Source organism: Salvia hispanica, chromosome 3 (assembly GCF_029641045.1).
Source record: "Salvia hispanica isolate PSC_SH4W2 chromosome 3, Shi_PSC_v1, whole genome shotgun sequence".
Taxonomy (NCBI): Eukaryota; Viridiplantae; Streptophyta; class Magnoliopsida; order Lamiales; family Lamiaceae; genus Salvia; species Salvia hispanica.
This window is the reverse complement of record NC_142694.1, coordinates 14,000,484-14,128,748: the sequence shown is the minus strand read 5'-3', so window position 1 is coordinate 14,128,748 and position 128,265 is coordinate 14,000,484. Positions and strand designations below refer to the sequence as shown.

Sequence of the window (128,265 nt, the reverse complement as noted above, 5' to 3'; positions counted from 1 at the left end):
AATCTTTGTTCACAAAAACGGTGGGTGCATCTTCTTATCGGATGAAAATGCCTTCAAATTCCATTAGAGGCACAAATTTAATACTTATTTGTTTATTTTTAGTTCGTTGATTTTCCGTGTTTGTTCATCGTTCTCATTTTCCTTTAAAGATGTGGAGTAGTAATTCTCATTGGATCCATGTGTGTGTGAGAGAGAGAGAGAAAGAGACTTGATTTATGGCTATTATTGGTGCAATGACCTAATCTTCTCTCATGCATACATTAACGCATGTTTGATCAGTCAAAATGAGTGTTGCTGACTTTCAACTAGCTACTTAAAATGGGAGTAGTTTTTGCCATTAATGGGTGCAGTTGTGTCCCCGCCAAATTTTTTCTAATAATTTATACATACATACATACACATATATATCTAGCACATCGACATTAGTGTTCTTTGTGGGGAAAGAATGCCTCTCCCACTCAGAGTCATAGCCACATGGGATGGGATTTAAGGAGGCATCGAGCACCGACCGCTGTCTTGTTCCAAAATCCGTTTCTCACTTGGGTTTTATTATGTTAACGTGTTTCATCACTACAAGTTACCACACCTCAATAATTCCCTACATTCATTGAATTCAACCACAAAATCTCAAAAGCATTAATCACCCACAACACCTACGTCGGCCGTCAATTAACTAGTCAATTCCCTTTTCTGTGCCATTCCCACCACCCCCTCCCCAATATTCTCCACTTTACCAAATCCTTTTTCACAATAATATGATGTAATTCCAATGTAAAAATGAAACAAAATAGATGTATATACTATACCTTATAAGCTACAATAATCTACATTATCATGATGATAAAAAAAAAAAGGACTCCACCATTAGGGTTTTCTGAAATCACATACTGTAAACAATGGACCATCAAAATGTCACTTTGATCTACCAATACTACAACAAAAAGGAGACAACCTTATTTTGTTAGATCACTGGTCTTCATCTTCTCTCTTAGTCGCAGGCCATGGCACAATGTCTTGAAGAAGACCATTGTTCGCCATTAAAGCCGGCGGCTGTGAGCAGAAGCTCAGCTGCTTCGCTCCTCCTCCTCCTCCTCCGCCTCCCATGTAGCTGTTCGCAAGAAGCGAGTAGTTTATCAGTTGGTGTTGGATGTTTGGCTGGGCGGTGGAGAATCCCGGATGAGGAGGCGGAGCGTGAGGGCGCTGCGACTGGGGACTCGGATGCGTGTGCTGGCCCTCGTATGTGGTCACGACAATGGTGGGGTCGGTGCAGGATCTCTCCACCCTCTTCTTCACATTGCACGTCGGGTTCGTGCACCTGTAGTAGCTCCTGCAACAACAACAACATTGTTTGATCAAAAAAGCTGCAATTGAAGGTTTATTTAATAGGAAAGCAAATACTAATACTAGTAGTACTACCTAGGAAAAGGGCTGTTTTTGACAGCTTTTTGGCCGTATTTTCGCCATCTGTATCCATCTTCCAAGTGATCGACCTCGCTTTTAGTCATGAAAGCAAATCTCTGCTCTCTCTTCTTCTTCTGGTTCGTCGTCTTCTTTGCCTTCAACCTAATTCCACAAATCAAAAAACAGTCACTAAAAAAACACACTACACTTCTAGTGAGAGAAATATATATACAGAGAGAGAGATAGTACTTACTGTTTGGTGGTCTTCTTTTTCTGGTCATTGTCATCTTCTTCTTCTTCTTCTTCGTCTCCATCTTCCTCCTCCTTGTTAATCAGCCCGCGGTCGCTGGATTCCGACGAAATGGAGGAGCAATTCGGCGTTTGCGGCGCATTCAACGACTCCTGCAGCTTGGAATTCTGATTGGGATGCTCCTCCTCCTCTTGAAAAGCAGCGGAATCGTGCATATTGAGCAGCTCCATGAAGCCTAATGAGTTGCTCTTCTCATCGGCGTAGTCCAGCATCTCCGCCAACGTACAACCGCTCGATGCGTAGTGATCCCAGAACGACGACGGGAACGGATCTTCCATCTTCTTCTATGCCTTTCTTTCTTCTCTTGCAACACTTTAGAGAGAGAGAAAGAGAGAATGAGAGGATTTTTTTTGGTTTGGTTTGGTTTGGTTTAGTTTTGAAGAGAGAGAGAGAGAGAGAGAGTGGAGGGATATATCATATATGTGAGGGGAGGCTTGGAGAGAAAGGTTGACCGGGAGTAGCCGGTTGCAGAGATGGCAGCAGCTGTAATAAATGGGGACATTCAAACTGCAGTTTTGACCGGTAAGCCGGTTATCGTGTGAACGCGATCGACTGACACATGACTTGATTACGGCAAAAAGAAAAAAGAAAACACTTTCCCTTTTCCCACCATATTGTGTAGCCAACAAGTTTCACTCTCCAATTTTATTTATCTCATTATCTCATTTTTATTTTTTAAAATAAATCGTTTTTGCATTCAACTAACGCCTACATGTCGGGATTATCTATACGACTATCCATAGATTTCACAAATACTACTACAAATAATAGAAAAGGGAAATTTTAGTGGCAGTGGGCACCTTTAATTGTGAAAAAGTATAAGTGGCAAATCAAAATTTGATTTAAGTAGATGACTAGATTTACAAAGTATTGACTACATATGTAGTAGGAGAACTCAGATACTCCACTATCTAAACCATCAAAATGCATGCTTCCTTCTGAAAATAGAAACATGGTACTCCTTCCTACGGTCCCACTCGAAGTGGGACATTTTTTTTCATTTTTCATTTTTTTGGAAATTAAGTTAAGAAAATAAAATAAGAGGAAAAAAAAATAGAGAGAGTAATATTTTCATTTTTAGAAATGTAGTACTATCATTTGGGACATCTGAAAAAGCAAAATGTGTCACTTGTGGAACGGAAAAGGTACCTACTATGAATTATTGCTCCCTCTTTCCATGAATGTTGTCCACTTTGTTTTTTTCCATTTTTTATGAATGAGGTTCACTTTCTACTAACTCATTACACTTAATATAAATATGAAATTCACATTCTACTAATTTTTCTTTCTTTCTTAAAATCTACGACAAATCAAATGTAGATAACATGTCGCGGACAGAAGGTGTATGATATTTTTCTTAGCATGTAGTACTAATATTTATCCACATTTCTTTATAAATATACGAGCCTATCACGGAAATTTTATAAATAGGTGAAAAAGTGAAATTTACCATCGTTTAATGGTTAAAGTTCCAATTATTCTATTCACCATTCGTTTGATGAAAAGTTTGTTTGGCTAAGTCAGCATAGCTGCATATTGTCAATCGTAGTGCAATACGTTGGTATCTTAATTACTCAATATGTCCGACATTATTTGGTACTACTTACTATTTTTCTTCTGTATTCATCCGCTAATACTTGTTACTCTATCTTTTAATTAGTACTATCTTCTTTTCTCAATAGCCGAGTCATTTCTCTTTTTGAGAAAAACATCTCATATCATCTCTCTTATTTTATTCTTTCTTAATCTCTCTAACTTTTTCCTTTACTACTTTATATTTCTCTCTTCACTTACTTTTAACATAATTTTTTAAATCTAATACCGAAAGAAGCACCTTAGGGAGTACTATTTTTGGTAATTCATCCTATATTTCACTTGGACATTCTCATTTATATTCCATTAATTGTTTTTAACCAATTTCTCTTTTATCATTGAGTAATAAATTTTTTAAAAATTTATATCAAGTCAAATTGTAACAATCAATGAAGACAGACTAAAGACGAATGGAGTAGCACTTTGATCCAATAGTTCATGACATGATCGATGATAAAAGAAGATGATTTGACCAAATAGGAGAGAATAAAAGTTACTTAAAAGAGAAGAATTTAACGGCGTTATGATTATTTAAATGTTAAGTACAGTTATGCTGTTAATTAGGTGTAATAGATTAAGAGGAAGTGGGCTCTCAATCTCGACGTCGCCATCAGCTCGTTGATCTATGAAGGCCGTTGGGCCTAACCCATATTAGTCGCATCACGTGGCCCAAATAGCACATTTAAACGTCGGCGAACACGTGTCAAATCTGACGGTGGAAGGTTCTGTTCAGCAGCACGTGACTGTATTTACGCGTTTTCTGGAATATTCCGTGGTGGGCCATTTGCTTGTACCATACGCTCCCTTCTACTATACTTCCTTTTTTAGATTAGACTGTGCTTCCATTATCGCTTTTATATTTTTTTATTTTATTTTTATTTCTAATACAGTAATAAAAATGTCTACATTTACAAATACAGCTGTACTAAGAAATAAAAATGGAATGGAATGACAATTCCTTGCCTGAATGGAAAGAAAGAATATTTCCACAAAAAATTAAATAGTGATTTGAAATGGAATTGTGATTCTTAAATCATAAGAAATGGAGTACTTTACAATATAGGAGTATTTGACAATGAAAGTTAAGTGATTCACTAAAAATTATACTACTACAGTAGTATTTTAAATTTTTTGTGCCCAAATATTGCCACAATTATGGTTGCAGTGTATAGGTGATGCACGTTGCCACGTTGGACACTCATAAGTTTTTAACAAATTGAGTTTATTGGATAATTAATAGTAACTCCTTACTTACTTCAACTTGTCTACATGATTCATAAAATAAAAATTAAATGAATATTAACAATCATACTAATTTATTAGATAAGTGTTCATATTGTATTACACTACAAAAACTTACAAATATAAAAAAACATAATTAGTTGCATTAGAAAATTTGAGAAAAAGTCCCTAAGTTGAAAATTAATTATTTTATTCTTTTACTAGTAAAAGATTAAAACAATTTATTCTGAACTTAGCAACAATTTTTTAGCCATTTTACTGATAGTTTAATATACTACTCCCTCCGTCCTCCATTCGAAGTCTCATTTCTCAGCGGCAGTGATTTTTAAAAAATATTAAGAAAAGTGGGTAGAATAAAGTTAATGGAATAAAAGTCTCACTAGTTTTAAATGAAATGTGAGATGAATGATTTAGTGGAAAGTGGGACTCTATTACCATTTATGATAAAAGTGAACTAGGACTCCTATTCACACTAAAAATGGAAAAACGAGATTCTTATTCGCTGACGGAGGGAGTAACTCGTATAATACATTTTATAATGTTATTCAACACTAACAAACATATCATTATAAGAAAATATTGAGACATATGGAGATGCATATATTTCTCATTAATCTAATATTGCATATTTGCACTGGGTAAAATATATTAGTATAATAATCAAATTATATAATTGAAAGAACACACATTTACCAATTACCAGTCTTTGGCACAAAATTGGACTACATAGTTTAATCTTTGAAATAAAACTCTATATAAACACATTGTTCTTCCGATGCTTGTGAAACGTTCACAAGTAGTAGCATATTTTGCACATAATGTTTGCATATTGCGTTATAACCATGCAAAAATCTTTACTTAAATATATACAATTGGAATTTCCTTGGCATTCTCATAAGGTTTTTTATATTGATTTAATACATATTTTGTGGAAAATAATGAGTTATATATAAATTCAAAAATTTAAATATGTTTTAGACCTTTTAATTTAGTGTATGCTAGCTATATCAAATTTAAATTATTATGCTATGTACGTATATAGTATAAAATATTTTGTACTACTATTTGTGTATACAAGGATATGCGGATTCGAAATTTTAATTTTATAAATAAAATCTCTTAACTACCGGCTAAGGGTTAAACCACGCTGCTGCCACGAAGCTTCGGTGGGTACATGTACAAATTACGAATTAGTTACCTCAAATTTGAATATTAATAAATCCGAATTTCATATTTTAAAATTACATGTTGCTTCTTGGATACGTTTTGGAGGGAGATACGTTCCTTAATAAATTAAATAATTAACAAGCACATGAAAATTAAATGGAGCCTGTCTTATTGTGGCGAGTCACCATCTGAGTCAAGCCTCATGAATCACACCTCAACAATATGACTATTACTCACAAAATCACTATACATATAAATGAATCGTGACAAAATAATTTTTGCTATGATATCAATTATAGGATCAAAATAATCATTACAATATTTTATATTGTGATAAAAAAAGATTTACCCATTTTAAAACGCCCACAGACTGCACAATAAACTGCTTCTAATAAATTAGAAATCGAAATTTGGTTTAGGGTGTCTCGTACAAATTTGGATTTATTTAAAGATTAAATTATAGCGTGAATGAAGCCAGCCAAATCCTTCAATTAAGGGGATTGCAAGATTGAGAATCTTGGCGACAATTATTAAATGCGTCTCTATCTAATTCTCACCTAAATATAATTATAATAGTCTTTTGCTTATTAAATTGCTTTCACCAACCTCAAGGTTTTGAGGATTATCTTCTTCAACACCATTCAATTTTTATTTTTTTGTTCTCTTTCCATTTATTAATGTTTGAAGCATTCTCATCCTACAAGAAATCTTCACGAATTATACTAGTACTTTGGTGTGTAATATTTCTTGTTGGGCACCAATAATGACAAGAAACGTCTACACATATCAAAGGGCAATTCAATCCATATATATCAAATGTCGTTTGAATAATGCAATTTGAATCGACGAATATTATCAGATAAAGTTATGCTTATCATTAACATTAATTTGCTGATTCTAAACATTCAAAACTATTATTGAATTTATTAATCTGTACTCCTTCCGTCGGTGAATACGAGTCTCATTTCTTTTCGGTTGAGGTTTTAATAAATGTAAAGAAAATAGGTGAAAAAAGTTAGTGGAGTAAGTGTCCCGCTTATATATATTAATTTTAAATGTAATGTGGGAAATGCGTTAGTGGAATGTGAGACATATATAACATTTATAGTAAAAGTGAATTGAGATTCTTATTCGCGGACGAATCGAAATAGAAAAACAGAACTCTTATTCACGAACAGATGGAGTAACTATTAAAATCAAGGTTAATTTATTTTCTTTATAAATTTAAATAAATTAATTTAAAATATACTGAATATATTTTTTGTACAATTTACAAATGTTAATTTATTTTTTTAGATATTATAATTAAATTAAATGAATAAAAAAAAAATAATGCTATTGTGACTAAATTAAGCGGCCCTCACTCACATCGTCAATACTCATATTACGCACACATAAATAGCCTAGATAACAGTACGGAGTATTATATAAAATCTGAAATATAATAAAATGATAACTATATCTTAATATAATTTTTAATTTGTTAAATTTTAAGATTTGATGTCAATATTCAATAAATGAACGATAATATCAACATAATGTCTCATTTAAGCCTGATTGACATTTGTATATTTCAATCTTAGTGGTCCATTCCCTAAATAAAATCATCGATATTAGATATAATTGTTATTCGCCAAAATAGTGGTGATACTATTTTAATAGTAGGGCCAAATTGTATCTAGGCAAATACATTCAATTTCATCAGATCCTAATACAATTTTTTCGTAGTATTTGGTTCTTTTACTTTTTACCTTAGAGAACATATAATCCCTATAAATTAAAACTTAAGGACTTTTTAAATTTTAATTATTTAACATACTATAATCTTTGCTACCCAATAATCTCTAAGTTGGAGAAAATATTAAAGCTTTCGGTATTAAAATCGAAGCTTTTAAGAAAGAACTATGCGAATTTTCAATCAATGATTTATATTTAAAAATGTATTAATTTAGTATTGAAGTCCTACTGTATAAGCTTTGCTGAATATATATAATAATAGGCTAATTAAAATAATAAAATTAAAGAGTTCATTCCGTTTAAATAGAAAATTTATGTTGTTGAAGATAAAAAAAAAGGACTCGTTGAAATGAAAAAATTGTACGAGGATCTAGTGAAAAATATACTAAAAAGTAAAAAAAACGTAATAAAACGATAAAATTTACACAAGGATCTACCAAAATTTATTGTGAAAGTATAAAAATCTAGTTAAACGAAAAAAAAAATGTATAAAACCAAATAAGATTATGATAAAAGTATAATGATCTAAGAATGTGTTTCTCCTAAATTCTACTCCTACACATATAAAAGCATTGGCAATGGGGGCCGATCTGGCGATCTCCTGATGCCATGATCAACTCCGAGATCAGCTCCAACTGTGGAAAAGTAGCCTATCATCGGCCAATCTCACCTCACCTCATCCCGAAGGGCTGTTCCAACGGCCTTGGCTGATCTCTATACTTGATTACGGAAATGAGAAAATGGAAATATAGAAATATTGCTGACGTGGAAATAAGCTAGGTTGTAGATAGGCATTGAGGTAAATGCTAATGTGACAGGAGAAAATGAAGATAGGCTCTTCCACTGTGAATGCTCTAACATACTCTCTTTGTCCTGTTCAATATGGAAGGTTTCCCTTTTTGAATAGTCCTATTACAAATGAAATATTTCATAAAATAGAATATCATTGATAAGGCTAATTTCATGCATCGGTTATGTGGTGAAAAGCGTTATAATTTGCTGGGTCTAACACGTTTCCTAAGCCAGGTGTGTGAGAAAATCGCTAGACCAAGGAAATGCTGAAGGAGATGGTCTAGCGAAGGAATGAAGCGAAGTGAGCAGAATTTAGAAGAAAAGAAGGCGTGACAGAGGGAACCAATAGCTGAGGGCAACAAAGTCTATCTATACCTCGCTGGGCCCTACTCCAACGCCTATATATAGAAGAGCATGCAACGCACATCATATCACTTTTTCACTCTTTTAGCTCACACACATACACACACTTGGGAATGGGAGATCTGGGGTAGTCGGGTACGAAGGGTTACTTTTCTTTAGAAGTTTCGCAGTTGCAACACCGTCCGAGTGTGGACGAAGATACAATCTCATTTAATTTCAGTTGTTTTACTCTTTTTGCTGTCGAACTTCACTTTTGGGAGTCGACTTGGCTGTTGATGATACTCGTTATCTTTTCGCTTGTTGATTTGTGTTTAGCTGTGATATTTTGAGTTGATTTACGTAGATCTTGCTGCTGGAAGTTTATTTTAACAAGTATTATGTCGATCTCTGTTTTATTTTGATATTGTGGTGTTTGATATGGGAATTCGGTGATAGATCTGTGGTTTATTGACTGATTGGAGGTTGTTGTTCGAATCTGAAGTGATGAAGTGTTTCTGTTGGTTGGAGTTTGTGTTGGACGCTTGGATCCGGAGTGTATTTAGCATATGAGGTTGGATCCGAAGTGAGAAAAGGAAGTTATTAGATGGATTTGAGTTTTCTTCTTGTTTTCTGTTTTACTTCATCTAGCGTCTGCAGATCTGTTTAGTTCTTCGTTGATTATGCGTAAATTTGAGTTGGATTTAGTTTGCTCTGCTTTGATTTCGTTAATGTTGATTTTCTTATGAGTTTTTGCGCAATTTGGTTGTAGAAGATGATGTCGTTGTTAGTTAGTGCTAGAGTTAGTTATTTTGCCAGCTTTTCGTCCGTACTCTGCTTTTTCAGTCATGGTCCCCACAGTCAGTTTATTTCCTAGGTCTAGGTAATTGGAGTAGTTTTCTTAGATCTGGTGATCGAGCAGTCAATTTTCTCGCAACGTTCTCCTATTCTTTTGCCTAGGTCTAGCTATTAGCTTAGGAGTTTTAAGATTCCCAAGTCAAGTTTAATTTGCTTTCCTCAACCCAAAAAAATGCGTGGCAGCAGCCAACACAAAAAACAAATCCAAATCCTTGAACATGAGTATTACGCATCCTTCTCTGTGTGATCGATCCCTACTTCCCTATACTAGGTTTAGTAAAGTGGTTGAGGGTTTTGAAAGAAGTGCTCCGTGTGTCCGACGACCAGGATTTCCTGCGACCAACGAGTTCCTAGACCGCGTGATCTAGTGGGTTTGCTGGACCTAGGGGACCTGTTATTTCCTTCTGAACACACTATGAACATGACTGTACCTTTCAATCATCATCTCTACTTTTTACCTCACTCTTACTTTACTTTTTTTCATTAACTTGTAAAATTTCGTGTTGAAAAACAAACCTTCTATATTTAATTGGACGGAACGACGGAGTATACATGTAAAATCGCATGATAAAATCTTTTCATTTTTCTTGTGTCATTGCACGTGAAAGGAGTAGACTATTTGCTGAATCTCAGGAATTCAATTAGCTATCCTAATTCAACTTTCACCTTTTCGGTAGTAAAATATCTTAAAGGAAAATCTAAATTGAAGAAGTCGGAGTATATGTGTAATATAAGGGGCTGCTATTGTTGACTGTTTACCTAGTCTAGGATATACTAACTTTTGTTTATCTTGGGGTAAACTGTATTATAAATAGCATTATTTGCTGTTGTAGTACTTTACTACTACTACTCATACTAATTTGAAATTGAGTTATGCTTTATAGGGCACGAGTCCTAATAGCTAGGATGTCAGCGAGTGGAAAGCTTCTATCAAACTAAAGTTTTTTTTTTTTTTTTTAATTTATAGAATTATTGTCGTACTAACGACGAATATTTGATATTTTACATAAAATACTGTACAAAAACTCCTATCCTCAAAATAAATTATAGAATAATTTTCTTTTAAACATTTCGAATATGAAATTTAGAAAATTCAAATGTAGAACCTAATATCTCATCAATTACTATACACAAACTATATTGTCTTGTGTACAACTGACAATTAGAAAGAAACCACTCCAATATTATTTTCTACCTTCTGACTCCACCATCCTCACAAAACAAATGAGGAGTAGTAATTAATAACAGAATTACTTTTCTTTTTTTCTTCAACATTACTACTAGTACATTACTATCGATGTCTGCCAAGTCTCCCCCCTATTGGGCTTTATTTGAAGAAAAACTTTCTTATTTGGGCCTGGCCTCATTTTCATAGTATTTAATATGAATGTTTTTTTTCTGAAAATTCTGCGCCTATTCTGGGCCAATAATAAGTTTTCTTAGGCACTTTTGCACATGAAAAACACTAATTTCGGTGTTATCAAATGGGCCGATTCATGAAGTATTTTTGAAGTAAATTTGAATGCCACAAATCAAGTACTGAGAATTTTTAAGAACAACAACAAAAACACTCCAATGGCGTAGACAACTATTTTTTTCATGTTCTAGTTTCATTGAATTTTCATTAGATAAGTTTCAAAGATGTGTTTTTAGGGTGTGTACTTGGTTTCAACCTTGAACCTTCTTCACTCTTCTCGATTCTTGCTTGATTATCTGCTGTTCGTATTTAAAACGTGTTGTAATTAGTGCACCTCATATGCATATTAATATAGTATTATATTAACGAAATTTATGAGATTAGCTAGTTTCAAATCTTGATTAAGTTCCATATCCATGCATATCAAGAGAGCAACGACAAATTAAATATAATCAGGGTTATCACAAAATGGGAAGACCAATCCTTATACATTTATTAATTTTCTTTTTTCTTGATTATATATTATTTATTATTTATTTCATTAAAAAATTAAAGTAAATAATTTAAATTAAAATAAAAAAACATAAAAATGAAAAACAATGCATAATCCAATTAAAATTTATGTATCCTTGAGTTGGCCCAGGAGTGTTCAAATTTCTTCAACTATAACTTTTTAGAGTTTGTCATTTTGGTTTCTATCACGTGTCATGTCAACTCATGACGAGCTGTATAAGCTCGTTACAACTTACAACTTGAGTTAGGGAGTATTGGAAATGTGTGTTTGTATGTGTATATAATTAAGTAAATGATTACATAAACTAAAAAATTTAATGAAAATCAAAATTATTACCATTGACTATTTTTGTTTAGTGCGCTGCAACGGCGTACTTAGTCGCAAAGCACACAAATGCCCCTAAATCATTTTTTTTCACATAGACAACAACCTAAGTTGCCACTTTACAATCCAGGCAACATGAACTCAGGTCTTTAATCAAACACCTCTCCTAACCCCATAAAGAAAAATCGAGAACAAGAAAAATGAAAAAAAAAAATCGATATAACACACAAATAAGTAAATATAAAAAAAAGAATAGTTGGTATTATAATCATCCTCTTTTTTTTTTTTTTTTACAATTGTAAAACCTCATAAATTATTCATCATCTGAAGGCGTCGCCAACGCATCCACCACCGTCTGCATCACTTTCACTCTCCTCTGCAGCGCCGCTATATACTCCGCTGTCTCCTTGAACAGCCCCTCCACTCCCATCGATTCGCAGTTCGGAATCAGTTTCTTCAGCGTCCTCACTTTCCTCCTCACGTCGCTTCGCTGCCGCCGCCGCATCATCACCACCGCCGCGCTGCCGCCTCTCCTTCGCTGCGAGGAGCGGATCCGCCACGACGGGGCCGCGATTACGCTGTCGTCGAGGAGCGAGAGGAGGGAGTTCGCGGTGGCCATGGAGTCAGACGAAAATGCGCGGAAAGTGTTTGTGAAAATGCGAATGTCAGCGAAGAGTAAACTCAGTTGTCAAATTGTTATTCAGGTGTCGAGATTGTGAGCCTTTAATACTAGACATTGAGGATAACATATCATACAATTTTCAAGGGTGCCAAATTGGAGTGGGCCCCTTTTACACCTATTATTTTTAGTTGAAAATTTATTGACCAATAGTGTTATCCCACCTCCCAAATCCTTGCTATTTAGATAACCCTAATCTCATCATTTAGGGCTTTTCCATTTTAATAATTTTGTTATGTAACATTATTTAAAAGTTTCACTTATTATAGGTACATGCATATCTGGTTTCAGGGTTCAGTTGCCATGTTTATTTGTGACCAAATGTCATGTCTAATCTTATCTCTTATTCGGTTGCATTTTTAAAAAAAGTTCAACACGTGGCAGTGTGTCTTTGCTCGTCTCCACAATGCCAAGATTACACTAATTAAAATCTCACCTTTACCCCGATGAACAATTAACCCTATACAAACCCTATTTTGACTTATCTCATATTGTATCACACGATTATCTTGTCTAGCGGATTGAACGCTCCATTGAAATTGGTTTTGTGAGGATGGGTCTGAATAATAGTAGGATGGAGATGATGGTTCCAAAGGAGTGGGATGATATGATTTGATGGGGTTGTGGGCATGTTCTCCAACCCAAAAATGCACATGCAACCACATGATTCTCTTCACTGCCTTCATCAAACCACCATCTTCTTGTTAGCTTTCATCACACCTCCTCCACACCTCTCTCTAAAACACCCTGGATTATTCCTTTTCCAACTTTCCAAATTCAATGCACACCTTCAAACTCAACTCATTTCTCTACACATAATTGGTGGGCGTGAAGCCACGAGTGGCTAGCAATGGATTCTGAGGCTGGAATACTATAAAAAAGAATAATATTTAATTTAATACTTGATTTGAATATTGATATATAACTTAAAGTTTGTTTGCATTTCTTTGTACAAATACGATGCATAATAAATAAAAGGTAATTTGAATAAAATTCAAAATGATCTTGATAGTAACCTTTTTTTTTTTGTCTAGATTACCATTTTCATACGTTCAAATAAATTCCACACATATATACTTTTACATGTTAATAGAAGTTAGAAAATCAATTTATGAATGAAGTTACATAAAGTGGTTGATTATTTGAAATTTCCAGCTCAAAAGGGGTGGCAAAGCAACGGTGAGTCACCCTAATTTAAAGGCGGCGGGCGGCGGTGGTTAGGGCTCCCATGTTTAGGAACATGAATCCCATATTATCATTACATTTTCATTAATTTATGTCGTCCATGGATTTTTATGTCAGTGTTTGTCTCAACAAAAAGGGGTGAATAGATTTTCGTGTTGGGATATCATTGATTTTGTTTTTCTCATTCTTCTAAATTTCAATTCCGTTTGTTTGCTAACTATCAGTCCGTTAATTACGCGATTTCTTTTTTTAATAAATAAAAAATCATACTATAAGAAATGCACGTTAATTACACAATGTTGATGAGATTCAAACTCTTATTTACTAGGCGATTTCTTAATTGATAGCATAGTACCTCTGAATTTGGACAAATTATGAAGCATGAAACTTCTTAGAAATCCCCATTTATTTTTGTTTAAGACTAATCATTGGTTACGTTACGTGGATATTATCCTGTTGCTGAAACTTAACGCGCGCGCATATTCTTTATAATATTATATGCTACTCTATACCATTCTCTTAATTACTTGTTTTATCAGAAATTTTTTTTATTCAAAATGATAATATAGTCTACAAAGAAAATAACAAAGGCGTTAGTAATGATTAATTAATGAGCTTTACTTAACACCAGCATTGAAATTAAGTAATTAAGGATCTACTACTAATTAATTCAATAAATTAAATATTACAATACCCCAGATACACTGACACACACATGAAAGTCACATATATATACATGTATCACCGTACATACAAAATACATGTACCACCTTCATATATTAATTAAATCATCAGTTTTTATATATGGATGCTATACTTTCCGATTTTCGACACCTAGCTAAGTCATTATTTTCCAGACTATGCATGTATCACAATATAATAAAATAAACACATAATGCAAGAATATAGTACTAGTAATTTAAAAAAGTGAAAAGGTAAAATGGGTAATATAAAAATGATGGAATTGAAAAAAACCACATGCGAGCACATGTAGTGGAATTAGCGTGCAATTTAATCATGCATGCAATGAGGCAGACCACTCAATAAATAAATTACTAACAAAAAAAAAACGAGATTAAAGATGGTGGTCAGCTGTAGCTCTACCAAATGCAAATGAATGGCTACCTATATATGATGTCGTGGCACATTATCGACTCTCTATTTTTCGTATATACTCCTTATATATTAAGTAGTAGAGTATTATACTATGAATTATTCTTGCAATTTTGTGAGACGTTTCATTTCATGTTTTGCCTGACAGCTGTCTCGTTGCGTATTCTTTTTTGTATTCGATCACTCTTCAAAGTTTATTAATTTATTTTCATATAAATAAATTGACTCATCTTTAAAAGTGATACGATTCCTTGAACAAATATACTACTCCATTATTCGATATACTATTCTTTTACTCTATTATTTTTGTTTTATTCAATTTTTAGTCGACTCATAAAATAAAATAATACTCCATATTAAATATAATTTCTTGCCGAATAGTATAAAATACTCTAAATTATATTAAATCATTATATAATATCTACTTCATAGTATTAATTTTCATCATCATGTATCTAAAATAATCTTTCCAAATTACGTATACTCTTGAAATACTCAAAGTACATCTAAGTATCACACTCAGCTTTACGATTATATTCCCACCCTCTAAAAAAAGGTAATGACATGAAACTAACACATAATTGATAGCGTAGGAGAGGAGAAGAGAAGAAGAGAATGATTGTTAAAATAGTGTCAGTAGATATTGAGAATCACATTATTATTAGTGATTATTATTAGTATTTAATAGTGAGTTATAATGGTATAAGTTGTAAATAAATTGATGTATATGAATAATAACGTCGGTAATGAGTTTGGGAGAACTTTTTATAAATTAAATGAGATATTTATATTAGATGGATGAAAAAGGAAAATGTCTTTATTTTTATGAAACATATGAAAATGAGATATTTTTATTGGATGGGTGAAAAAAAATGTCTTTATTTTTATGGGACGGAGGGAACATATATGGTTGTGTAACTATAAAATTAGGGGTGGAGAAACGGGTTACCCGCGAATACGCACAGCCGATTTTAGCCAAAGTTGTTGTCCCAATACTCGTTCCGCAACATATCGGGATTACCCAATACCCATATCGAATATCCCGTACACGACATTGCGGGTACCCGTACCCGATCCGAAACCCGGATGCTGAGTATGACCCTTCAATCGTGCAGAAAGTTCTTCAAACCAAAGGTTGAGTTCATGAAACCAATTAATATTTATGCTTTGAGTTTTTTTAATAGTAATGATTTTTTAAATTGTTGCCGCACTATGATTTCAGATTTTTGTTTTTTAATTTGTTCTTCAATCTTGATGCAAAAATTCCAACTATAACTATGCACAAAGCGGTGATTTCTAGTCTAACTTACTACCGGAAATAATCAAAATATGATCATACATCATATTTGTATATTTTAATATATAATTTGCACATTTCCAAATTAAATGCAAACCAAAATTTATTATATCAATTTTGATTGTAAGCTTTGAATAGATTGAGAATAAATGTTGGGGGATATTCTATAGCTAGTTCTGGTGAGTTTTCAAATGCATTTTTGTTGGAATATGAAAATATTTCAAAAAAACCTTTCAACGTTTAGATTCTATAAAGTATTAAATGATTGTATATAGCTAATATTAATATTATCGGGTATTATCGGGACTAATGGGTATATCCGCGCGAGTGGCGGATATACCCGTACCCGCAAAACTCTAAAATACACTACCCAATCCCGCTTCGTTTTCCGTTATCGTCGGATAGCGGATACCCATTACCCGGCGGATATCGGATCGAAATAGAAATAACCTATTACCCGCTATCCATTTTGCCACCCGTAATAAAACCATCTTGGCTATAAGTATGTGCAACTTTAAAACCATCTATTCCATATAGAAATGTGTCATCATCCTATAAAAAGATATTAAGTGAGGAAATATATATCCAAAACTATACTCCATAAAATAGGCGAGATTATTATCAAACTAATAAAAAGAATTTAATAACAATAGTATTTTATAGCAGATTACCTTAAAAGTTAAATCAACTCAATCCCATTCGAAATTATCGGATTTCTAATGGGCCAACACGATAATAAAATGAATCTTGAAAAGCTTGACCCAAACCCAATAAGTTCGTCGCAGATTTTCACGACGTGTCAAAAATTGTCACTCCTAATATTATGGTTCATTGTGATTAGAGATTAAACCCATATTTTATATCTAACTGATGACAGTAAAATGACGTTATTCCCTATAATATATAGTACTCCCTCCATTTCACAAAAGATATCACACTTGTGGGACGACACATAATTTTAGGAGGTTTTGTTTTGTGTGTTAGGCAGAAAGGGAAAATATAATACTCCGTATTTATATTATTGCGAGAACTAACTTTTCTAATGGAAATTTGACATCTTTAATGGGTCAAACTAAAAAGGAAAGCGGGACATCTTTTATGGGACGAATGTAGTAGTTTTGATATAGAAGTAAAATGCTCAAACTACCGAGGGTAGTGAGCAAAAGTTCAACAGAACCACAAACAAAGGTTTGCAGCAAAACAAACATACGCACACGAGCCAAAGCTAAAACACCTCACAATCTCCCGGTAGCTTCTGGGACCAAGGGCACCCCCACAAACCAAAAGCACAGAGGGAGAGGATGAATTGAAACAAAACACTCAAGCAACAACAGAGACAAAAAAGTCAACAACAAAGAAATCACCCTAGTCTCGCACATCCTCATGAAGAGAAGAACATACCCGTAAGGACACACTCAACGATCTCGACCCCATCTAAGAGAGTCCTGTAAAAAGTTCGACACAGATTGAGGATCCAAATTCACAAGTACAGAAAAAATGCCGAATTGCAATGAAATATTCCACTAGTAAATTCGAACAATAAAATGTCTTACTGGCGGAATGAAATTGCGGCAAATTTTTCCCGGAAGTATTATTTTGCGCATTTAATTTTTACTGGCAGATCAGTTAAAAAATTTCACAAATAAAAATGTGAAGATGGAATACCAGTAATATTTTCACCACTAATAAAAATTGCAGTAATATTTTTCGCAGCTATTAGATATTTCTTGATTTTTTTCTCTTTCAAAAACATATATTATCTTCGTCCCATGCTAGTTACACTTTTTATTTTCGGATCTTTCCAAACTATTTGCACTATATTTATTTTAAGTAAAATTTAAGACATTAGAGTTAGTTAAGTGTTCCTTTATTAAGTGGTCTCTTATTATACTTAAAGTTTATTATACTAATTACTTATGCTTAATTTATTATTTATGCTTAAAAGTACAAGTAACATGGAACGGAGGGCGTATTTGAATGTTAATTGTAACTCTAGAAGTGTTGGATGGTACTCCATTTAGAATAGAATGTTTATATGTAGATGGATGAATTTTGTGGTGCGGAAGTTAAAATACTTTAATAAATTGAGCATATTACGAATGGAGAAATAGTCATATGTAGTGTACTAAAATAAATGTTCACGCATTTAGGAAATACTCCAAAACGAGAAAGGATATACTCCACTATTATTTTTGGGAAACAGATGAAACATAATTTCAGCAATCAATTTTCTTTACCATAATTGACTTGGTTAACAATTTAACAAAATGAGAATTGATATGCCAAGCGTTTTTAACGAGCGTAATATGATATCATCGCCAAACCTGGAAGAGAGGTCGCAGGCTCGCGGCACGAGCTGGAGGTGTAGGAGCAGCCATCAATCGACGAAGAGGTGCAGTCATCGATCGAAGAGGAGCAGGAGGTGCAAGCACCGGACTGAGGGAAACTCACGTCCTCGCAGGCAGGTCACCCTGCGGAGCGGTTCGTGGCACGGCCGCGAGTTCCTACTCATTTAGTTTAGTTTTATTATTTAGTTGTTTATTTCCTTTTAGTTATTTTATTTTGCAAAAACAATAATTAATGAGTCGAGAGTAATTATAAGCTACGTTTTGGATTTTCTTTGTTGGTTCTCCGAGATGACTTGGAAGTTGAACAAACCCTAGAATCCTAGATATTATAAATATGACACTTATTGTTGATTCCCCATCAATTAATGAGAAGTTTCCTACCAATCTATAGTGTTCTACAAACCCTAAATTATCCAAATATGTTCGACGGGAAAATCCCGTGCGTAGAACCCTACCCCTCCGCCCGCCTAGCAGCAATCACCATCTGACCAAGCTGTTAAACGCCGATGCTCAGCGCCATCAGTGCTTGATAAGTAAATAATCCTTAAAAGAACGACAATTCCACATCACCACACTTGATATTTTTATTTAATTTTTATGAATTTTTCTAACCTCAGTGCGACTGATGCAGAACTGTCGCTCGTTAAGAGCCCTTAACAGATCAATTATCTTAACAAACTAATGTGGAGTTTTGTAAAAGAATTGTATATTATAGTGATTGACGGAGAGTTATATTAATGTGAGATGCACTTAAAATTTTCTTATTAAAAGAATTAAACAGAAAGGTTATCAACTCTCATAGCATATTGATGACATTTTGAACCCCATTAAACGAAAAATAATAAGGAGCAACTAATTATGATATTATAAATGGTGAGTCGGTGACAAGTTTGCAAATACTGATTACTCCGAGGACAAAAATATAAATTGAGAACTTCCCCATTTGGTATAAAGAGGAATATCCAACCAAATTAGGTTTATTGTTTGCACAAAAAATTGCAGCGGCAGCTTGCGGAGCCCTCGAGAGAGAAGGCATATTTCTAGTTTGTTCGTGAGTCTAACGTTCATGGCACACACCATCTATGGAGTGATTTCGATTTCAATGTTGTCGAATTCCCTCCAGATTTGGAATTTCAATGGCCTCGATCAATGTTAGATTCACGCACAAACTCGTGATATGTCTTTTCGGTTTTAATTGAACTGACCTCCGATTCATTCGGAGAATTATCTTGTGGAGTGAATCGTTATCAGATTCAATTGCAGGCCAATGGATCTGTTATTTTATGTTTGGTTATTCGATTTGTTTTTAAAATAACTGTGATCTTATTTGTTAACTTGAATTGCTCTTTCGTTTGCGCAAGGAATTTTTTGATTGGTTAATTTTTGTTTGTTTGGGGTATGATTCATGAAAATGGTCTGCTTTTGATTATATGTTGTTAGATCTATTGATTCATTATCATTTTAATGCTAAAAATGAGGAATCTTTGCTAAAAATGAGGAATCTTGATGTTAGATTAGGCAGCTAAATAGAAAACATCTTAATCTGCTCTGAAATTTGAACCTTTGGAATGAGGTTATGAATGGTATATTGTACACAAAGCTGCTGCTGCTCTGTTTTATTACTGCTGAATGTCATGTTCATTGCAACCCAAGTTGATATTTGATGTTCTTGTTTAGATAGAATGCAATTGATTGAATCGGATATTAATGTTCTTGTTTGGATAGAATGCAGTTGATTGAATCACATATTCAATGTTCTTGTTTAGATAGAATGCAATTGATTGAATCAGATATTCAATATTTTTGTTTAGCTATAAATGCAATTGATTGAATCGGGTATTCAGTGTTAAGAATGCAATCGATTGAATCAGATATTAAACATCCTTGTTTAGATAGAAGTTGGAATGCGATTGAGTGAATTGTATACTCTCTTTGTTTCTTTGGATTTTGCTACATATACAGTTTCTACTTCATGAATGATTTCCTCGAGTTGGACTAGGCAGTAGGCAAGTGCTAGGTTTGCTATGTTCTAAACCCTTATGTTCAGCTCTTACGAATAAGAAATCCGAGAATCTGAAAAAAAATCTGAGTTTTTCTATTGGTTTAACAGAAAGTATAAATTCCTTAAATAGAATCTCTAATCCGCGCTGCTATGTTCTAAACCCTTATGTTCAGCTCGTACAAATAAGAAATCCGAGAATCTGAAAAAATTCTGACTTTTCCTATTGGTTTAACGAGTCAAAATTCCCTAAATAAAATCTCTAATCCGCGCGAATGTTCACCATACGAGTTTCCTTATGTTTGCTTTCATGTGTACTTTCATTATGAGGCTGTCTTATCTTTCTTTGGGAGGTATTGTGCACATCTGAATTAGTTTCTGGATCTTGAAATGCTGCTACTGAATTACTACTGAAACTATTTTGTTAGAGAACTGCGAAATATTTGATTTTTTTGTGTGATGCAAGAATCTGTAATTCAGTTGCATCTTCTTTAGTAATAAAGGCTTCATTTATGAAACTCATGTTACCTTTTTAAGTTTTAGCTCTTATTGAATGACTTTGAATCTATGAACATAAATCTTATTATGAGTGGTGAATGACTGTCATTACTGGTGATCATTGACTGCAATAACTTCAACGTTTTGGCCGTTTCTATAATTACTGGGCTGAACATTCCTTTTAAGAAATCCAGATTGTGCTTGCAATAAGCACCATTCCTTTTAAACACCTATACACATTCTGATGAACAAGGAATTAACAATTTCATCTTCATAATTATGTTCCTTGATTTTGAGCAGGACTGGAATGAGCCCTTTGCCTGAAGTGTCCAGTCTCGAAATACTCGTAAGTTTCCTCAGAACCCTAGCTAGTCATCTTCTCACATGCTCTAGCGAAAGGCCTTCGTGTTATGATTCGAAATGGCCCTGAATGGTATGCTAATTGCATGAAGCATATGCAAAACATTTAACTCACACTTTCCTTTGTTATTGCCGCAAGGCCAAATCTGCTTGAGGTGGTTTTAGTTTTTACCATGTTTCTTCAAGGTCTTTGCAAACCCTCTAATCGAGTCATAGGTTTGGGTTCCAATTGACGCCATAAGGACATTTGGAGGAACAAGCACTGCTGTAGTCACTGGCCGGTGGGCCCTAGTTAGGATGATGTGATCACAAACATCGAGTCCAGGACCCGTTAGGACTACGACGATGAGAGGGATAATGCAACGGGGGGAAAACTTAATAGTGTCGAATTGTGGCTAACAATGGTATTATCCACTTCGTTTTAATGTCATTAAGTAATACTCCATCTGTGACTAAAAAACAATTTAATTTTCATTAGTTGAACATATCAACACTGACAAATGGGTCGTCAGAATGTTAAAATGGTTTTATTTTTATGAAGAGTCAATTACCAGATTACATATGAAAATTAAGGGCTTTTATGTAAGTTAGTTTTATTCGCCCTTGGCAATAGAGAATCCGGTGCAAATTAATGTGGTTAAAATGTTAAACATTGTATTTTTTTTTCCTTTTAGTTAGGTTAAGCTAATTCTATGTAGAATCATTTAAACCGTTATAGCTACTAATTTTTAAAATAATAAAAACATTACAACTCTAGTGTCGTAGCCCCTAAACTTAAACTCTACTACATAGTCCTAGCCCTAAAATCTGATGAAAAATGGGCTATGTTTAGAATTATTTCTTAGATTAAATATTGTGGTATTAATGCTCAACTTCTCTAAATAACAACTTTTGCAGCAGATATCAAGGCCCATTAAAAAAGAAACCCAATAGGAGGCCCATTAATAATTAAAGAATTCTAATGGACCGGAAATTGAATAAATTGGATGGCTATAGAACTAATTGCTCACCAAGTAATTCAAAAAAAAAAAATTACATTTATTTAAAAAAATAAGATAATGAGCTGTGATTCCAATTTCCATGAGCTGTTGACAGATATTAGACGGTTTAGTGGTAGTTAGTTATTAGTTACTTGTGATGTTGATGTGTTAAGAAAAAACGTGGTCGGTTTGGTCTCATCCGACCACAGACCACTATTAATATTTTTTCTAGTAATAGTAAATGTTAAGGTCGGTGGAGTATTACTTTTTGTGGGATAGGTTGGAAAAGATGGTGTTTATTTAGAAAACGACAAATTAATCAGCTAATCTAACCATGATTTCCTCGAATTAACTTCCGAATCTTCGTCTTCCGATTGATAGGCTTGCAGTTGCTTTTTTATAATACGAAGAAATATATTCAAGCTTAGATCTAAACTATTCAAATTTGAATTCCATAATGGTTTATTAGTAAAATTTTATAGCTAATAAATCATATTTAAAATTTAGAGTGAAAATATTTAATTTGAGCGATTGGAGACTCAAGTCACTCAACTATGAAGTGTTATGTATGTCCACACCAAAGTTTATAGTATATTTTTAATTTAAAGTAATTATTAATCTTTTCGTCCCATAAAGATTGTCTCATTTTAACCGAATATAAGTTTTAAGAAATGTAATAAAAAAAGTGAATTGAAAAAGTTAATGGAATGTGAGTCCTATATTTATATACCATTAGTTTTATATAATAAAATGTGATTACGGATGAGTTGAGTGAAATATATGCTCTACTATCAAAAATAGTAAAAAGTGAAATGAGATAAATTTTATGGACATATAAAAATGAAAAAATAAGACAATTTTTATAGGACGAAGGGAGTATAAATTTTACTTTAGCTAACTTTAAATGGAAGCGAAGAATGAGTTAAAGTGATTTAAAGATTAAAGATGTCACGGTACTATTTAGGATAAGGAAATCACGTGTGGCCATATCTAGTCAAATGACATAAATCCAATACTTTTGGAACAAGTGTGCTTTTTTCCTTTAATTTCGTGGTGATGTAACCAAATCTTATGCTCCTATTTTCAATCTTCACAAATTAATGAGAGAGTAGTGACTCATTTGTTTAACGAGTTTTACAAAAAGAATTGGATAAGATTTTGGCTAATTTGAGCAGCTTGACTAACTTGATATTTTAATATCTATACTAGATATTTTATGTATTATCAAATCTATCACTAAATTAAATTTCCAACCTAGATGGTTGCTTAATTAGGAAGGTTTATGTGTAATTTTTCTTTTAAAAGTGTCAAATTAAATATTACTCCCTCCGTCCTCCAAAGTTTGTCACATTTTACCAATTTCGTCCATTCCGCAAAGTTTGTCCCACTTGAAATCTTACCAAAAATAGACATTAAATACACCCTCAATCTCCTTAATGTGAGACCCTTATTCCACTACACACTTTCATTTAATACAAAACCAAACAATTTCTTAAAACCCATGCCGAGTTAAATTGGGACAAACTTTGGGGAACGGAGGTAGTACGATTCAATATGTCAATTTCTATTAAACTTATCTTATTTTCTTTTTAAAATTATCAAAATTTAATCTAAATGAATAAATGATAGATTTGCTAATTTAGGAAGGTTGGGATAAAAAAAACTACTACTAGTATGAAGAGATGTACTCCTTCCGTCCTAACCAATTAGTTGAGTTGTATTTATTTTTGGAGGTCCCAACTAAGTTGAGTCATTTTTCTTTTTCACAAAATTTTTGTCTCAATTTATTTGGAACATGTGGTAGAAATTATAATTAAAAGTTGCTAATATAAAATCTTCCCACCCCCTAAATCACTCAACGCTCTATGTAGCTATCAAAACCTAGTCCCATTTTTCAGGCATGATCAATGGTGTATAATGAGACATAAGTCACAAATACAAAAGTCTGCATGAGAAAAAAGGACCTAAAGAATTAGACGTCACACTTTTCACAGTCAATAAATCAGTTAAGTTAGTTAATTGGACGGTTGTTGTGTCATCAATCTTCAGCAACACGTATATATTTGGTAGAATCAGATTTATGCAGTTGGCCAGATTTGGAACAAAAGTGTGTAGACAAGAAATAAATATCTTATCCTTATTAAAAAGAGAAAATATTATATAGTGATATTAAAGAGATAAATGGAACACTTTTCTCTTGGAAAGATTTTTGTCCGACAAAAATTTGCCGACATTTGTCACATTATCAAATCAAGAATTAGTCCAAGATTTCAATTCCAAGTGTTAGTTTAGATTTCCACTGTATTTCGGTTACCCACGTTATTTGACACAGATTGATTTTGATTTTTGAATGAAATTAAATGCACCATTAGAGCACTCCCAATGGAGTTCCCTAAAAACTCCCTTATTTCTCCCTAACTCCTGCCACATCAGCGCCACATCAGCACCAAAATTTATCCCCAGTTTTTAGCCAAGTGCTACATTGGTTTCTCCCTTATTTCTCCCTTATTTCTCCCTAACTCAACATTTCATTTTTACATCATTATTTTTTATATTATTTAATTTTCCCTACAAATGTATTTAATAAATAGACTAATAATGAACAATTCATCGTTGTATTAATCATTGGAAAATATAATACAACGAGAAAAAAAAAACTACAAATAAAAAACGCAAATAAACAAAGATTTAAAAAAAAAAAATCTAAGACGGAGGGGCCGGAGGGGCGTCGGGATCGAGCCCCAGCGTACTCTGCAGGTGTTGGATGCATTTCCAGAGGGCCGCCTTTTCTTCAGGGGTCCCGCCGCCGGTGAAGTACAGCGTGTACATCTGGGTCAGATTGGCGACATTGCTCGAATAAGTGGCTTTTTCTAAGTCGATGACGGATTCCGACGCGACTTCCGACGTTGCGCCCTTCCCCTTCCGCCTCCCCTTCGCCTTCTTCACTCCCTCCGGGCGCTCGTGCGGACCATCCCCACTCAAGTCGATGTGGGCCGCGCTCCCCTCGCTCTCCGAAACGCTAAGTCGCGAGCGCACCGATTTCCCGTGCAGCGCGTCGTGCATTCCCGTCCGGAATTTGGGGAGATCCTTCAGCTTATCGTAGATGTTCCAATACTTGAAGCCCTTCGTCGACAAGTACTGGCTACTATACATCCGGATGGCCTCATCTCGGACCATGTGCTCGTTCTGGCCACTCGTCATGTGAGTCATCAAGTTAGAATAAATACCGTTGAAGTGCCCGCAGTCCCTCATGAGGCGCTCCCAATGCCGACGGATCGCCTCGCTGCCATGGTCCTTCATTGAGGCAGTCTTGTGGCTCCTGTACTTCGCGGCAATCCGCTCCCAGAATATGATCTCAGTCTGGTAGTTGCTGCGCTCCGCGTCCTGTGACGTGTCCGCCCAGCAGTCGGCTATCAGCTCGGACTCTTGCAGAGTGTAAGTAGTCCTTACCCGCTTCGGCCTCTCATCGGAACCCGTATCAGTCGCAGCCGACGACGCCGGCGCCTTCCCCCTCCCGCTCCTAGAAGGCGGCTCGGTGGGCGTTTCTTCCACCTCGAAGTCCTCCGCGCTCAGTGTCGCGGCCTGAGATTCTTGGTCGCCTGGGGTTGATCCGGGGGTGTCGAACTGGGGCCGATACACATCGTCGGCTGGAAAGGGCATTCTGCCGGCAGAGTTGAAGTACGGAGAAAGTCTCCGCGCCGGAGGAGTCTGCAAAGGAGACGGACCCCCGTATGGAAGTTGGCCGGGAGGAGAACCCATCGCCAACAACGACTGCATCCACTGCTCGTTTGCTTCATCCGTGTTGGGAATTTGTGAACTCGACTCTTTCCCCTTACCCTTATCCTTACCCGATCGGGAACTTTTCTTCCAAAAGCTCATAATTTTGATGAAAATTGAAGATTGGGAGAAGAGATTGAAAATGGAGAGAATGAAGATTGTGGGTGATGAATGGAGGAAGTGGAGGAAATATTTATAGGGGTGGAATGTAAAATAGCCGTTGGGTTCAAAAAAAAAAAAAAAAAATTTTAATTATCGCCGATTATCGCCGAGCGTCGCCACAGTGGCCGGCGATCGCTCGGCGATAATCCGGCGTTAGAACGCCACTCGGCGAAGCAACGGCAACATTATCGCCGAATTATCGCCGACTTCGCCACAATGGCCGGCGATAATTCGGCGATAACCGGCGATTTATCGCCGAGAATTCGCCACCTCCATTGGGAATGCTCTTAGAGCATTCCCAATGGAGGTGGCGAATTCTCGGCGATAAATCGCCGGTTATCGCCGAATTATCGCCGGCCATTGTGGCGAAGTCGGCGATAATTCGGCGATAATGTTGCCGTTGCTTCGCCGAGTGGCGTTCTAACGCCGGATTATCGCCGAGCGATCGCCGGCCACTGTGGCGACGCTCGGCGATAATCGGCGATAATTAAAATTTTTTTTTTTTTTTTTTGAACCCAACGGCTATTTTACATTCCACCCCTATAAATATTTCCTCCACTTCCTCCATTCATCACCCACAATCTTCATTCTCTCCATTTTCAATCTCTTCTCCCAATCTTCAATTTTCATCAAAATTATGAGCTTTTGGAAGAAAAGTTCCCGATCGGGTAAGGATAAGGGTAAGGGGAAAGAGTCGAGTTCACAAATTCCCAACACGGATGAAGCAAACGAGCAGTGGATGCAGTCGTTGTTGGCGATGGGTTCTCCTCCCGGCCAACTTCCATACGGGGGTCCGTCTCCTTTGCAGACTCCTCCGGCGCGGAGACTTTCTCCGTACTTCAACTCTGCCGGCAGAATGCCCTTTCCAGCCGACGATGTGTATCGGCCCCAGTTCGACACCCCCGGATCAACCCCAGGCGACCAAGAATCTCAGGCCGCGACACTGAGCGCGGAGGACTTCGAGGTGGAAGAAACGCCCACCGAGCCGCCTTCTAGGAGCGGGAGGGGGAAGGCGCCGGCGTCGTCGGCTGCGACTGATACGGGTTCCGATGAGAGGCCGAAGCGGGTAAGGACTACTTACACTCTGCAAGAGTCCGAGCTGATAGCCGACTGCTGGGCGGACACGTCACAGGACGCGGAGCGCAGCAACTACCAGACTGAGATCATATTCTGGGAGCGGATTGCCGCGAAGTACAGGAGCCACAAGACTGCCTCAATGAAGGACCATGGCAGCGAGGCGATCCGTCGGCATTGGGAGCGCCTCATGAGGGACTGCGGGCACTTCAACGGTATTTATTCTAACTTGATGACTCACATGACGAGTGGCCAGAACGAGCACATGGTCCGAGATGAGGCCATCCGGATGTATAGTAGCCAGTACTTGTCGACGAAGGGCTTCAAGTATTGGAACATCTACGATAAGCTGAAGGATCTCCCCAAATTCCGGACGGGAATGCACGACGCGCTGCACGGGAAATCGGTGCGCTCGCGACTTAGCGTTTCGGAGAGCGAGGGGAGCGCGGCCCACATCGACTTGAGTGGGGATGGTCCGCACGAGCGCCCGGAGGGAGTGAAGAAGGCGAAGGGGAGGCGGAAGGGGAAGGGCGCAACGTCGGAAGTCGCGTCGGAATCCGTCATCGACTTAGAAAAAGCCACTTATTCGAGCAATGTCGCCAATCTGACCCAGATGTACACGCTGTACTTCACCGGCGGCGGGACCCCTGAAGAAAAGGCGGCCCTCTGGAAATGCATCCAACACCTGCAGAGTACGCTGGGGCTCGATCCCGACGCCCCTCCGGCCCCTCCGTCTTAGATTTTTTTTTTTTAAATCTTTGTTTATTTGCGTTTTTTATTTGTAGTTTTTTTTTTCTCGTTGTATTATATTTTCCAATGATTAATACAACGATGAATTGTTCATTATTAGTCTATTTATTAAATACATTTGTAGGGAAAATTAAATAATATAAAAAATAATGATGTAAAAATGAAATGTTGAGTTAGGGAGAAATAAGGGAGAAATAAGGGAGAAACCAATGTAGCACTTGGCTAAAAACTGGGGATAAATTTTGGTGCTGATGTGGCGCTGATGTGGCAGGAGTTAGGGAGAAATAAGGGAGTTTTTAGGGAACTCCATTGGGAGTGCTCTTATCTTTCTTCTTCATTCCCCAATTTTTTCATTTATAATGAAAACATATGATGTCAACGTACGGTTACATGAAAATATCTAAGAAATACATACAAATGTTCTATAAAAATTTTATTGATTGGATAGATCCAATCAATAAAACCCTTCTGGACTTGGTTTAAATTTAATTTGCGTCTGTTGTTGTTATAAATTTTAATTATAGATTTAAAACCTACAAAATCATTTCGAAAAAAAACTAGGAAACCGACAAAATTGAAATCGGACCCGCCCCAAATTTTAATTTATACATTATTTAAAAAGAGGAATATAATACGTGCCCTAACTACTTGGGTTTAGGTATGGTCATCTCAATGGTATATGCATGAAAATGACAACTTTTTAAATATCATATCAAAATAGTTTTAATTGCACACATGATGTAGTCTACTCTATAGCATGCATGTCATATGGTAGTACATGTGATTATGTTTGTGTTATGAGAGATTTTTGTAGTATTCTCTTTCGCTTCCAAGATAATTAGACACATTCTTTTTGGATACAATTTTTCAAAAAATTATTGTGTAAAAAATTAAAGGTGGGAAGAATAAAATAAAATAAGAGAAATGAAGAGCGAGTAAATAGAAAAGAAGAATTTAAAAAAAAAAAAGAGAAATGATTTAACTATCTAGAGACAACTCTAAACCGACCTTAAGAGGTAGGGAGTAATTGATAGCTAGTAATCATTTATCTTTCTTAAAACAAAGCAAGATTTTATTTATATTGGAGCGATTTCTAATGACATGTATTGATTACAAATTGGACGACTAAAATGATAAAGCAAAATAATAGAAATCTACCAAAAAAGCATGTATAGAACATGCTAACTGATAGAAATTCATGGGTTTCATCCTAAAACCAATTGGTGATAGGAGGAGTGATCCAGGAGATTTATATACTAGTTTCAGTTTTCTCTTGACACCGATTTAGGACAGTTATATGTTAGTTTCAATTGTCAACACCCTCCCTCAAACCCTTCAAGGTGAACCTTGAAGGCGTTGGAGTTTTTTATGATCAATTGGACGATTGCCCAATTTTTTTCTCGGTCGATTGGATAATTGGCCCAAATTTTAAGCCTATATATATTGTTGGGTCAGTCATTTTTTTTACCGTTTTAGCCCAGATATATTGTTGGGTCAGTTAATTTTAACCCACAGTCGGTGACTCACTCTGATACTATAATAGAAATCCATGCCTAAAACCAATTGGTGATAAGAGGAGTGACTCATAAGATTTATATACTAGTTTCAGTTTTCTCTTGACATCGACGTGGACAATTATACGTTAGTTTCAATTGCCAAACACTAACACCCATATAAAAATTAGTACAACTAAATTTTAATTACTACTAGTAGTATTTTCCAGTGCATTCTTTCTTAAGGTACAATTCACACTAATTCTTTAAATTAAAATATACGTTAGTTTCAATTGTCAACCCTAGCAACCATATAAAAATTAGTACAACTAAATTTTAATTAGTACTACTAGTTTTTTCCAGTGCGTTCTTTCTTAAGGTACAATTCACACTAATTCTTTAAATTTAAAAAAATGGTCTTTTTTTTTTTTAATTTCACACGTATTGAAGAGAAGTTTGGTTAAATTGTTCAATAAAATAAACTTATATATTGACACATTATTCGTCAGAGCAATAATGACTCAACCACACATGATAGGAATTGTAACAATAAATAAAAACTTTGTTTGAAGAAATCGATCACCCACACCATGCCTATTTCCACCTACATCTTTTATTTTAGGTGTGAATTTAACTAGCAAGAAAATACGAGATAAATGTACAACACCTACATTATCTAGTAAAAATATTAAGCCAAACACGTGGCACGAAGATTCTGGTAAGAATCTAGACAGTGCAAATAAAGGAGGATTCTAGCAGCAGAAAAGTAGCCCAAATATAGAGTTATTGTGATTAAGACTTGGATAATCAAACTAATTTAATTGATTTTCCCCTAATATTGGGTAATCCAACTACCGCTACGTATGTGGGATTTAATTTCTTGTACTATATAATACTCCATGTACATTTAATCTATTGAAATCATGTGCCATAAATATACTTTTAGATAATGCAAACTTAAAATAACAAGTTTATCATCAAAACATATTTTGCCAAGTTTATAATTTGTGAAGGAAATACTATAATTATGTCAAGGCAAAACATTGTATCATCATGTTATAAGATGTGTTTTACTTAGTGAACTTAATAAGTATCATTAAAATTTATTCTTACATTTTAAATATTATTTTTGTTACGGTTATTGTTACCTGCTCCAAAAAAATGTTATTATGTTATCTTGAATTGACATTTTTAAATGTCTATTCTTGTTACAATTATCGTTATCCGCTTCTAAAAAAAATGTATCATTATGTTAGTTTGTATGGAGATAAATCTATTCACAATTAATCTCTAAAATTGTGTAAAACAATTTATCTATATTAGTATATAATTTATATAAATGATCAAAGTCTATCCATGTAATAACTTGAATATTCAACCTATTGTATAAATACATCTTATTGACTAAATTGTGCTTTATCGACAATATTTCATGTCAATAATGTTGGATATTTTAGTGTAATTGGATTAACTTGATTAATCGGTTATTGTTATAATGATACATCTAAGTATGGAGGTGCGGAGTGCACGCTTATTTGAATTCATTATGATGTTAGGGGCGAAACTCCTTAATAGATGAACGGGGGTCCGGGGGCAGCGGGGTCCAAGGGGCAGAGGACTAATTTTTTATTTCCAACGAAGTTGCTGTATTAGAAATTCATCCGAAAATATAATTTCTGAAAGTCAAAGGACTAATTTGCAATTTCGGAAACCTTTTGAAAATCAGTTATTTTCGGTTAATATTCCCAACGGATGCACTGTTTCGTCAGCAGCTGCACCGGTTCGTCTTCTTCAAAATCTGATCAATTCTTCTGGTTCAAATATCTCGAATACACATATGAATTTTCTGAATTCTTTGAATTTTATCCGATCAAATAAGTTTGATAGAACCACCAAAATTGATTTGATCTGAAAGTGATTATCACGACTTTCAGATATCCGTTTTTCTATTCTATATATTGAATCTCCCTAACAAATAATAGGTAATCCAATGTTTTTATTAGGTTCGGTCCATGTTTATGGGTGTGCGAGATATGACTCGCATTGTCAATTTTATAAGTATGTGCAGTTTATAGAAACTAAATATATTGATCACAAAAAACAAGAAGTGTACCCTTTACATCTTCTGGAATTGTAGGAGACGGCTATATCACGTAAATAATCCAATTTTAATCCCCCTTTTCTTGTTTTGCCTTAAAAAACAAGGCATAAACAGTCCCACCTCATTCACAATCCACTGAAGAAAACTAATTAAATATATATACCTGTAATTCATGATTATAGTATGATTGTTTGAATTAAAAGTAAATAAAATTTATATAAAATCAATAAATAATTAATTACGATTTAATTAAAATTTTGATAGAATTTACAATCTTAATTTTAAATTAATTAGTTTTCATTAGAAACTAATTTAGTCGATACGCAAGTAACAACTTACTATTTCTCAAGAATTTAGCAGTATTGTATTCTTAGTGTGAGTTGTAATGCTAACTTTTACTTATTAAAATTGCTAACTGGCTAACTAATCAATGCAATGTATGTATGGAAAATATCAACACGATCACATTAAAATGTCAACTCAAATTTATGTTGTGTGTTGTCATTTTAATATACTGTGTTGACATTTTGAATATCAATGTCAACATATTGTATTAAAATACCAACTAAGTTTGTGTTGATATTTTAACGTGATCATACACTACACTGCATTGATGAATTAATTAGCAATTTAAGAAAATTAGCAATGAATTACAGCTATATGTTCTTAAATGGAAATTGAAATCCTTCTTGCAAAGGTATGCTACATTTGATATTTAGTGAGATTTTGTGTAGGTATACACGTACGTGTACAGATGTAAGCTAAATACTTAGCAAAATCTTCAAAATATTTGTTAAGTTCTGTATAGTGTTTAGCAGGCAAGAAATTAATTCTATGACATAGTGTGACATTTCCCTCAATAAAAAGTTACAATCAGCTTCACACACGTATACGACATATTGCGCACGTTATTTTTAATTAATTCGATTCTACCAACATTTACCAGACCTAAAATTAGTCCCAATTTTCTCAAGAATTCAGTATACAAAAAAACATAACCCAAAAACAATAACACAACATACAAAAAAAAAATGAAAAAACTTAAAATTATCATAATTTCTTCGCCTTATACATCATTAGGCAGTAACACTTCCTTATCATCAAATACATCATAATCAATCTTATCAAACTCAAAAGCCTGAAAATACATATGATTCAAACTTAATCACTCTACTAATAAGCTATAGAGTAAACATGACCAAGCATTAGTACACAAAAGTTAGGTTAGAAATTCCTCCACATTCTTGATACCAAGGAATGCTAACTTGCAGCTTCCCATCTCCAGACCATTGGAACAATACCTCATCTCCATTGACATACGATTTCTTCGGGGCAATGCTCGAATACGCCAAGAATGTACCTTCGCCCTTAACCTCGATCTTGGCCACGGCCTCGTTGTACACCAGCCCTTGAATCGTCCCTCCACTGTTGAACATGCCGGTCAGCCCAATTGGCGCGAACTTAGCATCGTTCCCGATCTTCTTGATTGGGACGAAGCTAAAGATTTCAAACGTGGAGGGCTGCAGAGTCACCACGATAGGATCCGATTCTGGTGTAGTCAAGACAATCTTTTCGCCCTCAGTTAGGTACACAGCGTACTCCTCGGCTTCCCCGAGGCTAGCAGCTTCGGCCTTTTGATCCCACTTGAGATTAGACACGTGGACCGAGGCAGTGAGGGGCTTGTAGCACTCCGAATAGCCCCTGATCCTCTGCTCCTTGGGGTCCCACCCGGCGCCCTGGCAGTTGAATGCCCCGATGACACCTCCGTACTGCATAATCATCATTAATACATCCAATCAACGATGTTGTAGTGATAATCAAACTATCTGAAAGTTAAAAAAAAAAAAAAAAATTACTCATTGCACCTTGTTGAAGTTCCAAATCTTGAGGATGGACTTGCTATCAAAGAGGGGATTCTTAAAGAGGCAATCTCTTGTTGGGAGAGCAAAATGTGTACATTTAGGGATTGTACCATCTTGGAACACAAGCTTTTTTAGAAGATCAAAATCATGGCCTCCCAAAGAGTCACTCACATAGACTGGGCCTCCACAAATAGCTCTTGATCCAGCGTGGAACTTGGCACAACAATGGTCGGATTGAAACATGTCCCAATCTGGTTGGATGAATTGTCCCATCCACATACTGTTATAGGCACAGTGGATCATGTGGACCCCTTGTAGCCAATAAACTCCCATTGGATCACCATTTGGGTCTTGGAACCAAAAGTCATCCCCTATTTAAAATTGAAACAACATCAAAAATTGACTTGATTATTGATGATTAAGAATTTTTAATTTCTTACCGACTCTTCCCATTGAGATCTGCTCGGTCCCAAGGAAGAAGAAGTCATTACACTGCTGCATGCTGGAAATAAGACCAGTTCCATTGAAATTCTTCTTTAGAGATTTGGACAAACCCTTGTAATAAGCCTTTGCAAGAGCTACTCTGCCCCCATAGTCCTCACTCACATATTCAAGTGTCTGCACGTGTGACAGTGTCATAAAAGGAAAGATTTAACCAGACAATTTTTTAATGGATACTTACATGAATAACATCCACTTTGACTCCTGTGATTCCTGCATTAGCTAGATAAGAGTGCATAGAGTCATAGAAGTCCTCGGCTTGATCCGGGTCCACGAGGCCGATGGAGCCCTCGACGATCTTGACGACTGCAAGATCCGACATGGTGCCATCGAGGCCCGGGGAGAGCTTGCAAGGCACGATCTTAGCCTTGAGGTGAGTCGCCCCGGGCCTAACCCCACCCCACGCCCCGGCCAATGCGTGCCAAACGTAGATATCATCCAATCCTTTGAAATTACTCCTCAAATCCTCTGTGAATGCCTTCATACCGGTTTCCTCCTTCTTGCCGGAGCAACCATTTTCCGACGAGCCCTTCTCGTCACCGTACATGTCTTCTAGTTCCTTCTTCAGTTTTTCGATTTCGAATTCTAACTCGGAGAGATCGGCTGCACCAGCTTGCATTGCTTTGTCTTTAGCCTTTTCAGCCATCTCCAACTCGATCGCTTTGTTGATCAGCATTTTGGGCTTTTTGGGGTCGAACGAGGGGGCTTCAGCCCCCTCCATCGACCCTGCGCGGTACTTTCGGAACTTCCCGCACTCCTCGAAACGATGGAGGCGGGCGGTCATCTGAGTGCCGCCAAGAACGAGGTTCTTGGCGTCCTCGTGCGGGTCCTGGCCATCAACGTTGATGCTCTGCCAACCGTCGTCGATGATCAGGAACCGCGGGTGGAGCCCGCCGGCGGCGAACTCTTTGACGCCGTGCCAGATCCCGGCGGGCTCCACCGTGAGGTAGAAGGCGTCCCAGGTGCACCACCCGAACTTGTTCAGGAGTGGCGGGGGCGCCTTCTCCTCGAGGAGGCGGAACGTGCCGAGGTGGCATCGCACGGCCGTGTAGGCGTCCCGCATTAGGGCGTAGGGATCGTCCGACACGTGGACGTACGCGATGGCGCCGAGCGCGGACGCCTTCACAGCCGTGGAGCCGCTCTCGGCGCAGAGGAGGAGGTGGCCGTCCGCCCCTGGCTGTAAAGCAGAGCGGAAGCCGCCGTCGATGATCGGGATGACGGCGGCGTAGGATCGGATCTCGGGGACGTCGAGCATGATCCACTGGGTTTCGGACTGGATGTCGGAGCCGGAGGTGCCGACCCACTGAGTGGACCACCATGTTTTGAATCGGAAGATGCTGAGGAAGTCGCGGCCGGTGAATTTTCCGATGGAGGTGGTGAGGCGGTCGGAGGGACTGCGCTGGCTGAAGCCGAGGAAGCCGCCGTTGTGGGAGAGGGATTTAGCGCGATCGAAGAGCTCCGGCGGGGCGGTGGAGGATTTCACGACGGAGGAGAAGCTGCGGAAGGTGACGGTGGCCGGAACCTCGGAGAGAAGCGGCACGTTATGAACGGAGAGCTTGCCGTCGGCGAGGTCGAAAACGGTGTCGTTTTTGATGAGCTTGGGAGAGGTGTGGATTGCGTTGGCAGGATCGTTTGGGGGCGCCATTGGAAACAGGGGAAAACAGAGATTGTAATTTGTTTAGAGAGAAAAAGAGGCTATTTTGCAGTAAAAGATGGATGAAAAATGGGGAAGGGAAGATAGATATATATAGAGACTTGGTGAAGGAAAGGAAGTGTTGAAGAGAATAGTGATAATTGAATATCAAATGGAAAAAAGGGGGGGAAATAATCAATAGACAGAGAGCCAGAGGGGGCTAGAATTTATCATTTGGGAGATTTATGCAGTGTGTTATTATATCCCACTTGTTTTGGTTTGTGAAAGCTCAATATCAAAACGATGACAAGAGTTTTAATTGTAGGCGACGAAAAATTGGGAGCAACTCGAAACTTCTATATTAATTACTATGTTCAAACTAGATTTGCTTTCATTGTTTACATTATTAAATTAATGCAACTCTATTGATGGTCAAAAAGTGATAAAAAAAAATACTTATCCTTGTAGCAAAAGGTGATGCGGTCACCTCAGCCGCCCCCACACTCTGGTCCAACAGTTTGTGAAGGGGTTCAATCAGGGTATACAGCGGCTCATTAGAGAGGAGGCCTTCAACCCACCTGACAGGAGCCCTCATACTTGTGCCTGAGAGATGGAAGCTCCCACACGCCAGTAGGGATTAGATTCAAACCCTGAGAGATGGAAGCTCCCACACGCCAGTAGTGCAATTCGAACCCCGCTCCTTGTAGCAATATCTGCTTCCCTGGAACCAACTGCGCTAAACCCTTGCGGGCCAAAAAAAAAAAAAAAAAAAAAAAAAATACTTATCCTAATTCCGTGACCGAGGAAAGAAAATAATTTTGACTCGAACTTGGGTCGTTTTTTTACGTTTTGTGAGATGATTCGAAATACTAGCTGCTAATAATCAAGCTCTTTTAAACATACTTTTAATTTTTCCTTTTTTCATTTTTCATCGTTATATAAATATGTGTGGGATTATCTCAATTTCAAAGTTTTTTTTTTTTATATATTTCAAGGACTTTGTATAAAATGAAAAATGGAGTCTAAATACAAAACATTACTTATTTAGAATTTAATGAAATAGTAGTAATATTCGTGGCGTTTCAAATATATGAGTATGTATATTAAAAATACCACATTATATTTGTTTACAATGATATTAGTATTGTTTTAGTTGGGCTGATATGCAGGCCTAGCAAATCTTACCAACATATTTAAGATCTTTAGCCCAGTTTGGTTGGACCATAATATGTTTGATCATCACCGTGTTTTATTTATTAAATTTGATTACTCACTCATAAACTCAATTTTTCATGTCCTTCAGCTATTATCTACCAAATATTCCTCTACAAAAGTTGTTACAATATAAAAAATTTATGCTCATGTTTCCAATCATATATAGTACGTATAGGCCGTGTCGATTAACTTGTACTCCTATGGGGGTGTTCGGTTTGTAAGATTGTATCCGGGATTAAATTTGTAGTGTGTTTGGTTCATGAGATTCAACCCCATAACTCAATCCTAGATGGATAATCATGGGATAATTAGTCATAGCTAACCCCCTATGACTAAAATAATCTAACAACTCAATCCTAGATTGTATCTTGGTATTATTTTATCTTGTAAACCGAACACCATCTATATTTTTAAGGAGTATATATGTGCTCTCTTATGGTATATCGTCTTCACAATCATGTCATGTGAACAATACTAATAACATTATAATTTTAACATGTTTCTCTAAGTCTCATTGTTTTGTATTTGGAGAAAATTACGTATGACACAAAAGCCAAAATTCATGATTTTTCTTTTATAAATATGTGTACTTGTGTATCACTCACCAAAGCTATTAATTTTAATATGAAAAATAGAATATAATTTTAGACTAAACTCACTAAAATATTTTGGGAAACAAATCATACATAATTTCCTCCAAAGTTATGACAAAATTAATTATTTTTAAAATTATTATATAGATCAGAATATGACCAAATTACATATTTTTATACTCCCTCCCTCCGCCTCCTCCCCCAACCCCCCCCCTCCCAAATAATTGTCCACTTTGTCATTTTCGTTCGTCCCTATTAATTATCCACTTTCACTGTTTACTATAAATGGTAAGTAAGCTACGTATTATACTAACTCAATTCACTCACATTTTATTATAAATTAATATGGTGTATATAAAAGTGAGAATAGTCATATTCCACTGACTTTTTTAAATACTTTCTTTTACATTTCTTAAAATTTGTGCCGGAACTAAAGTGGACAATTATTAGGGAACGAAGGGAGTAGTAATTTATCTTATACTAAAATATCTCAATCACAGTATGCTCATAATCCACGTAAAATAGCGATCACTTCCCCCGAAAAAAATCACTTCAAGTAGAGAGAGAAGTGCCATATACATATAAAAGAATAATGAAATTAACTACTTATTAAACTGAAAATAATGGCGTTCTATTATTGTGTAGGAATATAAATGTTTAATTAATTTAATTATATATTATTGTGTGGGGATATAAATGTTTAACTAATTTATCTATTATTGTGTACGTAGGAATATAAATGCTTTTTATAAGAAAATACATCCTTTACTAACTACTACGAAGGTTTACTCATAATTAGATTGTACAATATAGGATATGGTCGCTATAAAAGCAGAACACCCCCTTAAACGCAGAATTTGACATTACAAAATCAAATTATTATAAAATTCAGATTACCTAAAGTTATTTTTACTTTTAATTTTTTCAATACAAAATAAAAATGACATGTTCTCTTATAATATTTGTATCTAAGTTTTCGTTTAAAATTAGTTATACATTGATCACTATACTACTGATATAGCATGAGCAAGGTCTGTAAACATAATAGTAGTATATAATTGTTCCATTAACCCATAAAAAATCATTACAATTTAAACCCAATATATAGGAAACACCATATCATATGGAAACTCGATCAATTATACTATATAGATGCATGGACTTATTTAATAGTAGTATTATTATAATTATTCACCAATGTCCATAATCTCCTCAATGGCCACCATTACCTGTACCACCACCTGCACCCTGACCATACCCTTGTCCCTGGCCAGCTCCAAATCCACCCTCTTCACCACCGCCACCGCCACCGCCACCCCCGCCACCACCACCCCCGCCACCACCGCCTCCTGTCCCACCGGCACCTCCACCAGCCCCATAACCCTCACCACTACCATATCCATATCCACTCCCACCTCTACTTCCACCGCCTCCGCCCCCTCCCCCGCCCCCGCCCCCGCCTCCTCCACCATTAAATTGATCTTTCTCAAGCATACGGCCATCGGCAATTTGAATCATGAACAATGCTAACAACAATATCAAAACAAACACCAAACCGTTTCCCAAATTCTTTCCCATTTTCATTGGAATGTGGAAGAGCTGCTAGCAAATATTGTTGTGCTTCGTCGATGGAATCCTTCGATTTTATTTATAGACAGCATTGAGCGGAAAAATTCATAAATGCAATCAGTTGAGATATCACACTTACACACCACCACCCTTACGTCTTAATATGTATGAGTAGGGTGAAATGTCATACATTATTATTTAATCGAAATCAGTTACACAAAATTAGGAATAATATCATTATATAAAAATTGTAAATAATTAATGTGTATTCCATAATACAATGAAAATTACATGTACAAAGTAAATCATGAATAACAAAGAATCCTTCGAGTACCACAACTTATCCTGTGTTACAGATTAATATATTTTTAAAATATTAATTTTCAATTTTAATTAATTAAACAAATTAAAATCAATATTAACAATGAACAATATGAGAAACAATTTTAGTTATATAAGAATAAAAAATTTATACAAATCAAAAGCATAATAAATTTGAAACAAATCACATACTCCCTCCGTCCCCCATTACTTGACACGGTTTGCTCGGCACGGGTTTTAAGAAATGTAATGGAAAGTGTGTTGAAAAAGTTGGTGGGATGTGGGTCCTATTTTTAAAATATTAATTTTATAATAAATGTGAGTATGAATGAGTTAATGGAATATGGGGTCCATTACCAAAAATGGAAAAAGTGAAGTGTGTCAAGTAATGGGGGACGGACCAAAATGGCAAACTGTGTCAAGTAATGGGGGACGGAGGGAGTAATATAATGTTTAAACAATAAATCATGGAGTAGGAATATAAAAATCTATCACAATAAAGAATTAAATACAATGGATAATTACTTATCTTCATCATCACCATCGTAATAATTTCAGTCAGATTCCACTTCCTTTTTCTCTTTTCACTCTGAAAATGACAACTCCTGCGCTAAAGAACAACTTCATATCTTCCGGCCTCGTCTCCAATCTCCAGCAAGCTCTCGGGAGTATCGTTAAGTACACTATACAAATACAACATTCTTAAAACCACTTACAAATGATATTAAGAATTCATCTATTTCTCTTCTATCTCATTCATCAATTAGAAGTATAAACATATTATGATGTGAATCTTGAAATTTTGATATAGTCATTATGTGTTTATTAATTGAATAAGACAATTAATACTAAGATGATTCCATTTTATACTTTGTAACAACGAAGTGTTAATTTATGCCACTAACTATACCACTAATCCACTAACTAAAACTAAATAACCAACTCTTATTCACTCATTATGAAACTAAATAATTCATATTTATATTTAAATAATAATGTCTATTTTAAAAGAACATTTTCTTAAATACCCAAACTCCCCTTATTTCTCTAAATACCTCTACAACTCCCTATAGATTTTACATTAATTCCTTAATGAATTATCATCATGACAATACAATTTTGTACAACATTTTCACTTTGACTTTGCCCAATTATATTGATTAACGGTTAAGTTTCCTTAATTACATTTCCTTACTAAATCTCCTAATTTATCTTTAAGGTGGTTATAGTTTCACTTTGTTGGGAATCTTGTCTTCTTTCCTAAGTTTCAGTACAGTCCCATACATCATGGTGTATTCATCTATCCTATGATTGGTTAATGTGAGTTAAAAATTAATAAATTTTAATTAGTAAATAATTAATCCTAATTAAAATCAATAAATAAACTGAGAATTAATAAAAATTAATTAGAATTAAAAATTATTGGTAGATATCAATTCATGTTTAATTAGTGATTAACTAATAGCATTAAATATTAATTAATACTTAACCTGCCGGATCAAGCACTTCATTGTTTCAATTTTTCCCCTTCAAGTATATATTAACTTTCCCCAGCTTAAACTCTAATGTTTTTTGTTTTTCCACAAACTTTTTTTAAAAATTTAAACATATATACTTTTATTTTTCTAATTGTTCCCATAAAATAAATTGGGCAAAAATTCGTAACTACAATATTTATTGCGTGGTTAGTGCAGGATAATGATAACTAAATGTTGTATCCTTTACCCCTTCGTTCACAGTCAGGACCCGTTTTATTGCTTGGTTAGTGCAGGATAAGGTGTGTGGGTCCCACCACAATCCAGCGTTTTATGAGTTTGTGCTGCTTTCCTAAGAACCCGGGTTTCTGACTTCTGACCCGGTTTTATTCACCATTGGGTTTGGAAAAATGGGCAAAAATTGTCCATCAACTTTTGATGGATTTTAAACCCTGGTCACCACCCCTGCATGGATTAAGGAGCAAAATTCCACCAATACCCCCCTAGTCACCGCCCCCAACACAACACATTTCCCACAAATTTGAAGACAAAATGATAAATTTCTTAGTAGTCCTCTTGTGTATAGGTGACACCAAACGTCATAAAGGAATAACTTCAACTTTGGTTATCCATACACTTAACCAAATAATTAATCTAGTCCATTATTTTCCAAACCGCGCAATAAAACGGGTCCACAGCGTTTACTCTCCTTGACCCACGCCGTAAGCAGCAACACACAGCACCAAAAGAGAAATAGCTAGAGTAACAAAGAAAGCTAGGGGAAGACTACAAAGAAAGAATGCAGAGTGAAAGAATAGGAGAGAGATAGGGCTGAGGTGGAAATTGACACATAACTTTAGTTTTTCTAGTTTTTTTAAATTTTGAAAAATCTAAACAATATCGTTTTGATTATTAATTACATTAGTTGTAATTTGCTACATCAATAAAATTTTAGCCCAATTTATTTCATGAGAAAAATTAGACAAAATTAAAGTTTGTGTACACGGTAAAATTGTAACTGAAGGATACATCATAGCATCCAAAGTCCAAACATTTCCATCACATAAATTATGTCATTTTTTTTGTATATGCATGGTGTACGTAGGGGTGGGTAGGTACGGTATACCTTACCGAAACCACCATACCGTATACCTTACCGTAAATACGGTAAGCAAAAAAGTCATACCTTTACCTTACCAAAGTTTTCGGTATACCGAACTTCGATATACCTTATTTTCGGTATGACGAATTTCCATACCAATACCGTATCTCATTTTCGGTATACCGTACCGAAGTTCGGTATACCTTACTTTTACAGTATACCTGACTTTCAACATCAATTAAAATAAAAAATTAAAGTTTCTAGAATATTATTTATATTTTATAATTTTAAAAATAAATTAAATATAATGTATTCATAATTATATTTATATTTTATGATAGATTTTATAATTTAAAAATATATAAAATATATTTTATATATAATTGTGTTTATATTTTTGTGGTATATACCTTAGTTTACGGTATATACCTTAATTTACGGTATATACCGAATTTCGGTATGCAGCGGTATACCGCGGTATTTGAAAATTCATACCGTTACCTTACCGGAATCTTTCGGTAAGGTATCATACCGTACCGAAAGTCACGGTATACCGAAAATTCGGTATTTTCGGTATTTTTTCGATACGATAAGGCCGGTATTTCGGTATTTCGGTATTTTTCCCCAGCCCTAGGTGTACGTGTGTGTGTTTTTTCTTTGAAATGTAGAAACAGTGCAAACCCCTCCCCTAAATATAGATATTAGGAGTAGGTATATGTATTCTTGATATTATGAAATATTGGTGGCATAAGAATTAATCCCTTGCCAAATACACCGAGGCATGAACGATACGAACCATATATTCAATTAATTTGGTTGTTGTTTGACATGACCAACTTTCACAATTTTTTATAATTAATTTCATTAATAATTTAAGGGCACAGTTATACAGCTTCCATCAATAGAAAAAAGCATACCATGCATGCAATACTCGTCTATACTTTGGACATTTTTTTTGTCCTATAACAATTATATTTAGATGTGATCGAACTAATGTCCACCACCAAATCCTCCACCTCCTCCGGCTCCTCCGCCAAATCCACCACCTCCTCCTGCTCCACCACCAAACCCTCCTCCCGATCCTCCTCCTAGACCGCCCCCACCTCCCGATCCACCTCCAAACCCTCCACCAGCACCGCCTCCTGCTCCTCCTCCAATTCCTCCACCAGAACCTCCACCAAACCCTCCTCCCTTTCCACCTCCAAATCCTCCACCGGCTCCTCCTCCAGCTCCTCCACCGGCTCCTCCTCCAATTCCTCCACCTGAACCTCCACCAAACCCTCCTCCCTTTCCACCTCCAGCACCACCTCCAAATCCTCCACCGGATCCGCCTCCAGCTCCTCCTCCAATTCCTCCACCCGAGCCTCCACCAAACCCTCCTCCCTTTCCACCTCCAGCTCCACCTCCAAATCCTCCACCGGCTCCACCTCCAGCTCCTCCACCAAACCCTCCACCGGCTCCACCTCCAGCTCCTCCACCAGCACCACCTCCAACACCTCCACCAAACCCTCCTCCCTTGCCACCACCACCTCCAACGCCCCCACCAAACCCTCCTCCCTTGCCACCACCACCTCCTAGCCCTCCACCAGCACCTCCCCCGAGCCCACCACCAGCTCCGCCACCACCACCAGCACCTCCCCCAAGTCCACCACCAGCTCCGCCACCACCACCGAGCCCTCCACCAGCACCTCCCCCAAGTCCACCACCAGCTCCGCCTCCACCACCTAATCCTCCACCAGCACCACCGCCAAGGCCACCTCCACCACCAAACCCTCCGCCTCCACCAAGGCCTCCGCCACCAAGCGTGTCCTTCTCAAGCCTCCTACCATCAGCAATCTGCAAAGCAAACAATCCCAGCAACAACATCACAGCAAACACCCCTCCATTTCTCAAATTCCTCCCCATTGCCACCATAATTAAAAAGAAAATATTGATGTGTTTGTTATCCTCCAATGAAAGCTTGGATTCTATTTATAGAAATAGAGAGGAAGATGGCTCATAAATGCATGCAGTTGAGACAGAGACACAGCCTTTATATTTTAGGGTAAAGTGATAAAGATTGTCAAACTTTGCTTGACCTTTACTTACAGATTAGATATCATGTGCATGTGGTGGTCTGAAAAAAGGTTTTCATCAACTTATTGCAATCCCCAACTCTCAACCACCTTAATTTTTCTCATTCCTTAGTAGTATTATTGATTTATTATCACAACATCCCACCTTCTTCTCTGTCTCTCTAAGACTTTGTGTTACATTAATTAATATGTTAGGTGTCCGTAATAATAAAAATATCTCTCTCTCATTCATTACATGCATATGATAATAGAATTGGTCAGCTTTACATTTTTAAATTTTCATTCACTGAATGAGTTTGGATACAATCAGTCACAGTGGCTGGTCTACACTACATATGCATATATGCATTTGTGACTTACGCTGATAAAGTATAATCCTCTCGATCTCAATGGGTAAATTACCAGAAAAATCATTAAATTTGGTCATTATTTGATCAATCGCGCAATTTTCTAAAATGACCAATTATATCATGAATGTGACATTTTTCTTAATTGGATTTTGAGCAAATATAATGTATGATGTGGCCGAGAGACAAAATTATGTGGAAAAAGCTTTCGACTATTCAAATGATGTCATTTAGTCCACCTAGCTGGCCAGTCACGTCCATTTGTTACATATATTTGCGTTATGTTAATAAATTCATACATGTAGCACGTTAAAATTTTTTACCTTGGCATATAATTGAAAAATAAATATCAAAGTTATAATATAGTAATCAATTATTTATTTTTCAAAGCTGCAGGATTGACCAGAAATTGAATGTGGTGACTTTTTATGACAATTTGCCCTTTTAAGGAATACACTATTTATCCTATTCTATAGATGTATGTGTGTGTGGCTTTTCCAATTATCTATTGCATAGTTTAAGCATATCTTATGTTTTCAGTAAACCACATTAATACTAAGATGATTTAAGTTTAATTTTCTATCTTCGAATCGTCTTTTATTAACTTTTTACATATTTATGCTATTTTATATTTTCTTAATTACTCTTACGACTTAATTGTACATCCAAACGATAAAGACTTGGGTAAATAGCAGATCCCTCCATAAGAAAAAAGATAAAAATAATTGGCAATACTATCTTTTTGGAATAACGATGAATCGAAAGTGAAATCTTTGTGTCCTAAACAAAGGGAGTGGTCCCCACCCCCGAAATTCGGAGCCGTCGTCGATTTATTGCTGGGAAGCAATAAGCACCGACACCAAGAGTTAAGTGGTTGGGATAATTCATAATTGTGTGTTCAATTCACACGTTTTCATGAGAGTTTACATCCTGGGTTTTCACTGTTTCAGCAGTGGAACAATTACTATGTTTGAATTCTCCAGTTTCACTGTTTCAGCAGTGGCACATTTATTTTTGTTTGATCCAGAATTTAAACAATAAAGTTTTTAACTAGTAGGAGTAGTATTTTTTTTACCATCATACTACATAATTCGTGCATTTATAACCTAAGTTGAACTTCACCTTTTCTCTTTAGCACTTAATGACACAACGCATCAACTACTATACTCACTTAAAAATTGAAAATAACTTTCGAAGTCATATTTCCTTTTCCGTCCCTCCCATAGAAATAGCCTATATCCATTTATGAAAACATTTTTTTTCTTCTCTTTTACTTTATTTATGGGTCTCACTATCCACTACACAATTTCAACTACTTTTTCCTATTCTCTCTTATTTTACCAATTATGCATTAAAACTCATGTCAATTCTAAGAGCGTCCACAATAGTTTGGACACTTCAAGGCCAAGCCACATTTTTTTGTCCACAACTACAAAAAAAGGTGTTCATCCCAATAGTGGACAAGCCACAACCACAACTCACATTATTTTTTCAATTATTGGTATATTTTAATTAAATTAGAATAAAAATTAACGGACTATAAAAAAACGCATAATTTAATAAAATGGTCAATTGTAGATACTCCTCGTCGATCAATTGTAAAAACGCATAATTCAATTGTTGATACTCCTCGTCGCTATCCATTTTTTGAAAGTGTTACTGAGAAAAATGTAGAATTATGGAGATTGGAATGGTGTGAAAATAATGAGAGGAATGAGTATATTTATAGAAAATAAATAAATAAAACATTGAGGAGAGCCGCGGCCGCTGGCTCCGTGCAATAGGAGCTGCGGCCCTGCCCCCTGGCCGTGTCTCCGCCGAATACTCGGCTCACACCTCTGCCGCGGCTCCCCTCCGTATCAAGAATATGAGGCTGAGCTAAAAATAAATACTTTCAATGCCTGAGCTGAAAATGAGAGGGGAAATAGGATAGGGGCAAAATTGTCACTTCATCCATTTTTGGCATTCTTTTTGCATTTAAGATCGTTCAAAACTACAAACCTCATTTTCCAGTGAATAATTAATGAAATACACTTCTAAAAGGGGTGATAAAATTCCAGAATAATAATTTTCGACCAAGATTTTAAACACAATGCAGAACCTCGCTCACTCTACTATTTCCCAGAAGTGAAGTTCAACATATATTACAAAATTGAGAGAGGGAGAGGTTCATGGTTACACAAATTACACACGACCTAAGTTTGGGCCATTTTCATTCATACACGAAACAAGTGCTACAATGGCAAAGGTTGCAAGTTAGGAAGAAGCCCAAATCTCGTGCGTGGGAGAGTTCTGTCGTCTTCAAGGACGAGCACCTCGAGCGTGCCGGACTCCCTCAGCCACGCTGTCACCACTGCCCCTGTCGATACGAACCTCCCGATGTTGCACTTGGCCACCTGAAACGGCGCCCCTATGCTCACCAGCAGCGCCTCTATCGCGCGCTTGAGTGCTCCATCGCCCACCACCTTGCTGTGCTTGCCCCATCCAGTTAGTATGCTGACATTTTCCATCAACATTGAACATCAGTTGATGTAATATGCAATCAAGCCAAATGGCTTAACTATATCTACACAATCTTTCTGTTGTAATTGGAAATTCGATGAAAATTTATAATTCGGCAGTATTTATATGAATTATAGACAGTAAAACAACCTTAGCAGCTTTGGCAGCTCGTGGCCTTCGAACACAGTTGAGCGTATGTTGAGCAACCAGGCATGGACCATTGCTCGTGCAGCACCTGAGGACATGAGATGCAGATCAATGCAGGACTGCGTCCAGGTGTTTTCCCAAACCTCTCGACGTTTACCTTCAAGAACAACGAGCTGAGCGCCCCGTTTCTGGAAAATATAAAATTGCCGAGTAGAGTTTGATTATTATAAACTCTTTCGTATGATTGTTTTACTAGAATGTAACAAATGTGAGGAAATTATAGCTAATATTAGCATGACTAATCAATAAATCCACTAAAAAATTAGAGTTATAAATAAATCACTATGTCATTGGTATAGGAGTGACAACAGCAAGAAAGAGATGAAATAAAGAGATATTATGCACTACAAGTTTATTCTGCACATTTTATAAGAAAGCAAACATTTAGCCTCCCATTAATTTCAAATAGAGTTTGCAAACCGAAACAAGGGCCTGTAATTGAAGTGATATGAAAGGGAGGCTTAGGAGCACGACAATTAGATGCTTTTCTCGCTCAATTCTTCTTCGAGTTTTATTGCCAGTAGCAAATAGTTCTCATATACCTAAGCATGTCCAATATTCAAGCACAATATAATGTGTTCTAAATATCTAAAATCTAGAAAAATCACTATCTTTGATATTTTCTGACATGTTACTAATGGAAAAATGATAATCAGAAGAACAAGAACATGCAGTTGTTCTGAAGCATCAATAATATTTCACTCAACAAGTAGATTACCTGGCCAAAGTGCCACAGCATGTCAGTCAAAGCATTGTAAAAAGCCGAAGCCGTTGAGGAATCCATCCGCTTCACCTCATCAAAGAGCGATAAAGCTTGGGACCAAGTGTGCTCGTTGTGACCCATTAGGAGTCCATATGCCACTCCATAAACTTGATTATCAAAAAGCCGCAGTTCCTCCAGCAGCAACGAAGCTTCCTCGAATGAGTTGCACCGGCTGCAACCACAAAAAAATGTTACGACCATCAAATCAACAAAATTTTTCAAGGATGCATTTAACCAAATCAAGCCTCAAACCAGATTATTAATCAGAAAAACATTTAAGGCCTATAGATAACTTCAAACTTCTCAAAACAATGACTAAAGTGCAAAAAATGAATAACCGTCTCCCAAAGAACTCAATATATATTACCGGAAGCAAATAATGCACAATATGGCAGATAAGAGATAACAAAAAGCTATCTGCATTTTTATCCATACCTGCAAGCATTTAGGATTGCTGAGAAAGTAACAACATTCGGCTTTATTTTCATCTCATGCATCTTGCGGAAAATACCTAACACACACCGGAAGTCCTTTCTTGTCCTCTGGTCTTGCTTCAGATTTCCCGATTTACCACAAGCCAACTGCTTAAAAACTTCAATGATTCGGTCATCTTCCTTAACAACCATCTTACCATTAGTATAAGTTAGTGAATTGGAGGATTCAATCTGAGCTTCAGCATAATCAACAGTTTCTGTTTGACCAAAGGCATTGATGATCGAATTGTAGGTGACAACATTAGGCTGGATCCCATCCCTCATCATCTCATCTAGCAACAATGCACATGATTCCACCAGCCCCTTCTTGCACAATGCATCAATCAGATTGCTGTAGAAAACAACATCCGCCTTAAGGCCCTGTCGTTTGAATTCTGTGTAAGCTTCCGTTGCGTCTTTGTACAAACCTCCTTTACAAAAACCACTTATCAAAGCCGAATAAGTTAGCAAGTTAGGACACAGATTCCCTCGTTTCATCTCCACAAACAGCTCTTTGACCTTATCATACATCCCCTGCTTCCCGAATCCATCCAACAGGGAATTGTACGTGACAACATCCTTCTTAATCCCGATGCTCTCCATCTCCTTCCCAACAGCAAAAGCCTCGTCGAATCTCCCAAGACTCGCATAAATAGACAGCAAGGTGTTGTAGGACACCCGGTCCAGCTTGATACCAGCAAGCTTCATCTCATTGAACAGATTCAGTGCTCGGTCCATCTTCCCTGCCTTGGCACATCCACGGATCATAGTGCTATACGTCACCTCATTAGGGAACACACTCTTGGCAGCCATCGTCGCCATTATCTCAAAAGCCACATCAATGTGCCCCCCACTGCACGCTGCATCCAATAACGTGTTATACGTGTATATATCTTGATCAATCCGTCTATGCACCATCTCATCAAACAAGCTCCTCGCAACCTCCCACAGCCCCGCACCACTACAAACTGCAAGAAGCGAATTGTAGGTGATCCTATCGGGCAAAACCCCGTTTTCCAGCATATCATTGAATATCTCCGAAGCCCTCTTGTAATCAGCCCCCCCTTTGCCACAAGCATCTATCAAGGCATTATAAGTCACTAAATTCGGCTTCAAGCCCGAGTCTTTCATACTCCTAAACACCCCGATCGCCTCATCACAGCACCCGCTCTTCGCGTAGGCGCTAATGAGAGCGGAATAGGCGTAAACGGTGTTGCCATAGCCCTCACTGACGGCAACATCAAACACATTTTTAGCTAAATCAGCTTTCCCCAATCTACCAAGAGTACTAATCATAGAGCTAGCTAGTTTCCCCTTTTCATTCCTTCTCTTTTCAAGATTGATTGCGAATTCAAAGCATCTCATCGCGTTGACCCAATCCCCTCTATTCCCCAATTCCCTCAACAAGAATGTGTAATCATCAGATGCGCGCAGCTTGGGCTGAAATTCAACTAGGATATCATCGATGTTACTCACCTCGCCGCCGCCACAGCTGAGGGCGAGCTGAAGGGCCTCCTCCGCGGCGGCGGAGTGGCGGGAGGAGGTTGAACCTGACCTAGGGCGGCCGAAATGCATTTTTGAGACGCATCTGGTGGAGCGGCGGCCGGAGAAGTCGGAGAGGCGTGGGAGGGCGGGCCTGGCGACGGCGGCGGCGGCGTGGTTGTTTAGAGAGACCTGAGGGGGGCGCCAGCTCTGGTGGTGGTGGGAGGAGGTGGGGTGGTGGTTGTGAGGGTGGTGAAGGTGGTGGTTCTGGTAGGGTTTGGCGGCGGTGAGTGTACAGTGACCTGGCGGAGTTGAGGAGGCCATTCAAGATAAATGGATTGGGTTTTTTGGCCTTTCTCTGCCCCTTGTTTTTTACTCTATTCAGTAGAAAGAGAGAGAGTCGCCAAAAAAGATTAAACCTTTTTTTCCATTTTTTAATGCAAACTGTGAAGCGGAACAGTGAAAGGCCGAAGGCGGAGATTCATATGCTTGTTTTAGCATTTATATTTCCGTCATTATTAAAGATTTTGTGGTTTCGAATATGGCACGAGATTGGGGGAGAGTTGATGGTGGAATAGCACTCGCTCAATGTGTTCGTGACCTTCACGAGCGCCTAGTCTTGGGATATGATCCTCGTGCTTAATTTGACGTTTTACGATGGATTGACTTCGACAACGACGGAAATCTTATAATTGCGGATGAATGATGTCACGTAGAGGAACTGTTGATAAGTAATGTCACAAAATTGTGAAAAGTAGGCCTGAAAATTTAATCCACGGGTTTCGGGTATTTCCGACCCAGTCCCAATACTCGACGGGTTTTGGGTACCCGAAATCCGAAATTATGGGTTCGGGTACGGGTTTGAGTAGCTAATGTTAGGATTTTTCGGGTTTAGGGTACCCGAAACCCGTATTAGGGTATCCGATTAAACCCGATTAATTATGTATTTGTGATAAATATTTTTATTTAGTATAGGGCCTATGGCCAGTAGGGTAAATCTAGGGTAACTTTATTTAATCACATGTAGATTTATAAATTTTTCGTGTGCCTCACTTTTTCAAGTTTCCTTCATGCCACTGTTGTTGCTCTCTTTTGGGCGTATGCTCTCTTCTTTACATTCGTGTTCAGTTCATGCATGTTGAATTATTTAGGTTCTTACTTGTTATCTTTTGAAAATATATAGTTAATTAGTTATACTTTCTCCATTTTATTTACATGTTCATTCAATGTCTTAGAAAATTATTTTAATCTCTTTTATGTTTCAATTTATACCAAAAAAAAAATATTACTTTAAAATTAATTAGTTTCTATTTGTCTAGTGTCTATTTTATATAATATAGAATCATAGTCAATAAATAGTATAAGTATCGTGTGATTTTTAATAATTTCTATTCTCGTCACAATTTAATTTATATAAAAGAATAAATTTTAAATATAATAATTCCGGGTTTATGGGTACCCGATTAGTTGGGTTCGGGTACCCGCATCGGGTATTAGGGTACCCGAATTCACATACGGGTCGGGTATTGGGTATGATATTTTTGAGATTTCGCGTTCGGATACCCGTATTTTTGAAACACTATATATACGCGATTTTAGTTTCATTTTCATTTGCACCACTTGTTTTAACGACTTTTCTCTCTCTCTCTAAATTTCTGTACAAGAGCAACATCGAGCGATGAGTAACGCGGGTGGTAGCAGTGGTGGTAGTGGTGGGATGCTGAGGAGTACGAACGGCGGATGAATGAGGCTATGGAGGCCTACATGAACCGCGAGATAGAGCGGTACATGCAAAGGGTCGAACAGCCGCCGGTACCTCGTCCTCGACCCGTTGTCCACCGCCGACCAGTGATTGATCGGGATCACGTAGCTGCACATCAGCGGCTATATGACGACTACTTCGCTCCGGAGCCGCGGTTTAACGCAAACATGTTCAGGTGGCGTTTTAGAATGCGCAGGGAGTTGTTTATGCGTATCTTTGACGCTTTGGAGCATCGATATACGTGCTTCCGCTTCAGGCACGATGCGGCTGGCAGACCCGGCCACACCCCTATTCAAAAGTGCACGGCGGCAATCAGGCAGTTGGCCTACGGAGGCGCGGCAGACATGTGGGATGAGTACCTCCACATCGGTGAAACGACTGCTCTGGAATGTATGAAGTTTTTCTGTCAGAGCGTGATTACAATTTTCCGTGATCAGTACCTTCGAAGCCCTACCCCCCAAGATTGTCAGCATCTGATGCAGATGCACGGGGAGCAGCATGGGTTCCCCGGGATGTTAGGCAACATAGATTGTATGCATTGGGAGTGGAAGAACTGTCCAACTGCCTGGAAGGGGGCCTACACGACCGGCTACAAGGGAAAGAATCTCACGATGATCCTCGAGGTCGTAGCTGATTACTAGCTGTGGATCTGGCATGCGTATTTTGGGGTAGCCGGGTCGAACAACGACCTCAACGTCCTCAACTCGTCGCCCCTCTTCAACGAGCAGTGTTAGGGCATCGGTTCGGCCGTCTCATTTGTGGCCAACGGCAACCGGCATGATATGGGCTACTACTTGGCGGATGGGATATACCCTAGGTGGCCTGTCTTTGTGAAGACGATCAGGCACGCAAATGATGACAGGAAGGCCTACTTTGCGGAACGGCAGGAGTCGGCGCACAAGGACGTGGAGCGCGCATTTGGTGTGCTCCAGTCTCGATGGACGGCAATTAAGGGTCCAACGCGTTTGTGGGATGTCAAATGCATTGCTGATATAATGTACGCCTGCATTATCATGCACAACATGATCGTCGAAGACGAAGGCGTACGACTGACTAATTGGGCCAATGACGATGCTGATGCAGCTGGTCCAAGCCACGGCGTGGCCACCCCCAACGTACGAAGGGGTGTACCTCACGATGAAGCCGGCCGTCTCCAGGCACATGCCGACATGCGCCAAGTTGATGCTCATATTCAACCCCAAAAGGATTTAATTAAAGAGTTGTGGGCACGGAAGACTGCACGACGATAGTTTTTTTCTTTATTATATAATTTTTTTTTTAATGAATGTACTTTTTTTAAAAATGAAATTAATGAATTTTCCCGTATATGTCTTGTAAATTTAATTCCGTAATTGTAGTTGTTTTTTAATTATTTTTATAGTGGCTAGCTTGTGGCTATCCTTAGACTAGCCTATTTGATTAAAATGATGATGTGACACATGAATTTTTAGTGCTAATGGCGTGGTAGGGAGAGAGAGAGAGGCTAGCCTGTGGCTGGCCTAAAGGCTAGCCATTGTAGATGCTCTAAAATGCAATAAACTTGAAAGAAAACCTATGAATATATGATAGAAGGAAAGATAATTAATATTTTTCCATCTATTTATTCTAATAAATAGGAAATAAATAAATACTAAAACGAAATTGATAGTCTCAAGTGTTGCAATTTGAAAAGTGAGACTCATGATTATCTTGGGCACGTTTCTCTACTGATATCAGTCCACTAAACTTTAATCATTGGTTCATTTGCATGTAATAATTAAATTAATACATCTTAGACTGCTTAATCATTCATCTTTGTTGTGCCGATAATTCTTGAGTGTAAATATTTTTTGAACTAATCTATTTAATTTATGCTTGAACTTCTTCGCTCGACTTCTAGTAACTAAACGTTTGAACCAATGGATACTGTAATTTGTGATCCCTTAGCTGCATCACCTTGTACCTTATAAAATCGAGTGCATTTCATAAACAATCGAATACTTATAATTTTAATAGAAAAATAAATTCAAATTTCATCAAAATAGAAATATTTTAGGTAGACTATATATCAGTGGAAATTTATGTAGATATAAATATGATTTTCTTAATAAGTATATTTGAACAATTAGATATGTTAGTAATTTTGAAATACTCCATCCGTCCAAAAAAAAAAGGCAATTGGTTTATGGCACGGCCGCACGGGTTTTAATGTAGAAGTGGTAAAGTAAGAGAGAAGGGAAAAAAGTAAGAGAGAAAGAGAAAAAGTAAGTGAGAAGTAGTGTTAGTGGAATGATGTGTAAAGTTATTATTTGTTAAAAACTTTCCATAAATGAATGTGCTCTATTTTTTGTACACGGCCAAAAATGGTAAATGTGCTCTATTTTTAATAAACAAAGGGAGTAAATACGTTATATTAATAATTAGGTGCAAATTTGCATAAAAATAATTCATGAATTCATATAAAATTCACTGATGTGAAGAACAAGTACTATATTTACTAATAACAAGTACTACTATATTTACTAATCACACCCTCGTCAAAGCTTAATTTATGCGATTTTCATTCTTATTCCATTGGTCTACCGGTCTTGTCGCTCGCATCTAAAAAGGAGCCTAGAATAAAATTGAGAAAATTTCAAAATCAGAAGATTTACTAAAAATAATACTACTAGTTTACACTTTAAGTTTTCACTCGTCATCTTCTTTATAGATTTTTGTTTAAAAAATCTTGGGTGTCATGCACACCTTGGTTTTTCTTCACGGAGACCCAAGTAAAATTAAAAATAGAAGATTGAAGAAAGAAGTAGCATAAGAAATTCTTGGGGCTTTACAAAGAGAAAGCTTCATTGAATTCCTACATGCCAATTTTCTTTCTTTCATCATTCATTTTTCTATCCCTTTTACCGATGAAATGACATTCAACCTAGGCTTTACAAAGAGAAAGCTTTCATGCCAATTTTGTTTCTTTCATTATTCATTTTTCTATTACTTTTACCCATGAAATGACATTCAACCTTCTCATAATATTATTCTTTTCATTCATATATTCATTCCATACATCCGCCTCTTGACATGCGAGCTCAATAGTGGGGGCACGGATGCTGACGGGCGGAAATGGGAGCCCGACACCGAGTACATAGTCGCAGGCATGGATAAATCCGCGTCCGCTAAATCTGAGGTACAAGACCCTTCTCTCCCGTCCATCGTGCCCTACATGTCAGCCCGGATTTTTCATTCAAGGTCCACACACCAATTTTCCCTCCAAAATCCGAGATCCCGCACGCTCCTCCGCCTCCATTTCTACCCTTCGTCGTATCCAAGCGTCGACGTTTCAAAGTCCTACTTCGGCGTGGTGGCTGGATCGGTGTTGCTGCTCAACAATTTCAGCGCGCATATAACGGCGCAAGCTCTGTCTCAATCATATTTGGTGAAGGAATACTACTTGGCGCCATCTAAATCTCCGTTTCTCAACGTCACTTTCCAACCGGCCGAAAACTCCTTTGCTTTCATCAACGGCGTCGAGGTTATTCCGGCGCCGGAGATCTTCAACGCGGAGCCACTTCTGGTCGGCTCCTACGTCGATGCCCAAACGTTCTCGACGATTCCTGTCGTTAATTCAAGCATGGAGACGATGTACAGGCTTAACGTCGGCGGTCAGTTCATCCCGCCGTTGAGTGATTCTGGTGGCCTGATGCGAATGTGGTACGACGATAGCGTCTATATCTATGGCGCCGGGCAGGGTGTGGCCATGACGGCCAACACCAACGTCAGTTACAAGAAGTTGCCGCCTTACACGGCGCCGTTAGATGTGTACCGGAGTTATAGATCTATGGGAGCCTACGTAGACGTGAACAAGGTGTCAAATCTGACGTGGAATTTCGAGATCGATCCTGGTTTTTTGTACCTTGTTAGGTTACATTGGTGCGATTCGGAAAATGGTAAAAGTTAATCAAAGAGTTTTCAATTTGTTCATAAACAATATGACTGCGGCTCGTGAGGTGGACCTATTTGGCTTGACTGATGCCGTCGCTACTCCGATTACGAAAGATTTTGTCGTCGTTACGGAAAACGTGACTGACGACGGTTACCGGTTATGGATTTCAGTGGCTCCGACTAATGGGACAATGCCTCAGTTCATGGATGTTCTTTTAAATGGATTGGAGATTTTCAAGATGAGTGACAACTTTGAAACTAATCTTGCCGCTCCTAATCCGTCGATTTCCGATTTAATGAGGAAAGGGCATAAGATGGAGCATAAGGCTTTTGAAGATAATGATTCCACAATCATCATAGCTTGTGGCGCTGGTGGGGCAGCTGCAGTTGGTGTCGCAGTGGCCGTGATGTGCGTCCTCTGCCGAAGGAAGAAGAGGACATGGAGCAATGGGGATTCGAGGACTAGTTGGTTGCCAATTTCTCGGAATTTGAATAATACTAATAACACCAAATCATCTAGTGTGGTGGTGATATCAACGGACGCCGCGAGCAACTGTCGCTACTTTAGCCTAGTTGAGATCATAAATGCTACCAATAACTTTGATGAGTCTAACATTATTGGAGTTGGTGGTTTCGGGAAGGTATACAGAGGCGTGATTGATGGCAAAACAAACGTGGCAATCAAGAGGTCGAACCCATCTTCAGGGCAAGGAGTGAACGAGTTCCAAATAGAAATCGAGATGTTGTCGAGGCTAAGACACAAACATCTAGTCTCATTGATCGGATTCTGCGAGGACAACAATGAAATGATCCTAGTTTATGATTACATGGGGCGCGGGACGTTGAGAGAGCATCTGTACAACGTCAACAAAACCACCCTATCATGGAGCGAGAGGCTCAAAATATGCATCGGGTCGGCCCGTGGGCTTCACTACCTCCACACGGGGTCAAAGTACACCATCATCCACCGAGACGTCAAGAGCACCAACATCCTCCTCGACGAGAAATGGGAGGCCAAGGTGTCCGATTTCGGCCTCTCAAAGACCGGTCCCACGATGAGCAAAGGCCACGTCAGCACGACCGTGAAAGGCAGCTTCGGGTATTTGGACCCTGAGTACTTCAGCAGACAACGGCTGAGCGAGAAGTCCGACGTGTACTCGTTTGGAGTGGTGTTATTCGAGGTGTTGTGCGCGAGGCCTGCTTTGTGCCCAAACCTGCCGCAAGAGCAGATAGGGCTGGCCAGTTGGGCCCCGCAGAATGCGAGGCTTGGGAAGTTGGAAGAGATAATAGATCCGGAGTTGAAAAGGAGGATCTCTCTAGATTCCGTAGCGAAATTCACTGACGTGGCGACGAGATGTTTGGCCGATCACGGCGGCGATCGACCCACCATGGGAGATGTCTTGAGGAATCTAGAAATGGCGCTCCAATTGCAACAGAAATACATGGCCGACGGAGATGGTGAGTCCACCACTAGTCAACAAACATTACCACGTGATGTTGACGAAAGTAGACCTAATTATCATGAAAATAATGATCTCACTTTTTCACTCTATGTTAATGAGCAAGGTCGTTGAGTTTTATGTCTGCAATTAAGTCCATTGCTTGCGCATTTTGTCTATATACTCCATTACCCAATTCGGATATAAATGAGGCGTTCTTTATAATAATAATGGGGTTCATTCAATGCAACCCTACATCACTTTAAGATTTGACAATTTACGGATCATTTTTTGGTGGTAATCATTAAAAATAAAAGTAATACTACCTCCGTCCCTCAAAATTTGCTACACTTTGATCCGACATGGGTTTTAAGAAATGTAATGAAAAGTGAGTTGAAAAAGTTGGTGGGATGTGGGTCCTACTTTTAAAGTATTAGTTTTATAATAAAATGTGAGTAGGAATGAGTTAGTGGAATATGGGGTCCACTACTAAAAATGGTAAAAGTGAAGTGTATCAAATTTTCAGGGACAGACCAAAATAGTAAACTGTATCAAATTTTCAGGGACAGAGGTAGTAAGTCATTGCAGTCATATGGTTGGAAAAAAAAAATGAGTCGCCATTTTATAATAAGTACTCCAGATTGATCGACATTAACTAACAGTTTGTTTTCTAAATTTGGTTCATGTAAAAAAAAAATGGAATTTTGCGATATCAACTGATTTGCGAATAATTGAGGCGAAAAATCAAATTGCTAAAAAGTTAGAATAGTAGTGCCAATACATAACTACATCTTAATGCATAATTAGAGAGCAAATTTCAACTACTATTAGATAAAGAAACAAAAGGATGAGTTTTGATGCATAAAAGTGAACACACCCTATACTTAATAAGTTTTCTAAACTTATTGTTATATAACTGAATGAGATTTGGAGAGGGGTGGCCCACCGAGAAGAGTTAAATGTAGAAGTTTAGTTTCCCTATTTTGGGTTGGTCTTAGTCAACGTGATATGTCCATTTCAATTGAATGGACCAAATCACCCCTCCATCTTTTCCATATTTTGTGGGGGAAATGAATTTGTGGGGGATGATTGTGTCAAAAACCTCTCCAAATCTCGGACAATATTTGACACCAGATTTAAAAACCACACCCAGCGTAAGATACAATTCTTGGTAAATATTAATGAACAATGCGGGCTTGGCATGTTATCTTGGGCCTTCATGTTTTAACTCTGGAAAACTGAACAACTGATAAACCCATGAATTAAACCCAAATCATGGTATTTCATGGAAGGTGAACACACAATGATGTTTTGGTTTATTCCATATTTACAAATTTGTATTATGAACTAAAATGCTTCCGTAGTGAACCAAACCACTTTTATAGTGAACTTTGTGTTTTAAAATTTAAAATCATAAACTCATTACTATATTAATGTTTGGTTTGATCAGTGTCACGAATTAAAGCACCTTCATATTGAACTGAAACATTGTTATAGTACTTTAGTGGACTTTATGTTTTCAAATACTACAAATTACAAAATTTATAAAATTCAATCTTACCTTATTTTTTAGTTTAGTGGTTTAAATTGTAATCTCTAATTACTGTTTAAATAGAGGTTGCCTATATCACTAGTCAAATAAAATTTGGTCGAAACAGGAATACGAATAACAGTGGAAAATAAAAGTGGTGGAATGTTCAATCAAACACGGCCTTAGGTAATAAACTAACGAAACTGCCTTGCTGTCGCTGAATCAAATCTCAGGCACAGTGATAGTAAACGCAATTTGAACTTTCTTCGTCCAACGCGGCGATGCTTCTTCGAGCCCAGCCTCTCTGGCTTCTTCTCATCGCGGCTGTTTTGTTATTCCCGGCACGGATCAGCTCGCACCACGAATCCGGGCCGTGGCACTGCGACTCGGACGCTGGGATCCGAATCCGGTCCCAATTCCGGCCGGGCGTCATCACCGTCGACGGGAAGGTGGACGATTGGAGAGGCGTTTCCGGGTCGGATTTCGCACTATTGCCCGCTCTCGACCCCGATGCTGACAAGGAATACAATGCTGGCAGATTGACTCTCAAGGTCTCTCAACTTAAGCTATTGATGGATTTTTTCCCCTTTTTGTGTGTTGGATGAATTGATTTGTGAGGTTTGGTTCCTTCTTAGGCAGTGCATGACGGGAACGAAGCGTATTTTATGTTGCAAATTGATGGGAATTATGCCTACACTCAAGGGTACGATTTTAGAATTTTAGTAGAATTTTCTGTGTATCAATTTTTAGGTTTTTGAGTTGAGTGGAGCAATAGTTCACTTTTGCTTGGATTTTGTTTTTCTGTTGCTTGATTTGATTTAGTACTACTCTTTTAGATGAAGTTACTTGTGTTTGTGGCATGAGTTTGCAAATGCAGTTCAAAGGTTTCGTTAATTTATCTTTAATTATTATTTCTGTATAGTACTCCTGTTTCGGTAACGATGCCTTTTAAGTTGTGAAATGCCAATGAATTGTGTTTAGACCGAGCCTCTTGTAGATTAGAGCGATAGCCTTGATCGCGATAGATAGCCTTACTCTGTAACCGCCATCACAGTTTGTGATCTCCATTTTCATGAAAGGGTGAATAATCTTTGTAGGAATTGTTATGTTTGTTTTAAGGTAGTACGGAGTATATAATTTTGCTTAAGAATCTAAACTATTTTCCTTGAGACCTTATGCTCGTTCATTTTATGGTAGGAGCTGATTTCAACTCCATCTTGTCTCCTGCAGTGACGATACTAGATGTGCATCCGTTGCTCTAATGTTTCAAATTGGTGAAAATGCAACCTACCATAGAGTAAGTCAACTGTGATTTTTCAACATGTTTGGTTCTTATTTGGCCCAATAACGTCTTTGTACTGACAACTATGTCTACTGTAAGATGGGTGGCTGTGAGGAAGAACCAACTACTTGTACGAACAAGACTTGCCGAGGGCATGAAGTTGATATTATGCACTTCTCACTTGGAACTGCTATTCCTGGAAGACTATATGGCGGAAATCCAGTCGACAACAAACAAGGATATGGAGGTGACAGGTAATGTATTTTTATGCTATTCAAATGTATATCGATAATCACATATGATCTGTTGGATTACTGTACTCTTAATATTTGTGTTTCTGTTTTGGTCTCAACTAACAGGTTCGGTCATTTGATCGATCTTTATGGCTGGAACCCGCATTGTAGATATCTTGATGGCCTTGGCCCTTCAGGTATTTGTACTTTCCTTTTTAAATCTATGGATTTTGCAACTTTGCATTTATTAATTGCACCCAGAATCCAGATTGCAACTCATTAATATTCGAACTGTGTCCACTGATGCACATCACCTTCAAATGTGGTTTGTTTCAGATGTTCTCCAAATAAGGCATGCAATTTTGCTTGTTGCATTATCAAGGGAATAATGTATGAAAGATGAATATAGTTAATAACACCATCTCTAGGATAACAAACTTAGATAAGAGATCCCTTGAGTTAACAAAAGAATGTACATTCTTCATAAAATATTTCGCCTGAACTCCGATTTTCCATTAGCTCTTGTTGTTTCCCATGTAGGTCGGGTGTAGAAGATAGTTCTTAGGTAGTAGCAATTTACCTTTCTCTATGGAATGGTTGTTTTTAGTATTTTTTCCAATTAATAAATAATAAGAAACAAATCTGCAAATTCAATTGCTTTCTCAGAACAGGGTGGCTTGAGGCATCATCAGTAAATGTTGAAACTATTATGGCAACCCCCCTGATAAAGTAATCTAATATACGTTCAATTTATTATCTTTTCTGATTATGTGTGTGCTCTATTCTGTTCATCTTAGAAAATGACACCTCAGCACAGAATGACTGGCAAGGATCATGGTGGCACAGTAGCTTGACCGACCATTCGGGTAATCTAACTGGATAAGTTTCTATTCTATACTTGGGTTTCTGTATGCAGTATGTTAGTCTATTTTCTGCAATTGCATTAATTGCTTGCTGTTCCAGCAAGTAGACAAATTATAACTATGCGCACATGCATAAATAGATATTTCCGTGTTTGTTTTAACACTGATAGAAGCCAAGTTTAATTAATTAATTGATGAAAAAGTTCATTAATGCCTATCTGAATTTCAATGATATATGATGTCTACTCCATCCCATCTCCTTTTGACTTATCATTTTCATAATTCCATATATTGGGAACTATTCTTTGTCACATGGTGAGTTGTTCAAATCAAAGGTTACCATAGAGCGATGCTCTTCTTAATGTGTCTATGCTAGAGAAGCCTGTTAATGGTGATCACAGGCTTTTTCACTCTTATAAGGGGGGATGTTTTCTTACAAATCTTCTATTCAAGCAGGCTTTATAAACGAGGACAGCCCATATGCATCAGTAGGCCAAAAAGGAACATACTATTTTGAATTTTCAAGACCTCTGAGAACTAAGGATCATCTTCAGCAGGTACACTTAAACTAAGAGGATATTTAATGATTTGTTCCCTACGATTTGTCTAGCCCTTCACCATAACGACCATATATTATCCTTGATATGTCATTTTTGGATACTTGATACCGCATCAGGAAAGTACAGCCTGAAACTAAGAGGATATTTGGTGACTTGTTCCCCACAATTTGTTGAGCCCTTCAGCATAACGAGCATATGTTATCCTTGATATGTCAATTTGGATACATTGTTACATCATAAACTTACAGCCTATGCCATGATCCCAATCAGAAATAGAAAAGAGGAATTTGCCAACATTTTAACAAGCATATAATTTTGCTTATTGTATTACTTGAACTACTTAATGCTCGTAACCAAGTTTTTGCTGTCTTGTAACATTGAAATGGGTTAAACAGGATGCTCAGTTCACCATTGGTAGATCAAGCAAGGTATCGGCTGCATTCTGGTACCCGGAGGAAGGCAAACCATGGCATGGGTCTGCTCATTACTCGGTTAGCTGTGATTGGATTCTTCTTGATTTCGTATCAGCAGACAGTTCTGAGCTCACCAGCGCTTCTCAAGGCAGCTCGTGGGACTTTGCCACGCCCTTCTCTCTCTTCTTCTCTGTCGTGGCCCTCTGCCTCTCCATCATTGTAGGGCATCGACTTTCTACAACCACCAGAACAGCCAACTTCATCCCAATGGAAAATCTTTAGGTTAAGCGACAAATCATGGGTACTTTTTATTTTTTTTATGCACACACATGTTAGATCATAGTACAATTTACTAGTGGTAGTCATTCTATTTTTTTTAAGGCTGTTGTTTGTTTGTTTGTCTGTCCCCTAAACGAAATTCATGGATGGCAAATTTTGTACTTTGTAGTAATACATATGTAGACCTTCCAACTTACACACACCATTTGAGAGAGATTTTTTATACAAAAATCAGTGTAGCAGAAGATTGTGAAGAATGTGTTTTTCATAATGCACCAATAGTAATCCTATACTTTTCTCAATAATAATAAATAAATAATAATAAATAATTAAAGTGGAGAAATAGTAAGAAAGAGAATAAGATAAAGAATATCCTTTTCTAACTTATTCTCTCTCTTATTTTACTATTTCTCGATTTTAATTATTTATTAGTTTTTTTTAACAAAACGAGTGCAGAAAAGTAAATGTGACATTAATGCGGGATGGAAGTAGAGGTGCCCATGGTTCCGGAACCGCCGGTTCCACTTTTGGAATTTGCCGAACCGGAACCGAATGGTGGAGGTGTTTCGCGGTTTCGGTTCCGAACCGGTAATTTTCTGGTATTTTTTACGGTTTTTCACGTTTCTGAACCTCCGGCTTGGTTTCCCGGTTTTCGGCGGTTCCGGCACGGTTTCGGATTGAAAAATTTTGAACCTAAATCGAACCACGGTTCAAAAATCGACGGTTTCGGTTCAGAACCGTAACCAGCGGTTATGGTTTTAGTTTTAACCGCCGGTTCGGTAAATCTTGGGCAGGTTTAGGCGGAAGTAGTATTTGATATAAGAAGACAACGACAGCATTATTTTCTCATTATTTTTAGAAATATTGCTAATTTTGAAATGTATTATATATATGTGATCTAATATTTAAAAGTAGATTATGATTTTGTCATTATTTTTAGTAATATTGCTATTTTTTGTTACCTAGAACTAGAAGTACAACTGCACAATAGAGTCAATTTTCTTTAAATTTAACTCGACTATTAAACATATCAAAAGATAGAAGAGAATTAGGTGAAAAACGTGGAATTTTTACTCATAAGAATAATCCGGCGTCGTATAACACACCCGTTCGATATAAAATACTGAATGAATTCATTTCAGAATTTCGATTTTTCTAATTTTATGTGAAGTACAAATTTCTCTACAGTGAAAAGGCGAAAACAACGAACAAATTTTGAAGTAGAATTTAAGGCAGTCGCCAATTTTCCTTCTTCGACTGCGGAATTCGCCGATAATTTTGTTCGGAGATATTTGAAGGAATTTGTTCATCGTTTCTTCGCCCTAGAGTAGATCAGGATCAGGTATTTTTCTCCTTCGAATTTTGTAAATCCTTAATCTCGTTACCGGTTAATGATATTTCGCGTTCATTTTCTTAAATTTGAACTGGTTGAACCTTACAAGCCCTATATGATCGTTAGAAGTTGTGAGGTTGGATGTTAAGACTTTCCGAACTCTCTGTTAGTATACGGAGTGTTGATTTTTTTTATATTGCCAATGATTTCGCATGAGTTTCAAGTAGGATGTTGATTTCGGTATTCTCGATGTGGCGTTCAAGTGTGCTCGTGTTGAATTCTTAGGTTTTGTTTGTCTGCTGCCGATGCTTCTGAAATTTAGTTGTTGATGCGTGATTTTGTTTTGTAGAGCTTGAGATTTGTAGTTTGTGCCCGATCATAATGGCGAGGATCAAACCTCAAGCTCTCTTACAACAGAGTAAGAAGAAGAAGGGCCCGAGTGGAGTCAGTGTTGTCACAATTGCAATTTACGGCATGGTGGTTGTTGTCATGACGTTTTTTCTTTTTGCTTCATACAGACACTGGGCTCAAAGGTCTTATTTCTGTCTTCTCCTTTTACTTTTTGTTGTTTTTACATAGCTACTCATGTTTTGATGTACTATATCCTTATGTCGTAGTTGCTTATTTTTGAATGCTGAGTTACCATTTAATGACATATTTATGACTGGTGTTTCTGAATTGAATGTAGTGGATGAGATAGCTTTTTGTGAGATTAAGTTGACCTAAGAATTAAGATGGTCTTTGTTGCTGTGAGAGTGGTTTATTTTCGTGAACTAGGTTGAATTCCTTTGGTGTTTGTAGTGTTACAGAAACAGATTTTTTGTTAAGGACATTTTGTCTTCAGTCTACTATCACATTTGTGTGGCCTTCACATGACAAAAATTGCCCCAATTGATTTCCATGAAGTAAGAACTATGAGAATGCTGGAGTAAGTGTCGGAGAAGTAGTTATAAGATTTTGTGATCCATATATTTTATTCGTTCTGCTAAAAGATAAGGTTTATTAATCACATACACATCATGTTTACCTCTTTTGCTTGTCTTCATCAGGTCAGCATATCCGACAGAGGATACGTTCTCAAGTACAGAGGTATAATTGAAGCAAAACGATTTCTGCACTAATAGTTTACTCTGACGATTGAAGTTCTTGCGGTGCTGCTGATTATATGGTCATAAGTTTATTTTTCTTGATGTGATACAAACTTCCCTCATAAGTCACATGCATCACTTATGCTCGTCTTATAATGTTACCATTTTCTTCTGAAATTGTATTTGTGTATATTTGCAGCATGATAGTTCATTTGGAGATTCAAAGAAAACTGATATCCCCAAATATGCTGTAAGTTTCTTGATACATTTTCTGATTAATGGATTAACTGCTCAGTGGTCTAGCATCTGAAAACGATAGAGTCGTTACATTGGATATTTTCATGACACAGTAAGATTTTTGTGAAGATTTATTTGCATACATCTCGCAGTTCAATAGCTGGGAATTTTCTTTTAAGTTTCTATCTGATACCGGTTACTTATTATATAAGCACACAGTTGCTATTAACGGCATAGTTTTAGTGAGGTTGGCATTAAAATATCTAGTCGAGTTCCTTTCCATTACTGGCATTGGCTGTTCTCAGCTCCCTAATTTTAAATCTGATATTTTTTAACTATTCTTTGCCTTCCCTGCGATATCTTACACATGCGTTAACAGGTAATACAAACCTCAAAAGGCTCGGTTACTGTCGAACTCTACAAGGAAGGCTCTCCTGAAGTTGTTTACGAATTTGTTCAGGCGTGGTATGTTCCCTGCTGATAACTCGATAAACAAATTGCTATTAATACTCTGCTAAAGTTATTTTACTTGCTCTTATGTTTGTAAGCACAATTTACCCAAGTTGCTGATTAATCTATTCCGATCTGCTACAACATTTTCTGAAATCTCAGTGTGGTGCATGATTTCATTATCCGTTGTAATTTTCAGCCAAAATGGCCGCTTCAAAGGAATGCTCTTCAATCGTGTAATAAAGAACTTTGTAATTCAAGGAGGTGATGTCAATAGACCCGGAACCACTGAAGATTGGACTTCTAGGGGAAAGCATTACAATCAACTCGATAAAAGGTCAGCCTTATGCAAGATCTGGCGCGCTCTCTCAAAGTCGACTTACTCTCATAGGCCACATCTACTGATATTGTGTGTTTTTGTAGCCTTAAGCATGAAGCATTTATGCTGGGCACTTCCAAGGCAAAACCTGATGGTGAGGTATTCGACCTTTTCATTACAACAGCACCTATCCCTGATCTAAATGAGAAAATTAATGTATTCGGACGCGTTATTAAGGGTGAAGATGTAGTCCAGGTAATATCTTTTGCCTACTACTCCATAAAAACTTCACTCTGCTCTAGTTTTTGTTTCTTGTGCCAGCTAATTACTTCTGTTTCAAAAGGCTTTGTTATACAACTACGGTGCCATTCACTTTTAACTGTCTCACTCTAATGGTTTTGATCAGGAAATCGAAGAAGCAGACACAGACGAGCATTATCGTCCTAAAACCCCCATAGGGATCACAGACGTCACCCTGAAAACAGAATAAGTGATGAAGGTCGAGTGTTTTGTTATAGCGTAGGATAAAATCATCTGAGAATTAAAGAAGGATCTTCTGACCGAGTCACTTTCTGTTCTTGTAGCCCCATCACGTTATCCCATTAAACCCGTGAAGCTCTCGTTCCCCACCCACGACATTCATTCGATCTATTTGTATAAACCTGTTCTGTTTAGCTTCACTTTTTATAATTTTGATTCTTTTTTCCTTTGTATACAAGCGTTTTGTACATCATTTGTGTCTTTGAATCGGGGATTGGTATATTACTTGTTTCTCATTCATTTAGGCAACTAATTTAAGCTTATATTGTCTCATATTCTACATGCAAAAAGATGAAAACGCAAGTCTCCAATTTTATTTTGCTTAATGAATGCATAATTCTTTAATTCTACAGAATTAAAATCGTATAACCAAAAATTTCCTACACAAAATTGAGAATGGATGGTACGGGGTTTATCTGGCAGCAGTTATCATTAAAGAGAAACGCTTGCAATCAAGTCGTCAAGCTCAGTGCTTATTTCAACTCCATCCCTCTCGATCCTTGCACGTACGTTGCGTAATTTTTGGCCCGCGCCTGCATATATATGAAGCAAGGCCTCGTAAAAATGGGTGTCGACACAGTTCATCCTCTTCATCAACTCGTAAAATTCCTCAGCGCCCTTTACATCGCTCTCTAACTTGAAGCACTCCAAGAATCTGTCTATGGTGTCTCGCCTTGGTTTCCACCCGTTGTTCACAGCTTCGGACGTGACCTTTTCCATGAACTTTATAGCCTGCTTCGCGCCATGCCTTTTTAGGTCGAGATTCACCACTGTTTCGGCGGCATTGAAGAATTTATCTTCTCATTTTTCGAGCATGCCCCGTAGAACTGACTCAGCTTCTTCACGCATGTCGTGCCTCAGATACGCACCGAGGACTGTACAGGGAAACCTAGCATCATAGCTGGAGAAAACTTTGTCCCACTCCTCAAAGCATTCCTTCAACCCGCCGATGTCATTGAGTTTATCAAGAGTCCGGATCATGACCAGATAGCTCATGTTCCAGATCACTTTATGGGCCGACTTCATTGACTTCCAACCACGATGGACATTTTCAAGATCACCCATTCGAGCATATATGGTTATGATGAAATTGTACGCATCAAGTTCATGGCTACCCATCTCCTTGAGAACTTTGAGAGCCATCCTAGCCTTTTCATGATCTCCAGCTTGGACGTAGATGTTCGCCAAGTGACTGTATGTCGTCCAGTTAACGAGCTTACTGTTCTCCGCTGCCATCTCCTTCAAAACTCTTTCCACTCCCTCAAAATCATTCAAATACGAATAGCTGCTCATCAGCAAGTTGCACGTAAACGTGTTGGGCTTAATATGTATTGCTTTCTCAGGCTGTTTTAAACGTATATGCATCATCATGAGATGGTTAAAAGAGACGGGTGATTCTATCATGTTTTGTTCAACCATTTTACTGAAGAGATCTAATGCTTTATCATCCATCTTCTCGGTACAATAGCAATTTAGAAGTGATCCATAAGTGCATTCCACCCTTGGAGAAGGAGGCAGGTCGTCAAAGTACTTTTCTGAAAAGAGAAGACTCTACGATCACACATATTTACTGGACAGAAATCAAAACATTGTTCAGTTTTTCAGGGGTGGATGATGCTGAAGATGAACGCAGTCAAGATAACCACGTCTTCTTGTTAAACAATCAGCTTAATTCTTCATACTAAAATCAAGCCAAACCAAGAAATAGCATTGCATAAGGACAACCAAGTCAGAACTGACCATCATTTACTACTCTTTAGTGAGATTCGAATACAACACATTGGCTCGTGAAAAAGCTCGAACACAAGACACCACACAAAGCTTAAGAGGACAGGAGTATCATTTTACTTTCAAATTTAAGACATTAAGCATCTAGATGAACATTACACTTATTAGTATAGATTCTCAATGTAAGCATCTATTTAGGTGACATGGTTATAGTCTAAAACTCAATGATTCTAAAATCTCTATCATCATCTCCAAAAACACCGAAACGCAACAGGAATTCTACAAATTATTTTATCGAAACATTACGAATACAAAATTGAAATACAATTACAAATATGGAAATGAAGTTCAACCAGCAAATTTAGTACTGTGCTACACATTTTTTTTGGACAAAAGCCGTAGGCGATCCTCATTGCACAAAAACTATGTTGGAAAATGAAAAAAAAATGTGTAGCACAGTACTAAATTTTGAAAGATTCACTGTACACTATTTTGATAGGACGACCTGAGTATTATCGAAATACTTTTGAAGTTAAAATAAAATAAAAATCAAATATTTTATTAAGAGCATTTCCGACCATTCAACTAAATTTAAACTCATTTTAGTATAAATCTCACATTAAATATTGTTTTTATTCCAATCATTTACACTAAACTCAAACTTAAAAGAATATTCTCTATTTTATGCTTTTTTTTACTCACAAAATTTGACAAACTTTTAGGTTTTGGTTTAGTGTAAACCTAAATATAGGTATTTTTTTTTTCAAAAACCAAAAATAAGATTGGTTTTTTAGTAATATTGGAGCTAAATATCTATCTAATTTTAAGTTTTAGTGTACCCTTGGAGATGGTCTAACGTTTGCAAGATACTAGTACTATACTTAACAAATACTAGTGGAATATTTAGTTCGTCTCTGCTCCAGTTCAGTTTTGTGCTCAACTGTATATTGCGTTTCAATTTCACAAATAAGAATTTTTAAAAGGAAAATACTATTTTTTGTTCCCCAACAATAGTCTTACAGTTTTACTTCGCTATTTACTTCGTTCAATAAAAATAGTCTAATTTTTTTTTAGAAATTTTTTCACCCACATTGACCTATTAAGATAAATCTCACTTCCACTAGCATATTTTATTAATTTTATATTATTAAAATTGGTATAATTTTCAAAGTTCATTTTTTGTTATTATAGGACCCAAAGAGTTTGATTAAGCTCATTTTATGGCTTTTAACTATTAAGAATTTAAGATTATTCGGGGAAATCTAGAAGAAAAAAAAAACTTATATAACAAATGAATAATATGGAGTTGTTCATATTATATCTCATGATTTGGTTTATGAGTTCGAAACTCACAATTTAATCCTAAATAATCACGTGATAATAGTCATAGTTGCCCTTCAAATTAAACTAATCTCGCAACTTAAATCTTATACTCTCTTAAAAAAAATCATTTTGCCATTTTTGAGATGTCCACATGAAGCCTAATTTCTAAAATTAGAAAGTTTCTCTTTAAATATTTTTTTTCACTTTTCTCCCTCTTATATTTTATCCAAAAATTGTAACACCCCGAAAAAAAATAAAAATGACCTTAGTCGGAAATTGATTTTCCAATTAGGAAACCGGAGAATCAGGACTCTTGTCGAATAATTCGATTTTGAAAATAGTGGGAACTAATAATATGATTAAAATGTTATGAGAGTGAAGATTTTGAAATAGTACATGAATTAGAAAGAGTGGAAATGATATTAGAAACTAGTATAAATTATTTGTAAGATGTTTCCGCATATTAATTCGAAATCGGGAAGGAAATAAATTAAAATATTAAAAGTGTATGATTAGAAGTGTTTAAGTGAAAATTTAGTGTTAAAAAAATAATATAAGGTTGGAAATGGAGAGATTAGAACGAATATATTAAGAAGTGTACAACTTGTATATCAGGTTTTCGGTGATTGTTTCGACGACGAAAATTGCCAAATTAATTAAAATAATGAATGAGGGGTTTTGTAGCATTATAATTAAGTATTATAAGTATAATTTGAATAAGATTGAGAAACAAATTAGGATTTATACAATGTTCGTGTAGAAAATTCGATAGAAGGCCATTTTGGTCTTTTCACATGAATTAAATCAATTCTTTCTCTTTATTTGAAAAGTGCCGATTTTTACCCATCAACTTGGAATGAAATGGCTGCAAATTTGATCTTAAATATTAGAGAGCAGTCTAGAGATGAGTCTTTACAAAAGGGTGTATTTGAATGTTGCCAAGTGTCTCATTTTTTTTAGCCATGAAAAATATTAATATTGGGAGACTAACTTAAAAACATGAGATATCATATTTCTTCCTCATTTTTTTCTTCTCTACCAAAATGTCGACAACCCCTCTTCCTCCCTCCATAACCACTTTCTTCACAAAATTCCATCTTTATTGATGAATTGATGAAGCAATTGCATGATTGGATTATTTTGGAGGTAGATCTACCTTTCTATCCCAATTTTGAAGCATATATTTTGGTATTTCAATTAGTTTGAGATGTTTAATTTTCAGACCTCATGACTTAGGACAATTGATTGATTTGATTCTTTGAACTAACGTTGAATACGTAACATTTAGCCGTATTTGATTATAGTTTAAGCTTTGCTTGGAATAGATTGAGCATTTATTTGTGAAATGCCATAGAGGACAAAACCCTAGGTCAGGGATGTTGGGATTTTAGTATCAGTTTGTTGGAAATGGTTTGGGAATGTGATATAACATGTTTCTCTTCATTAGTTTGAAGTGGATTAAGTCCTCTGGTTTTCAGTCTCATGTTCCGAATTCTTTAGCACGTTTCGAACTGTCAAAACATTGATTTACCAATTTTAAAAATAACTCGAATGGGTCTAGAGGTTGCCTGATTTTTATGGAAAATTTAAGAGTTCATTTACTATATGTATAAATTGTTGGGTAAATGTTGCCAGAAACTGTTCGATTTTGGTAGTCTGGGGTGAAAGGAGAATATCTCTCGAACCATTAGGAATTTTCAACTGAATCTTGTTGCTTTGTAATCTAGACTTCCTGGGGTATTTGAAAATATTGTTTTACACCTCTGGAGCCTTTTGAATGAATACAGCACGTTAATGAGAAATCAGTCCAGTGCAGGTCATATATTAGAAGTTAAATGATGAATCATGAAATTACTTTACATTTAGGATATCAAATGAGGATAAAGGAAAGGATTTAGTTTATAGTAGTATCCTTTCCTTATAAACTAATGTGTGTTATCATGCTATGAGGTAGCTACACCCAAATCATAGCAAAGGAAAGGAAAAAGGATCGGCGAAAGAAGAAATGTCGAATGGAAAGGTTTGGACATAAACGTCATCCAGGTAGCATGCTCGACACTTAAAAAGCCTAATTCTCTTATGTGCTTTTATGTAATAATTAAATGTCCTTATGAGATTATATGTGACTTGTTAACTCGATGAATTATGATTAGTTATGGAATAAGAAATTCAAGAAGCAAACTATGAGATTGTGATGAATTGTTGAATGTTTTGGTTATGAAAAAAAAATAAAAGGGCAGAATATAAGTTTATGTTATGTCCCTACTTGGTCGATTACATTGAGTTATAAGGTAGCATATTCTCTAAGAGAAATTAATTCCTGAAATTAGTTTACACTATTTCATACATAATATTCTGTGCTAATCAGTGACACAATCTGTGATCTGTATATGTTATTTATGATGTGAATTATGTGAAATTTGGGTATGTGATGGTATGATGAGAGTGTTGGAATTTAATCTGCTCATTTGAGGTGATCTGGTATGATTAAAGTTGCTGATGTGTTATTTTAGAAAATATTGATAACATGTACTGAGATGAAAATGTTATACTTATACGCCCCGTGTTTGAGTATATTCTGTGGGTACAATTGGCATGCCATAGGACGGCAGCGCTGCATTATCTGCTATCCCTCGTCTTCTGGATAACCGAAGCGAGGATCGTCTGTGTCTCTGATCTCTATCTCTGATTTATCTGGTATCTGTCTGCACCCTAAATGGGTGGTCTGTGCGGAGTCCTCTCAAGGACAAAAATCCGCGTCTGCATATGATTCTGTTTCTGCTTCTGATCTGGTCCGCGTACCCTAGTCTGTCACTAAGCACTTAAAGGGGCTATATGTGTTTGATTATGTGAAAATGTTGGTGATCTATATACGTGTTAGTGTGTAAATAATAATTGGTGATATGCATTATACTTTGTATTCTATCTTATGTTGGTTTACGAAGTGATATATGATTATAAATCTGGTAAACTCCATGAGATAGAGATGATGACTGTTGATATGTTCTTGGATTGATTTTACTCATTGTTGGTTTCTGGGCATGTGTTGGTAATGGAGAATGCTGCCTAATTTATGTTAGAATTTAATAAGATGATAATAATATGATAGATGTGGGAATAATTGGTACATAAAATAATAATAAGAATTTTAAGTTGTATATTTTTTTGCTTGATGAGAAATTTTTTGGCTAAAGTGTTGAGTATGCTACAGGTTAGTCGGCATTGAAGAGTACCAGTTGATGTTTCTTCATGTCTGTCTCAACGCTGCATCCTTGGCGGGTCACTGAGCTCTATTAGTAATAGATCTTTCGAATGGTTAGCTGTAGCATGTTAGTACTAATATTTTATACTAAGTTACTTCTGCTGTAACCGTAAATGTTAAATAAATTTAAATATTTGGATTTGAATGGTTTAGAAAATAAAAATTTTAATTGCCATACTTGAGGGTGACATTACCTATTCGGCCTGCAGACGCCGGGTAGGGGGTGTTACAAGAATTTTTTCCTATCTCTCACAATTTACTTACTTTTTCTCCACTTCTTTAATAGCACCTTTTTAAATTCTTTACAGCACCCACTTTTTCTTCCTTTTTTTTCTATTTTATCAATTTCTTATTCGTATAATTCATAAATAAGATTATTTTTTTAAACAGAGTATAAATTATTATAATAATTAATTATGACAACAAAAATATGACCACCTTTCCTTTTTTATTTGTCCCAATCAAGATGACCACTTTTCAATTTTGGAAATAACTTTTCATTTCCTTTCTCCTTATTAAAATATTCAACTACTTTTTTCCTCTCTACTTTATTCGACCTAACACACTTTGTAAAATTTCGTGTCATTCAAGAATGTGGTCATTTTAAGTGGGACGGTGGGAGTATCATTAATGGTTCAACTGTTTATAATTTTTTAAAAGAGAATAATAAGTGGCGCTTACTTGTGCATTTATAGCACAACCGATCTGAGAAAATAAAGAAGATAATAATAGTAATGTTTTGATTGTTTTCTTGTCTTATTAGTCCATAACAATTCAATTTTATGTTCAAAATATAAATTGTTGAAATTATGGAGGCATATTTCCCCATTCTGATTCGGCGATGGCGTTTCTCGGCCACCCGCGCCCACTCATCTCACTCCCTTCTTTCCACTCTCCTAAAGCCACCCACGCTATTCTAATTTCTCGCTTCTCCACTCGATCCAATTCTGTATGCATCAGCTCCTCAGTTTTTTTGCACTGAATTTTGGGGAATCTAATTTTTCTCCCGATTTCATCTTCGACGCAGGTAGAAGCAGTTGAGTTGAAGACTTCAAGGAAAGAGTATTCGCCTGGCGTGATTGATGATGTCTTTTTGAACGTTTTTCGCACTAAAATGGCTCAGGTTAAAAATACGCCGCTATGCTATCTCCACAATTCCTTTTTCTTTTGGGTTAACTAAGTAATGATTGAAGAATTTTCTGCTGATTTTTTAACTCTGTCATCAACTTTTAGGAGTTTTGAGATTTGTTCGTTACTTACTATTTACTCCTAAATAAAAAATGTAGGAGTAAACGTATAACACGGAGTTGTATATAGTAAAACTTAAGGTGATTGTGAATTAGACTAGAGTTTCTGATTGTTTAGTGAGTAACCGTTTTGTTTTTCATCAAGGTTGAATGATTGATTCTCAATTCAGTATTATTAATGAAGCTAAAGCTGTACTAGTATTATTGATTGGCAGGAGATTGGTTGGGACTCTGAGAAACCTGGATATGATGGATTGATTGATGTTGCTCATCGGATAATGGTTGGGCGATCCAACTCTGAAGCCACAGATGCTGCGGTATCAACTTCTTTTTCCATTTTTCATCACCAAAATAAGAAATTTCTTGTACTTGCAGTTTCATATCATGGATGCAGATATGATATGAATATTGTAAATTCGTCTATGTTTTCTTGTTGTGTATATCGTTGTTGTTGTAGTAGAATGAAGTTTGCTACCTTGGGAATCCGTGTGTCGCTGTCTGACTTGAATTGTTCTATTTAGGGAAGTTAAACTCAACACTTAAGCTAGAGAGTTGCAGTTATGTTTCTGAGTTTAGTAGCACGAGATTAGTTCCTATACCAACATGTTCCTATTCTACATACATCATACTCATTTCTGTTTCATGGAATAACATTGAGTAGGAGTGAAGCAAGATTATGCTTATGCATAATTAGTTTCCAAGTGCAGTTCCTAGTCTATGAGAGAAACATGATGCTGTGAATTTTTATTGTAGGTGCGGATATTAAGAGCGTTGTTCCCTTCATGGCTGTTAGAGCTCTACAAAAAGCTTGTTTCGCCAATTGCTGGGGGAAAAGTCGCCTCTGTGATGGTTGGTAAGTGTTTCTGAATTCACAAACTGGAGCTACATCTATCTTCCAAATTTAGTGCAGCAATATTAGTTGAGTAGGTGAATAGTTGCTTTTCTTCTGTTGTGTTTCTGTAAGCAAGAGTGACCGCGATTTCGTGTCAATGGCTCATGGGAACGTGTACTGTCAACTCTGTCGAGATGCCAGATGGATCTTCATGGCCTAGTGGGGTGGGTAATACTGTTTTTGTTTCTCATTTAAGGTGTTACTGACTCTATTATGGCTGGTACGATTTTGCAGGTCTTCGTCGAGAAATGCAAGTATTTAGAGGAGAGCAAGTGCGTAGGTGTGTGTATTAATACTTGTAAACTCCCTACACAGGTTAGTAACGGCTGCTTCTGCTTCATAACCCTCACTGCTCAATCGATCCATCATCAGTTTGGATGAAAAGATATGAATTTTGATTTGGTATTTTCTTAACTTGATTTTGTTGTAATTATTGTAGACCTTCTTCAAGGATTGTATGGGAGTTCCTTTAGTGATGGAGCCCAGCTTCAGCGACTATAGCTGTCAGGTAACTTGCCCTTTCAATCAACATGCCTCTTTTCTCCATATATATTTGAATTTGGAAATGAAGAACTTATTCAAAGTACTGATAAATTGGGATAATTGTCGTGACAGTTCAAATTTGGGATTAACCCTCCTCCACCGGAAGATGATACTGCACTCAAAGAGCCATGCCTTCAAACATGCCCTAAAGCTATTCGACGGATGGAGCTTAACAGTGCCAGTGCCAGTGCCACCGTTGTTTCAAAGTGTCCGAAGGCTTAGTAGCCACAGACATGCTCATAGTGCATATGATGCAAACTGAAACACATGTATACAATTCAACATATATTTTTCCAATATCAAATGAAATTCATCAAATTGCCGGCAAAAACCTCCCACATAAGTTTCTTTGGAAAATGTTAGCTTTTGAACCACATAAAGTTGGAATGATGATGATACACACAGCGCTCACTGATAATTACGTATAAGGAACTTTGCTAATACATTGTATCGATCGAGGAACGCACTTACAAGAAATACAAACTTCTTGCAACAAAATCATGCACTAACGATCCCAGCCAGAGGGCCTTCGTCTTTCTCTTGCTTTGTTGTCTCTGATAGCAGCACAGAACAGAAAGCAAGTCAATTTGGGAACAAATGAAGGCAAAATTAGCAAGGGTTTAATTTATAAATGGATATAAAACTACATTTCAGATTCAGCGTTAGTGTGTCACCTTTCAGAATGTGTCTGCTTTCCGATTTCTCCCGAGTTTGGGGTATTGTTTGACGCAGATGTTGTAGGTGTCACACTCTGTACTTTTACGGGAGGAATATCACCCCCAATAGTCCCACCAGATACAAAGCCGCGTAAAACAGGCCGATTATTGGGTCGTGAACCTGTACTGAATTGATCCTGGGAAGTTGATGATGCAGGTACGAAACTGCTTCTAAATTGTGCCATTGCCCCTGTCCTCAGTGAGTTAACTGTCGCAGAACGACTAGGTGCAGGGGTTAATTCAGCCTTTGATTCGGTATTATACCCGATGCCCAAACCGAAGTCCACACCACGAACTCCTCTGCCACCGCCACCTCCACCTACCCTTCCTTTAGCTCTTTTACCACCTGCATTGTTTTATGCTTTAAATTAATGATATATGTATGATATGAGACGCAATACGACAGGAACTTCAATGACAGAAATGGATTCCTATATGGACACTCAAGAGAAAACATCATTTTATTCCCAAAATCCAAACTACCAAAGAAACTGTTGGAACAACATATTATAAAAATCATGAGCATTTTGCATAAATAGAATTCCATACCTCCTTTTCGTGCATCGCGTTTTGATCTGAACCGCCCATCCTATAACGCACACAGATAATATCAATTAAAAGGTAAATCATAATACAGTTGAACACAGACAAGAGTGTAAAAAGTCCAACAGTACTGAACATAATTGTGGAGACAAGTGATGCCTCCTTTCTATTCTAGGTTTCAAATGTAAGCAAACATGAGTATTCAAGCAGTTCTGGAAAACATAAAACATGAGTATTTTCCTCCATATTACACGATAAGACAAAAATTAAACCCGTTAATTACCTTCATAGCAAGATCCATGAGCTCCGGGGATACATTTTGACCAGCAGCAATCAAACTGTTAACTAATTCACCAGCAAATCTTGCCTCCTTTTGCGTTATCAGGGTGTATGCAGTTCCATCTTTATCCCCTGCACGACCTGTCCTTCCAATGCGATGTACATGCATGTCCATGTCTTTAGCTATGTCAAAGTTGACGACAGATTTAATGGATTTGATATCAAGACCTCGAGCAGCAACATCAGTTGCAACAAGTACATGGTATATTCCAGACTTGAATTTTTGTAATATCTCCATACGAGAAGACTGATCCTTATCACCATGAAGTGCTGCTACCTTAAGACCTCTCTGAAGCAGTTGTGCTTCTACTTCATCAACTGCTGCCTTCTTTGAGGCAAAGACCAGAACATCACCTTCATCTATCATTACAGGAAGCTTCTCGAGAAGCCAGGGCAACTTTTCTGCATCTGATGGCATCACATGGACAATTTGGGTAATATCCTCATTGGCCATACCCACCTCTCCTACAGTTACTCTTACAGGATCAGATAGAATCTCCCTAGCAAGCTTTTCAACTTTTCGAGGCATAGTTGCTGAAAAGAGTAATGTTTGACGGTCTGGCCTTATTTGACCGACTATTGACCTTATTTGAGGCTCAAAACCAAGATCAAACATTCGATCAGCTTCATCAAGTACTAAGTAGGTTGCCCTCAGCATGGTCAACGCCTTCATTTTAATCATGTCTATCAATCTACCTGGAGTAGCTACAACTATCTCACACCCTGCCTTCAGTTCCTTGAATTGATCAAGCTTCGACATCCCACCATAAACTGCAGCCACACGGATACCACAAGATTTGGAAAACTTCTTAGCTTCCAAATATATTTGATGAGCCAATTCCCTAGTAGGTGCGCATATCACTCCAATGGGGCCTTCTTCGTTAGCTAGCTCAGGTTGATCCATAGTATGGACAATCATAGGAAGCACGAATGAAGCAGTCTTTCCTGAGCCCGTTTTTGCTATTCCAATTATGTCTCTTCCAGAAAGTACAATAGGCAAAGCTTGGCACTGTATTGGTGTAGGTTTTTCATATGCTTGTTTTGCTATGGCTTTCATTAGTTCCACAGAGAATCCACAATCTTCAAAAGTCTTAACAGGTCGTGGTACATCGAAACCAGAAACACGGATAGCCAAGGTCTTCCTGTATTCCGCCACATCCTGCTCACTCATACCTGACAAAATAATCAACCAAATGTTTTTTAATAAATATTTAAACAGAAGAGTACATGTTTTTTCATGTATATTTGATAATCTCAAAGCCACTGGGCTTCCACTACACCATCAGGCCAAATTATTAACCGAAAATAGTTATTCATGTGCATTTATTGGAGAAACCCAACGGGTTGTATTGTGAGGTATTGCCAATATATATCAGCATCAACTGCAGGCCAGCCCAGAATATAAACGACCCCTTTGATACTTGCAGTTCACAGATGCAAATATCAGATAGTGTAATGACTCGTGTCACATAAAAAAATATCCAGCAACCAACTGTCTCTGGATAAAATGTTGGTGAAATACTCCTATTTAAAATTTCACTACTAGTTTCCAAGTATCTTGTTCAGTAACTAATACTTGGTGTAATACTCCTATTTAAAATTTCACTACTAATTTCTCTAGAATGAATGTCAGCTAAAACTACATCGCAACAAAATTTACATCTGAAACTTATGACCAGATTCACTAATGTTTTATTCTATAGTTTTTTTTCCAAGAAAAAGAAAATAGCAGGCAGTCATTTTTGCTATAACATCCATGATTCCATCTACAACTTAACTACCTTGTTGTTAATTTGCCAAAGTTGGTAGCATACAGATGATTCTCAAGCGAACAAAATCCCAAATTTCTTCATGACTATAAATTGCTAGGCATACCAAAAATTTACTGATGTTGTCTCCTGTCCAGTGAAAAGCTTGAAAAGCAAACTTCACTTCTTGCCAATAAAACTACCGTCACTAACTACTATGTATCTATGTGTAAAAATCATAGAAACTCGAAGTCTGTTAAAGCAAAACTTGAAACTACAACAAAACACTGGGCTTAAGAGTGAAAAAAACTCCAGGTAAAATTTAAATACCTGATATAGAAGGCTTCTCCTCGTAGAAATCCTTATTAAACGCCTCGTAATCAACTGAGCTATGATCAAGCGGAGGAATCGGCTCAATCTTCTTCTTGTCGAGAATAACAGGATTATCATCAGAATCATACTCAAGCATCCCTGCATCCACCGCCTTAGCCGCCGCATAAACCTCCTCGTCTGAATTGTAACCAGCGTGCAGCGCATCCGCGGCCAACTGTAGCCCCAAATCCTTCTTCGCCATCACAAAACTCTCCATTGGATCGTCTTCGACGTCATCCTTGTACTTATCCAGCTTATCCTTGGCCTTGGGCGGCGGAGCAGCCTTAATCTCTTCCTGCAGCCCTTCCATAAACGCATCGAGAGGATCAACTTCGTCGTCTTCGGCCGCTGCGCCGTTGTTACTGTCCGAAACCACGTCGTTCGCAGCTTCACGATCGTCGGCATACTCAATATTGTCGATGTCGTCGTCTTCGTCGCCGCCGCGGGAGGAAGGAGGAACGTACAAGCGCTGAGGCTGCTGTGAGCGCTCGAAGTTGTAGGTAGCTTGGCGATTGATTCCGAAGCCCTCGAATCCGAATTTTCGTTTCGACATTGTTTTGCGAAGCTATTAAACCCTAGAATCGAATTTTTAGGGGAAATCACAGGTAAAGGAATTAAGGAATAGGGTAAAAGCATACAGTATTAGTACCCCTTCCAAAATTCAATTTGTTTAGAAGTAAATAATCTCAAATTTTGTTTTCAGATTTTGAAAAAACAAAATACAGTATATTTCCAAAAGTACTGAATGTTAAACCAAATAACAATTATAAAGATACAAATATTATTGAAATATTACATTCATCCATGAAATAATCTTAGTACTAAATGATAAGTTTTTATTGCAAAATAGTAAAATAAAAAAATAGATTCAGAATAAAGTGTTTATCTATTGTTAGTGGAAAATGTGAAATGGAGTACTTAATTAAAGAAATAATGTTACTACAAATAGATAAAAATTTAATTTTAGTAGACATATCAAAATGATCAAGCAAATTTATTTTTCGTGGAATGTTTATGTATTAGATTAAGATATTTTAGATTAAAAATGAACAACTTCCTCTATTTTTTGAATATAGATAATGAGATTACTTTTTATAAATTACAATCTTGAAATAATCTTAGTACTAACGATAAGTTTTATTACAAAAATAGTAAAATAAAAAATAGATTCAGAATAAAGTGTTTATCTATTGTTAATGTGAATAGGAGTACTTAACTGATTTTAGTAGACATATCAAAATGATCAAGCAAATTTATTTTTCGTGGAATGTTTATGTATTGAATTAAGATATTTTAGAATGAAAATGAATAACTTCCTCTAAATTATGGTCAAGCAAAATAATTACGAAATTATGGTGTTGTGTCAAATTGATTATTAAATTATAATGGGAGGTTTACTATCATATGCTTTTACATAATTGTTTCTTCCCATAAATTTTAAACTTCGCATGTAATATTATGAACTTAAATAATTGTTAAATTGTACCAACGATAATGAAATCCGGCTAATGTTTAAATTCATGATATTATATGTCAAGTCTAAAGTTCATGGAAAAAATATTTTTTTTTAAAATGTGGCAATTTTAGGCACCAATGCACTTACTTTAATTTGTTACTATAAAATAAAGTTGCATCGTTCAAAATTCCAATTTATTTTAAAATTTAATAATATTTTATAAGATAACCAATATTCCATGTAAATTTTTTATTTAATTAAAATTGGTCATTAAAATATTTTCAAGAAGAATCGTGGTCTTAACATTCCCCATTACTAAACCCAACGTTTTCCAACCAAGCCTGTTTTGCTCACTAAAAAATGATAGTGCAATAGACGATGACGAAGAATATGCCGCTTAGACGATGCTAAAGACGATGACGATGTCGCAATGGTTGATAGTGCTCTAGACCTTGCAACCGATGGATGTGTACATCGTGGCACAGAGGAACATGAACGGTTGTGATGAATTCGGTGTTGGCGGCTACGTACAATGAGTCAGTGACCATTTGTCCAACTCCTACATATTGTTAAGCGGCCCGATTGCATATATTGGTGGTCTTTGGCGTCGTAGTCGTGGTCGTCGACCTTTACATCCTTGGTCATCTTGATATCGATTGGTGAGCAAAATGAATGATTTGTAGGAATATTGATTTATCCTTCACCGAGTACATCTATTAAGTTAGGGGGAAAAAGTTATACAACAATACTACTTTTATACATAGGTTTCATACGGTATGAGATAGTATTATACAGTAACTAAATGTGTTGTTTGATTGTCATAACTAATTGTAATGAGATAATTCATTTATAATTAAGTTGTGAGATTATTTTAGTTGAAAGAGAATTGTTATGACTAATTATTATATTAGTCATGAGACTCAATCTTATAAACCAAACATAATACATATTCCGTATTTAATTTCGGGATATAATATTGCAAATCAATCGATTCATTATTTTTAGACAAGGAAAGAGGATTTATTGACTATTTATGGGTGGAGAGAAACTGTAGAAAAACTAACATGCGGTGTGGCAAATATTTTTATGAATAAACTTAATTGAAAAATTCTATATGTAATATTGAGTAATACTAACATGGTGTACAAATTTAATACTGCATTCAATTTGAAAACATCACAAAAAAAGTAAAATGCAAAAGGGGTGAATATATACTAATATAAGCTGGGTGCGCACGGGGATATCCTGCGCACGTAGTTGCAGCATAAAGTGGTTGGTGAGATGCAAAGGGAGGGAAAATAGGAAGCAAATATGGGGCATAGCCGGCCGAGTCAACTCGCCAGGACCTTACTGAGTCGTGAAGCCGAGCCCAAATATCCCCCACCAAAAAACAAACACACAGAAAAATTTCGCACACACACACCACACACAAACATGTGTGAAAAAAATGGAGAAGAAATTGGGAGTCTTCTTTACTTCTATAGAAACCCCATTCCCATATCAACAACATCGCCACACCCCCCCTCTCTCTCTCTATCCTCTCTAACCCTAACACAAACATCCAAACACCCCTTTACTCCCCCCTCTCTTTCTCTCTCTACGATTCGCGCGCTTTTGCGTATCCATCTGCTTTGCCGACTCCTTTATCTATTCTGCTCTCGAAATTATACGCCTCCTATTTATCCTCTTCGTTTCTTCGTTGTGTCGCCTTCTCCCCTTGGGTAAAATTTTGTTTTATCGAGTTTCGTGTTTTGCTCCGACATTCTCTGTTTGGGGCTTCGATTGGGCGGGCCTCAGTTTTGGGGGATTTGTGTGAATTTTGTTGTGGCATCTAGGTCTGACGCGATCGATCAATGTGAAGGTTATTGTGCATACGATCTGGGGATTAGTGTATGATTTTAGGATGGAGTGGATTGTGTTCATAGATGGTGATTTTGTTGATTTGATTTTGATGAATTGTTTTCAAATGAAATAGAGATTTTTGAAGTGGTTATTTCTGCATCCTCCATCGGTTAATTCAGGCTGTTTAGGCATTGATATAAGTGCATATAGGGTTTTAGTGTTGTAAGTAGTTTATTATTCGTAATGGATCTGGTTTAGCTACATTTATTTTTGCTCTCAAGAACAATGCTATGCGTTTTCTAATTTTAATTCTGCTTAATTTATTGATTTACTTCTTTCGTTGGTTGGGGCGAAAAGAAGGGCTGCTGGTGATGTTTTAATTGAGCTATTACTGCATTCATTAGTTTCATTGTTGTCCTTGTTTGACGGATAAATCCTTTTATGGTGGTTATATATTCCATGTCAGTGCAATGCCGGTGGCTTCGTCATTGTTTTATGCATTCCTACACACTATTTAGGACTGAGTAGTTGTTCAATTTGTGCGTGATTCATGCGTATAGTTGTAGAGCTATGTTTTCATTATTTTCTGTCTCTTAATCTAGTCTAACAGTTATGTACAACCGTGTGCAGAGACTTGATCCGCTGAGGGGTTTGTATACTTCAACCTGATCTGGATCATAATTGAAACGTGTAACACTTTTAAATTGCAATCAATAATCTCGTTAAATGGATCAATCTAGGGGCCCTCCAATGGAGGGTGCGGGGACTTCAATAAAAAAGAGGAGAAGCCAAACATCACGTCGGCCTAGACCTGAAGGGCAGCCACACTCTGATCAGTCTCCTCTGTCTGTGGTACCAGTTTCAGATGATATGAGTAAGACTTCTAGTGATGAGAACATCGAAGACGAAAACTCTGGGGGGAAAATGTTCAATTTGAGTCAGTGTGTGTCAAGGTCCTTACCTGTTGGTGAATCAAATGGTACTGTAAGTAATGGTACGTGTGATGTAGCAGGAAGTGAAAATAGACCAAAAAAAGTTAAGCTGAAGGTTGGTGGCGTGACACGCACACTTCAGACTAAATCTAGTTCCAACGGAGAATCAGGCAGTGGGTCTACGGCAAAAGCCAGTCAATCCTCTGATAATGTTCGTCCACGACAGAGGCTGATCCCACAGGTTGTCAAAATTTCTGCTTTTATGATTGTTATTCATCTACCTGTTTTGGCATACATTGCATTTCTTAGCTCATTTGACTTGGTCTTAATTGTTTTCAAATTGAGCTGCTTAATGATCATGGAGTATGATTTATGCATTTATCAAGGAAATAAGTTATTAGCGATCTTGAGAGTGTGCAGAAATCTGTTTATCTTTTAGAATGAACCTATAAACTTATTAATGTATATCCCAAATCCATTTACAACCTAATTTGATCTGGATGGTGATTAATAAATTATAATTGCTCCATCTAAGCTGTCTTTTGCCTGTCTGATGTTCTAGTTGTGCGTTGCACTGGAATGAGTGACATGTCTAGACAACTGTTCTTATTGATGAATTGTGTTTCTTCTCATGGCCTATGATTCCAAAGAAGAAAGGTACTAACTGTGTTGATGAATGAATAATCGCTGAAATAAATACTCCCTCCGTTCCATAGAAATAGGCTGAATTTCCTTTTTCGTCTGTCCCATAGAAATAGTCCATATCAATTTATGGAATTTTTTTCTCCTTCTCTTTTACTTTATCATTTATGGACCCAACCATCCACTACACTATTTCAACTACTTTTTCTCCTCCTCTCTTAATTTACCGGTTACGCATTAAAACATGTGCTATCCTCAAATGACCTATTTCTATGGGACAGAGGGAGGAATAAATAATAAATACGGAGTATTACTTTTATGAGGCTCATTTATTAAGGAAAATATATTAGTACTTTTTGGGTAAGCAAATCTTCTTGCATTCAAGTTGCTGAATGTGATTTAACATATCCTACTATGTGGTTGATTCCGTTGTTGGCATGTTCACATTTCAGGAAAGTTCTGATGAATATCATTCCCCTCCTCTCAAGAAAGGCACCTTGAAAGGCATCCCTTGGAAAGATTTCTCGAAAAGTAGTTTCACTTTTGGAAGGGAGGAGATGGGGAGGTCATCAACAAAAAATTCTAATGAGAAGCATGGAGATAAATCTGATACAGTTCGTAAGAGCAGGAGGGTTCCTAAAAAACGAGTTTTGATTGGGGAATTTGATGAAGATGATGAAGATGATGAGATAAGATACCTGGAGAAACTGAAGATTTCAAGGATGTCTGGATATAAGGATTTGGAGACACAGTCAACCAGAAAAGCGCAGAAGGGTGTGAAGAATGAAAATACAGAAGATGTTGGAAGGCGAGATTCCAGAAAACCCAGATCTGGAGACACAGATTATGAAAAGGAAGATGAACTTTCCTCTGATGGCGATGGTGAAGGGAAGACGAAGAAAAAACAAAAGAGGGATGTGGCAGAGTTGCCATCAGAAATCAAGAGGGAGATAGCTCTGACCACTCGTCAACGAGCACTTCTAAGCAAGGATGCCCCAGAGGCAGGTGCAAGTCAAATTGAGTTCCCAAACGGGTTACCACCGGCTGCACCTCGAAGTCAGTATGAATTTCTTTTCCTTATGACCCTTTTGATATCTTCTTAAAGTAAGCTGTTTGAATTTGTCTTTGCTATTTTCAATGACTCAGAACAAAAGGAGAAATTAACGGAAGTGGAGCAACAACTGAAGAAGGTGGAGGCTGCTCAGAGGCGTAGATTGCAGAACGAGAAAGCTGCTCGTGAATCTGAGGTTAACTCTTGCAGACACTATTCTTGAAACTGATCTATTTAGCTTCATATCAAGATGTGGAAAATAAGCTAGTTGTTTCAAAATTGTAGGCAGAGGCGATCAGAAAAATACTCGGTCAAGATTCCAGTAGGAAGAAAAGGGAAGAGAAGGTGAAGAAGCGCCAGGAAGAATTGGCACAGGTATTTGCCTTCAAACATGATATTGAATATACAACCATAAGGGATTTTCCTTCAAACATGATATCGAATGATTTCCCAAATCTGCAAATGGAAGCTGAAACCATTATTTTTGCACTGAAAGCCCAGTTCTTAAAAAAGTAGTACTGATAAATTATCGATCAAATACATATTGGTTCTTATATTGAGATTATTAGCATCGGGAGCATTCTTGGTGTGTCTATCAAAAGCTCCCAAATTTTGTAATTGAAGTTAACACCGCTCCCTTTTCTCTCCTAAATATTGAAACAGGGGAAGGCGACAAATGCTCAAATGCTTATTTCAAACACCATTAGGACAGTCATGGGACCTACGGGGACAACTGTCACATTCCCTCAAGACTTGGGCTTGCCCAAATTTTTTGAATCCAACACTTGCAGGTAATATTGTGTCGTTGATAATATTGAAATTTCATCGCAATTTGGTTGAAGGCAAGGAAGCATAAATTCTTGACACTAATTTTGAAATTTCAGCTATCCTCCTCCGAGGGAGAAATGTGCTGGCCCGTCTTGTACCAATGCCTACAAGTACCGCGATTCAAAGTCGAAGCTTCCTCTTTGCAGTCTGCAATGCTACAAGCTTGTTAATGAAGCGATGCACACTGAGAAAGCTTGCTGAAATTGTGGCTTTCTTTTGAGTATTTCCTGCATTTGATGACATTGAAGGGATTAGATGTGGGGCAATTCCTCTCTTTCCCTCTCTCCAAATTTCCTTTCTCAAGTGTAGAAAGAAGTAGAAAATAGGCTCGGTGATTGTCCATGTCAAAGATTTTGCAGGATCCGTTCATTTGATCAGTCGGAAATCATTAAGTTTAAATCAAACTTCTATTTTGTAGAGTTAATGTGTTTTGTTCTTTAACTTTAACATTTTTTATTTATAATAAATGGCTTCTGAGTTTTGTTTTCTATTTTACTACTACTACTTTACTACTTAACACAATATCTTTGGTGATTCTTTCACAAATATATTTGTTTTGACAAGTAATATTCCGTAAAATTCTTCCTTCACTTCGAAACCCAATATTAAAAATATTTTGGTGGACACCTTTAGTGAGATACTATGAAATACTACTTGGGCCATGTTTGGTTGCCAGGATTCTGTTCGGGAAAGTAATCTGATTCCTTAAATTTTAAATTTCTGTGTTTGTTTCAGTTTTTAATCAAACTGGGAAAGTAATCAGAATCCAAGAACAAGGAAAGTTAGTAGAACTTTCCAGGATTCTGAATCCTAGCCTTTCTTAGTTATTCTTTTTCCCAGTTTTAGGATTCTTACATATTTCAGTAATATAATATAGTTTTATTATTATTATTATTATTATTATTATTAATAATTACAATATTTTAAAAATAATTTTAAATTATAAATCATACTTAATTTCACTATAATAAATAACTATAATTAATATTATCATAATTATAACTATATTTTATAATAATTCATAATAATAATTAATAATTTATTAATAATTAAAATATAATTATATAATATAAATTGTATAATAAATAATAATTAATTACATTTTATAAATTAATAATTAATCAATAAATTCATAGTGCAATTCTAATTTATAAAATTTATTCAATTATAATATTCGTAAATATTATAATTATAATATAATAATTATTATATCTATTACTATAATAAATGAGTATAATACTATGTAACTATAATTATAGTTATACTATTATATATTATGATGGATAATCCATATTAAACTGTCCAACATAATAATAAATATAATTATATAATAATTATTATTTATAATTAATAATATATTAAAAATTTTACAATATTATTCTTTTTTATAAATAAAATAATAATAAATATATTTTTAGTTTGGTGTTTAAATTAAATACAAATTTAGAATCTTGATATTTTCCAAACACAGGAAAGTAAAGTTACTAGGAATCATATTCCCGGGATTCACTTTCCTAGGAATCATTTTCCTTGCCAACTTTACTTTCCCGCCAATCAAACATGGCCTTGGTACAGTGGACAAAATTTTCAATAAAATTTTCATTTGGCTGAGAATAAAATTTTCAATAAAATGGTAAAACAATGGACAAAATTGAATAATTAAGTGATGTGTATGGCATTCATGACTAGTGCTCTGGCTTTTGCATATTACTCCATATAGTGGCTATCAGATTAGGGAAACATGTCCCACTTTCCTACTTAGGTTATCGTAAGAATCCAATCGTGTGCTCATTGTGCTGGTGTGCCCCCCACGAAATCCCAAACAGTGGTACTAGCACTATTTTTCCAAATAATTCAAATTATCATTATTTTTAACTCTACAATGAATTTGTGAGGGTTCATCTATTCTCATTAAGTCCTCACGATTTTGTACTTACATATTGTTTGCACATTTTTCAATTCTATGACACGGAATGGTTCGAAACCCAACAAAATTATTGATTTTAACAAATTACCAGGTTAAGTAAAATTCTATACTCAACTTTTGGCTATTAGAAATGGGTTAACGTAGTTTTTTACGGTTAAAAAATTTGAGATATGGAGCAGTGGGATGCGTTATATTGCTAACTTTGCTAACTCATCAATGCAATGTATTAAAAATGTCAATATGGTGATATTAAAATGTCTACACATAATATCAACATATTATATTGAAGTTCAATAAAATCATATTTTGACATTTTAATGTCTTCGTGTTGACATTTTTAATATATTGCGTTGATGAGTTAGCAACTTAAGAAAGTTAGCAATTGATCACACCCCGGGAGTAGTATTTGATATTTAATAAAAAATAGAATAAAAGTGAATATTATGAGGTGAGTCTGGTGCAGATGCTAAGTTTGGTGCGGTAAAGACGAGAGACAGATGAAAAACCACTTCATAATTTTTCTACTTTTTGGCGTGCAACAATGCCATATCTCGAGACAATGGTTGCCACTGCAAATATTTATCAACACAATCAAAATATTATCACAACAATTGTAATTAAAATTAAGCATAAAATGAATTGAGTAGATAGTCCGCTCGCACGTGTAAAACTGGAGCAGAAAATATGTACATCATCATAGCTACAGATTTCTTCTTTTTTCCACATACTACTAAGCAAAGATCTACACACATTTTCACCTAAAACCACACACTATACTTCTATTCAAGATAGATTTACAGCAATTCTTTCCTCACAGAAACCGCTCTTCATGAAAGCCGTGAAGAAGGAGGAACTAGGCAGCTCCTCCAGCTCGTCGTAGAAATCATTCTCCTCCGATTTCACCACCTCATCATCATCCTCGTAGCGCACGCCGGGTGTTTGAAGAATTTCCTCAAAGGAGTTTCCGCCTCCGGAATTCGGGCGCGGGGCTTCGATTTCGTCTGGATTTGTCTCTGATTCTTGCTCTTGTTGGTGAATTGGAGAGTGATTGGTGGGGATTGAGAAAGGGGCAGGGTCTGGATGATTGTGGGTGGAGGTGTAGGTGATGAGGAGCATCGATGCATCTGTTTTGCATCTCTCAACTTGCTTCTTCGCTGAGCAGCCCTTTGATGTGCTGCACCTGTAGTACCCTCTGCATGCACAGTTGTACACTTCCATTCTTAATTAGTCTGCATATTACAAGGGTTTTGGATTTATTAAGACATTACTACTAGTTTTGAATTTCAAGACCCTTGAAACAAGGGTTTTGAATTTCACTAACCACTATGCATGTTTTGTGTGGAAAATCAAGAAAGTTGTACTACAAGACAACAAGTACAAGGTAATAAATTATTGGAGGGGGTGAAACAAGATTATGTGTGTGTGTGAGAGAGAGAGGGAGAAATGAACCTTGGATAAGGAGATCCTTTAATGGGTTTTTGGCCATATTTTCTCCAAGACCAACAATCAGATGGAGGCCCTTCATTTCTCTGCTGTTTCTTACTATTTCCCTCTATTTTTACAGCAACCACAACTCTTTCACCCGTCTTCCTGCAGATAAGTTGACACCCCTAAGAAAATTTCCAACTTCAAATCAAAAACAAATTTTTGACATGTATGTGTAAAAATAGTGACCTTTTCTTGCTTGCATGTGTGTGATCTGCTGCTGAAAGACTCTGATCATCACTTTCTTGCATGTTCTCTTTCTCTTAAACAGGCTAGCTTTTTTGTTGTGATTTTTCAGTGTAGATGGGAGATGGAAGGCTGATCACAGAAAGAGATATTTTGGTTTTGGATATGGAGAAGCTGAAGCAATAAAGAGAGGGGGAAATGAATCAAGATTCCCACACTAGATTAGAGAGAGAGAGGAGAGTGGATAAAAACCCACAAGTTGCTTTCTATCTTTCTTTTCACTCAATAAATAAACACCTATAAAGATCCTTCACACAACACACCACATCCACATACTTTGATCACAGTGAGAATATAACTTTTCCACACCACCCAACTTCCTCAATCAGAGTAAAAACCACTGTTTCATAAAAATCATATTCACATTTAATAGGTGGGACATGTTCTTTAATAGGATGATATACTTGTTGCACTTATATTTTCGTACGTAATTGAAAGATTTTAATCCCAACTTCATGTTCACCAATTTGATTATGTGTGTGTACAAATGAGGTCGATCATAATTACGTGAAACTAGAGATGGGAATATTTGAGAAGCTATTAGGGGGTATCCAAGATTGTCGGTGGTTTTCCCTATTGAATTTATAAATACTAACTATATAAAGAGATATATAGTAGTAGCTGATTTTATAGTTGGTTCTACCGTATCTTCAACTTTAAGATTGGTGTCGATTCTAATGAGGAACCATTCTTCAAACCCGACACCTGTGATGTACTCCCTCCGTCCGCGATTAGGAGTCCCGATCACTTTTGCGCATCTATTTTATAAAAATAATAAAAAATTAGTTAAAGTGGATAAATGGTAAAGTAAGAGAGAGAATAATATTAACAAGAGTCTTCTCAACATTATTCTCTTTTTTACTTTACCATTTCTCCACTTTAACTATTTTTTATCATTTATATAAAATAGGTGCGTAAAAGTGACCGGGACTCCTAATCGCGGACGGAGGGAGTATATTTTATCATATTAGGCATGTGCAATATCAAATTCAAGAGTTAGAGTGCGAAATGATGTCGTTTTATTTATAATTCGTACTAAGTCATATAGATTTCACGGCTAGTCACTTAGGATCAAAATTTGCTCCAAAATTTCTATCTGGATTGAGTTAGAAAAATTGCATACTTTTAAAAGTCAATGACAACTTTCAAAATTAATGAGAAATACCAGAATTTTCCCAAAGTTTATAGCAGTAATTTTTAAGACCAGTATCCTTAACCTAAATAAAAAGTGTATAAAGTTGTTAATGACTAAGCATTTTAATAACCTTGGCATTTATTCGGTAAAGGTAATTAGGATAATTAATTAATAAATTTATTATGTCAAAATATCTTAATAAATAGAAATACAAGGCCGTTGATACCAAAATTCTAATACAGATTTGTGTGATCTGTATACACCACCTCCTATAAATAATACTCCACATAATATAAATCACAATTATGACAAAATATTAATTATATATAACTTTGAAGTATTTTACCAAATTATGAATTAAATTATTACAAATATTTAAATACAGTATATCTTTCAAACGTAAAATTTAAGTCAAATATATTGCACCAATGGTGAAGCATCAATAGATTGAATTACCGATGGTAAATATATTCTTTTGCAAGGAATATAATTATAAAAAGTTAGATATAATTGCAATGGTCCGACAACTCCAGTACATGTGCAAGTTAAATGTATGTACATGCTATAAGAATTCATTTTGTTCTACAACATGCTATAACATTTTCCGTTTTATCTGGAATCTGGATCGTCAATTTATGTAAAGTTATCATGATTTTCTATGCTTCTCGATATATATGCATATGTAAGCTGGCCTCCATACATTTTTTCAAATTCACGTGTACATTTGATTTCACATATTGTCAGTGACAAATGTAAGTAGTACTACAATAATGTCTGAATCTATGCTCGATTCTAATTTACGACTTTTTAATAAAATGTCGGCATATTATATATGGGCAATGAAGGAGGTATTATTATATTATATTTTATTTTATTTTACACCATATGTAATATTTTATTTAAATAAATTTAAAATAGTTACGGCACGAATAAAAAATTGAGACACAATGCAATCAATATATACTTGCTATCAGTTATAGAATCCGATGCCGAGCAAATCCATATTATATATGGGCAATGAAGGAGCAGTATTAGTTTAGACCATATGTAACGTTTTATTTAAATAAATTTAAAATAGTTACATCACTAATAAAAGCAATCAACATATACTTGCTATCAGTTATAGAATCCGATGCCGAGCAAACGTGTGGCCAACTTGATTTGCTGATCGCCTTAATCAAATTATGACTATGAATTCATTAATATTCATAAATCATAAATATAAAGGATCTAACTAACATTATCTGTATATTAAATCTTGTAGATATGACATATAAGCAAAAAAAAACATTGAATTTTCATGTAATAAAGTTGTCTGAAAAAGTTCTTGAATAAGAGAACATTAATTAAACTAATGATAAAAAAGTAAATCCTACCATCACCATTTACCAGTTTAAATAAAATTTACTACAAGTAGTACATACATATAATTTTCCTCCATGAAAAGCAAAATGCCAAAAAATTTACAAATTCCTTCAAAATAGTTATCCACAGTCCACACCCTGCGCTAGTTGATTTGGTTGGGGTGGGGTGAGAGGTAGGTGTGGAATTAAATAGATACTATAATTATAAATAGACAACTTCATAAATATTGCAGTGTTTGTCAAATTCTAGATAACTTCATTTTTGTTATGATGCAATTTTGGAACAATAGACAAACCAATAGTTCCAAACTAGTAGGGACTCTTGTACATGTGTGCATTCCCCCACTTGTTTGTCTATGTGAATACATACATATCATCGTATATTATCATCATAAATGCATGTGCATTTTCGTGAAAATTTAGTATTATAGTTTTCACGTGAATACTATTTTTAAAACTAGGAGTATATAAATATTCTTATGGAACACCCATATGGATTGAGTATGAATGTATGATGACATTTCCATACTAATATGCATGTCTAGCTAATTCATGTTTGCTTTCTTAACTTCTAAGTTCTATGCTTCAAATTTCTAAGTGGCGGAGAAAAAGCATCGACAATTACTTAAGTATGGAACTTATTAGTCTCTGTGTACATTTCCACAGCAAAAATTATTATCCGCAAAAATATAATTTTTGAAAGAATGTTACAATGGTTGTATAACTTTGCATTTAAGACACGATTTGATTTCCATGATGTGAACAATGTGTAGAATCTATATCTATATCAATCTATACTAATCTAAATGGACAGTTTATTGAAAAGACATTTTTACCCTTTTTGGAGGGAAAATGTGAACTATTTTATTTTATCCTTTTAGTCATTTGTGAATGGAACCATTGGAAAAAAAGATGGTAGACATACGGGATGGATCGTCTGCTATGTTAAAAAACACAGCAAAGGCTGCTTTGGTTAAAACGCACAGCAGTGTTCATGAAACGCAGCCAATATGCAAACTCAATTATTTTTTTTTTTTAATTTGCTGTAGGCGGTGGGCCCATATACAGCTTTATGTAAAATAAATATACATGTACATAGTACACGTACTCCATGCTACTATATACTTTCCTCTTCTCTAGTTATTCCTATAATGCAACATGTATTCGTTTTATTTTGCTTATTTCTTTTATTTAAATACTAGTAAAATATTATGAAATCAAATATTATAGTATATGCATATTAAAATACTTGTATATTGTAACTATGATAAAATAAATATATGTATATTTTATTTTTATATATTAAATACTTATTAAAAATATAATGAAATTAATACTATATATGTACATAGTACTGTAAATTGTAAATATGATAATAAATATTTGTATATTTCATTTTATAAACATTTTATTCTTTCATATTTCAAATAAAACTTTTGATTTTATTTGGAGATGTTCCTATTTGATACTCTCCGTCCACAATTAATTGACATCAATTTATTTTTTCGTCCGTCCACAATTAATTGACACTTCTACTTTCTACTAGTACTCCCTCCGTCCCAAGAAAGATGACCCCTTTCTTGGACGGCGCGGGATGTTATGCAACTTTATTTTGTGTGTTAAGTGGAGAGAGTAAAGTAAGAGAGATGGAATAAAGTAGAGATAAAGGAGTTTCCATTTTAAGCAATGAGTCATCTTGATTGGGACAAACCAAAAAGGAAAGTGGATCATCTTCAATGGGACGGAGGGAGTACTATTTTTTGTAATGGACCTCACATTCCACTAATTTATCATACTCACATTTTATTAAACCAATATATAAAGTAGGATCCACAATATTATTAACTTTTTCAACTCACTTTCTACTATATTTTTTAAACCCGTGTCAAATCAAACGTGCTCAATTAATTGTGGAAGAAGAGAGTAAGATATTTCATACTCTTTACATAAACTCCACTTTCCACTAACTTTTTTACACTCACATTCTATTATAAATGCAAGACCCTCATTCCATAAACCTTTTCAACTCACTTTTTTTTATATTTTTTAAAATCTGTGCCGAGTCAAACTTTGACAATATTTCATAAACGAAGGGAGTACAATTTACAAGTATTTTAATATGCATATACTATAATATTTGATTTCATAATATTTTACTAGTATTTAAATAAAAGAAATAAGCAAAATAAAAAGAATACATGTTGCATTATACGAATAACTAGAGAAGAGGAAAGTATATAGTAGCATGGAGTACGTGTACTCTGTACATGTATATCTATTTTACATAAGGCTGTATATGGGCCCACCGCCTACAGCAAATTAAAAAAAAAAAGAATTGAGTTTGCATATTGGCTGCGTTTCATGAACACTGTTGTGCGTTTTAACCACAGCAGCCTCTGCTGTGTTTTTTAACACAGCAGAGGATCCATCCCCCAGACATTATTGGACAAAATATTGATGGAGAGAAAATGGTCCACTAAAATGATAGCTTCTCCACTATTATTGAGTCTGCTATCAAACCAAAGGTACGAGAGAGAAGAAAAAAAAGAAAAGAGGAAGGAGAATGAGAGAAAATATCAATTCTTGAATGCCGGAGCACACTACAGCGGGCGGCGAAGCAGGACGGAGGAATTGGCGATGCTGTGCAGAAGAAGTGTCGGTGATTCAGAAGGGAGGCCGGCGGACGGCATGTGCAGGCGGGCGATGAAGAAGAGTAGAAGACGACGCCTCATTTTCTCGTTAGCTTTTAAATAAACTTAATTTAAGTGGACTTAAAAGTTGGGCTATATAATTAAATAGTACTCCACGGAGTATGTAGTATTATGGTTAATTTTGAAAGATTAATTAATTTTAAACTAAATTTAAATTAAATATGTTTTTAAATCTTAATTTCCCAAAAAAAATGTTATCTTGGACACACCATATATTTTACTTTAGATTGAAGATGGTTTCAATTTTTTAATTTGAACATATTAATTTTTATTTATAATTTATTATAAGATTCATTTTATCTTAATAAATCATTATTATTAATTATTTATTTTGTATAATATATTTATTATATATATTATTGAATGTATAATATTTTAATATATATTAATATGTCAATATGAATAATTGTATTAAATTATTTAATTATGTTTGTAAAATTATTGATAAATTGGGTTTATGTTTAATTTAATAAATATATAGGTAAGATTAAAAAAGTAAAAAAAGTAGGTGAATATGATTTTTTTTTTTAGTTTGGTGTAAATGACTGGAGTAGAATTACTGTTTGATGTGACAAAACTGAAAAATGAGTTTAGGTTTTAGTTTGTGTATATTATTTGTTCTAATCAACATATGTATATATGTTATTTAATTTGAAGTTATTTAATTTTATATTTTTAGACTAAATAACTTAAATCTAAAAATATAAAATTAAATAACTTAAAAGTAAATAACATAAATACATATTTTGATTATAACAGTTTTTTTTATCTTATTTTGTAAAGTGTTATTATTATGGAGTAGTACATTTATGATCTTTAAAGTCCATATAATAAGGTACTATTTTTTTTTTGAAATTATTGAAACATGTTTTTATATATTTATATGTAATAAGGTTTTATTGTATATTTTTTATTTCAAATAATGGTACAAAATTATGCAATTTATAGTAGGGGTACATTTTTATTAATAGATTATAGTTTTAAATTAAGTGTTGTTCTCTATTATTATATTCATGCTAAGTTTTAATTTGAAATTTTAATTTATTGGACTTTACATTTTTCGAATTATTTTTTTGAATTAAGTAATTATATTTAAGTGTTGTATAGATTGAATTGTTTTTTATTTACTCATATTTCTACTCTTTTTTACTTCTCAAAATTTTAAAATATGTTTATATTGAATTCAAATGTGGCTAAATCAAGTAATTACGAAACACCAATAAATAATGATATAAAGTGAAACTAAATTAATATCATTATCAAACAAAGAACAATATGTCATAACATTAATTGTTGTTGTGTATAGTAATATACAATTTTATATATAATATATTAGTTTAATTAAATATGTTGAAATTACTTATAAATATATATTTATATTCAATCTATATAATTTATAAATATATTTATATTTAAATTACTAGAAGTACACATAGTTATAATAGAGTTGATTTTGTTAATTGAAACTGGTGAATTATTTGTTCCTTCAAATAGTTTGCTTTTTTTAAATTCTTTTGTGAATAGTAGTATTACATTTTTCTTTATTTGTATGTCTTATTCCATTTCATTCACACATGTCCTCTTTTGCTAAAATATGAAATGTTTCATTAAGATTGGATTGAAAGAAGTATTATGTACCCACCGGTATATGGATTGAGTATGATGATATTTCTCTCGATAGATACTAATATGCATGTCTAATTCATGTTTGCTTTCTTAATTCTTAACTTCTAAGTTCTGTGCTTCGAATTTCTAAGAGGGGAAAAAGCATCGACAATTACTTAAGTATGGTAATAGTCTAATAGTCTCTGTGTACATTTCCACGGCAAAAATTATTATCCGCAAAAATATAATTTTTGATTGAATATATGTTACAATGGTTGCATAACTTGTATTTAAGACACGTTTGATTTCCATGATGTAAACAATGTGTAGAATGTAGATAAAGGTGATCTCCGATTCATTAAATAGATTTTATCCAATATTGGGTGAGATTGATAATAATTAGAAATAATGTAACCTTATTGGTCGACATATATTGTCACAAGCTAAGGTTTTAAGAGAAAATGACAATCGGACAAATATGGCCTATAATTACGAGCAATGGTGAAAATCGAGTAGTAAGATGGAAGAGTATTGATTTAATCCAAATTTTCATTAATACTTCTGACTATAAATAGTAGGGGTGAGAAAAAAACCGGAAATCGAATATCTGAACCGAACCAAACCGAAATTTTGAAATTCGGTTCGGTTTTTGCGGTTATTCGGTTCGGTTCGGTTCGGCTTTAAAAATACAAAATTTCGGTTTTTTCGGTTCGGTTCGGTTCGGTTTCGGGTGGAAAAAAGCCCGAATAGCTGAAAAACCGAATTATATTTTAAATATAAATATTTTATATATATCCTATTAATTTAATGTATTATATTATATATAATATATACTATATTCTTTTAATATATTCTATAAAATAATGTATTATACATATATTCTATTAATTATATAGTTTATAAATATATAAAATAAAATATATTATACATGTATATATATATTTTTTGATTTGTTCGGTTTTTCGGTTTTTTCATATAATTTCGGTTTTTTCGGTTTAGTTCGGTTTTCCAAATTCGATTTTCGGTTTTTCCGTTTTTCGGTTTTTCGGATTCAGTTCGGTTTGGGTTCTGAACTAAATTCGATTTTTCGGGTTCGGTTTGGTTTGGGCGAAAAACCGAACCGAAACCCGGATGCTCACCCCTAATAAATAGGAACATAAAGTCTTTTATTATAAAAAAGCGATTTGTGAATTTTCATCAATAATTTTTGCTGAAAAATGCGACCATGCATTATTCTTTTAAGAAAAAATGAGTTCGGTTCCACTTGAAATCATTATAATCAAAATTATAGAAGTGCGTGTACTGAAAATTATACAATTACTAATAATTAATTAATTTAGAGCTTTCCTCGTGGAAATGAGCAACAAAGCATTATTCTTATAAATATAATTAATCCTTAATATTGACTCATAAAATCGAATGCGTGACATGGTTAAAGCGATGAATGCTCAAAGAGCAAGTCATACTGAAAATTAAGCAAAAATAAATATTTATAAGAAATGGATAGGTATCTAGTAAGTCACCATATATATGCCTCTTGTGTTCCACTCAAACCAAAATTACTTGACCTCAAAGTATTGTAATAATTTAAAAATATTTACGTTTTCCCGAATTACATAACAAAGTCGTCCCATGATCTTAATTATCAAGCTAGCTATATATATATAAATAAAATATATTAAGATGTGTATGAGAGTAAACTATACTATATAATACACTTGCACACACCTCGTGATAACTGATAACATGCCTATTATGTAAATTAATTATCTTTCTGATGAATTTAAATAATGGCCTATTGGTCAATTAGGATAATGTGATCGTCAATTAATGTTTGAATTAATAGATGTATTGCTAATTTTTCCACACACACACAAAAACTGATCGATAAAGCCCGGCGTGTACTGCATGGGTGGGGAGTGAAAAGGGGAGGATCACTTTTTGTGAATTCAATTAAAAAACAAATTATTACATATAAATTAACATAACAAATTATTACATATAAATTAACATAACTGTTTCATGCATCTAGATACATCATTTGTAGAAAATTAGTGGGATATTTCTTAGTCAACACTCTATTTTCTCGAGATTGTAGAATTAATCAAATTTTGGGCACATGTGCGTTTGATATAATTATATTGTAAGTAAATTGGCACGCAAGAATTACTCACGTCATCGAGAATCAAGATCACTAACAAGACGTCAAACAATAAGGATGATACATAATACTGTCGAAGTGTTGATTTTACATAATATATGGAGTATATCTTACCACAATTTTGGAAAATTACTAAACAATAGTAGAGGGGATGTGATCAAATAAAAACTCCAAATATTGTACAAACTCAAAATTATGATCTGGTCCATTGAAAAATGTCAACAAATCACAAAAAAGCATCAACGGGAATATGTTGACAGAATTTCAACGGTAGTCAATGATTGATGTTGTGTTGATACTGTATTGACATTAAAATCTTGAAATTTTACACTGTGTTGATATTGTATTGAGTTGAGGAGTTTTGAGTTTGTACAATATATAAGTTTGCATTTTATCACTTCCCCAATAGTAATAATAGATTATACGTATAAAACTAAAACAAGTAATGATATAATCTAGATTTGACGGAATACATATTTTTTTAGTAGCAATAAATTAATAAATAGATAATACTTTGCTAATTTTTTTTTTATCATATTACTACATTACAGCCTATAAATAAAATATATAAGAGGAACATAACAGAGAAAAATGTAAGCTTGTTTAGTGTTTCCATATACATTGCGAAAGATTTTATACTCTGGGAAGATAGTGTACTAAACATTTTAGCTTCCAAACAACTAGGAAAAATTAACACTTAAATTAAGATCGTACGTAATCAAGTTAGAATCACTTTGAGTGACTGAGAATTATATTTCACGATCGCGTATCAATTTATACATATATCGCTTATTTAATATACATAAACAAAATACCATGATTTAAACTATGAAAACATGCAATAAAAATAAGAATGTTATTTATAACGAAACCCCAATTTATGCTTTAAATACCAATAGGTGTGAAACAAAATAAAGCTGATCTCAGACTAATAATAAATGTATTCTTCTAAAGAATTATTGCCGGAGAAACAACGCGGCGGCGCCAAAGAGTGGTGCATAATTTTAGCCACCACAGCCCTCAGCCTCCACCCGCCGCTCTCTCTCCTCCTCCTCTCCCGTCTCTCCACCGCCCGCTTCAACCGCGACCAAAAAGTCCCCTTTCCCACATCGCTTCTCTTGCACACCAAGACAACCCTACTCTTCAGCTTGCTCGTCTCCGCTGTTGCTGTCGCAGCTTACGTACAAATTCTCACCGGCATGAACCTCTATTTTTTCATCAGCAAACGGCGCCGTTTAAGCCAAGCATGGGTCATGCTTTTCTTGATGCTAGTTTGCCTAAATTTAGGGTTTGATCTTCCCATCAGCACTGACACGAGTTTGCGCGGCGGCGACAATTTTGTCACGGCGAGGAGGCTGGTTTTGGTGTTGGGAGTGCATGAAATGATGGTTTTGTGGCGGCGGAGTGTGGTGAAGCCGGTAGTGGACGAGGCGGTTTCGGGATTTTTCGATGAGGGTTTCGGGTGGGCGGAGAAGGCAGTTTTGGCGGCGGCGCTAGGGTATTTGTGGTCGCGGAGGTTGGGGGGAGAGGTTGAGGCGCTGGCGGCGCTGCCACGGAGAAGGACGGAGCTGGGGATGGGTGTGGAAGCGGCGGACGTTTTAGGGTGGTGGTTGTATTATTTGACGGCGGCGATAGGTGGCATTAAGGTGATTAAAGGGTTATTTTGGGCAGCAAACATATTTTATAGACATATCTGTAGAATATCTGTTCTAAGCAATCCATTAGCTGATCAACAGTTGGTGTAGTGCATTATATTTTCACTTAATCTCATATTTCATATTTTATGTTATGAGTACTCATGTGTATAATATTTTTATGTCGATATGTGAATGTATATAATCATTTTTACTTTATTTGTCTCTGTCATTTTACAATTTTCATACGAACAAAAAATACTAGTATAATTTATATTACTATGTATTTTCCTGTTTTCTCCTTGTTTATTAATCACATAAATATTAATCTTTCTATCCCTTTGTAGTAGATGCATTTTTAAGTACACGATTTTAAGTGAAGATAAAATAAAATAAAAAAATAAAAATAAGTACATAAATAAAAGAGAATAAAGTAAGAGATAATAAAATATAAGAGAGAATATGGGTTGTTATTTGCTAAATAGGAAATTAAATATCTCAATTATCGATTAAATATTGATAATTTGATATAACAATTACCCGTTGCACTTAGAGCATCCACAATGGATGCCCGATCGCGCGCCTGATCGGCCGAGATCGGGCTCGGGCGCGGTCGGGCATCCATTGCAGCACTCGGTCGCGCCCGAGCGCGACCGATAGTTCGGTCGCGACCGATCCCGAGCCCGACCGATCGGGCGTGAGCTCGGGCGCCCATTGCAGAGCCGCGCCCGATCACGCCCGAGCCCGATCACGCGTGTTTGATTTTTTTTTTTTTTTTTCTTTTTCAATTCTATAAATATACCTTAATTTCACTCATTTTTCACACAACTCTCACACATCTCTCTCAACTCTCTCTCCATTGCAATATCTCTTTCACTCACTTTTCCAAAATGTTTCCCGGGGAAGATATTGGTCGGTCTATGGAACGCGCAATGTTTGCTTTCGGGAACCAGATTCTCGCCGGTATTCGTGCAATACATAAGCAAGAGCAAGCCGAACAGCAGGCCCAAGAGCAGGTCCCGAGGCCCATCCGCCGACGGACATCCGTCCGTCGAGAGCATGTCCTAGCTCATCAACGTCTGTTCGAGGACTACTTCACCGAACATCCCCGGTGGGGCGCGCCGGTTTTTCGCCGACGGTTTAGGATGCGGCGAGAGTTGTTTCTCCAGATTGTTCACACGTTGGAGGCGCGCGACGAGTACTTCCAGTGGCGGGAAGATGCGGCCCATAGAAAGGGTCCATCCCCGCTGACGAAGTGCACTGTTGCGCTTCATCAGTTGGCATACGGCACTACGGCGGACATGTTCGACGAGTATCTTCACGTCGGGGATACAACTGGCCGGGAGTGTCTGGTAAATTTTTGTGCGGGCGTTATTGACGCCTTCGGCGCCACATATTTACGCAAGCCGAATGCCCAAGACTGCCAGGACCTGCTGCGGATGCACGATACGGTGCACGGCTTTCCTGGAATGTTAGGGAGTATTGATTGTATGCACTGGGAGTGGAAGAATTGTCCTGCAGCGTGGAGAGGCCAATTCACCAGTGGGTATAAGGGTACCCACCCGACGATGATCCTTGAAGCAATCGTTGACCACAGTCTTTGGATTTGGCATGCTCACTTTGGCGTGGCGGGGTCCAACAACGACATCAATGTGCTGAACTCGTCCAGTCTCTTCACCGAGCAATGCAATGGCAACGGTCCGGTTATCAGCTTCACTGCCAACGGACGACAACATCATATGGGGTACTACTTAGCCGACGGCATTTACCCGAGATGGCCAGTTTTCTTGAAGACGATCTCCTGTCCAACGGGTGCGAGGAGAGAGTTTTTTGCGGCTAAGCAGGAGTCTGCACGGAAGGACGTGGAGCGAGGATTCGGTGTGCTTCAAGCGCGTTGGGGAATAGTGAAAGGCCCGGCTCGTTCCTGGTACATGCATCATATCGCCAATGTCATGTACGCGTGCATCATCTTGCACAACATGATTATTCACGATGAAGGTCGTGCAACTAGCCAGTGGTCCGACGATGAAGCCGCTCCGAGCGCAGGTCATGCAGCCCCGGCGGTCGTTCGAGGTTTACCCTATGGACTCAACGAGAGATTACAAGCTCAGGAGAGCATGCGCAACCAACAAGCTCATCTTGATCTCATGAACGACATGATTGAAGAAGTTTGGACGCGTAGTGGTCGTTGAAATTGTACCTCTTTATCGTAACTTTTTTTAGAAATAAATTAAGTAATGTATGTTTTTTGCTAGTTCTTTAAATTAAAAGTCTAATTTTGCTATTTATAATTGGTAAACATAAAAAAAATTAAAATTAAAATTGAAATGAGAAATGGATAATAGATAGGGCATGCACTAGGGCTCCACCATTGCAGAAAGATGGGGCATGCTGACGTGGCAACCACTAGAGCTTTCATTGGGGCATGCACTAGGGCATCCATTGTGGATGCCCTTAGGTTAGTGTTCTTCCTAGCTACTAGTACAATTTAATTATTTATAAACTTCAACCATTAGTTTAACAAAAATTTCATAAGTTTAATTAAGTGTTCAAATTATAAACATTAGTTCCGTGGAACTTACGAGTTATCTAGTCAAATTTACCTTGAATTTTAGGATAATACTCCATAAATCTATTTAGATAAGAGATCATGAAATTAATAAAAATTCATAATTAAATAAAAATTGTTCAATCATGAGAACGGTTTCTTTCAAATAAATGTAAAAATGATATGAGCTAGGCGACCACTACTAAAATGCATAACTAGAAAACATAAATTTAGTTCACTATAAGAGCAATTTAGTTCAATATAAGAGTGTTTTAGTTCACAATACGAATTGGAAAATACGGAGTGAAGTAAAATGCCATTATAGTATTGAACTAAATTCTTTATGTAGTAAATACTTCACTTTAAATTATAGTGAAGTATATCGCTTTTATAATAAACTAAAATCGCTTTTATAATGAACTAAATTCGTGTTTTCTTTCTATGTTTATTAACTAAATTATTGTTTTCTAGTTATGTATTTAAGCATAATTATAACTTCACTATCTCTCTTATTACACCCTATTTTAATATTGGGGTAACTGCTTTTAAAGTCACCAACTTTCCATGAATTCTGGTTTTTCCCACGAACTTTAAAAAGTTCATGTAATGTCACGAACTTTATTTTCGGTTGCTATTTTCCCATATCAGGCTTTCCGGTCTGATTCAAACTGTTCGTTTCCTATTAAGACAATGCCCAAATTCTTTTATCTTACTATCGTTATCTTCGTCTTTGAAATAGCTTCGCGTGTGTACCTCGTACGCCTCAATCGGAACTCGGATGAAGAAGTTATGGCCATTTGATGAAGGCTACGACCTTTGTGCGACCTTGTACTATCATAATGGTCATAACTTCTTCATCCGAGTTCCGATTGAGGCGTACAAGGTACCCACGCGAAGCTATTTCAAAGACGAAGATAACGATAGTAAGATAAAAAAAATTTGGACATTGTCTTAATAGGAAACGAACAGTTTGAATCAGACCGGAAAACCTGACATGGGAAAATGGCAACCGACAATAAAGTTCGTGACATTACACGAACTTTTTAAATTTTATGGGAAAAACCGAAATTTATGGAAAGTTGATGACTTTAAAAGCAGTTACCCCATTAATATTCAAGTAGTATCGCGTGCATTAATTAACAGATCAAGTGCATTTATTACACCATGACTAATTAATTTATTCTGTGTGAGGAGTTGGATCAAGGTTGCTTGCTTGTGTTTTACTGTATAATAAAAAATACTATAATTATGTAATTACAATTGAACTATACGCAAATATACGATGCATCTATACTCTATTAAATGAGGATGATGAGCAAGAGCATAAAATCAATGAAAAATGAACAAATATATTACAAAATTTCCATCCCTTCCAAGTCCAACATTCTCACTTGATCTGGTTCATATATACGTGAATTGATTACACTGCAAATCATGTTATCGTGAGAATATAAAAATATTTGCAATTAATTAATACATAACGTAATCGTATTCGCAGTAAATAAACATTTAAAAATAAAATTTTGTTCTCTCTAAAATTTGAATTAAGGTCTGCATTCTAGTATTTGAACAATTTGTTTAAAATTGCCTAAAATCAATTTTTTTTGTAAACATAAGTATCGTAATAATAATACGTTATCAATAACATCATCCCATGTTACATACTCCCCTATTTCAGAAATTCCAACTTGTACATAGTATATATAATCTCACGTTCTACCGATATCGAAATATGCAATGATATCCATCGATCTTATAAAATTAAAGAAGAGTGATTATCCAATCTTCTCAAAATGTCAACGAATTCTGCCGTGAAAGAGTGCGGCAGAATCTTCTGCACCACCTTTCTCAGCCTCGTTCCGCCGCTATCGCTCCTCCTCTTCATCCAGCTCTCCGCCGCCCGCCATCAAAAAACCGATCACCAGAAGCCCCACAACATCGTCTCTACTTTCCTGCATAACAACACGACCTCGCTCCTCGGCCTCCTCGTACTCGCTGCCGCCGCCGCTGCTCTCCTACAAAACTTCACCGCCGCTTGGCTCATCGCCATACGACGCCGTTTGGATGCCGCGGTGGTTTGGATTTTCTCGATGCAAGTCTGCCTAAGTTTGTGGATTTACGGATTTGTGGAAGTCGATGATAAGTCTCAAATCGGCAGTGGCGGATTTAGGAGTCTGATTTTGGGTTTGGGATTGCATGAAGCGGTGGTTTTCTGGCGGTGGTATGTGGTGAGGCCGGCGGTGGAGGAGGCGGTATCCGGGCTCCGCGGGGAGGACTTTGGCTGGGGGGAAAATGTTTTGTTGGCGGCGGCGTTTGGCTGTCTGTGGTGGCGGAGGTTGAGGGGGGAAGTGGAGGAGCAGCTGGTGGCGATGGGGAAAGATATGGAGGCGGTGGATGTTGTGGGGTGGTTGTTGTATTGCTCGATGGCGGCGGTTGGCGGAGTTAGGGTGGTCAAAGGTTTGTTGTGGGTGGTCAATGGGATTTTCCGACGCCATCCGCGGGTCAACGAAGAGGTCGATGATAGTTTAGATTTGACAATAAAGATTGAAACCGAAATGCGAAATGTAATTTAATTACAATGTACAATTTTCTTGTTTTACAACATTACATGTGATTCAAGTCAAAATTACCATGGAATATACTCCATCCATGTGGGAAGGAGGTAGTAAAAAATAATTTTTTTTTCCAAAAGTTAATTTAGCTTGGTACTCCAACAAAAAATTCTCTACACGTCACAAGTAAAGGGGTAGATGGAGTATATTTACAACTCTGTGTTTGGTGGACATTTATTTGGACTATGCCTTAATTCTGGCCCATGCAGAATTGAGCCCATTTAGCCCATTCTCCTTACCTCACTGCTTAGATGTACTCACCCGGATTGTGAATTGGCACCGTTGGATTGAGAGGTGTGTTACTTATGTGTGAGACGGCTGTTTTCACTTCTTACTACTCTCTATTCTTTCTCTCTCTCTATCCACTCGATTCAGTGACTTCTCTCTACTCTCTCTTCTTCTCCGATGACTTCTCCGGCGGTTTCTCTTTGGTCTTTCGCTGCTCTATGTGTGATTGATAAGTGTGAGTGTTGGTGAAGGCAACTTCTTCGGTTGTCGATGTGTTTGTGAGAACTAGGGTTTAGTGTGTGGGAGATTTAGTGGGAGATTGTGTTCGGTGGTTCTTGGTCTGATGTGAAGGAGTTCTGTGGTGGTGATATCGATGGTGTCAGGGTGATCTCTAGTCGATTTCAACTGTGCTCCCTTGGATCTGGTTCTGGTGAATAGATTTATTCTATAAGCGGGTGGTTGAGCCATCATTCTTTGATCTATTCTGATTTCTTCTTAACTATTGTTTTACTTGTATAATAGCTTTAGATCCATGAGGGTCTTGTTTGTTGTTACTGACAAGTTCATTGAGTGTGCAGGAACCATCAAGAAGTTACGGCAGTTAATCGAGAATGTGCTAGGGTTCTTAACAAGAAGTGTAATAGTTAGATAGCAATTTCTTGTAGCTTGTATTCTTGATTAAATCAGCCGCATGGTTGAGAGTTTGGCTGATGATAAGGCTAATTTCATGCATTGGTTATGAGGTTAAATTCAGCAGTTTCCTGGGTCTAACACAACTTTTAAGTCAGGTGTGTAGAAGAAGCAGCCAGATCCAGGAAGGAAGGGAGAAAATCACCTGGTGAAGGAATCTGGCGGGAAAGTGAGTAGAAGAAGGAAAAAAAGTTACCAGACGGAGGAGATTTCTAGACGGAGGGCAAAAAGGAAAATTCGAGAGAAGATTCTAGAAGATCAACTCCACGCCTATAAATAAGAGCACGCAACACATCATCATCACCATCTCTCGTTTATGCTCTCAGCTCACTTTCACACTTCTACACACACACTTAGGGGTTACCAAATTCAAGGGGTTGGGTTCGTAGTTTGATCATCGTTGTGTACCACCGTCTCTACGTGAGGCGAAGAAACAAATTTATAGCTTTCAGTTTTAATTTCTGCTTTGGAATTCCCCGAGTCTTCGTTGTTCGAAGCTCGGCTTTGTTTTGTTGAATCGTTGTTGAATTCGTAATCGTTTAGCTATGGAAGTTTATGTTACGTTTTCGTATTATGTTTGCGTTAATTGTTGCTTTACTTTGGATGCTTTTCGCACTTGATCGGTGTTGTTTGAGTTGGATTGTGCTGGAATTGTAGTTGATTGGTTGAATTTTGGCTGGATCGGAGTGATCGGAGATGAGAAGTGTTGTGGTTTGTTGTGGATGGCTTGGATCCGGAGCGGATGAAGCGTCCGGTGTTTAGATCTGTTAAATTCTGCATGGGTTTTGAAGTTTAATAATTGTTTTCTCATTTACCTCGTTGATAAGGCTAATTTCATGCATCGGTTATATGATGAAAAGTCACCATTTACTGGGTCTAACACATTGTTTAAGCCAGGTGTGTGAAGGAAATTCGCCAGGTCTAGGAAGAATTGAAGGAAGTGGACTAGCGAAGGAAGAAGACGAAAAATGATCAGAATCGAGGAAGAAAATGGCTAGACGAGGGGAGTCCGAAGCTGAGGGCAAAGAAGACAATTCACACAAAAAGCCTCTGCTGGACCCACTTTCACGCCTATATAAGGAGGAGCATGCAACACACAAGATATAGACGATAGCTCTCAGCTCACACACACACACACTTGGGAAATGAGAATTTTGGGGTAGAATAGTGGTCGAATCTTCAGGAAAATCTGTGCAACACCGTCCTCAAGGAGGGCGAAGATACAATCATTTACTTTTCAGCGTTTATGTTTTGATTTCTGTCGAACTTCACCGCTTCGAAGTCGATTTGTTCGTTTTGCTACTTGCTGTTTATCTATGAATTTTATTTCATGTTATGATGGTGTTGATTCTGTGTTGATTTATGTTAATTCTGTTTTTGAGGAGTTTGTTCCGGAGGTTTGATTGTTATTCAATTTGTTGGATGCTTTGCGTACTTGATCTGGGGAATATGAGTTGATCTGTGGTTGTTGTTGTTGATCTGTGGAGAATTTGGTGAATATGTAGTTATGGAGATGATCGACTGGAGTTTGTCTCGGATGCTTGGATACGGAGTAGATCTAGCATCCGAAGTGTGGATCTGAACAGGGGAATTGAATTTTGCATGGATTTTGAATTTCTGTTTTCGTTTCTGTTTTACTTCATCTAGGAGATAGAGATCTGAGTTTTTTCTTATTTCTCGGCATTTTTCTGACGTCCGATCTGTTGGTCGCCGTTGAGTTGCTAGCATTGTTCTGTTTTCATCATGTTTCAGTTAAATTCCGATGATGCTTTGCGTTTTGTAGGTAGTTAGGATTAGAATTGGTTATTTTGCAGCTTTTTGGTCGTACACTTCTATTTTTGGAAAAAATGGTCCCCACTGCATGCATCGAGTCTGTCTAGCTAGATTAGGTAGCAATATTACTAGATCTAGAAAGTTGGTTTGAAGATAGTGATGATATAATGCCAATCTGTGTTACGTGGTTGTTTTCATGTTCTTAGATCTAGAGATAGTTAAATTTCTTTTCCTCTGTCTAGTATAAGTTCCTCAACCCAAATTTGCGTGGCATTAGCCATACCACCCAAAAGCCCTTTAAATGCATGATTTCACATCTGTCCTCGTGGGATCGATCCCTACTTCCCTATACTAATTGTTAGGTTTGGTATACTGAAAAGCATGTTTCGAGCAAGTTTCGCGCGAATAGAATCTTGCTTGTATACGTAAAACTCTACAATCCACTTTTAACCCGATTTAGTATTATTCGAGCAGTCTCGCACGAATAGAATCACTATTATTATTACATTGTGTTTGCTTGTGCATTTATAAGATGTTTTACAAACATTTAAATGCATAAGAAGTAAACAAAGTCTAAGTCTTTTGCTTAGTAGACCGGTTGTGGGCGTCGTCCACTTTAAGGTAACACGGTCAGATCTATGCAATGCTTTGCAAAAGAAAAAGAAGAATTTCACAACCTAGATAGGCTTTGGCTACCTATCGTGAAAGGTTGCAATGTCAGTCCGCATATTTCTAAGCCTTACTGAAATAATTTGACATTGGTGTGGTATAGCACTGAACGGATCTAACAGCAAGACGTGTCTTTATGCTATCTACTGAAAGACTAGGTCTTGATAAAATGTTATTTCTTAATCTACATATGTTAGCATTGAGCATACGGTATTGATTATGCACTACTTTGACTTATCAAATGGTGCGGGTTTTTCGCAACCCAATAATCCTGATATATTGGGTAGTGGTGATTAATATCTAGCGGTGCTTGGATTGCTATTATGTTGAAACGTGCACGAGGTGAGTCTCGTTTGATAATGTCCTCAAGAGAAGCTTGAACAAGGTTTTATTATTCGGAAAACTGGCCAGTTGGAGTTTTATTACTCTATGAATAATAAATAAATGTTTCTTGCTAAGTCCACTCTTGGAATTAACAAGATATTAATTAATTAAGTCCATAGCAGAAATTAATTAATTAATGGGCATTTATATCTTAAGCGCGGGAAATAAATAATAAACAAAGTGGAAACCCGGATTACTTGTAATTTCGGATTTGGATGGGGAGAGTTCAATATTACTTCTGTAGTGGCTGCTCGTAATATTCAAATATAAGTTTGTATTAAATTGTGGGTTCAATTTAATTAGTAAAAAGCTAATTGGGCGAGCTCATATCCAAAACCTTCCATAGATCCCTGTCTGGGCCCAAAAGGAACTTAATATAAATAGGAGAATAAAGGAGACAGAATGATCACAATTTTCATACTTTAAATTTTCGAAATTTTCAGCCCCCCAGCTGAAGGAGATTTCGATTTCTACTCCTTTTCCCAAAAGGATTTCTTCTGTCTTCTTTATTCAAGTCCTAGTATTTTGATAAGATCAGCCCACCCTGATATCGAGATACAGTTCGGGAACCAGAGAGAAGATTTGTGGTCTAGTATTCGAAGATCATCATCGTGGAGAAGGCGCGAGCAATCGACGATTCTTTGGAGAATCAAATCGGTAGCTCTAAACCGTAGAATTCATGTTTTAGGATTTATTTTCTTTGAGCATGAATTATTTGCGTTCTAGCATGCAATTATTTATTTAACATGTGAATTGATTGATCCCATAATCGGTCAAATAGATCCGTATCTGATTTATTTGTTTTGTACAAGTCTTCTGCTGTGCAAGGGGCACCAAACCCCAGCACTAATTCAAGTATACGCGGGTTGAGGGTTTTGAAATGATATACTGTGTGTCCAACGACAGAGATCTTTCAGCGTTCCGCGAGTTCCTAGACCTTGTGATCTAGTGGATTCTCTGGACCCAGGAAGCTTGATATTCCATATTGTGCACGTAGCTAAAAATATCGAGAGTTTCACTCGTCTAGCGGTAGTAGATCTGTTCTATTTTCTTAGTTAATCGTAATCCGATCATGCAATTTGACATGCTCTATTCCGATTTGATGTTTACTCTGTTATTCTGCATTTGTGATCATGAATCGTTGGTGAAGATGAAGCTAGTTGTTAGTTAAATTCATAGTTAGTTATTTGCAGCTTTTCATTCGTACCTTTGCTATTTTAGGAAATGGTCCCCACGATCTGTTCTTCATCTGTCTAGGCATTTTAGGAAAGTTGTTCACTAGGTCTAGTAAATGTTGTAGCCAAAGTGTTGATTTGTTTACATCTCTGTTTTCGTCATGCATGCCTTCGTTATGTTTTCCTCTTCCTAGGTCTAGCTGTTATAGTAGATCATTTACATTTCCCGAGTCTAGTACTCCCTCCGTCCCTGATAAGGCTAATTTCATGCATCGGTTATGTGGTGAAAAGCACTATATTTTACTGGGTCTAACACAGTTTTTAAGCCAGGTGTGTGACGAAATCGCTAGATCCAGGAAAAGCCGGAGGAAACGGACTAGCGAAGGAAATGAAGGAAAGTGAGCAGAACTGAAGGGAAAGGAGTGGCTAGAAGAAGGAAGTCAATAGCTGAGGGCAACAAAGACTATCTATACCTCGTTGGGTCCACTTCAACGCCTATAAATAAAGAAGCATGCATCACACGCCGTATATACGATTTTTCGCTCTTAGCTCACACACTAAAACACACACTTGGGAAATGGGAGTTCTGGGGTAGTTTAGGGTTCTAAGGGGTTCTTCTTCCGAGAAAGTCAGTCGTAACACCGTCCTTGCGAAGGGCGAAGAAACAATCTACTTACATTCTGTTTTTTTGCACTTTATTTCGTTCGAACTTCACGTTTTGGTAGTCGATTTGGTTGTGGCTACTTACCGATTTATCTATGCATTTAGTTTCTGTCATGATGGTGTTTATCTTGCGTTGATCTCCGTTTATTCTGTTTTGTTTGAAGTTTTATTTCGGCAGTTGCATGTCAATCTCTGTTTTGGTCAATTATGTGCTTGATCTGGGGAATTCGGCTGTGGATTTGTGTTGTTGTTGATGATCGGAGGTTGTTTGGCGATTCTGTAGTTATGGGTATGTTTTTGGCCGGGTTTGTGTCGGATGCTTGGATCCGGAGTGGATTTAGCATCCGAGGTTGGATCTGAACAGGGGATTCAAGTTGTGCATGGATTTCAGACTCTTTCGCATCTTTTTGCAATTTACTCCGTCTAGTAGCCGTAGATCTGTTTAGTTTTTAATTGTTCTTCGTTAAATTGCTTAAATCCAGTCTGCTTTGTTTTCCGATTACGTTTCATACCTGTTTCTACTGAGTTTTTATGAAATTTGATTTGAAGAAGATGATGTCGCTGTTAGTTAGTACTTTTGTTAGTTGTTTTCCAGCTTTTTCGTCCGTACTCTGCTTTTTCAGCCATGGTCCCCACCGTTAGTTTATTTTCTAGGTCTAGGTAATTTAGAATAGTTTCTTAGATCTAGTGATTGTCTCAGTTTCCAGTTTACATGCATGATTTCCGTTTTGCCTAGATCTAACTGTTAGCGTAGCAGATTTCAATTCCAAATTTAGTTTAGCTTCCTCAAACCAAAAATGCGTGGCAGCAGCCAATACAAAAATAGTTCCCAAATCCATAAGCATATTCATTACGCATTCATCTCTGTGGGATCGATCCCTACTTCCCTGTGCTAAATTTTAGTATACGTGGTTGAGGGTTTTTTGAAGTGGTATTCTGTGTGTCCGACGATCGAGATCTTCCAACGATCCGTGAGTTCCTAGACCTTGTGATCTTTTGGATTCACTGGACCTAGGAGACTTGTTATTCCTTACTGTGCACACAGTCTAAACAAAACCGATTTTAAAAAAAAAAGCTTCAAATGCCGCCGTTGCCGGGGATGGATGACATTTATTGTTATTGCGTTTGAGGTTTTGGTGGAAATAGTTTAATTTCTTTTATTTTGTTTTTCTTGACAGTTTATGAACACGGGCTTCCATTCTGGAAGTTGGGCTAGTTCATCTGGGTCAGGGAGCGGCCGATACAAGTGGCAAGTCAAAGAGTCTACGTCCACTATCACCATCGGGTCAGGTTTAAGGACGGTGGACCCATTTCCGTTCGAATCAGAAAGTGAGAAGGAGTGGAATTCGTCAGGAGAAGAAGACCCGAAGGCGTCAACAGAAACAGAGCATTCCGAGACTGAGGAGGAGGAAGACCCAAATATGGGTCATTTAGTAGATCCCGATCCGGAGATAGGGTCACTCACCGCACATCTCGACGGTGAACCCGCCCATGCAATAGTCTCAAACCCGCACCGGAGGTCTATTGATATCAAGACAAATGTGCTCGGAGTTTTGCCCACATTCTCTGGACGAAGGAACGAATGTCCTTACGAATTCTTGAACGAGTTTAGTAAGCTGTGTAGCATTCAAAAGCGCCCCAACGAGGCGATTGAGGAGGACTACCGTTTACGTGCAGTTCCGTTTGCCCTCAAAGGGGAAGCTAATACTTGGCTGCTGAGGCTCCCACCAGACTCGATTAACACATGGAAGGATTTGAAGCTGGAGTTTTTGGATTATTTTTTCCCATCCAACAAGACGAATGCCTTGAAGAAGGAGATTCAGGAGTGCAAGCAAGAATATGATGAGTCTCTGAGCTCTTATTGGTCCTGGTTTAAGGGACTGTTAGATGCGTGTCCGAATCATAGGATGATTGAAGCGGAGACTTACTATCTGTTTTATGAAGGTGCAAACCCTGAGTCAAAGGACTTGATGAATTCCTCAAGCGGGGGAACTTTTACCAAAAATAAAGCAAGTGAAGCCAGAGAAACTTTGGGAAGATTGATCGAGGCAAAGAAGGCCTATGATAACCCGAGTAGCATATTGAGAAGGGGGTCAGCCAATGCAGTAACGGAACAAGATGACAAGAAGGTGGAAGATAGGATAGATAAATTGGAGAAAGCACTGCTGAATGCAATTGAGAAGTATAACCCTCATGCTCCAGCGGAAAATTAGAAACCCCCTGGTCCAGAGGAAAGGCAACTTCAGCCTTATTACGGTCAGCCCTGTGAAGGGGAATGCCAAGCCCAAGCAAATTCGATGGGGAGCTGGAATACGGATGGAAGTTGGAACCAAGGTAGACAAAGGGATGCCCCATGGAGGACTCACCCCAATTTTAGATGGACTGACAATGATCAAAGTCAGCCACCCCCACTGCAGATCACGAATTATGCACACCCTCCGGAGAGGCAGTCCAACTGGTCAGGAAAGAGTCAAGAAGGGCAATTGCAACTGGGGTACAGGAGTCAGGACCATACTAATTGGGGAAATAGGAATCAGAACAATCCAGGGAGCTCCTATGTGCCACCTCACCAGAGGAATAACCAGGGGAACTATCAGAATTCCCAACCAAATCACCAAGGGAATCAAGGGTCTAGCAACCAGTACAATAACCACCAAGGGAATCAAGAGAACTATCGGCAGAACCAAGGGCAGAACCAAGGTCAAGGATCAAATTTTAATCAATTCAACTCCAGGCCACAAAGGAGTCTGGAGGACATGGTCCACGACCTAGTGAATTCACAACAGTTCATGCAGAATAACTTGCATTCCAACAACGACGTGGTGCACAAATTGCAAGACGCTCAGTCGGAACATAAAGCCGCCATGGATATGATGGCGAAGCAACTGTCCTAGATCGCAGTTTCTTTGAATGAGATGCGGGGAAATGAAGGGAAACTTCCTGCCACGGTCAAGCCACCAGACCGAGAAACATTAGTCAAATCACCTTGAGATCCGGGCAAGGCTATGAAGGACCAACGCTCGAGATCGACGAGGAGGTACCCACACAGGCAAGTAAAGGAAAGGAAGGTCAAGTGTTTCAAGGGGATAGCCCTAGACCCAGAGAAGTCCATGTTCAGGATGACCTCCAGAAGGGAGATTTAGGGGGATCTCTGCCTCGACCAAGTGACCCATTTTTCCTAGATCCAGAGCCTGAGTTAGTAAGTAAGGAAGGAAGTAGGGAAGCTGGTGAAACCCAAGCTGGGGGTTCCACAAATGCAATGAAGCGAGCAAAACCATTTCCATACCGAGGGGAAGCAAAGAAAAAGAAGGATGATACAGAGGATCTCATGGAGATTTTTAGCAAACTGGAGATCAACCTGCCATTCCTGCAAGCCCTGAAGATGCCTGCCTTCAGCAAGTTTATCAAGGAATTCATAGCAAGGAAGACTAAACCCGACGGAAAGATTGTGATCGGGGAGAATGTGTCTGCTGTGATACAAAAGAGAAGGATGCCCTCGAAATGCACAGACCCAGGTATGTTCACATTACCCATTTCTCTAGGGGACATCAAAGTCGAGCATGCTATGTGTGATCTAGGGGCGTCTATAAATGTTCTACTGCTTTCGATCTACAAGAAGCTAACAGGGGTTAGGATGGTCGCCACCAAGGTGGTAATCCAGTTAGCAGATAGAACTTGCATTTGTCCTGAGGGTGTGTTGGAAAATGTCATAGTCAAGGTGCATGATTTTCTATATCCTGCTGATTTCTATGTGATCAAGATGAATGATAATGAGTCTGCTGAGTCTAGTGGCGTACTTTTAGGGAGACCATTCTTGCGTACTGCTAAGACCATTATCGACGTCTTCGATGCAACAATTTGTTTAGATTATAATGGGGAAAAATATACATTTAGCATAGATGAGAGAATGAAAAGGCCATTAGATGTTGAGAATCTGTATGCTATTGATGTTATTAACCCCCCGGTCCAAGAATATCTTGAGACGGAATTGATACAGGAACAAATTGACAACTCGTAGTTGAGCCATTTAATCGACAGAGAAGTTGTAGGGTGGTGTGCAGCAATGAACACAACGGAGTTGACAGATGAGGAACTCACAGAGGCCATCATGGAGTTTTGCAGGAATCCCGAGTCAGCTAGATCTAGGGGATCAGCTCACGTGGCTAGTCTGGAGGATTCTCCTGGGTCTGGGAAGGAAACATCATCTGATACTGCAGAAAAAAATCCCTTGCCCCAGGAGACGAGTGACACAAAGAAGGAACTGAAGACACTCCCACCAGGCCTCAAGTATGCTTACTTGGAAGAGAATGAGACATTCCCAGTAATAGTCAACAGTAACTTGACCGAGGAACAGGAAAGGGAATTGTTGGAAGTAATCAGGCGAAACAAGGAAGCAATAGGGTGGACCCTCTCGGATTTAGTAGGAATCAGCCCTGATCTCTGTATGCACCACATCCGTCTAGAAGAAGGTGCAAAGGCTCACCGAGATGCACAACGAAAACTTAATCCGAACATGCGGGAGGAAGTTCTGAAAGGGGTGTTGAAATTGCTCTCTCTAGGGATCATCTACTTCATTCCGGACAACGAGTGGGTCAGTCCTGTCCATATGGTACCCAAAAAGTCTGGAATACAGGTTGTCAAGAATGATAAGAGAGAATTGGTACCCACTAGGCTGGTGACAGGGTGGAGGATGTGCATCGACTACAGGAAGCTGAATGAGGCCACAAGGAAGGATCACTTCCCCCTACCTTTCATTGATCAGATGTTAGAAAGATTGGCTGGCAAACAGTATTTTTGTTTTCTTGATGGATACAGTGGCTATTTCCAGATCTACGTTAACCCAGAGGACCAAGGGAAAACCACGTTCACGTGCCCCTTTGGTAACGTTCCAGCGGTGTATGATGAGCATTTTTTCGGATCTGCTTGAAGTATGCATTAAGATATTCATGGATGATTTTACAGTATATGGGAATTCGTTCGACACCTGTTTGGCAAGCCTTGATCTAGTGTTGAAGAGATGCCAGGAGAAGCACTTAGTTCTGAATTTCAAAAAGTGCCACTTCATGGTGACGGAAGGTATTGTTCTGGGTCACGTGGTTTCCGAAAGAGGAATACAAGTAGACAAAGCAAAGGTAGATGTGATATCAAGGTTACCTTACCCCACGAACCAAAAGGAAATTAGAGGCTTCCTGGGTCATGCGGGTTTTTATAGGAGGTTTATCAAGGATTTCGCGAAAATCGTGCAACCGCTCACTCATTTGTTGCACAATGATGTGGAATTCGTCTTTGACGAAGGGTGCAAGAAGGCATTTCAGTTGCTCAAGGACAGACTCGTGTCAGCACCAATTATCAGAGCGCCAGATTGGAATCACCCTTTAGAGATAATGTGCGATACGAGTGATTTCACTGTGGGAGCCGTCCTAGGGCAGAAGATTGACGGAAAGAATTATGTGATCTTCTATGCATCCAAGACTCTAAATCAAGCTCAGAAGAACTATGATACCACGAAGAAGGAAATGTTGGCTGTCGTTTACTCGTTCGAAAAATTTCGACCTTATCTTCTTGGGTTGAGGGTTATAGTCTTCACAGATCACGCAGCAATAAAGTACTTACTGGCTAAGAAAGAGTCTAAGCCGAGGTTAATCCATTGGGTATTACTTTTGCAGGAGTTTGATTGGGAAGTGAGAGACAAAAGAGGAACAGAGAATCGAGTAGCTGATCAATTGAGCAGAATTCATCAAGGGGAAACAGAAGAGGCCATACCGGATGCTTTCCCTGAAGAGCATTTGTATTATTTAGGGGATTTTCCAGGACAGATCAGTTGGGAGGTAGTTCTGGCGTTAACCGGTCTAGGAGATTCCGACAAAGGGAAGCGAACGCTGAACACAGAGCCGTGGTTTGCTGACTTAGCTAATTACTTGGTCACGGGAGAGGTGCCGAGTTCAGACGAAATTTCTCGGTCCCAGAAGATGAAGATTAAAAGCGAGGCCAAATATTACTTTTGGGACGATCCCTACCTGTGGAAAATGTGTTCAGATCAAGTGATTAGGCGCTGCATTCCCGAATGGGAACAAATGGATGTGCTAATTCATTGCCACACTTTGGCATGTGGAGGTCACTTTGGACCGAGGAAGACAGCAAGGAAAGTATTGAACATCAGTTTTTACTGGCCGATACTTAATAAAGATGCCTTTGAGTTTTGTCAGTGTTGCGAGAGATGCCAACAGACAGGGGGAATTTCAAGGAGGGACGAGATGCCTCAGGTCCCGGTGATTGTGTGCGAAATTTTCAACGTGTGGGGGATGGACTTCATGGGACCATTTCCATCATCCTGTGGGAACACATATATATTGGTTGCGGTAGACTATGTGTCTAAATGGATAGAGGCTAAGGCCACCACAACATGCGAATCGAAGGAAGTGGCGAAATTTCTGAAGGCCAATATTTTCAACAGATACGGAGTTCCTAGAGCCATCGTCTCAGATCAAGGAACGCATTTCTGTAATCGCACCATCGAGGCTCTAATGAAGAAATATGGTGTTCACCATAGAGTATCTACCCCGTACCACCCTCAGTCTAATGGCCAAGCGGAAATTTCTAACCGAGAAATCAAGGAAGGACTGGAGCAAGAGGTTCGGTGACGCATTGTGGGCTTATAGAACTGCTTTTAAGACGCCTATTGGAATGTCACCCTACAGGCTTGTGTTTGGTAAGATGTGCCACTTACCAGTGGGTATCGAGCACAAGGCGTACTGGGCAGTAAAAGAGTTGAACATGAAGCCCTCGGCTTGTGAAGAAGAAAGGAAATTACAGTTACAAGAACTGGAGGAACTGAGGCTGGAGTCGTATGAGTCTTCCATGTGGCACAAGGAAAGGACGAAGTTATGACATGACAAGAATCTCCGGGTCAAGGAACTCCATGTGGGACAGAAGGTGCTCCTTTTTCCAATCCCGGCTCAAGCTGATGCCAGGGAAGTTGAAGTCAAAGTGGATCGGTCCATATACCATCGTCGGCCTCCGCGCAAACGGAGCGGTAGAGATCCAGGGAAGTGCCTCCAACTCGGTCCCTTTTCTTGTTAATGGTCATAGAGTGAAAATCTATAGGGATAATTCTGAGCTGTGTGTAGTGGAGGAAGTGCCACTACGCGTACTCTAGCAACATTTGTTCGTTGCTAATTACTAGTGACTATCAATCTGTTGCTATATACGCTGCTAATTATGATCCGTGATTGATGAATCAAAATCTATCATAAATTTGCTACTAATTTTGCTAGTACAATTACTAGCGGATATTTCGTCCCTAATCTGCTACTAACAGCAACAATTTATATCTGCTACTAATTTTTGCTAGTAAATTGACAGTTTTTTGTAGTGTCTCTACCATCACCTAGACAGACGAGGAGGTGTTCTCAATGAATTCCTGGGTCAGGTAAATTGGTTGACATTTTTGAAAATATGCACTGAACCAGGGAATCTCGGGGATACTCAAAAGGAATGTGTAAATAGTTTAACTACTTTTCAAACAAAGGAAAATCCAAAAAAAATAGTATATACAATTTAAATCTCCCAAAAATATTTTCGAAGTACCAGACTCCAAAGGACAACCGATTCTTTATTTTCTAACCTTGACCTAGGAGTCTGGCGTCTTCAATTTTTTTTTTGTATAGGGTCATGGTCATGGAAGTCAGTTAGGGAAGGAGAACCTGGAGGAAGAAGTCAAGGAGAGCCTGGAGGAAGAGGTCAAGGAGGGATGGAGATAATTTGAATTTCAAATAGGAGGTGTACGGTTGCTTACATCACGCCTGCAACCGCACCATCTTTTCATCAGAAAAGGCAAACCGTCGCTTCTCTCTCCAATAATCCCAATCGACGAAAACTGCATATTCCTCTTCCTTCTCTCTACTTTCGTTCTCTCTCTAGAAACACAAACCCTAACCAAATTCGACCAAGTTTATCTTTGATTTCAGATCTACAGTGATGGATCCAACTCAGGCCACTGGAGGTTCGCAGCCGACGGCGTATGACGCAGTTCTGTTGGCAGAATTGACGCAAAAATTAGGTAGCGTCGAGAAAGCGAAGGAAGTCTACGCTCTATTCTCCGCCAGCCTAATGACACCCGCGGCGGCCACACCACCACTGACGATTCCAGAGGATTCGACGGCACAACCAGCAGTTCCCCAAGAAGAAAGGCCTCAGGCCATCCGCAACGCTATCTCTTATCCGTCTCTTAACCGTCTCATCTCTTAACTATTTATGGGCTCCACTATACATTTCAGCTCATCTCTTAACTAAGAGACAGCACCTGCAACCCTCCATCTCTTAACCATCTCTTAACTATTCATTTAATTTCATTTTTTATTTTTAATTCCAACAAATTCAATTAATAAAAACACACTTCATTAAAATAAAATAAATATTACAACTTAAAAAAAGCCTAAAAAATAGAAAAAAAATACATAATTTAAAATCCTAAAAAATAAAAAAAAGTACATAATTTAAAATCCTAAAAAATAAAAAAACTACTCCACCGGCGAATCATCATCCCCCGAAGTCGGCGGTACAACTATACCAAGTTGAGCTCTCATATACTCAATTCCGGCCATATGGGCTGCAACTTGGCCAGGATTCATTTTTGAGAGGTCCGCCTCGCCCGCCTATCTTGGTCCGCCGCGGCCCATCCCTCTCGCTCTCGCTCTCCCCCTGGCTCTAGCCGCCTTCGCCGCATTGGTCCCTTGCGGCCGACGTCGTGCACCGGAAGAAGACCCCCTTACATCATCGGTTGGCGTGCCCTCACGTAAGGTGTTGCCTTCGCCGCCATCACTAGACGAGTAGTGGCCACGCGTCGTGCGCTTCGTGCGTTTCGAGCCCGAGGCCGACTCGACACCGCCAGCCCACCTGTCAAGGTGGTGGACTTGCGACCAAACATCGACAAGCTTGAAATCTTTGCCGACGTCGTCTTTGAAGACCCGCAACGCCGCTCTCAGAATGTCGGCTCCACTGGCTCCGCTCTGATAATTCGCCTCTTCTCCCCTGTATATCGCGCAAATTTTTTGACATCTTTGTCCGTTCGGTCCCAATGACTGCGGAGCATCTTCACGTTGCGGCGAACGGTAGTCGTCGGCCTTCGGGCGTTGTAAAGGTCGGTGACTTTTTCCCAAAAGCACTTGTGGGTTTGTTGATTCCCGACGACAGGATCGTACGAGACGCTGATCCAAGCGTCGTACAAAGCCAACGTCTCGGCTTGGCTGTATGCATGCCGACTGCCGTCTCCACCAACCTCTGCAGCCGCTGCCTCCTCTTCCTCCTCGGCATTGACGCCGAGACTGAGGTTGATCCTGCCGGAGCCGGAGCCGGAGCCTCCACCGATTGGCCAGTCGGGCAAATTGCGATCAGGCGCCAAAAAATTCTCCGGAATTTGGGATAATCCCGGCAATTGCCCGTACCTCTTGGGGGGAGGGACGATAGTGTGCATCCACATCAAAATGTGGTGTTTGGTATGCCGGCGGGGTGGTCGAGCCTTGGGTGCTCGGCGACGAACCGGGAGTACCCAAACAGTTGTACATGCTTGCCCAATCGTCGAACGAGTTCAAGTCGAACCCGACGGAGCGCCGCCTGCCGGAGCCGCCGGAGCCGCCGCCGCTGGAGTTTCCATCGGCGGACATTTTTTCAAAAATTTGAGAGTAGTGTTTGTGTGTAAAATGGAAGAGGAATGAGGAATGAAAGTTGTGTTTGAGTATAAAATGGTGAATGGAGTGTGGAGTATATTTATAGAAGAATAAAAATAAAAAAATAAAAAAAAAATTTTGAAAAATTCGACCGTTTGGTCCCCAACGGTCATTTGACCGTTTGAAATTTTTTTTTTTTTTAATTAAATTCGATTTTTTCGAATTTATAAAAAAAAAATTATTACATCATAAATACGACGCCCACTCGCGGGCCGGCGAGTGGGCGTCACGCAACGCTCCAGCGCGCGCCACGTGGGCGCGCGCGTCGTCTCGCCAGCTCGAGGCCGGCCTCGCCGTGTCGCGTCGCGCGACGAGATGTCTCGTCTCGTCGAGACGAGACGAGCCTCGCAACGCTGACTCGATGCTGGCTCGTCTCGTCGAGACGAGACCGAGCCAAAATCGAGCCCGCGTTGCGGATGCTCTCAAGACTCAACTAGGGGTGGTTCGGTACGGTATACCGTATCGGGAGTGCCATACCGTATACCGTACCGAAAGTTACGGTATGACAAAAACCATACCGATACCGTACCGTAAGTTTTGGTATACCGGAGTTCGGTATACCGGAAATTCGGTATGGCAGTTTTCCATACCGTTACCATACCGTGTTATCAGTATACCGTACCGCATTTCGGTATACCGTACTTTTGCGGTATACCGAACTGCGATATGGCATTCCGATATACCGTTATACCGTGTTTTGCGGTACGGCATACCGTTATACCGTTATACCGTGAAAAAATCTATTATATCCAAAATATTAAAAAAAAATCTAGTTTTCAACTACTTCAAAAAATAGGGTTCCCAATTTTGATTCTTTTATTTTTATATAATAAAAAATCTTATTTTTTGAAATTTAGTTTAAATATAACATATATAAATATATATTTATATATTATATATATCAATCGGTATACCGGTATACCACGGTATACCGAAGCACCGGCATACCGAATCTTCGGTATACCGCGGTATGGGAAATCTAATACCGTTACCGTACCGAAAACTACGGTATACCAAAAAAATGGTATTTTCGGTATTTTTTCGGTACGGTAAGTCCGGTATTCCGGTATTTCGGTATAATTCCCCAGCCCTAGACTCAACCAGGGCGCCAGACTCTGGATTGCAACGAGCAGAAACCGCTTCACGGGAGGCGGATAAAGAAGAGGCAACGCATGAACTGCCGGCAGATGGTGGACAGAAGAATGGTGAAGCGGAGGTGGAGACCGAACAACAAGGTAACGGAAACCCTATCTCTGAGGGTGAGAAAGATGATGAGGGGGAAACCCCTGTTCGAGAAGAAAGTACTGAGGGGGAAACCCCTGTTGTGGTAAAGATTGTTGAGGGGGAAACCCCTGTTGTGGTAAAGATTGTTGAGGGGGAAACCCCTGTTGTGGCAGAATTTGTTGAGGGAGAAACCCCTGTTCGAGCGTTGGTAGTTGAGGGGGAAACCCCTATGGAGACTGGGGATGAAACCCCGACGGATTTCAGGGGTGCGACCCCTGAACTCATGGAAGAGGGAGTGACCCCGAGTGATGTTAGGGGGGAAACCCCTGTGTATATTGAGGGGGCGACCCCGATGGTGGATGATGTGGGGGAAACCCCGGAAAAACTTGTGGAAGAGACAGATCTACACATTACTGGAGTACCGGAGCCCGCAGAGGAAGGGCTAAATCTGATCGTGGACCTAGTGGATGACCAGGAGGAGAGTGAGCCCCAAGTGGGCAAGAGGACAGAAAGGAGACTAGCCAGGAGGAGTCTGCTCGACGAGGTTGATGACTTGGTTGATGCTGAGAAAGAGGAGTTCCCTGCCCGAGGGACAGATGCTGATGAGGCAGAGGAACTTCGCCTGGTCAAGGAGAGGGCGAGAAAAGGGAAAGCAGCTGCGACCGGATCAACACGGTCAAGGAAAGCTCCCTCCATCAAGGAGGTTGAGGAGACCCTTTCCCCAGAGACCGAAGCTCCCTCTACCGAGGAACAAGATAAGCCTGCTCATGAGTACGACTCTGAACTTGGAGAATCTGAAGAGGAATTTGTCCCGGGACGTCCGGAGATATGGCCGACTAAGGAACTGCTAGTGTCGATGAGGCAGTTCGACGATCAGAAACGGGCCACAGTGTACAAGGAGCGATGTAGTGCAGGGAAAATGGCTAAGTCTGGGAAGCAGTACAGCCCCAAAGAACTTCGGATGATTGCATGCGATGAAGACTTCTGCGTATGTATCTATTCAATAGGGTTCGAGTGGTTGCTAAAGCACAGCCAGGAGAAAGTGTCGGTGGACCTAGCACGAGATGAGCATCCGGAAATGGTCCTTGAGGATGGGGTTGTTCATCAAGGCTGAGGATGATGAAGGAATATGGAACGAGAGGATGATCGGTGTGCCGAAGAATATGCCGGGATTCAGAGTACAAGCAGCATGGGAACTAATCACTCACTCAAAGGCAGGGGCATTCAAGTCAAGCTATTCCAAGGCTTCTCACATCGAGGACAGAATCCTCCATTTTGCTCAGACGTTTATCAGCTACAACCTAATGGGAACTGCAAATTCTGCTCTGACGACTACCGACCTTTATTTCACTTGGTGCATGGCAAAGGGCGTTAAGGTACATCTGGGTTATTGGCTTGCTCAAGCATGTCATCAAATGACCAGCAACCCTGCTCGACATATGTATACCTGCCATCTACTAGGCGCCTACCTCCAGCGGAACGTTGAAATGAAGATAGCCAAAGCCGCACCCTTGGTCGTGATGTGCGAGCCCCCGGAGGTTTTTAGTGTTGAATACTTTTTCAACAAGGGGTTACTTCAAGCTCACGGAAAACAAACCTTCTTCTACACGGTAGGAGACAAGGTGAAGGCGGAGACTGAGGAGGCTGCGGAGGCCGTGCCAAGTGAAGAGGTCGAGGAGCTAAGAAAGGATGTTCAGGATGTGAGAAAGGAAATGCAGATAATGAGGAAGGAAATAGTGAAGGAGCTTGGGGGGATAAGAAAAGAATTGAACGGGAGCCGAGAAGAGGTGAAGAGCCTGCGGGGCAATATTGCAGACTTGGCAGTGAAGTCCGCTAAGCAAAACGAGCGGATGACGGAGGCTGTGGACCTTGTAATGAAGATGATGAAATGGTTGCAGAAGACACTCCCCTTGTTTGTTTGATATTTTCCATCTGTATTTGTCTTCTCCCACTTAGCCCAATGCTTGGTCTAAGTGTGAGAAGTTTATGTTTTCTGTTTTGTTGTGTCTTCTCCCACTTAGCCCGTTGCTCGGTCTAAGTGTGAGAAGTTTTTATTTTCATAAACTGTTTGTTGTGTGTTGCATTGATCTCCCTGTTTTCCCCCTTCACGACGATGGCTTGGGGACAAGCTTGAGTGAAGTGGGAGGAAGAGAGGAGTCAATGCATGTAATTGTCAGCATGATAAGAGTCTTTAGGTCTAGTTTTTGTTTGTGTCGCATGAGCCAGTGAATACAATACGGCATGATCTCCTTAGTGAAAGTAATTGAAAATAGAAGGTATTTCAACTTAGAAGCCTTTTCCTTTAATAAGTCAAGTCAATCTGAATGAAGTAAGAACGATAGAGGATGCCTTAGCTTACTTAGTTGTGAAGCCCCACTATAAGAGTGAGTTATAAGCCTTAAATAACTTTGAGCTAACACATGTAAAGGGGCCGCCACTGAATGCTTAGGGAGAAGAGTCATGAAGAAGAAAAAAAGGGGAATTGGGTTATGAAGGTATAAGCTGGACGAAGTCCAGGAAAAGGAGTTATAAACTGGACGAAGTCCAGAGGAGAGAAAAGGGAACTGGAGGAATAAGCTGGACAAAGTCTAGAGAAAAAAAAAATGAAAATAAAAAAAAGAAGGAGGTATAAGCTGGACAAAGTCCAGGGGAAAGGTGTCTAAGGGCAGGAACAATAATAACCTGACCTGGGAAAAAGAGGAGGAAACTCTCATAACCCGACGCTTCAGTGGTATGGCAATAACTTAAGAGAGAATCGGTCCTAACATCCCTGGTGAGGAATGAGTGATCGAGTGAATCCAACAATTGGATAAGTAAAAGTCTATCTTGACGAACTGACAGATTGGCTAGGTAGAGGAAGGGAAAGGACCTATTTGGAGAAGTGCAGCCTGTTGGATTGACCTTAATCTTGTGGGGACGGTTGCCTAAAGGTTGAAGCTAGCTCATGCATATGTGTTTATGTGTTTTCATTTGTTTTAAGTGTCTATATTTGTGCGTCAGTTATGGCTAATTTCATGCATCGGTTATGTGGTGAAAAGCACTATATTTTACTGGGTCTAACACAGTTTTTAAGCCAGGTGTGTGACGAAATCGCTAGATCCAGGAAAAGCCGGAGGAAACGCACTAGCGAAGGAAATGAAGGGAAGTGAGCAGAACTGAAGGGAAAAGAGTGGCTAGAAGAAGGGAGTCAATAGCTGAGGGCAACAAAGACTATCTATACCTCGCTGGGCCCACTTCAACGCCTATAAATAAAGAAGCATGCATCACACGCCGTATATACGATTTTTCGCTCTTAGCTCACACACTAAAACACACACTTGGAAAATGGGAGTTCTGGGGTAGTTTAGGGTTCTAAGGGGTTCTTCTTACGAGAAAGTCAATCGTAACACCGTCCAGTCGTAACACCGTCCTTGCGAATGGCGAAGAAACAATCTACTTACATTCTGTTTTTTTGCACTTTATTTCGTTCGAACTTCACGTTTTGGAAGTCGATTTGGTTGTGGCTACTTACCGATTTATCTATGCATTTAGTTTCTGTCATGATGGTGTTTATCTTGCGTTGATCTCCGTTGATTCTGTTTTGTTTGAAGTTTTATTTCGGCAGTTGCATGTCAATCTCTGTTTTGGTCAATTTTGTGCTTGATCTGGGGAATTCGGCCGTGGATCTGTGTTGTTGTTGTTGATCGGAGGTTGTTTGGCGATTCTGTAGTTATGGGTATGTTTTTGGCCGGGTTTGTGTCGGATGCTTGGATTCGGAGTGGATTTAGCATCCGAGGTTGGATCTGAACAGGGGATTCAAGTTGGGCATGGATTTCAGACCCTTTCGCATCTTTTTGCAATTTACTCCGTCTAGTAGCCGTAGATCTGTTTAGTTTTTAATTGTTCTTCGTTAAATTGCTTAAATCCAGTCTGCTTTGTTTTCCGATTACGTTTCATACCTGTTTCTACTGAGTTTTTATGAAATTTGATTTGAAGAAGATGATGTCGCTGTTAGTTAGTACTTTTGTTAGTTGTTTTCCAGCTTTTTCATCCGTACTCTGCTTTTTCAGCCATGGTCCCCACCGTCAGTTTATTTTCCAGGTCTAGGTAATTTAGAATAGTTTCTTAGATCTAGTGATTGTCTCAGTTTCCAGTTTACATGCATGATTTCCGTTTTGCCTAGATCTAGCTGTTAGCGTAGCAGATTTCAATTCCAAATTAGTTTAGCTTCCTCAACCCAAAAATGCGTGGCAGCAGCCAACCCAAAAATAGTTCCCAAATTCATGAGCATGTTCATTACGCATTCATCTCTGTGGTATCGATCCCTACTTCCATGTGCTAAATTTTAGTATACGTGGTTGAGGGTTTTTTGAAGTGGTATTCTGTGTGTCCGACGACCGAGATCTTCCAACGATCCGTGAGTTCCTAGACCTTGTGATCTAGTGGATTCACTGGACCTAAGAGACTTGTTATTCCTTACTGTGCACACAGTCTAAACAAAACCGATTTTAAAAAAAAGGAAGCTTCAGTCCCATTAAAGATGACCCACTTTCCTTTTTGGTTTGTCCCAACCAAGATGACCCGTTACTTAAAATGGAAACCCCTTTATCTCTACTTTATCCCCTCTCTCTTACTTTACTCTCTCCATTTAACACACAAAATAAAGTTGCATAAAATCATGTGCCGCCCAAGAAAGGGGTCATCTTCCTTGGGACGGAGGGAGTAGTTAAGTTCTCAACCCAAAGTTGCGTGGCAGCAGCCAAAACCCTTTTCCAAAGTCTCTTAAATGCCTCCTTACGCTTCCATCTCTGTAGGATTCGATCCCTACTTCCTTATACTAGTTTTTAGTATCGTGGGTTGAGGGTTTTGAAACAGAAAAAGATTGTGTGCCCAACGACAGAGGATTTCAAGGATTCCCTGAGTTCCTAGACCCTGTGATCTAGCGGATTCTCTGAATCTGAGAAGTTTGACCAATATTTAAAGTACACACATCGATAAAACTGGACTTTCAGCTGAGCTCTTTTGTATGAAGAACAAAGAGATCTCGGTAAATAGTGAATCCGAATTGGTATGATCCCTACAGTGGTATCAGAGCCACGGGGGACTAATTCTGTACGTCAAGTCGCTTAAGTAGGTGGGCAAGTGGAATCCTCCCTCGAGTGGGGATTTGCTCTGGTAAATTGGCTATATCTCCTTTATCTTTTTCCGTTTTAGAGCCATCTACAGGTTTGGGGTGTTATCTGCTGGTAGATAGTCTATGGCAAAGACTTAGGTCTTTCTTGTTTTCTTTATGTGCTTTTACTGTTGTTGCTTCTGCTGCTGCTTGCTTTCTTGTGTTTGACTTCTGATTACCTGACCATCAAGCATTATTACTGCCTAAGTAGCCCCTTGAGCCCTCCAGAAGTGAGTGATTGGAAACTTGGATAGCCTTAGCCAGGTTGCTCGTGACAGTCAGGAATTTGAAGTCTGACTTGTGTGTTTGCTTTTAAAAGCTGAGTGAAAGTGTATCTTGTCTCTTGTGTATGTCTCTGTGCTTTAGGCTTTGCAAGGTTCTTTGCTTCTGTCTTGCTTCCTGTGCTTTTGCTAAGTTGGTTGCAAAAATGGCTCAACCTGTTGGTTTGATTCCTTTCAATGGCAAAAATGATTTTGTTATTTGGAAACAGAAAATGAAGTGTGTTTTAATTCAACAAAAAGTGTTTAAGGTTATGGATGGTTCTTTACCTGCTGACACTGCTCAAGAAAAAAATGATGAGATGAATGAGTTGGCTAGAGCAACTATTGTGCTTAATTTGTCTGATTCTGTCATTAGGAAAGTTGATCATATTGAATCTGCTTCTGATATGTGGAAACAACTGGATACCTTGTTCACTGAGACTTCAATGTCCTCCAGGATATACCTGCTTGAAAAGTTGTTTAAATTTAAGCTTGTGCAAGATATAAAAATATTTGATGACAAAACAACAGATGAATATACCAATATTGCTCTAATGAATGCTATACCTGATTCTTACAGTGATGTTAAGGCTGCCATTATGTATGGTAGAGACTCTGCTCCTCTGGACTTAATCATTAGCTCCCTAAAATCTAAAGCACTTGAATTAAGGGAAAGGACTGCTGACAAGAGTGCTTTTATTAAGGTTTTGAAAGTCAAGGGAAGATCTAAGTCAAGAGGGGGTAATGAATCTAATAGGGGTTCTGGTTCCAACTCAAATTCAAGAAAAAAGTACTTTCTCTGTTCCACAAAGATTGTTCCACTTTGACCGGACATGGATTTTAAGAAATGTAATGAAAAGTGAGTTGAAAAAGTTAGTGGAATATGGGTCCTACTTTTATAGTATTAGTTTTATAATAAAATGTGTGTAGGGATGAGTTAGTGGAATATGAGGTCCACTACCAAAAATGGTAAAAAGTGAAATGAGACAAATTTTGTGAGACGGATGAAAATAGAAAAATGGGACAATCTTTGTGGAACGGAGTGAGTATAAGTCCAGGTCCAAAAGTAAGGATTCAAAATCCAATAGTAACCATTAGTTTAACAAAAATTTCCTAATTTTAGTTAAGTGTTCAAATTATAAACATTAGTTTCGTGAAACTTACGAGTTATCTAGTCAAATATACCTTGAATTTTAGGATAATACTCCATAAATCTATTTAGATAAGAGATCATGAAATTAATTAAAATTCATAATTAAATAAAAAATGTTCAATCATGAGAACGGTTTCAAATAAATGTATATACTCTATTACTCCCTATTTAAATATTCAAGTTAACAGATCAAGTGCATTTATTACAACGTGAGTATTTTATTCTGTGTGAGGAGTTGGATACTTGAATCGAGGTTGATTACTTATGTTTTACTGTATTACTATAAAAAAGGAGTAATAATTATACGTAATTACAATTTAACTATACGCAAATTTTCTATTTCTGTAAAGATATTATATAGTAGAATAATAATTAATATATGTATACTCCATTGAATGAGGATGAT

At 37.5% G+C, this 128,265-nt stretch overlaps 14 protein-coding genes and 2 pseudogenes across 15 annotated transcripts; 8 read left to right on the top strand and 8 right to left on the bottom strand.

Annotated features, from left to right (window-relative positions):
• Nucleotides 1-772: 772 nt before the first annotated feature.
• LOC125209923 (WRKY transcription factor 23-like) lies at nt 773-2,099 on the bottom strand. The gene is made up of 3 exons (XM_048109500.2): nt 1,655-2,099; nt 1,417-1,563; nt 773-1,327 (listed from the first exon to the last, which is right to left on the bottom strand). The coding sequence occupies exons 1-3, from the start codon at nt 1,987-1,989 to the stop codon at nt 967-969; spliced, it is 843 nt and encodes a 280-aa protein (XP_047965457.1). The 5' UTR covers nt 1,990-2,099; the 3' UTR covers nt 773-966.
• A 9,583-nt stretch (nt 2,100-11,682) lies between these two features.
• UPB1 (transcription factor UPBEAT protein) lies at nt 11,683-12,400 on the bottom strand. The gene has a single exon (XM_048118862.2). It carries the CDS (start codon nt 12,311-12,313, stop codon nt 12,008-12,010), a length of 306 nt encoding a protein of 101 aa, XP_047974819.1. The 5' UTR covers nt 12,314-12,400; the 3' UTR covers nt 11,683-12,007.
• Nucleotides 12,401-32,529: 20,129 nt separating this feature from the next.
• Nucleotides 32,530-35,728, bottom strand: LOC125211898 (stachyose synthase). Its single transcript, XM_048111858.2, has 4 exons — nt 34,055-35,728; nt 33,813-33,990; nt 33,376-33,743; nt 32,530-33,279 (listed from the first exon to the last, which is right to left on the bottom strand). The coding sequence occupies exons 1-4, from the start codon at nt 35,516-35,518 to the stop codon at nt 32,716-32,718; spliced, it is 2,574 nt and encodes an 857-aa protein (XP_047967815.1). The 5' UTR covers nt 35,519-35,728; the 3' UTR covers nt 32,530-32,715.
• Nucleotides 35,729-42,618: 6,890 nt separating this feature from the next.
• LOC125209287 (uncharacterized) lies at nt 42,619-43,844 on the bottom strand. The gene has a single exon (XM_048108891.2). It carries the CDS (start codon nt 43,693-43,695, stop codon nt 42,772-42,774), a length of 924 nt encoding a protein of 307 aa, XP_047964848.2. The 5' UTR covers nt 43,696-43,844; the 3' UTR covers nt 42,619-42,771.
• A 2,405-nt stretch (nt 43,845-46,249) lies between these two features.
• Nucleotides 46,250-50,104, bottom strand: GUN1 (s uncoupled 1). The gene is made up of 4 exons (XM_048113406.2): nt 48,111-50,104; nt 47,631-47,847; nt 46,856-47,040; nt 46,250-46,699 (listed from the first exon to the last, which is right to left on the bottom strand). Exons 1-4 carry the CDS (start codon nt 49,952-49,954, stop codon nt 46,438-46,440), a joined length of 2,508 nt encoding a protein of 835 aa, XP_047969363.1. The 5' UTR covers nt 49,955-50,104; the 3' UTR covers nt 46,250-46,437.
• Nucleotides 50,105-54,268: 4,164 nt separating this feature from the next.
• Nucleotides 54,269-56,905, top strand: LOC125209286 (receptor-like protein kinase ANXUR2 pseudogene; annotated as a pseudogene).
• Nucleotides 56,906-58,418: 1,513 nt separating this feature from the next.
• LOC125210856 (uncharacterized) lies at nt 58,419-62,104 on the top strand. Its single transcript, XM_048110462.2, has 8 exons — nt 58,419-58,825; nt 58,910-58,977; nt 59,505-59,571; nt 59,656-59,810; nt 59,916-59,986; nt 60,587-60,655; nt 61,109-61,209; nt 61,608-62,104. The coding sequence occupies exons 1-8, from the start codon at nt 58,556-58,558 to the stop codon at nt 61,905-61,907; spliced, it is 1,101 nt and encodes a 366-aa protein (XP_047966419.1). The 5' UTR covers nt 58,419-58,555; the 3' UTR covers nt 61,908-62,104.
• A 953-nt stretch (nt 62,105-63,057) lies between these two features.
• LOC125210828 (peptidyl-prolyl cis-trans isomerase CYP21-4-like) lies at nt 63,058-66,134 on the top strand. The gene is made up of 8 exons (XM_048110428.2): nt 63,058-63,246; nt 63,587-63,770; nt 64,287-64,326; nt 64,525-64,575; nt 64,942-65,027; nt 65,212-65,349; nt 65,436-65,586; nt 65,738-66,134. The coding sequence occupies exons 2-8, from the start codon at nt 63,619-63,621 to the stop codon at nt 65,819-65,821; spliced, it is 702 nt and encodes a 233-aa protein (XP_047966385.1). The 5' UTR covers nt 63,058-63,246; nt 63,587-63,618; the 3' UTR covers nt 65,822-66,134.
• A 169-nt stretch (nt 66,135-66,303) lies between these two features.
• Nucleotides 66,304-67,617, bottom strand: LOC125209285 (pentatricopeptide repeat-containing protein At1g02370, mitochondrial-like; annotated as a pseudogene).
• A 5,351-nt stretch (nt 67,618-72,968) lies between these two features.
• On the top strand, nt 72,969-75,184 carry LOC125213360 (beta-carotene isomerase D27). The gene is made up of 8 exons (XM_048113860.2): nt 72,969-73,133; nt 73,212-73,307; nt 73,647-73,748; nt 74,185-74,284; nt 74,396-74,487; nt 74,558-74,638; nt 74,763-74,831; nt 74,939-75,184. Exons 1-8 carry the CDS (start codon nt 73,026-73,028, stop codon nt 75,086-75,088), a joined length of 798 nt encoding a protein of 265 aa, XP_047969817.1. The 5' UTR covers nt 72,969-73,025; the 3' UTR covers nt 75,089-75,184.
• LOC125213359 (P-loop containing nucleoside triphosphate hydrolases superfamily protein) lies at nt 75,137-79,205 on the bottom strand. Its single transcript, XM_048113859.2, has 5 exons — nt 78,543-79,205; nt 76,409-77,637; nt 76,132-76,171; nt 75,541-75,928; nt 75,137-75,420 (listed from the first exon to the last, which is right to left on the bottom strand). Exons 1-5 carry the CDS (start codon nt 79,135-79,137, stop codon nt 75,372-75,374), a joined length of 2,301 nt encoding a protein of 766 aa, XP_047969816.1. The 5' UTR covers nt 79,138-79,205; the 3' UTR covers nt 75,137-75,371.
• Nucleotides 79,206-81,353: 2,148 nt separating this feature from the next.
• Nucleotides 81,354-85,825, top strand: LOC148930215 (uncharacterized). 2 transcript variants are annotated; one of them, XM_089069294.1, is made up of 7 exons: nt 81,354-81,761; nt 82,513-83,055; nt 83,909-84,512; nt 84,603-84,703; nt 84,793-84,882; nt 85,171-85,298; nt 85,392-85,825. In XM_089069294.1, exons 2-7 carry the CDS (start codon nt 82,609-82,611, stop codon nt 85,534-85,536), a joined length of 1,515 nt encoding a protein of 504 aa, XP_088925420.1. In that variant the 5' UTR covers nt 81,354-81,761; nt 82,513-82,608; the 3' UTR covers nt 85,537-85,825. The 2 variants fall into 2 exon arrangements, with proteins under 2 accessions (XP_088925420.1, XP_088925421.1); XM_089069295.1 differs by lacking the exon at nt 81,354-81,761 and adding an exon at nt 81,779-81,901.
• A 2,054-nt stretch (nt 85,826-87,879) lies between these two features.
• Nucleotides 87,880-89,198, bottom strand: LOC125212813 (uncharacterized). The gene is made up of 3 exons (XM_048113075.2): nt 88,937-89,198; nt 88,712-88,852; nt 87,880-88,454 (listed from the first exon to the last, which is right to left on the bottom strand). The coding sequence occupies exons 1-3, from the start codon at nt 88,996-88,998 to the stop codon at nt 88,046-88,048; spliced, it is 612 nt and encodes a 203-aa protein (XP_047969032.1). The 5' UTR covers nt 88,999-89,198; the 3' UTR covers nt 87,880-88,045.
• Nucleotides 89,199-98,907: 9,709 nt separating this feature from the next.
• On the top strand, nt 98,908-99,714 carry LOC125209284 (uncharacterized). Its single transcript, XM_089066385.1, has one exon. It carries the CDS (start codon nt 98,908-98,910, stop codon nt 99,712-99,714), a length of 807 nt encoding a protein of 268 aa, XP_088922511.1.
• Nucleotides 99,715-100,463: 749 nt separating this feature from the next.
• Nucleotides 100,464-101,795, top strand: LOC125209282 (uncharacterized). Its single transcript, XM_048108887.2, has one exon. The coding sequence runs from the start codon at nt 100,494-100,496 to the stop codon at nt 101,793-101,795; it is 1,302 nt and encodes a 433-aa protein (XP_047964844.2). The 5' UTR covers nt 100,464-100,493.
• A 2,089-nt stretch (nt 101,796-103,884) lies between these two features.
• Nucleotides 103,885-104,780, top strand: LOC148930214 (uncharacterized). The gene has a single exon (XM_089066851.1). It carries the CDS (start codon nt 103,945-103,947, stop codon nt 104,722-104,724), a length of 780 nt encoding a protein of 259 aa, XP_088922977.1. The 5' UTR covers nt 103,885-103,944; the 3' UTR covers nt 104,725-104,780.
• Nucleotides 104,781-128,265: the final 23,485 nt, after the last annotated feature.

Excerpts from the sequence above, each read along its gene's own strand:
- LOC125209923 (XM_048109500.2), bottom strand. The coding sequence starts at position 1,989 with ATGGAAGATCCGTTCCCGTCGTCGTTCTGGGATCACTACGCATCGAGC. Across the intron at positions 1,564-1,654 it reads AAAAAGAAGACCACCAAACA|GTTGAAGGCAAAGAAGACGA; the intron begins GTAAGTACTATC and ends TTGTGGAATTAG. Across the intron at positions 1,328-1,416 it reads AAAAACAGCCCTTTTCCTAG|GAGCTACTACAGGTGCACGA; the intron begins GTAGTACTACTA and ends TTGTTGTTGCAG.
- UPB1 (XM_048118862.2), bottom strand. The coding sequence starts at position 12,313 with ATGGCCACCGCGAACTCCCTCCTCTCGCTCCTCGACGACAGCGTAATC.
- LOC125211898 (XM_048111858.2), bottom strand. The coding sequence starts at position 35,518 with ATGGCGCCCCCAAACGATCCTGCCAACGCAATCCACACCTCTCCCAAG. Across the intron at positions 33,744-33,812 it reads GATCTCAATGGGAAGAGTCG|GGGATGACTTTTGGTTCCAA; the intron begins GTAAGAAATTAA and ends AATTTTAAATAG. Across the intron at positions 33,280-33,375 it reads AGATTTGGAACTTCAACAAG|TACGGAGGTGTCATCGGGGC; the intron begins GTGCAATGAGTA and ends ATGATTATGCAG.
- LOC125209287 (XM_048108891.2), bottom strand. The coding sequence starts at position 43,695 with ATGGTGGCAATGGGGAGGAATTTGAGAAATGGAGGGGTGTTTGCTGTG.
- GUN1 (XM_048113406.2), bottom strand. The coding sequence starts at position 49,954 with ATGGCCTCCTCAACTCCGCCAGGTCACTGTACACTCACCGCCGCCAAA. Across the intron at positions 47,041-47,630 it reads TGCTGTGGCACTTTGGCCAG|AAACGGGGCGCTCAGCTCGT; the intron begins GTAATCTACTTG and ends TATATTTTCCAG. Across the intron at positions 46,700-46,855 it reads GAGCTGCCAAAGCTGCTAAG|CATACTAACTGGATGGGGCA; the intron begins GTTGTTTTACTG and ends GGAAAATGTCAG.
- LOC125210856 (XM_048110462.2), top strand. The coding sequence starts at position 58,556 with ATGCTTCTTCGAGCCCAGCCTCTCTGGCTTCTTCTCATCGCGGCTGTT. Across the intron at positions 58,978-59,504 it reads AATTATGCCTACACTCAAGG|TGACGATACTAGATGTGCAT; the intron begins GTACGATTTTAG and ends TGTCTCCTGCAG. Across the intron at positions 61,210-61,607 it reads CTAAGGATCATCTTCAGCAG|GATGCTCAGTTCACCATTGG; the intron begins GTACACTTAAAC and ends TGGGTTAAACAG.
- LOC125210828 (XM_048110428.2), top strand. The coding sequence starts at position 63,619 with ATGGCGAGGATCAAACCTCAAGCTCTCTTACAACAGAGTAAGAAGAAG. Across the intron at positions 63,771-64,286 it reads TACAGACACTGGGCTCAAAG|GTCAGCATATCCGACAGAGG; the intron begins GTCTTATTTCTG and ends TGTCTTCATCAG. Across the intron at positions 65,350-65,435 it reads TACAATCAACTCGATAAAAG|CCTTAAGCATGAAGCATTTA; the intron begins GTCAGCCTTATG and ends GTGTTTTTGTAG.
- LOC125213360 (XM_048113860.2), top strand. The coding sequence starts at position 73,026 with ATGGCGTTTCTCGGCCACCCGCGCCCACTCATCTCACTCCCTTCTTTC. Across the intron at positions 73,134-73,211 it reads TCTCCACTCGATCCAATTCT|GTAGAAGCAGTTGAGTTGAA; the intron begins GTATGCATCAGC and ends TCTTCGACGCAG. Across the intron at positions 73,749-74,184 it reads CTGAAGCCACAGATGCTGCG|GTGCGGATATTAAGAGCGTT; the intron begins GTATCAACTTCT and ends TTTTTATTGTAG.
- LOC125213359 (XM_048113859.2), bottom strand. The coding sequence starts at position 79,137 with ATGTCGAAACGAAAATTCGGATTCGAGGGCTTCGGAATCAATCGCCAA. Across the intron at positions 76,172-76,408 it reads TCATGGATCTTGCTATGAAG|GATGGGCGGTTCAGATCAAA; the intron begins GTAATTAACGGG and ends TGTGCGTTATAG. Across the intron at positions 75,929-76,131 it reads ACGCGATGCACGAAAAGGAG|GTGGTAAAAGAGCTAAAGGA; the intron begins GTATGGAATTCT and ends AAAACAATGCAG.
- LOC148930215 (XM_089069294.1), top strand. The coding sequence starts at position 82,609 with ATGGATCAATCTAGGGGCCCTCCAATGGAGGGTGCGGGGACTTCAATA. Across the intron at positions 83,056-83,908 it reads GACAGAGGCTGATCCCACAG|GAAAGTTCTGATGAATATCA; the intron begins GTTGTCAAAATT and ends TTCACATTTCAG. Across the intron at positions 85,299-85,391 it reads TTTGAATCCAACACTTGCAG|CTATCCTCCTCCGAGGGAGA; the intron begins GTAATATTGTGT and ends TTGAAATTTCAG.
- LOC125212813 (XM_048113075.2), bottom strand. The coding sequence starts at position 88,998 with ATGCAAGAAAGTGATGATCAGAGTCTTTCAGCAGCAGATCACACACAT. Across the intron at positions 88,853-88,936 it reads ACACATGCAAGCAAGAAAAG|GAAGACGGGTGAAAGAGTTG; the intron begins GTCACTATTTTT and ends ACTTATCTGCAG. Across the intron at positions 88,455-88,711 it reads AAAGGATCTCCTTATCCAAG|AGGGTACTACAGGTGCAGCA; the intron begins GTTCATTTCTCC and ends CTGTGCATGCAG.
- LOC125209284 (XM_089066385.1), top strand. The coding sequence starts at position 98,908 with ATGTATTCTTCTAAAGAATTATTGCCGGAGAAACAACGCGGCGGCGCC.
- LOC125209282 (XM_048108887.2), top strand. The coding sequence starts at position 100,494 with ATGTTTCCCGGGGAAGATATTGGTCGGTCTATGGAACGCGCAATGTTT.
- LOC148930214 (XM_089066851.1), top strand. The coding sequence starts at position 103,945 with ATGTCAACGAATTCTGCCGTGAAAGAGTGCGGCAGAATCTTCTGCACC.